At 47.0% G+C, this 121,896-nt stretch overlaps 4 protein-coding genes across 8 annotated transcripts; 1 reads left to right on the top strand and 3 right to left on the bottom strand.

Annotated features, from left to right (window-relative positions):
- The first annotated feature begins 1,081 nt into the window (after window positions 1-1,081).
- On the top strand, window positions 1,082-56,302 carry MACROH2A2 (macroH2A.2 histone). The gene is made up of 9 exons (XM_037029189.1): window positions 1,082-1,340; window positions 25,711-25,929; window positions 37,087-37,193; window positions 43,700-43,897; window positions 44,948-45,058; window positions 46,543-46,642; window positions 50,797-50,886; window positions 54,563-54,737; window positions 55,571-56,302. The coding sequence occupies exons 2-9, from the start codon at window positions 25,758-25,760 to the stop codon at window positions 55,734-55,736; spliced, it is 1,119 nt and encodes a 372-aa protein (XP_036885084.1). The 5' UTR covers window positions 1,082-1,340; window positions 25,711-25,757; the 3' UTR covers window positions 55,737-56,302.
- Window positions 56,303-56,337: 35 nt separating this feature from the next.
- AIFM2 (AIF family member 2, ferroptosis suppressor) lies at window positions 56,338-74,797 on the bottom strand. Of its 5 annotated transcripts, none has more exons than XM_037029185.1 (10): window positions 74,669-74,797; window positions 72,851-73,095; window positions 67,224-67,413; window positions 66,761-66,876; window positions 63,361-63,480; window positions 62,475-62,567; window positions 61,030-61,138; window positions 59,691-59,843; window positions 58,404-58,604; window positions 56,338-57,997 (listed from the first exon to the last, which is right to left on the bottom strand). In XM_037029185.1, the coding sequence occupies exons 3-10, from the start codon at window positions 67,399-67,401 to the stop codon at window positions 57,846-57,848; spliced, it is 1,122 nt and encodes a 373-aa protein (XP_036885080.1). In that variant the 5' UTR covers window positions 67,402-67,413; window positions 72,851-73,095; window positions 74,669-74,797; the 3' UTR covers window positions 56,338-57,845. The 5 variants fall into 5 exon arrangements, with proteins under 5 accessions (XP_036885080.1, XP_036885082.1, XP_036885081.1 ...); XM_037029187.1 differs by having other exon boundaries at window positions 72,851-73,038; XM_037029186.1 differs by lacking the exon at window positions 72,851-73,095 and having other exon boundaries at window positions 74,659-74,797.
- Window positions 74,798-77,576: 2,779 nt separating this feature from the next.
- On the bottom strand, window positions 77,577-86,592 carry TYSND1 (trypsin like peroxisomal matrix peptidase 1). The gene is made up of 4 exons (XM_037029211.1): window positions 85,336-86,592; window positions 83,515-83,645; window positions 82,268-82,453; window positions 77,577-79,354 (listed from the first exon to the last, which is right to left on the bottom strand). Exons 1-4 carry the CDS (start codon window positions 86,505-86,507, stop codon window positions 79,137-79,139), a joined length of 1,707 nt encoding a protein of 568 aa, XP_036885106.1. The 5' UTR covers window positions 86,508-86,592; the 3' UTR covers window positions 77,577-79,136.
- A 3,130-nt stretch (window positions 86,593-89,722) lies between these two features.
- Window positions 89,723-104,707, bottom strand: SAR1A (secretion associated Ras related GTPase 1A). Its single transcript, XM_037029166.1, has 7 exons — window positions 104,599-104,707; window positions 100,532-100,605; window positions 100,289-100,408; window positions 99,792-99,857; window positions 97,091-97,194; window positions 92,698-92,829; window positions 89,723-92,119 (listed from the first exon to the last, which is right to left on the bottom strand). Exons 2-7 carry the CDS (start codon window positions 100,587-100,589, stop codon window positions 92,003-92,005), a joined length of 597 nt encoding a protein of 198 aa, XP_036885061.1. The 5' UTR covers window positions 100,590-100,605; window positions 104,599-104,707; the 3' UTR covers window positions 89,723-92,002.
- Window positions 104,708-121,896: the final 17,189 nt, after the last annotated feature.

Here is a 121,896-nt window from a genome sequence, read left to right as displayed (position 1 = left end):
CTACTAAATACACCAACAGCCCTGATATAAATAAATATAAATTTAGAAGGAAGTCGGTATTTGGGTTCTTCCTTCTCACATAGAGGCTCTCAGTCACCCCAAGGCTCCCCATTGCCTAAACATTCATAAACTTGTCGGGGAAACTATACACAATGTTACCAAGGGGAGGAGATTTGAAAGGCACCCATTTGGCCAATGCTGGAGAATTGTGGATTTCTCTTTTGTGGAAAATCAAAATTTTGCCTCTCACAGTCCCTTGAGTCATCATGAAGAAATCAGAGGAAGCATGGATGGCCCATAACAAATTAGCATTTCCCACTAAAATTAAACAAATTCCTTTGACTCGTTGCCAACCCCACCCCACTAGCCATCTCACCCTGGCCAACATCTCGGGTTACAAAGGACACTGTTGGCTTCCAGTAGGAATAGAGCAACTACTAATCCCATTCACATCTGATACTGTCCACCACATTGCTGTGAAATATATTTCCTAGAAACGAATAAAAATGGGTCCTTAAGACAATAGCCTCGTGTTAATCTTAAGATCTGAAGCACTACAAATTAACATACTGTAAAGCAACTTAATTAAAAATTATGTCCATGCACAGTCTGAACCACCAGAACATGCATCTGCAACTCCCACGTTACGCAACGCTGGATTCTAAATCGGTCTGAATTTATAAGAAGCCCACAGGCTCGGATATAAATTCTCAGTTCTTGTGGCTGTGGTCACCCTATGCTCTCGTCTCAGTGGTGGACACAAACGTTAATGTGTTATTATTCAGGATACGAGACCATCGAAGGTGACATTTTTCGCTTTCACCTTCCAAGGCTTTCCCCAGAACTGCCCAATGATCGCCCACGCCTACTTCCACCAAAGGTGGACCCTGCAGACTCAGGATCACGACCATAGCGCCTCGGTTCCCACCTCTGGGGAAAGCCTGATCTTAGCAAGTGGCCCTCAGCGCGTCCAGCAGGTCCGCCAGCGACGCGGTGGCCGCGCGGTTTCATCATTAATGCTCCTTAAGGACAATAGCTCATCAAGCCCCACCGAAAGCCCTGGACCCGTCGCGGAGCCTGGGCTGGCGGGGGATGAGGCTGAGCAACTCCTCCTAGAGGTGGTTATGTGGAGAAGGAGCAATCCCTTCTCCCTCCTCCTCCTCCCCCCGCTACTATCCGCGGCCCTGAGAACTGCTGCTTGCCGCCATTGACACGCACAGATAGAACCTAAAGAAAGGCAAAGAGTCCTGCCCGGCACCGGCGCCGCACGGGCCGAACCTGCGCGCGGGCAGCGGCGCGCAGAGGGCACCGGGCGCCCGGAGCAAGCGGCACAGCACCAGGTGAGCCCGCCATGGCGATGGCATTATTGTTCGGGGGTCTTCGGGGTCTGGAAACAAAACCGGCCGCGGGAACAGTGCAGGGGCCAGAGAGAACCCCCTGCTTCCCCCGCCGCCCAGCCCCCGCGGGTGCACCCGGGATAGCCTGCCCACCCCAAAAAAGAAAAAGAAAAATTAATAAATCAAGCTGTCCAACTTGCTTCCTCGGGAAATAAAGGGGGGTTGCTAAAGAAGCGGTAAAATTCCTGCGGCCGGTGAGGAGCCGGGGCATCTCGGGCGAAGAGGGAGGGAGGAGGAGGGATGCGGAGTCCAGCGGTGGGCCCCGGGCGAGGCTGGAACTGGAGGGAGCGGAGAGCTCCTAGGGATGCGGAGTTTGGGGCGAAGAGGGGCGAGAGAGGCGCCCAGCCGACGAGGGGGACCGTGCCGGGGACAGGGGGCTGCGCAGGGGTCGAGGGAGCCCGGCAGGGCCGTTCGGGGGCCTTTCAGGGTGCCCGGGCTGAGAGCCGGCGGCTCCAGGCTGACAATGGAAGGGGCGCGGGGCGGAGGGAAGGCACCGGGGCCCCGGATGCGAGGATGCGGGGAGCCCGGCGCCGCGGCGCCCGTGAGCCGGGCCGGCACGGAGGAGGGCTCGGGGACGGGCACTCCCCTCCGGTTCCCTTTCCGGGGCGCCCGGTGCCAACGCGCGACGAGCTTTCCCCGGGAAATGGCGGCCCCTGCGCGACTCGCTTGGGCGGCCCCGGGTTCCGGCTTTGCGCGGGAAAAAATAATAATAATAATAAGGAAAGGAGATTTAAAAGTAAAGTGGCTGCGACGCAGGAAAGGGCTGCACCGAGCGCCAGTGGCATTGCGAATCGTGCGGGGCGCGGCGGGCGGGGACCTGCCCTGCCTCCTCGGGCTCCCAGCCGGCTCTCCTGGAGTGCCCTAGTTACAGCCTCGCTCGCCCCCGAAATCGCGCTCGTGGGTGTCTTTCCCCGCCTTTCCTCGTGGGGGCGCCCTCTGCTCCTGCCCTCTTTGTTCCACACAACAATGGCCTAAAAAGCCTTGAGCCCCCAAAGAGCCAAATGCGCCTCCTCCAGGGGTTCAAGACGCTGATATGTGCCACCACAAGCGTGATGTAGGCCCGTTCACTGCTGGGGTTTATCGGTATTAACAGCTAACAAAAAGGGCCAGAAGAAATGGGTTAAGAAACCAAAGCGCAGGTCCATGTGTGTTTGAAGGGGTGCAGCCAGGCCCTATGGTAAAGGCATTTCCGGTGTTCCAACAGACCTGGCGAACTGAGGTACCGGCCCAACCTCTGTCCAGCGCAGAATTCAAAACGGGACCCAAATCTATGCCCCTCCAGCCCTCAGGATCCCATTCCCGTTGGGGCAGTTAATCCGCCAGAGCAAATGGTCTCCTCACTTTTCTCATTGGCGTTTGTGTCGAAATGCAGTTGTATCCTCACTAGGCTGCGCACTTGGTGAGAGGAAAAGAAACATTCTTAAGAATGGAAATGTGTCTTCGTTTATATTGTTTCTTATCTAGAACCAGTTCCTTTGTGAAACACAAACTAAGCTAGTCATAATTCTCAATTTGTTCGTATTTAACTGAAAGTTATCGCTTATCTCCCCTCCCCCCGGCAAAACTCTTTATTTGCAAATAATACTCATAGCGCTATGATTTGGAGCTACACTTGTGGATTTTTAGAAATACTTTAGTTCAAGATGATGGTATAAATAAAGGCACTGCCTGGAGGAAAATTACCTTGAACCCTGTAATTCACACCTTTAAAACCTGCCCGTCTCTACACATCCTTTAAAAATTGTGCCCTAATCTCCACTTCAGTTTCCTTGCCCTGTTCGAGTTCATCCTCACCTGAATCCATTTATTGCCACGCTTTAGACATTATTAATGGTTTCCTGTATTTCCAAACTTTATAAAAGAATTTATTTGCTTGCATACAGAATGTTGCAAAGATTCTGACCTTACCCCCTGATCATTCTATCTTCTGTCCAGTTGCCAGGAATTCCCAGGCGCCTGTAGTCTGCTCTTCCCCAGTGGGTGGGACACCCTGCTAGCTATTGTCTGAGACAACCAGGTCTGTTTTCACGGCCTCCTGCCAGCAAAGCAGGAGGGAATTCTGTGTTAGGCAACTTCAAATGAAAGAGATCTGTAACTTTTTCAGGGAGAGGGATGTGCAGAAACCTAACCAACTCTCTTAAGAATGTTTTTCATTCTTAAGAAACAACCTCAAAGTTAGATGCAGTCTTGGCAGATGCTTTTTGAAAAGTGTGTATTGCACAGAGATGAGCAAAGAACTTACGGTTAAAAATCATTCCAGCATTTGCTGAACAGCAGTTTTTAAACGCCTCTGAATGAGGGCAGATATGCAAATATGAGGTGGTCATAGTCTTAGTGCTTAGGGTCTGTTCCTAGAGAGCTTTCAACCCCAAGCCTAGGAGATAAAATGGTATGTGCAGGTAAAAGGAGATAAAAAGTTATTAATATCGACGAGCAAGCTGGAAACGAATACTATCCGACGCTGCTGACAGGCGTGTAAATTGATGCAGCTAATTTGGAGGGCAGTTTGGCTCAATGAAGACACATAATATGCATATTCTGTGACCCAGCAACTCCACTTCTCAGTATGTATCCCAGAGAAGCAGGCATGCACGCGCACGGGTTATGATTCCTTTTCATTGCGGAGTTTTGGTAGTTCTGAAATTGAACACATCTGATTGCCATCGATAGGGAATGGCTAAGTAAACCGGTATGTCTATCTTCTGGAAAATTAGGTGGCAGTTAAAAGCAATGCAGTAAGTCTGTTTATACTGAGACAGAAAGGACACATAGTATTGATGGGAAAAGCACATTGCAGAACCATATACCCTGTATGGCACCATTTTGAAAACAAAGCTATGCATTTCTATAAGCAAAAGTGCGTACACAAATGGATAGGGGTGTGTGGAACAGGATGCCCACTAAGAGACAAAAATTAGAGGAATTGCCAAGGGGACACTTAGTCATGTCATCATGCATACCCATCCATAACCATGGTTATAATATTTGAAATTTGCATTAATTTATGAGGTGGTTGGATAACAAAATATGATCATTTAAAAGTGACTGATAGTGTGTAATAAAAGTCACAAATAAAATGCTACAACAACTTTTAAAGTGAGAAGAGAATTCTAGGCTGCACGGGAAGGCTTACACTAGGCTTCTTAGAGAAGGCATTGGGCTTCGGAGGGAGAGGGGGAAAGGGGGCAAGGCTGGGTGGGGGAGGGGGGAGGCAGACTCAGAGCTCTGTCTAGCCTGCTGCTCCTCTCTTCCTTCAACCCGTTTATGTAAATTCCCTTGCAAGGCTGATTCCTGCCCTGCCCTGCCAAGGTTCAGATTGAGGAGTGACCTAAAGGAACAGTTCACAATTCCTTTCATTGCAATAGTTCTATGAATGTCTTAAAGTAGATTTAGAAGGGGGGGGGGGTGGGNCTTGCAAGGCTGATTCCTGCCCTGCCCTGCCAAGGTTCAGATTGAGGAGTGACCTAAAGGAACAGTTCACAATTCCTTTCATTGCAATAGTTCTATGAATGTCTTAAAGTAGATTTAGAAGGGGGGGGGGTGGGAAAGCCAGGAGAGCATATACATTCTAACAATTGTTTGGAAGGTGGTGATTTTTAGAGGAAATGTGGTAAAAACTTGAGGATGAGGATTTTTTTTCTTCTGGGTGCATCCTGGCATAGATATTGGAAATTAGGCTAGAGAGTAAGGTAAGTATGGAGAAGATAATTCATTTTCCAAAAAAAAAAATCTGAAATAGAACCCAAAACTGCTTTCGAAACAAATGTTTAGGGCTGGTTTCATTTATTTGTCCCTTCGCTTAAGGAATGTTTATTGAATGTTGTGTACATAATGCTGTGTGAGGCCCCAGTGGGGAGTGAAACCTGCAACAACAGAGTGTGGGAGACACAGCCCAGGCCTAGGCTGCACAAGTGGACATGAGGCTGCTGCTTCCAGGTGTGATCTCACCCAGACTGTGTGGCCATTGACCTGTCGTTTGGTGACCACTGCCCCTCCCGTGCCGCACCTGTAATTGTGGCTAAAATTAGGAACTAACCGATGGATCACTCGGGTCCCCGTCAATATTAGATTGTGATTTTGTGAAATCCTGTGGTTCTAACACTGTGGTAATTGTGAATTCTCGGGCAGATGGAATTTGTGGAACATAGGCTCAGACAAGGAAGGGCCCCAAAGTGTCCAGCCTTGGGAAAAACAGAAGTATTTGCTGTCATGGGTGTTCTCAGGAGATTATGTGTCTCTTGGAGTTTTTCCAGAGTTAAAACTTCATTTGTGCCTCTTTACACCGGCTCCAAAGATCAGTGAAGCAGATGATACAGAAAGATGTTGCTGAGTTTTAAGCCTCCTGTTACCAAGCGCACGGCGTCCAGAACCGCAGTGTTACAGCACATCGGCCCTGGAACCGCACTGGTGTGAACTGTGGGGCCCCTTAAACGCAGACTTTTTCAATAAATACTGTAAGTGCATTTTCTCTTCTGTTGACATAAGAACGTCCAGAGCTGTAGAGGGCTTTTATGAGAGTTTATTTGAGTCAAACGGAAGACATGCCTGGAAGCCCGATCTCAACAGATGAGCAGATGCGCTTCCCTGTGATTTTCTTAATAATGTTTTCTTTTCTCTAGCTTACTTTGTTGTAAGAGCATAGTATACACTATACATAACATACAAAACGTGTTAATAAAAAAGCATCCATAAACCATTTATGTTGCCAGAAAGGCTTCTGGTCAGTGGTAGGTTGTCAGTGGTTAAGTGTTGGGGGTGAAAGTGTCGCACGATTTTTGACTGTGCTGGGAGGTCAGCACCCTGAACCCTGGTATTTAGCAGTCAACCGCAGTGTCCTTTGCAATGGAGGGACAGTGTTAGCAATCCGTACCAAGAGTTCTCTGTAACTGTCTTTTGTGGAAATAAGTCATAATAGCCAGTGTTTATTAAATGACTGCTACCTACCAGCTAGTGTTCCAAGTACTTTATATGTATTAACCTATTTCGTATTATTTTTTAAGTTTTCTAAAGTATATTTTATTGATTATGCTACTGGAGTTGTCCCATTTCTTCTCCCCTTCATCTCCCTCCACCTTGTACCCCACCCCTAGCCTGCCCCCTCCTTAGTTCATGTCCGTGGGTTGTACATGTAAGTTCTCCATTTCCTATACTATTCTTACCCTCTCCCTGTCTATCTTGTACCTACCATTTATGCCTCTTATTCCCTGTACCTTTGCCCACGTTCTCCCTTCTCCCCCTCCCTGCTGATAACCCTCAATATGACCTCCATTTTGTAATTCTGTTCCTGTTCTAGTTGTTTGCTTGTTTTGTTATTGTTTTTTTAGGTTCGGTTGTTGATAGTTGTGAGTTTGTTGCCATTTCAAAGTTCATAGTTCTGATCTTCTTTTTCTTTGATAAGTCCCTTTAACATTTCATATAATAGGGGCTGGGTGACTATAAACTCCTTTAGTTTGACCTTATCTGGGAAGCACTTTATCTGCCCTTCCATTCTAAATGATGGCTTTGCTGGATAAAGTAATCTTGGATGTAGGTCCTTGCTTTTCAAGGACCTATATCCTTGTTCCAGTTGAACGATTTTGAATACTTCTTTCCAGCTCCTTCTTGCCTGTAAGGTTTCTTTTCAGAAATCAGCTGATAGTCATGTGGACATTCCTCTGTAGGTAACTCTCCGCTTTTCTCTTGGCTGCTTTTAAGATTCTCTCCTTCTCTTTAATCTTGGATGATTTAAATGTGATGTGTCTTGGTGTGTTCCTTCTGGAGTCCAATTTCTTGGGGACTCTCTGAATTTCCTGGACTTACAGGTCTATTTCCTTGGCCAGATTAGGGAAGTATTCCTTCATTATTTTTTTAAATAAGTTTTCAATATCTTGGTTTTCCTCTCCTCCTTCTGGGACCCCTATGGTTCCAATATTGGGACATTTAATGTTGTCCCAGAGGTTCCTAAGCCTCTCCTCATTTTTTTGAATTCTTGTTTCTTCATTTTTTTCCAGTTGAATGTTTATTTCTTCCTTCTGCTCCAAATCATTGATTTGAGTCCCAGTTTCTTTCCTGTCACTGTTGGTTCCCTGCGTATTTTTCTTTATTGCATTTTGCATAGCCTTCACTTCTTCCTTTATTCCACAGCTGTACTCAGTCATTTTCGCGAGCATCTTTTTTACCAGTGTTTTGAACTCTGCATCTGATAGGTTGGCTGTCTGCCTGTCACTTAGTTCTTTTTCCAGAGTTTTGATTTTGGGCCATATTTCTTTGTCTCAGTGCACCTGTCACATTATCAGAGGTGGAGCCTTAGGTATTTGCCAGGGTGGGGCAACCCACTTCACTAGATTATGGTGCTATATGTGGGGGAAGGGTCCTGAGAGGGAACAAGGCTGCTTGCATGGTTCTCAGCCAGCTTTCAGAAACTTCCCTCACTACCCCCAAGCGAATCACCCTTTCTGGTGCTGATTCCCAGGTGGATGGGTTTGTGTACATTCTAGGACCCCGTGCACCCCCCTAAACTCTCCTGTGAGACTGGGAGTTTCTTCCACCACTGCAACCCCCACAGGTTTTTACAGCCAGAGGTTTTTGAAACTTTCTTTTCTCTGCATTGGAACCCTGGGTTGTATGGTCTGTCTCACTCTCCAGTTGTTCCTCCCAGTTTATCCTCACACAAATATGGGACTACCTCGTCCACCAGCTGCTGCCTTACACGTGTCCTCTCCACCCCCTGCCCTGGCTACCTGAATCTGCCCCTCCTACCAGTCTGTATGAATGTTTCTTGAACTCCTTGGTTGTCAGACTTTCATACAGTTTGATTTTCTGGCAGTTCTGGTTGTTTTTTGCTTTTAAATTGGTTGTTATCCTTCTTTTGGTTGTGCAAGGAAGCAAAGAATATCTACCTATGCCTCTGTCTTGGCTGGAAGTCTATTTAATATTATTAAATGTATTAAATAAGGTACTTATTAAATAACACCTAGTAGTATAGGTGGATACTATTATTATACCCACTTTACAGAAAAAAAAGTTTAAGAACATGCCCAAGGTCACCCAGCACATAACTGGTGGGGGTGGAGTGAGGGCTCCAGCCCAGGTGACCTTACTTCTCAGCCCTGTGTCCTTACATCCTGTTGGTACCAGCATCCCAGTAACTCTCGGATTATGTTCATTTTAATATTATGCAGACTTTTATATTAAATTCCTTATTTGCATCACTGTTTTACCTTTGTCAGATGAAAGATGAAGAGCATCAGATTGAGCTACACAACACTGTACTTTAAACAGTCTTGTTACAAAGTATTAAATAAGATAAATTTGGTGGTTTCTCCAAGCCTATAATGTTCATTTACCTATCTCACCATCCATCATACTTTGCCCTATTTATTTGACTGACATTGCCAATTTGGCCTTGGAATAGAGTAAGTAGTTCAAGTCAGAATTCTCCTGCTTTGACAGAAATCTGTGTGTGAATATGGGTAGGACCACCAGGCTCAGCACAGGGACGTTTACTTCAGATAATTTTGTGGTGTCAGCAGAATTCACTATAGCAACTATATTGTTTAGCCCCAAATTGCAACACATGGCCTGACCAAAGATTTGGGGGTTGTTTCTGGATGAGAGGCAGTCCTGATGATACAGTTTAGATGCCTAAATTTGGGGTGTTTCCATGACTACAGTACAAAAATATAACAAAATAAAATCAAGCTTACCCTGGAAAGCCCAGGCCCTGTGTTTGCTGGCCTGGGCCGGCTAATGGTATACACACCAAATTATGTAGCTTGGGTTTTGTTCTGCCTTCATTGTTCAATAAAACCATTAGAATTGAATAGTGGTGGTAGACTATGAGAAGTGAATTCCAGCAGCTTATAAAATACATACCATAAACTCTTTGATCAGATGATAATCCACTGGCTTCCCCACCAGAGTGCTAAACTTCTGAGTTGATCAGCCTTCCAGAAATGAACTGAACTCCAAAGTACCGCCCCCTTGCTACCAAAGTGGGTTTTCACCTCAGCTGGTCTGTGGCGAACAGTGTAGGTTCTTGTCTGGGGTGGAGAAGAGACAGGCCTATAAACACAATAAAACGGAGTCCTCAGGCCCAGTTTTTCTTCTCTGTGGTGATTGTGGGTGATGAAATACTGACTTCAAAGGAAGGCTCACCCACATACGGCGTAATTCTATCCGGTTGTTCCATCTCTATGAATGTAAGTAATAGATTGGGGCAGGAGGGGAGGTCCAAAGGAGTGACATTTTGAGCATCTTCACAGAAAAGCATCATCTTTTAGGTTGCAAAGGACCTCAGAGGTCAGTGGGGGCAGTGGCTCTCAGGGGGAGCGCCATAGAGCTCAGGCTTCCTCAGAGGCCCAAGGCAGGAAAGGTGGGGACCAAGACTTTGAGGTTCCCAGGCCCTTCCATCTGTTTTATGTATTAGAGCTCCTGAAAGGTATCTTTTGAACAAAAGGGAAGGTCTGGAAAATCGGCTGATTTGCTGGTTAATGCAGAACTGGACCCCCTCTTACCCCGACCCCACACATACTTCCTGGTCCACGGCACCTTCCGTTCTGCCACCATGATGCCCCCTAGAAGTCCAGCCAGTTCCACTCACAGGTGAAATGACACGGTATGGCTAGTGGTTGTTTGGTACAGCTGATACGATGTGCCGGGGTGCAGGGGCTATAGGGGACTCCACGTGAGCAACACAGTCCATCACTAGCATAAAACAGTGCAGCCAAAGCTGCAGTCCCCCCCCAACTACTCGTCTCCACGATGCAACCTCTGCCTGAGGACTGACAGTAAGGGAAGCAGGGTGAGGGGAGCAGGCAAAGGAGGGGTGCAGAAATGGACAGCTGCCTCTGCTTAGACCACAGCATGTTCTAGCTTTGGGAGCCCACAACTGGTCCCCACTATGCACTCAGTTGCCCAGTAGTCACAGGTGTCTGGACTGCAGCCCACCTGCAGCCTGGTGGCGGCCACTCATTCCCACCCCCAGAGGGAGTTCCCGTGTCCCCAAACTCTCACCTGAGAAGCTCCTCTTGGGTCAGACAAAGCCAGTCCCCTGCTCAGAGAAGTAAGACAAGACACTGTTTATACCAATAAACCTCGCTAATAATTTGAAACTTAGACTTTAAGGAAACATGATAGTTTGCTCGCTGTTCCTATTTGCCAATTCCCCAAAAGCAAGAAGACAAGAGACCAGCCTGGACCTAGTGAAAGGTTGTTTTGTTTTTATTTTGTTTTCCATGAATAAATTGATTCAGGAAGGCAAACTAGCTCATTTTCTTCTGGGATGCATTGCTGTAACTCAGATTCAAGGAGAACTAAAGTTATTTTTATTCATTCATTTCTCATCCAACTAGTACAACAAGTGGCCATATTTATAGTAGAAAATACTATAAGGTTAATAAAAGGGAAATACAACATATGTCAACAGCTTGTACTTTTCTCTTACAAAAAAGAGAAAACTTTAGCTTAGGTTCAACAAAGACAAAACGTGTTAAAAGTCACTGTGTCATCCTGGCTGGTGTGGCTCAGGGGATTGAGCATCGACCTGCAAACCAAAGGGTCATTGGTTCAATTCCCAGTCAGGGCACATGCCTGGGAAGGTCCCTGGTAGAGGGGCACAAGAAGCAACCCCACATTGATGTTTCTGACCTTCTCATTCTCCCTCCCTTCCCCTCTCTCTAAAAATAAGTAATTAAATCTTTTTTTTAAGTCATTGCATACTGCAGTCCCACAGATAGCCTAAATCCATTCCTTACCATGCACGCCCGCTGTGTGCTCTGCTGCCCTCCGGGGTGGCCATCCCAGCAAAGGCCCAGACACAGCCACGCACCCTCCGCCTCTGTACGAGAAAGAACGTGCCGGTAGTTGAGCTTCCCACTAGATTACTCCGGGACATGACTTGAAATACATTTTAAAAAGGGAATGATTTGTAACCCAATGGTATAATTTAAATAAATTGGGTTAATGCTTGGTTCTAACGTTCATGGATGGTTAATTTGGTTAATTTGATCCACATGTCATTTTGATGAAATTGCATTTGATAGAGCTCTTTACATTATAAATTGTTAATGTGCTTTAACAGATACGACGATAAAATTATTGACTATTCTCATTCACTTAAAGGTGGCCTTGGAAGAAAATGGTTTGGAAAGTATTACTTGTGCAATAATGATTTGCCCTTGGAGTTCATAAATGGAAGTGTAATAGAGCAAGTGATTTAGCTAGTATTACTGAAAGTGGTTTTTACAGCTGCAAAATAATACTAACAAACTATTATTATTTTAATGCAGCACTTAGGGTAACACACCAAAATATATTAGAATTCTATTACTTGCAAGGCTAAGAGATTTTTTCATACCCTTTAAAAATATATTTCTACCTATAGTTAATTTATTTACATTGAATTCCCTTATGTCCTACCTAATTTTATTTCATCTCATTTTATTCTCCCAAAGGATAATTTTCAACTGACAGAGTAAAGATGCTTCACTGCAGTGTCTACTTCGTTTTTTCATAAATGTTTACAATATAAAATATTCTGAAGCACAATACTTACTATACAGATTAGGGAAATACCATGGGAACTAAAAATGAATACATCGAATCAATTTCAACAATTTTAAAACAGTGCATGAATCCATTAGGGGATGACACTCTAAATTTCATGTTTATATACATTTCAGAAAGCAGTAAAGTCCTTTTTAAATTCATTACATCATTAAAAAGTGGTAAAACCTATTATTTCTAGATTTAAGGTCATGTATATGTGAAAGCCTTTTGATTTGTATACTTCTGAATTCAGAGATTGATCTCAAAGAGAACTTTAAAATAAGCTGCCTTGTAATTCCGGATCCCTCATCAAGGTGGCCCATCGGCCTGACTCACCCTCGCCTCTGACACACTGGCCCCCCGCCCCCCACTCCCCCGTCTCAAATGATCGCTCTCTTTTTTTTTAAAGCCACTTTGCAGAAGCTTGATGGCAGAAAAATGGTCATTTAAATCAAAACTGCTGACGGCTCCTGATGAAACTTCTTGTTGATTGGCTAGAGTTTGTCACATTTCTGACCAGTTAACATATAAGAAAAATTTCAAGAAGTTGTTTGAGGCATAAAAAAATGGTTTAATTTTTATCAGCTCTTTATGCTTGAGAAAGAATTTATTGAAATTAAAAGAAAATATTGGTCTAAAGAAACCAGACTGTTTCGTCTTTTCATGCTGTTTCCCTGCCAATGTCAGTTCATCCAGTCAGAGCAAATGCTTAACATTTTTCCTTTCTTTTCTCTCCTTCCTTCTGGGATTACAGTATAATTTTAAATATTGTTTACAGGAATACCATATGCTATAATCATACAAATACAGAGCCACTGAATTTGATTCTATTATATTAATTAGTCTTATACAATCTCTTGATACAAAATTTTATATTCCTCAATTATCTCAAGACCAATTAGTTTCCATTGACTCACCTGGTAATGAAAGTGATCTAAATTTTTAATATGACATTATTACTCAATTATAAAACAGTTGAGCTTTTTCTCTTTCCCAGCATACTCATTTCTAGGCTAATTCCCAAATGATGTTTGTTAAGATGTTAAATTAAAGTGACCTTTTGTTTCCAGTTCAAAATGATGGACCGAACACATGTGCTTTCCATATCTGGGGCCCCTCCAAAATAATGGTAAAGAAGCACAAAGAAAAGAAATAGTGCCCTAGCTGGTGTGGCTCAGTGGATTGACTATGGGCTGCAAACCAAAGGGTCACTGGTTCGATTCCCAGTCAGGGCACATGCCTGGGTTGTAGGCCAGGTCCCCAGTAGGGGATACCTGAGAGGCAACCACACATTGATGTTTCCCTCCCTCTCTTTCCCCTTCCCTTCCCCTCTCTCTGAAACTCACATTAAAACATTTAAAAGAAAATAAATACTTAAAAGGGGGCAGGGGATGGTACTGGCCCTCAACAGACGGGAGAGTTCAGCAAACCCGGAAGACTGCAAGTTCACAGAGCCACGGCAGGCACTATCACAGGGAAGCCACAACCAAGAATGAAAGCAAGAGGGAGCTGCACTGAGGGCAGGCAGGGTGGAAAGTGGGCAGTCAGGCAAGGTCTCTGCAGAGCAGACAGGCGAGTGGCCTCTCTCCTTCCGTGCTCCTAGCAAAGTTTCTGACACTCTGGCATGTCTGGTGTCTGGCATTTCCCCCACAAACTAGCCATCTGAGATTTCCTCTCTAGAATTGAACAACTACAGGGCGGGCGAGCCTAAAACTTCTAGGATAGATATGGTCCCACGCACTAAAGCTCCCTCATTCTGGTATTCGGGGGCTCTTAGTTCCTGAGGGACCCTCTAAGGTGGTGTCCACTTGTTGGCATGGCCTGTGGAAGTTCCCAGGGACCATGCCTCCCTTGTCTTTTGTTCTCAAGTATGTCAGGCCTTTGAGGCAAGCCAACATGAAAGAGAAAATGAGAACAGACTCACGGGACGAATGACTGGATAAAATAACTCAGAGACCAGAAGAGATAACAGCAACATAACTAGTTTCAGGGAGGTTGGAAGGTATGATGCATTTATAAAAGAACAGGATGCTGGGAAAATGGAACAAAGAACAAGAAAGAGTTCTTGGGTATTAATCATAGGATTACCAAAATTCAATAGATATTAAAAGCACTGAAAAAATAGAAGGAAAAGTATGAGACTGAGGAACAATCAGAAGATCCAACACCTGGCTTACAGGCCACCCAGGAAGAGCCAAGTACAGGGAAACGTGACAGAAATGAGCAGGTGAAGGAAAACAAGCAAATGCAAGGACAGACAGTTCCCGGAGTCACGAAAGAAATGAACCTCAGACTGAACAGGCTTATCGAGAGTGCTGAGCAGGACGCATGGGGTGCGCAGGATCCACACTTGGGCACGTCCTTGTGAGATGAAAGCACGGAACAACAAAATCTGAAAGCTGGAGGGCGAGGGAGCACCAGACTCCTCTGTAGTGCAGGGTGGTAAAAGCAGTGGGCCGATGGCTTCAAGATGTCGAAACGGTATGGTTTTGATGCTAAAAATTATATACCCCACCAAATTATAATCCAAAGATCATTCAGTGAAGACAGCTCCACTTTGTGAGAAAACAAAGTTCACTCCTCTGGATTGTTTTTTGAAGTGGATACCAAGAAAACGACGGAGAAGGCCAAGAAAGAGGCAGTCAGGGTCAAGGATGAGCGGGGAAGACAGTTCCAGAGTGACCCGAGGGCAGCACAACCGGTCCACCGGGAGCCGGAGGCCAGAGCAATTAAGGATGAAGGCCTCTGGGCAGAAAGTGGCCCCGTGCAAAGCATGGTGTGACAGAGAAGCTGCGTGATGTTCACCACACGGCAAAGGCACATTTCTCTTTGGTCAAGACAAGAACAAAGAATGCATTTGATCCTCATTATTCAGATTCCATATTTGTGAATTTACCTACTCAATAAAATGTATCTCTAACCCCCGCACTGGTACATTACCCATGGCATTGTGCTGCCGTCCAAGGATATGCCCACGCCGCAAAAAACGTGAGCCACCCAGTGCACACTTCCCAGCTGAGGTGGGACCAGGCCACTCGGCCTTCTTATTGCATCCACACTGTAGACTAGTGTCCTTTCCGTGGTTTATTTAGTGTCACGTTTGTACATTTTGGGGCTTTCTGCTGATTCCGCTGTTTGAAATGGCTCCCAAGCGTAGTACTGAGGTGCTGTGTGGTGTTCCTCCCCACAAGAAGGTGATGTGCCTTCTGGAAAAAGTACATGTGGTAGATAAGGTTTGCTCAGGCACAAGTTATAGGGCTATGAGTTCAATGTTAATGAATCAATAATCCGTTTTAAGTAAGGTGTCTTTAAATAGAAATACACATGAAACAAGATTATGTATTTTTCCATTGGTGAAAAACTTGTGACCAGAGACTCACAGCAGCCTAACCCTGTTTCCCTGAGGAGAAGTAGTTCACTATATTCACTAACCCAGTGTTTCTGGCTAATTTGTAGAACAGACCTGCAGTAGTCCCCACTTGTCCACTGGAGATATATTTTAAAGGCCCGTGGATGCCTGAAACTGCAGATAGTACTGAACCTGCATATACAGTAGCTCGCATGGAACCTTGTCCGTAGGTCCTTAGAAACTGCAGCTTCATGGGCAACAATGTATGATCACGTATGATGAAACCAGTTTCACAAGAGGCTAGTGATACAAACAAGACTTAAGTTCTCACAGCATCTTTCTGGTCACAAAACATCACAAAACTTATAAAGAAAGACCCAAAACACTTCTAGTATTAAACATTAAAATAAATGTGCCCTGGCTGGTGTAGCTCAGTGGATTGAGTGCGGGCCTGCGAACCACACAATTGCAGTTCGATTCCCAGTCAGGGCACATGCCTGGGTTGCAGGCCAGTTCCCAGCAGGGGACTCTCAAGAGGCAACCATACATTGATATTTCTCTCCTTCTCTCCTTCCGTTCCCATCTAAAGATAAATAAATAAAGTCTTAAAATAAAATAAAATAAAATAAAATAAAATAAATGTGAGCTCTGCATACATTAAGACAATTTAATGAAAACAAGTAAGATCATTATTTTCCAACCTGCTTATTCCAGTTCAGGGTCACAGGTGGCAGAACCTCTCCCCACATCTCAGGGGCCCAGGGCAGGCACCTTCATCACTGGGCACATCACACCCACACTCACTCAGATGGGACAACTCAGAAATGCCAGTTCACCGTACGTGCACCTCTTGGGGATGTGGGAAGAAACCAGAGTCCACTGAGAAAATTCACACAGAAATGGGAAGAATGTGAAAACTCCACACAGACAGTGGTCCAGCACTGGGAATTGATTTTGTTCTCATCAACATTAACAACAAAACAAGGTTGAATCGAGACTTCCAGTCAAGATGGAGATGTACGTAGAAATACCTCACCTTCTTGCACAACCATAGGAAGGATTACAACTAACCTCAAAACAATATTCACCCAGAACTGAAAATAAACACCCATACAGAAAATCAAACTGTATGGAAGTCCAAGGATTTAAAGGATTTAAAGAAGAAATATTCATCCAGACGGGCAGGAGGGGTGGAGTCGGGGAGCCCGGGCAGAGGAGATGTTGTGTGTTGGCAGTGAAGAGGTAACAGCGGGGCCAGTGGAACAGGCAGGCCCACGTTAGGGTTACCTGGGGAACAAGCCCAAGGTCAGAAGTGCAGCCCAGAGTACCAGCACTGAAACAGCAAAGCCTCATAACTCCTGGCTGTAAAAACCAGTGGGGGCTGGGGCAGCGGAAGAAACGGTGGGTCTCTCCAGACAGTCCATTTAAAGGGCCATAGGGTCCTAGGACATGCAAACTCACACCCACTGGGAATCACTACAGTCCAAGAAGTAGCGGGGCCGCAGGAGTAAGTGACTGGAAGCAGGTCCAGTGCTGAACAAGCCTCCAGCAGTCAGGCAGCAGCATTGCCCCCTCACTGGCCCCTCCCCCACATACAAAGCCACAGAGTGCTGAAGAGAGCTGCCCCACCCTGGTGATTACCAAAGGCTCTGCCCCGTACAGTGTAACAGGTGCACCAAGACAGAGAGTCAAAGCAACTCTACCTAATACTCAGAAACAAACACAGGGAGGCTGCCAAATTGGAGAGACAAGTATGTCTCAAATGAATGAACGGAACAAAACCTCAGAAAAGAACTAAGCAAAATGAGGTTAGTCGACCTTCACATGCAGAGTTTAGAACACTGGTGATAAGGATTCTCAGAGATCTCATGGAGTACCTCAAATGCATAAGGGAAGAAGTGAAGACTACACTAAGTGAAATAAGGAAAAATCCACGGGGAACCAACAGTGAAGGGAAGGAAGCAGGGGCTCAAATCAACAAATTGGACCATAAGGAAGAACTAAGCAGTCAACCAGAGCAGAATGAAGAAACAAGAATACAAAAAAAGATGAGGAAAGAATAGGAAGACTCTGGGGCATCTCCAAAAGTGCCAACATCCAAATCACAGGGATGCCAGAAGGAAAAGAGAAAGAGAAAGCAATTGAGTCCAACACCTTCACCACCTGGCCACCACAGCCCCCCAAGAAGAGAAAGAAATAGAAAACTTATTTAAAAAAATAAAAGAAAACTTCCCTAATTTGGTGAAGTAAACAGACAGACAAGTCCAGGAAGAACAGGGAGTCAACAAGTTGGACCCAAAGAGGAACACACCAAGACACATGGTGATTAAATTGACAAAAGTTAAAGAGAGAATCTTAAAAGCATCAAAGGAAAAGCAGAGAGTTACCTACAAGGGAGTTCCCATAAGACTATCAGCTGATTTCTCAAAAGAAACTTGGCAGGCAAAAGGGACTGGCAAGAAGTATTCAAAGTGATAAAAAGCAAGGACCTACATCCAAGATTACTCTATCCAGCAAAACTATCATTCAGAATGGAAGGGCAGATGAACTGCTTCCCAGACAAGGCAAAGCTAAAGGAGTTTATCATCACCAAGCCACTATTATAGAAAATGTTAAGAAGTGACTTATCTAAGAAAAGGAAGATCAAAACTATGAACATTAAAATGACAAAAAACTCACAACTATCAACTGAATTTTAAAAAACAAAAACAAACTAAGCAAACAACCAGAGCATAAACAGATTCATTGATATGAAGATCATTTGGAGGATTATTAGCCGAAGGGGGAAGGGGGAGAATGAGGGAAAAGGTACAGGGAATAAGAAGCATAATTGGTAGGTACAAAATAGACAGGAGGTTGTTAAGAATAGTATAGGAAATGGGAGAATCCAAAGAACTTATATGTACAACCCATGGACATGAACTAAGGGGGGATGGTTTGCTGGAGGGAAGGGAGTTATAGGGGAGGGGGGCAAAGGGGGAAAAGTTGGGACAACTGTAATAGCATAATCAAAATATACTTTAAAAAAACGATGTTGAATCAAATGACAGTGCTCAAGGACCTGCTGAACTATGGTCCTTCCTGTTCATTACACCCTCACTGAAGTCTTCGTATAAGTACAGTGCTTTCTGATGCAACATGTTGCCATCAGTCAGGATGCGTTTTCTGTTCATGTTTTCCACCCACAAATGTAACGCCTTTTCCATTTTAACTAAGCATGTATCACGCGCTGTGGCCCTAACTTTTACAGTTTGAGGTTGACAGCGAAACTGGCGTGAAGTTCTTTTTCCTTCACAATTTCACTGATAGAAGATTAGTTCTTACCATAGACCTTAGCAATCTCAGCACATGATTTTTTTACATCTTTCCTTACTTCGAGAACTTTCAGCTTTTCACTTGAAGCACTTCGCAGCCTCTCTTTGGCACGTCTAAATTGCCAGCGTCTCTACTCTTGCACTTCGGGGCCGTCATTGAGTAAAATAAGAGGTACTTAACCACAAGCACTGTGACTGTGACGCTGGGTCAGATAACCAAGACTATGGGTACTTGCCACAGGTGGGGAGCTGCATACACACCATGGAGTCTCTGGGCAAAGGGGTGACTCATGTTCCTGACAGAAAGGCAAGAAACCAAGTACATTTCATTGCACTACTCAGAACAGTACACAATTAAAACCCTATGAATTGTTTATTTCTAGAACTTTCCATTTAATATTTTCAGAGTGAGGTTGACCGTGGGTAACAGAAACTGCAGAAAGAGAAACTGGGGAGGGGTGGCCTACGGTATTACACATAACATGAATCAACTGTAATCAGTAACTTGAGGTGAGGTGCTATACAAGAAAGACATGAAGCCAAGTTGCCCTGGCTGGTGTAGCTCAGCGGATTGAGCGCGGGCCTGCGAACCACACGATCGCGGTTCAATTCCCAGTCAGGGCACATGTCTGGGTTGCAGGCCAGTTCCCAGCAGGGGACTCTCGAGAGGCAACCATACATTGATATTTCTCTCCTTCTCTCCTTCCCTTCCCCTCTAAGGATAAATAAATAAAATGTTAAAAAAAAAAGAAAGAAAGAAAGACGTGAAGCCAAGTAAAATGGAATTTCGAACAACAGGTTTTCAGAACAAGGTGAATCCATTACTTTATACTGAGCACAGGGATCCTAGTGTGGGAACACAGAAGGGAAAATGTGAGGCTAGCACCCACCTGGTTCTGCAGGGAATGGTATTTACAAAGTCCTAATCATATGTATAAGTGCTACTAATGGATGACTGAAAGTATAGAAGACGGAGGTAGAAATCGGGAGGTAACGTAGAGAGGAGTAGACCAGGGGAAGATCAGGGCGCACACATCTGCATCTTATGTGACGATGACTCAAGATACTGCCTAAAGTGGGTGGAGTCAGAAACAGAGATTGAAATGTATTCTTTAACACTTCCAGGGTAATCAACTGAGGAAATATACTGCCAATGAAAGTGAATTAAGTTCTAATCCTTAGGTAGTATTGATAGAGACTCTAAAAGTGAAAATAAATCAGGAAGAAGAGGTATAAACATTAAAGTTTGGGAGGTAACCACTAGAAGTAAAATGAAAAATTGTTACATGAAATGGCCTCTGGAAGTGAGATTGCGGGTGAGCAAAGTGAGAGACTGTTGCTTTTCCTTTTATGCATTTCTTTACCTTTTAATTCACTTTGCTATGGGCAAGTATTACTTAGATGTAAAGATAAAATAAACTCATGTTTCACTCATATGCGGAATCTAATAAACACTGAACTAACAAGGAAAATAGAGACAGACTCATAGATGGAGAGCAGGATGGCAGCTAAGGTGGGGAAGGTTGGCGGGGGAGATATTGAGCAAAAAGGAAAAAGGACTCATGGACGTGGACAACAGTGCGGTGATTGCTGGGGGGGTGGAGGGTATAAAGGGACTAAATGGTAATGGAAAAATATAATAAAAAGTTAAATAAAAAAGGAAAAATAAAACAAATTTAAACAACTTAACTCTCTTGTTTTCCTTGCTTCAGGGTGACCTTACGTAGGTCGTAATTATAAGTTTTAGCNAGCTAAGGGGGGGAAGGTTGGCGGGGGAGATATTGAGCAAAAAGGAAAAAGGACTCGTGGACGTGGACAACAGTGCGGTGGGGGGTGGAGGGTATACAGGGACTAAATGGTAATGGAAAAATATAATAAAAAGTTAAATAAAAAAGGAAAAATAAAACAAATTTAAACAACTTAACTCTCTTGTTTTCCTTGCTTCAGGGTGACCTTACGTAGGTCGTAATTATAAGTTTTAGCCTGGTGGTGGTGGGCACTAACAAAGAAGTCTCCAAACCGCACCCCCCTCCCCCCCAGTCCACAGAGAACTAAGTGTCTCAGTCATTTTTCCAGGAGCTTCTAGGCCAAAAAAAATGCCTACTGGCTCTATTTATTAGGTGGTTAGGTCCAAACAACCTAAGTATATATGTCCTAACAACAGTAGCTGTTTAAGAAAATATTAATACATGAATTAAAAGAAAAAAGAATATATCCCATTCTTAAATAACCACAATGAATCACACACAGGACGTGTGCACCTGGTAGACACTGCACAACTTCTCAGGCCTAAGGGTTGGGCTGGAGGTCTCCACTGTCATTTTCTGCTCCATGTGGATTTTCACCCAGCACTTGCTTTGAATCAGAGCAACAGCCAAAAACTCAGCTTTGCAAAGACTCGGTGCCATCAAAAGGAAGAGAGTGCAAACTACCGTGAACCACTGGTGGGACCACCACGAGCACCAGCTCACGGTTGTGGGGTCCAGTGGAGGTTGAGTACCCCTGTATTTTCTTTGAAATCTTAAACGCCCTCTGTTATGTCCCAGGGTGCATTGGCACACAGTTTGGGAACCAAGTCTCTCACATCTATTCGAAATTGTATTATGGTCTATCATAAAACTTTATTGGAAAACATTTGAGGACAAGGGGCTATGTACACCCTACAATATCTAATGTAGTTTCTTGCCCAATAATAAATGCTCCATAAATATGTACTTTCCTTGAATCTATGATGTCATAGATTGCAAGATGCATACTGATTTCTAGAGATAGTAAAATGTTTCTTAAAAAGAGCATTGTAAAACCAATGACATACAGTAGTTATTTGAATAGGCTGGTGTGAGTTTACTGCCCGCGTCTGAGTCAGCGCTGCAGTTTAATATTTACCCTTGTGATACCTGTAAAATCACCCTCATTGGTGTCTTTATGGGCTGAAAACCCAATCATAAAAATAAATCCTAAAACAACGGTGTTGGAGCATGCGTTCTTCCCCAGTGCACACAAAACCTGCTGCTGTCCTCCTGGAGGTGGGAGGGACTGGACAGCCAGCACTGCCTTCTCTCCCTTCTCTCCTTGAATTTTGAGCTTTATTTTCCTGTCCCCTACAGTTAACACACCGATAACTCTCCCATTCACTCTGCAAGTAATTATGAGACATTACACCTTAGTATTCTCGGTCTCTCAGGAATGAAAGGACAGTGTACTGCAGATTTAGGTTGTATGTTTCTGGTCTACCCAATTCCTCTTAAGAACCTCAGAGCCTCCTGGAGAATGGAGCCACCTGAGCATGGCTGAGTGGCCTCCAGGGGGCGCCACATAGTGCCTAGAACCACTCAAAGACCCTGTTCACTTCAAACATGGTAAACTTAATGAACTAGAGTCCTTAAGCTTAGCCTAATTAGAGTAAAATTTGTTGTAGAGCATAAAGAAAATAAATGTAAACATTTAAATATTAAAGTTTGGATGGAAAGAAATGGCTGATAGAAAAAAATCACATTGCAATAGTTCTTTTCTCTTTAGATGAGTAGTCCAACACAGACTCAGGCGCACAGAAGGTAGATAACAGCCTGTTCAAGTTTTTGTATCACCTGACTTCCCAAGAATGGGAAAGGCTGGCCTGGAAAAGAAGAAGTCAGGAGTTATAATTTCTTACAGCACCAGGCAGAGCCAGCTCAGGCTGAAGGACAGGGGTGGTCTTTGGAAAGCATTCAAGAGGCTCCAGTACAGCCCTTGCTTCCATCTGTGGGCTCCAGTGGCAGGATAGGCCTCCTCCCTGCTTTCCCAGGGATTCCTTGATATGATCCTGTTCCTACGGTGTTCAGGGACCCCCCAGCACTTGGGGCCCAGGAGTTAAGTGCCTGGCTGCTTGAACTCAGCCCAATGTCTGAGAAGATGGGCTCCCCGGGTATGAAGAACGCTGGTGCTATGGAAGCATATACAGCAGTCCCCGTTACCCGCAGACCTCAAGTGGAGCTGCATCTTCAGCTCTGTCCCAAGGCCCCCGCATGGAGGGAAATATGGAAGCCAAAGAAAGTCTTGTTACAGATGCTGTGTTTGGGTGATCCCCACATTTTATAATACTCAGTGATATCTCTGTCTATTTCACCTAACCCCGTTTTCCATACTTGGCTGTTTTATCTTCATGAGCGTTGTAGGCCTCTGTCCCCTGAAACCCCATTTTTCTTCTGCTGCTGGTCCTAATTTCCAATTTTTAGGGCAATTTGTGACTCTTCTTGGCTGACGTTGGGAAAGTCCCTAGGTAGCTTTATCTTGCACACCTACTCATTCTCTGGCTCTTTCGTTTGAGGGAACTGGAGGAGTGGGTGGGGGAGTCCTGCCCCTGTGGGTTTGTCCTCTGTTCACGGCTCTGTCAGTGGGAAAGGGCGGGAAAGGCCATGACTGTCTGGTGCAAATCTACCCACAGGGCGCACCGCTTGGGGTGGGCTTTCTAGGTGTTTCCTTGGTGGACAGACCTACTAATCCTCTCCCTTCTCTCCATTTACTAGTAACTGAAAAAAAGTACATCATTGGCTTCGTGGCGTCACCAGTACTAACACATTTTTGTGAACCTGCACCAGCTTTCAACACTTTAAAACTCATTTCTTAAAGGGCGTAAACTTCTTTTCCAGAATCATTTGAAAGTTGAAAAAAACAGGAGTGGTTAAGAGCAGAAGGACCCTGGGGACCTATTAGTCACTGTCCCATGTTACAGATGCGACCTACACTGAGGGCCCAGAGCTCACAGAGCTGGTTATGCGGAAGCAGGACCACGCCCTGGATCCCAGTCCCGATGCGCCAGGAGCCACCTCCATTCTGAACGCTGCCACCAGCTAGCAAACATGTGCCGTGTGGCTCAATCTGAGGACAAGTACCATCATTTCACATTGCTGTACATGTGCCCTGGCCCTGGACAGTAATGGCCAACAACAGCCACTCAGAACATTTACTGATGCCTGACCTAAGTTTCCTCAACCTAAATAGATGGTTATAATCCTAATGTGCAGTTGCTCGCTTCCTCCAAGAGAGGACATCTGTGAGTCTATTTACAAAGAGTTAACAGCTGTGGACACCGGAAGCACAGAAAATGCAGAAGTCCTAAACACAGTGATGGCTTTATTCCCACGCCTTACTATGAAAGAGAGAATATTCTAAGGCTATTTGCTCATCTTTGTTTGTGCTTAACTTTGATGAATACCTACATCTTTTTGTGGCAAAGCTACACATAAAATGGGATCATATAGGTACATATAAACATTTAAAATGAACGTTTGTGAGGCATGTAATAAAACGCCTCAAACTCCCACCCTTCACCTCGGGGATAGGAGGGTGTTGAGAATGGAGTTTGTTGCTAATTCCATGGCTTTCTGTAACTCCTCAGTCATAACGGAGTTACCAGATACTTTAGAAAGTTGAACTCAATGTTCAGTCTTCTACCCAGATGAAACAAATCCCAGTTTGGGACCTTTCACATTAGCCATGCATTCATCTAGCACTTTCACCCATCATATTTTTAGCCACTTTCTTAGGCCTTTTCCCTGCCACCTGGGCTGTTGGTCAGCTGGCCTGGCCAAGATTTGAAATGGCTGCCTCAACAGGTAGAACCAATTTCAGTTTCTTTTTGACTTTCTCGTTTTCCATCCCCACGAGAAATGGCCACTGGCAATGACGTTACCTTTGGGGCAGAGAGCTTCATTCATTAACACACTTCCTAGAAATTTTCTGGTTTCTTTTCTTTGGTCCTGCTTGCTTGTCCTTTGTAATGTACTTCTATTTATTCTGAATTACATTCCATTCTTTGGTCACAGTACTCCCTCAACCAACAAAAGTTAAGCACTATTACAATGCTCTGAATTAACTTTAGCCTTACAGAGACTCTTTCAGAAGCATATAATTATTTTATTTCGCACAAAAGATAGCTTCCTGAAAAAACAATGAGTTAGAAACACGTCTCTCCGTGTGTCCTACTGAGGTCACTTCTTCGTGCTCATTCTGAAGTTTCCCCCCCAGGTCCACCTGGGTGCCCTATTCCAAGCAGCAGAAGCTTGGGTTGTATTCTGACTTCCATTTGCTATGTTTGGCTACTGTGCATTAGCATGTTCAATAAAACTGCATCTTCCGGCATGTTTCTATTTTTAAAAATTATTGGAAATTTAGAAAAGTGTTTCCATCTGAGAAATCAGCTGTGAGCTGTAGGTCAAAGCCAACATTATAATAAAATACTATGTATTGCCCTGGTTACTGTGGCTCAGTGCATTAAGAGCCAGCCTGTGAAGCAAAGGGTCACGTGTTTAAATCCCAGTCAGGGCACATGCCTGGGTTGCGGGCCAGGTCCCCAGTAGGGGGCGTGTGAGAGACAACCACACATTGATGTTTCTCTCCCTCTGTTTCTCCTTCCCTTCCCCTCTCTCTAAAAATAAATAAAAATGAGTAAATTAATTAAATACTGCCTATTAAAAGAGACACAAACAAATCAGAGAAAAGAGGAATCCCATTAGTTTTCTTGTTGCTGCTGTACCCCCAGATTTAGTGGCTTCAAATAATACAGACTTAATTGTCTCAGAGTCTGAAGGTCAGAAGTCCAAACTCAGTTACACTGGGCTAAAATGAAGGTGTCGACAGGACTGGTTCTTTCTGGAAGCCCTGAGAGGAGAACTTCCCTCACTCCAGTCACTACCCACTCCCATCTCTCACCTCTCTTTGCACCACTTCAGATTCACCCAGATAATCCAGGATAATCTTCCCATCTCAGGATCCTGAACTTAATCACATTTGCAAAGTCCCTTTTGCCAAGTAATGTTTTACACTCACAAATGGTCCTGGGGGTGATGAAGTGGACACCTTTGGAAGCCATTATTCAGCTGCCGAAAACACCATCACTTCTCTCTCTAGGGACAGCTTCTCTGGGCCGGTTTGACGGGGTGGGGAGATGCTTGCAGGTGGGCCTGCCAACGCCCCTGCAAAGACCCCAGGCCCAGCTTCCTGCCTGCCGCTCCCTGCGCGGCCGCCAGGTGTCAGCTGCCTGCAGGGGACTATCAGGCATGCCCCACAGTGCTCTAGGACCACACTACTGCCCCCAAGATACCTGCGAGCCGCCCTTTCTCACCCTGTTGTCTTTCTTTTCCAGCATTGCGTTCCACCGTGTCAGCAAGCTGAGAGGGAAACTGAAGCAAGATGTCGGGCCGGAGCGGGAAGAAGAAAATGTCCAAGCTGTCCCGTTCAGCCAGGGCCGGTGTCATCTTCCCGGTGGGGAGGCTGATGCGTTACCTGAAGAAAGGGACGTTCAAGTACCGGATCAGCGTGGGTGCTCCCGTGTACATGGCGGCAGTCATCGAGTACCTGGCAGGTAATGCGACCTCGAGGGCCAGGTAGCCCACTCCCAGATCTCACCCTCCCCCGGGCGCCCCCCACAGGCTGGGAAGGGTGCTGCCTCAAGGCCGCTGTGGCTGCTAACTGGGCTTCAGCTGGCCTGCGCGGCTGAACTCCGTTTCTGCAGGCTTTAGTGGGGAGAAGGGGCCGAAGGAGGACGGATAAATGACACGGGGGGAAGGGAACCCACAATAGAGCAATTTTTTCACACCAGCCCTGAAAAAGGTGGGTCTTGTGTAGGCAAACGCAATTCGTAAAAATTTAGGTTCCCAAAGGAGAGAAACTACCAGGAGGATGGGTGGAGGAGAGGGAGGGGTTAGGTTGCTGTTTTGTGAAGGGGTCATCACTCTATGTCAAAGGCCTCATTATACATCAGTTCTCCCGGTGCGTTGAAACTGGGACTCTGTCCATGAATGACATTGACCAGAGCATCGAAAGCATTTCAGTTGGTTCCATGGAGCCAAAAATGTTCTGATTTTGCTCCTTTACAGTGGTGGTTCTCTGTCTACAATGGGTACATAGGAAATAGTTTCCCATATTGGTTGTTAAAATTACTTTTTTTTTTTTACAAAGAGGTGAGTCTGGCTGTGTGTGTTCTTTATATATTAGAGTAACTTTCTACTTCATTTTTGTCATTGTACTCTTATGTCATAAACAGAAACCGTACTTCACAATTTCAAAGCTGCTTTAGAAATATATATAAAAATATCAAAATAAAAACCTATGTCAATCAGTGTGATTAGTTCATTGAAGGGGTCCTTTCGGCCACTTAGCAGCAATGCTTCCGACCCCGCCCACGGTCACAGGCTCCACAGACACCAGGGTGAAGTCCTTGGGCAAACCTCCCCACACTGCCCACCCGGGAGCTGAGCCCCCTGCAGCCACAGCGTGAAAACCCCCAGGCAGGGCAGGGCTGGACCTGGTTTCTGTCCCAGGTCCCTCTTCCCAACCTGCTTCTTCCTCAAGGGCGATCTCTTCCTCTTTAAATGTACGGTCCTATTCTGCCATCCTGCTCCCTGTCACTCACTGAGCAATGTCACTGGTGAAAGGTTTGCCTTGATCCACCCGTGGAAACCTGGTCGCCCTGGACCTTCCGTCAGGCAGGCAGACCTCAGCACTGTAAGCCTGTCCTGTATTGTGAAATGAATGGCTTGTTCCCGGACTAAAAGTTTTTCGGGAGGATCCTTCTGGAGGTTGGAAAGAAAGGCTGGAGGCTCTGCAAGTCAACCGAATCAAGTGTGATAGAGCAGTGCTTTTCAAAGAGGGATCACTCTGGGGATCTTGTCGACACAGTCGGGGGTGGGGCCTGAGACTCCACGTTTCGAACAAGCTCCCAGGTGATGCTGATGCTGCTGGTTCAAGGACCGCTCAGAGGAGCGAGATGGCATCCTGTCTTGTGGCAACAGGCCTAAAGGCCTGGGGAATGCTTGCAATGTAAGTTCCAGGTAGTTCAGTTGGTTGGAGCATCATCCACATACACCAAGGTTGCGGGTTCAATCCCTGGTTAGGGCACATATAAGAATCAAGCAATGAATGCATAAATAAGTGGAACAACAAATCAACATCTATCTTTCTCTAAATCAGTAAAATAAAAGTAAAAAAATAAAAATGAAACTTTAAAGAAAAATAAAATGCACGCACCTGGTCTGATCCACTGGGTCTGGGGTAGAACCCAGAAATCCGATGGAAAAATCTGCTGACTCCAGATGGAGGAGAAGGACTTTGAAAAAAGGTGAATGAAATTTTAAGGCAATCTGTTAGGCCCGTGTCACCCCCTGAGACTGGAAACCACCTGAGTAACCCAGAGACCTCACAGTCTCTGAGCGGGAGCTGGGTGGGGTTCCCTGTGGCCCTTCAACCCCCAACCATGCACTTTCTGCTAGACTGTGCTGCTCCATGATAATGCTTGTATAATTAAAGTAATTAAATACTTCCTGTGTCTCCACTTGGCAAAAGTCTAAACTTCATGCATAATAAAACAAAATTTGGCCTTTTGAATCACTGGCTTCTGTTCATCTTTGATTCAGCAAAGATGCCTATTTATTTATTCAGCAAATATCTGTTAAGCATCTACATGTCAGTGCACACACAAAGTCCTCAGACTGTCTCTGGTGACAGAACTGGACCACGGATAGGATGTTTAATTTGTCTTGGATTAGAGCCCCCAGCTGCCTCCAGGGCAATGCCTGCTGTACCCTGAAGGTCACACTCTGACTTCGAGCCAGCACATCTTTAAAGATTCGTAGTGTCTCTCTCCCAAAGTACAGCGCCCTCCTGTTTCTCAGCTGAGTTCTCATACTCCTCCATCCACCAACAGTTTTTGAACACTTGCCACGTGCGCGGGGTCCAGGACGCCGATGCTGAAGCTCAGACCAGGACAGACGGAACCCCAGCCCTCCCACCCAATGTGCTCTGGAGGGGAGGCGTGAACTGATAAGGGAGTGTCTGTGCTGCGTCAGACCATGCTAAGCGCTAGGGGACAAATAAAGCTGAAAGGAAGGATGGATAAGGGTGTTCCAGGAAGAGGGGAGGGGAGTTATAACCGCCCTACTGAGGGGTGGCATCCGAAGGAGGCCAGGGTGTGGGCCTGCAGGTGTGTGGGGCAGGTGTCCCAACCTGAGGGAAGGCCGGTGCTGGGAGTGTTGGGGGAACAGCGGCGGGGCCAAGGGCTGGAGCTGAGGGAGGGGGCTTAGGCTGTCAATGAGGGCGAGGGAGAAAGGGCTGGTGGGGGGAATAAGAGCTAGCAATGGGGGCTCTGCGGGGTTTGGGCCAGAAGTGGGAGTGATCTCATGGCCAGGGGCAGTACAAGGGTGGAAGCAGGGGAAGCAACTGGAAGGTTATTGCAGAGATCCAGTGAGAGACGTGGTGGGGAGTGGGCAGTGCAGGCACGGAGACGTGATGCGAGTACTGATGCATTTTGAAGGCAAAACCAACCGGATTTGCTCATGGGTTGCACATGAAGTAGAGGAGAGAATGAGCACCTGGAAGGATGCTGTTGCCGTTGGTATCCTCCCTCCCAACCCCAGCCAGTCCCAGCATCCAGCACCTTCCTCCATCAAATAGAGAAGGTGAAGTTTGTCTTTGATGCCTAGGTCTGCCTTCTCTGCGTCCTTTACCCTCCTTTTGTGCGTTTTCCCCCCTCCAAACCCAGGCTGATGTTCAGAGAAAGCACTGGCTTGGTTAGATGTCAGTTTAAATCTGATTTGTCAGTTTACCAGCTCCGTTACCTTGGGCTAATTCCTGAAACTTTCTGAAGATTGTGTAGAAATGTCTGGTGCATAAGATGCACTCAATACATGGCAATTCTTCTTCCCTCTCTTCTGTTAAGAGCCGATGAAATTATTCAGGGCAAAACAACAATGACTAATTCTGTTAAAGTGTGGTATTTGGGGGCTGTGTTTGCATTTTAATTAGACAAGGAGTTTTAAGCCAAAGAAGTGAATCATTGTTAGTGGCATTTCAGGCTGTTGTTGAATAAGTAAAAGCTGTGGGGGGAGTGTCTGTTAGTTGTTTCCTTTGGTTGTTTTGGAGGAAGCGTCAGTTGATTTTGTTTAGGGAAGGGTGTTCACAACGGGAAAGCCTCCTGTCACCCTTGAAATGACCTTCCACATTCAAGACACAAATATGACGGAATTTCCCCTTGAAGGTACAGTGGGAGGCAAACGGACACCATCTTGCCTTCCCCAGGCTTACGCTCCGGCAGGGCCTTGAGCAGGGAACACAGCACAGTGAGGCGGCACGTGTGCTGGGTGGCACGTGCGCTGGGCAGAGAAGTCGCAGGAGCTTCGGGAAGGGGCGGACGGGCATGGGGTGGCTTCCTAAGGTCAGGCAAGGGTTTTAAGACCTAAACCCTGGTTTTTCTCAAATTGATTGATTGAAAATCCAGATGCCTGGGTCTCACCCCCAGGGATTCTGGGTATGTTCTGGGCACCAGGGCTTTTTTAAAGCTCCCCGAATGGTTCTTATGGGCAGCGGAGTGGGGAAAGGTCATCAAGGTCAGCACCAGTCCTTCAGCCTTGGCCGGCCACTTCCTCTCAAGCCAAGCTGGGTGGGTTGAGGTGTGGAGATGCGGACTTGGACACAAGAGGATGGCGAATTTGTATAAGGGGTCCGGCAGAGGGGAAGGGAAGCCAGGAAAGAAGCCGTGCGTGGAGAACAGAGCCTGTGGCTGAAGTAGGAAACTGGAGGAACCACAGGGTGCAGGGTCAGGGGCTCAGTTTGGTGCCAGAAGGTTTTGGTGTCTACCAGGTGCCCAGGAAGGTGGAGAGGTTAGGAACGCTGGATTCTGGCCCTGCCCCTTATCAGCTAAGAACCACGAGACGTGTTGCTTTACTCTCTAGTGTCATTGTGTGGGTTACATAAGATGACGCATGAAAAGCGCTTAGCACCACACCAGGCACGTGGTAGCAACTTGGCCCATGCAGCAATCGCTGCTCTCAGGAGAGAGCATCGCACTGCAGCTACGGATGGGGCCTCCCGGGCAGACTGCAGCAAAGGCCATGGGAGTGAGTGAGGTCACCCAGAGAGAGCACAGTAGGAGGGCTAGAGAGCCTAGGGCCAGCCGGAGTGGCTACCGTGTGCCCGGGTTTATGGGCCAGGGAGGGGGAAATGGGTGTTGAAGGAGGCTGAGAAGGGCAGCCAGAGGTCAAGGAGAAAGGCGTGAGTCAGTAACCATCAGGGGTGACAGCGATGAAACCAGGCAAGCACAGTAGATATAGCTACCTCAAGGTCATGGCAACCTTGGCAAGGAGGATGTGGATGGTCAAAGCCAAACTGCAATGGGTTGAGGAACAGGAGGTGTGGGAAGGAGACTAAGGGGGTGAGCACTGTTCTAGGGAGTTTGGCCCAGAAGGAGGGAGCTGAGGGGGACGGCGGCTGGTGGGGCGGGAGAGGGTGTGGTGCAGGAGAAGACACTTGAGCCTAGGGTCCTCAGGTTCTAGCTTCAGGTTCACTAACCAGACCTGAAATTCAGCATTTCCTTCCTTTACAAATGTGGGCCACAAACCACAGCAGCGTCAGCAGCACCCGGGACTTTTTCACCAATTGAAATTACTGACATTTTAAAATTATATTCCCCTTGCTAGAGCTACCTAGAATGCCGTTTACACTCGTCAGTACTTCAGAAGCACAGTGGTTCCTTAGTCCTGCCACCAGATCGTACTGTTCAATGTGTTAGTAAAGGAGCATGTGGCCTCCTGTAGCCAAGGTTTTTCAATACTTTGAAAACTATATTTCAGCATAATTGGTTTTTTTAATCATCCTGTGTATTTCGTGCATTTAAAACCTTATCCTGCATTGGCGAGGATGTAGCGAAATTGGGACCCTGTGCCTTGCTCGTGGGAGTGACGAATGGCATAGCAGCTGTGGAAGCCGGTTTGATGGTTCCTCGGAAAGTTAAGAGAATTATGGTGGGGCCCAGCAGCTCCACTCCTAGGTATGTGCCCCCAAAGAATTTAAATCAGAGACTGAAACAGATACTTACACACAAATCTTCACGCAGCATTATACACAGTAGCCCCCAAATGGGAACAACCCAAGTGTTTAACCAGTTCACATTTCCAGTGTAACTGAGGGAAAACGGACCGAGGAAAACAAGCCCCCAATTCTGGAAAATAATTTTGTATTCATCAGCAAATAGATATAACATAAATACAAGATATTGAGAATGAATAATTCACCACTTTATGGTGAGAAAAAGTCTTGTGATGCATTTTTACTTGAGAAGACAGGCAGGTCTTCAAACAGGGTTGACTCTCAGGGCACCTCACGAAATCACCGTGCCCCATGGAAACCCATCATTACACATCATTTCCAGATGGTTGGTGATCTGCATTTCACACCAAGCACTTCTTTACTGAACAGTTTTCATTTTTTACATTTGTGTTTGGAAAGGTGTGTGGTTGTGCAGGTTGTACCCTGCACAGGGACTCACATCCAAGGCATGGCCATTCGCATCAGGGACGGCAAAAGAACTGTACGTGGGAGACAGAAACAGAAACAACAAAAAAGACAGAATTGTCTTCTGAGGGGCAGACCCCTTGTAGTACAGGCTTCCCTAACTAGGTGAGTGTTCTAGGAACCACCTGTATCAGTGCACCAGCTGGTGGTGTTGTGAGAGGCTGCATTCCGCCTCAGGGAATATTTTTTTGAAGACGCAATGTGTTTGCTCATTTCATGATGGGGGGGTTTAGAGCACACCTGCCCACACCACCTGAGTGTTCAGCTGTTTTTGACCAAAAACAACATGATGCCCTATACCACACCCTCCTTATTCACCTGATCTCACCCTGAACAACTTTTCTTTTTGTTTCCCTGGATGAAAAATGTCCTCAAAGGGAAACATTTTGCTGACATGGAAGAAGTGAAACAAGAAACATCAGAAGCACTAAAAGGCATCAAAATTGACAAATTCAAATACTGTTTTGAGCATTGAAAAAAACATTTTGATAGGTATATTGCATCCAATGGAGAGTACTTTGAAGGTGACTGGAGTTTAAACATGTTAACAATGAATACACATTTTTTATAAGTAAGCTCCAGTTTGGGGAGGTGGGTGTTCCCTTTTCGTATATTTATTACGAGCATTTCCAGCAGATGGCAGTAAAAGGTTTGGTTCTGATGAAATCAGGGAGGTCAAGCGTCTTGAGGAAGGGACATATGGTACATCTTTTTCATTTGGGTTTTTTTTTAAAGACTTTATTTTTAGAGAGAGGGGAAGGGAAGGAGAAACAGAGGGAGAGAAACATCGATGTGTGTGGTTTCCTCTCACATGCCCCCTACTGGAGACCTAGCCCACAGTCCAGGCATGTGCCCTGACTGGGAACCGAACCAACAACCCTTTGGTTCACAGGACCGTGCTGAATCCACTGAGCTACACCAGCCAGGGGCAGTACATCTTCTAATTTGCACAAAGGCACCCATGACCTAGGAGTGGCCTTTTTGGCATGGATCTGGAGGACAAAACTGGGGACAAAGAAACCATTTAGACAGCCATTACTATTTTCTGGGCTGGAAGAGAATGGCAACAAGTGTGGAGAAGAGGGACAAAGGTTAATGGAGGTTAATGAGGCTGGGAGGAGGGAGAGGGGGAGGAAGAGGAAATGACTCCCAGGTCTGTCTGTGGATGGAGCTGCCAGACCCAAGGGCGATGGGAGGAGCAGGTTTGGGAAAGGGGTGATTTGGATTTGGGGAGTTTGATTTACCTGTGGGACACCCACGTGAGGAGTCCTAGGTGACATCACAGCAGAGCTAGTGGTGCAGATCTGACCACATGTGCAGGTAGGTGGAAGCCGGAGCCATGAATGGATGTGACTCTGCAACGGCGGCATGGCCTGAGTAGAGCAAAAGGCCCACACAGAGCGCCAGGGGCACCGTCACCCAGTGGGCAGGTGTACAAGCAAGAAAAGCCTGGGAAGGAGACAGGCTTGAAGGAGTGGCCACTCCATGCCCTCTGTTCTAGCATGCCGTTTAACACGGTGTTGCCCGTCTGCTGGGGGCTGGGATGTCCAGTGTGATTCAAATTGTGTATTAAATGAGAGGACACAGTCTCTCCCAAAATAATGTGCATGGTGAGCTTTTCAGCATCTTTTTTGGCTGTAGAAATTATTTTTTGACTACCAGATACTCGGCTGCATTCCAGATGGTTACTATTGCTGGAAGTGAGACTTCCAAGAAATGAGAGGTTTGCTATGGAAGTCTATAAGCTTCCAAAGAAGTCTCCACCACTTAACAGGGTAACGATCTTCCTGAAGAATTTCCAATGAAACAAATGTGTGTTATATAATACCAGTTTGCCTGCTGATTGCCAATAGAAGGATACTTGTGTTCCCAAGATCAATAAAGTCATTCCAGAAGGTAGCACCTATAACATGGAAAAGATGTGAGAATGAATTTTCAGTGATGTAGTGCTTTTAATGATGGAAATACTATCTAAATATTTAACTCTAATGCTTCTTTTATAGTTCAGAATAAAATCAACTGAATGCATTTGTCAGAACAGCATTTGAAAATATTAATAATGATTAATATTATTTCAAACATTTAAATGGTGACATTTCTGTCCCAAGAAATGTTCAGATTAAACATTCATTAGAGAAAATAGCTCCTTGGTCTTGATTTTCTGCTGTGTATCATTAAGAAGCTTTCCTCTTCCAAGAAAAAAAAAAGCCCTACCTCCGCTTTTGCTCTGGAGCACACGTTCCAAGTTTTCTTTCTTGTAACCGGATTTGGAAGGGGCAGCGGTCCAGGAGCTCAGCTGCGCGTGAGCCTCCCCTTGTGCCTCGCTTTGTGCCAGCTGCTGAATCACTGCCCTTGGTTTTCTGTGCTGCATTTGACTCCAGCAGATTTTCCTTCTGTGAATTTCATGTCTGTGCCTCTGTCTGTCAAGCTGAAAATAACCGACCTTCAGGGGCTTCTTGAAGGCTTCAAGAATGTAGGGCTTCCCATTAGCCCCGCTTCTCCTGTGACAGCTTAAAGTTAATGAACTTGGGAGGATGCTTAACTTCTTCCTCTAAATGCAGGTGACAGACACAGGAGAGTGATGGTCCAAGATGCTAAATTAAATTTGGTTGCTCAGAAGCTTAAAATGGGAAGCTCCTTGGCCCCTGCACCCATGTAGAAAAAAGGGTGAGTGGAGTGTGCCTTCCTCCCAGGCATGGGGCCCTCGAGCTGAGCAAGTGCAGGAAACTCCTTTTTGTAAATCCTCACCCAAGGATATGTCAACTGACTTTAGAGAAGGAAAGAACCATCTGTGTGTGAGAGAGAAGCATCAATCTGTTGCCTCCTGCATGTGCCCTGATCAGGGGTCGAACCTACAACCTTTTGGTGTACGGGTCGACACTCCAACCAACTGTGCCACCCTGTCAGGGCAGGAAACTCCTTTTTATTGCACACAGAGGGAGGTGCCCATTTTAACCCGGAGTCATACAGCAAGCCCGTGAGTGACAGCTGAATGACTACGTTTCTTCTGGGTGGGTACACTTTTTAAGATAAAGGGGATGGGGCAGCAGTCCGAATACAGCAAATCAGATTACTACATTACTACATAATAATGGCATGAATTTCTAGTGCTCTGTCCCAATTCCCAACAGATATGCTCATATCTCTCAAAGGACAGTGCCTGCCCCCCAGTCTTTGATTCAGAAAATGTGACCACTGCATAAAGGAACTGTGGGTAAACCCCATATTCACTGCTTAATTACCTGGAAAGGATGTTGTGAGATGAATTTGCAGTGATTTAGCACTGTTCATTATGGAAATGCCACATAAATATTTAACTCTAATGCTTATTTTATTCTAATTTGTGTTCATTACATTTGCTTAGTTAATATGGCATGCTTATGCCAAGTTTTTATTTTATTGCCATAGATTTTATAAATGATGGCAATTTCATGTGCTAGTTTATTTGAAATTAGGTTAATTGTAAAGACAGAGAATCACCTGTTAATTGGGGGGTTTAATATTTATGCCATTGGAACAGCAAATCCCCAACACATAGGTACACACACCTGTGCAAACAGCTCACACGGTAAATTTACACACAGATGCACATGCACATACTTTCTCCCCTGTGTATGAGTGAAACACCTGATTGGTGCATTGCCATTAGCTTTGTAAAGGAAGAAATTTTTCTCTATGGGCTCATTCATACTTTTGAAGGCAGACAAGTTTGATTTAGCAGAACATCCTTCTAACATTGAGGAACGAGGAAAAATAACAAAATAGAAGGAAGGAGAAAGCATATAGATGGTATATAGCAATTTTATAGATTAAAAAGTTTTTGACTCAAAGTCTTTGATAGAAAGTGAAGTGGTTTCAGGAAAATTTCTCTCTATCATATTTACCAAATGATATGGTTGTTAAACTCGGGGCCATCAGTAGGTTCTGAGAGCACATGGAAAACCCCGGGGCCCCAACCTGCCTTCCTTCACAGGTTTCACAGGTGTCCTCACTAGGAATCCACTTCTTGGGTTAAGCATTTCACCATCCTGTAGTATAACTCAGTTCTTCCCATCTACTTTCCTTTAGGATGAGAGGGACCTGGGGCATCAAGTGATAAGGAAAACGAGATTCTGAAACAGGTCCCAGTGGGTACCAAAGACAGACTTGACCTACATCACCATTCTCTTCATAGATGGCCCTGCTGTCTGTAGGTTAAAAGCAGCTCAGGTCCTGTGTTAGGGTTTTGTTTTGGTCAGGATTAACTTCTACCAACAGTGGCTGAAACAAAAGTTTATTTATTTCTCAAATAAAGAAGAAGAAATACAAAAGAAGTCTGTAGAACATAGTCCAGGTTGGTAAGGAAGCTCCACAGTCATAAGGTACCTCTGTTCCTTCTATCTTGATACTCTGTCATCCACAACTTTCTTGCTCTTGGTCAAAGATGGCCGCTCAAATTCTGGCCATCACGTCCTCAGTCCACCAGTAGAAAAGGAAGGAATACCATACAACATGCCTGCCTTTCATTAGCCAGAACTTAGTCATATGACCACATTAATCAACAAGGCATGTTGGGGGAAATTGTCTTTATTTCTTCCTATGGATATGGGATCAACAAAAAAAAAATCAGAGGTTCATATACCAAGGGGGATGGAGAAGAATTAATTTCAAAGGATAGCTGGGAGACTTTGCTATAGGATCATATGCCAGGTCTTGCTAAAATATTTTACTTGTGTACGACCTGAATTCTTTTCAGCTTTCTGATTTCTTTCCAGGCCCAGACATAAAAATCACAAATGAATNATTAGCCAGAACTTAGTCATATGACCACATTAATCAACAAGGCATGTTGGGGGAAATTGTCTTTATTTCTTCCTATGGATATGGGATCAACAAAAAAAAAATCAGAGGTTCATATACCAAGGGGGATGGAGAAGAATTAATTTCAAAGGATAGCTGGGAGACTTTGCTATAGGATCATATGCCAGGTCTTGCTAAAATATTTTACTTGTCTACGACCTGAATTCTTTTCAGCTTTCTGAATTTCTTTCCAGGCCCAGACATAAAAATCACAAATGAATAAATGTGATCAAACTCAAAGACCATTCCCCCCATTCCCACCTCCTCCCCCCAAAAAGCTTTAGAAAGCTCAGGCCCCATTCTGTGATTGCCTGTTAACTCCTCCTTGTAATTTCAGCGGAAATTCTAGAACTGGCTGGCAATGCTGCGAGGGACAACAAGAAGGCCCGGATAGCCCCAAGACACATCCTGCTGGCAGTTGCCAATGACGAGGAGCTCAATCAGGTATGTCTGCAGCATGGACACATGCCACCAAATGGTTTCGCCAAACACTATTGCATGTGGCTGTGGCTGGCTATAAGTCGTTCCTGCTACAGTTCCTAGTCACATTTATACCAAAAAACTTTGATCATTTAAGAGAAGAACCAATTCTGCTAGCCATATCATTCAGCTTCAAAATAAAATTGCCTCTGGAATAGATCCCACTGTATATTCTGGGTCTGATCAGACCTCCTTCTCTTTAAGAGCAAGCTCAGTGTGTTGCTGGGGAAGGTGCAGTGCACATGTGTTACTCTCTTCACAGTCTCTTCCCCCAGACTTTGTCAATGATGTATTCTGATGAGGGCAGGAGAGCCCTTCTTCACCGATTAGAACTGACCTTTTATGTTTCAGAACTGACTCCAAAGGGGAGTGCATGTCCCACCCACCCTCCAGTGTGTGCAAGGTGGCAGGTCGATAGGATAAAAATATTTGAAAAAAAGGATCCAAGATGGCAGAGGAATATGTGGAAGCTACACTGACCTCCTCCCAGGACCCATCTGGAATTACAGCTAAATTGTAGAGAAATTATCTTGACTAACCAACTGAACACTAGCTGGACAGAAGCTTATAACCATGGACAGACAGAAGAAAAAACCACTTCCCCACAATGTGACTGGGAGGGAGTGTGGCGGAGACACAGAGGGCTGGCTGGGCTCCCGCAGATGGCAGCTGAGGTGCCAGAGGGATAGTTCGGCAGCGGGGGTCTTCCTCCTGAGAAGTGTGGGGTCCAAACCCCACGCCCAGCTCCCCTCCCTACAGCACCAGAGCCAGAAAGGAACCCAGATGGCATCCAGCTGTGAAAAGCAGCAGGATTTCTGTCTGCCAGGGGAAGATGACTAGAGACACAGCCTCTTAAAGGGCCAATGCACAAAATTTTGTTTGCAGCCCCTTACTCTGGGTACCTGCAAAGGGAGGGCAGAGTGTACTAGGGACTCTTTTTTTTCTTTTTAATATATTTTATTGATTATGCCATTACAGTTGTCCCATTTTCCCCCCTTCATTCCCCATCCACCCTGCACACCCCCTCCCCCACCATTCCCCCCCTTTAGTTTATGTCCATGTGTCACAAGTTCTTTAGATTCTATATTTCCCATACTATTCTTGCCCTCCCCCTATTTTCTGCCTACCGTCTATGCTACTTATTCTCTGTGCCTTCTCCCTGCTTCTCCTCCTCCCACTCCCCTGTTGCTAACCCTCCATGTGGTCTTCATTTCTGTGGCTCAGCTCCTGGTCTAGCTGTCCTCTTAGTTTGCTATTGTTTTAGGTGTGGTTGTTAATAACTGTGAGTCTGCTGTCCTTTCACTGTTCATATTTTTTATCTTCTTTTTCTTAGATAACCCCCTTTAACATTTCATATGATAAGGGCTGGGTAATGATGAACTCCTTGAACTTGACCTTATCTGAGAAGCACTTTATCTGCACTTCCATTCTAAATGAAAGCTTTGCTGGATAGAGCAATCTTGGATGTAGGTCTTTGGATTTCATGACTTGGAATACTTCTTTCCAGCCCCTTCTTGCCTGTAAGGTCTCTTTTGAGAAATCATCTGACAGTCTGATGGGAACTCCTTTGTAGGTGACAGTCCCCTTATCTCTTGCTGCTTCTAGAATTCTCTCCTCCATTTTAATCTTGGCTAATGTAATGATGATGTGCCTTGGTGTGTTCCTTCTTGGGTCCAACTTCTTTGGGACTCTCTGAGCTTCCTGGATTTCCTGGAATTCTATTTCCTTTGCCAGACTGGGGAAGTTCTCCTTTATTATTTGGTCAAATAAGTTTTCCACTTGTTGTTCTTCCTCTTCCCCTTCTGATACCCCTATAATTCGGATGTTGGAATGTTTAAAGATGTCCTAGAGGTTCCTAAGCCTCTCCTCGTTGTTTTGAATTCTTGTTTCTTCATTCTCTTCTGTTTGGTCCTTTTTTTCTTCCTTCTGGTCTACTCCCTTGACTTGAGTCCCAGTTTCCTTTCCATCACTATTGGTTTCCTGTGCATTTCCCTTCATTTCAATTAGTTTAGCCTTCATTTGTTCCTCTAATTTGTGACTAAAATCAGCCATCTCTGTGAGCATCCTGATCACCAGTGTTTTGAACTGTGCATCTGATAGGTTGACTATGTCTTGGTCACTTAAAAGTATTGGCTCTGGGGCTTTGAGCTGTTCTTCTTGAGCCATGTTTTGGTCTGTTTGCACCTGTTACATATGAGGGGTGGAGCCTTAGGTGTTCACAAAGCTGGGGTGACCCAATTTCTGGGTTGTGATTCTGTATGTGGGGGTGGGGTCAGAGAGGGGCAATGGCGTTTGTTCCACTCTCTCTTGGATTTCGGGCCCCTTTGCTGCTTCCCGCAAGCAAACCGGGCCCCCCCCGGTGCCGGCTCCCAGGTGTGTGGGCTTGTGCACCTTCCAGGACTCTGTGGGTCTCTCCAACAAACTCTCTCTGAGCCTAGGAGCTTCTCCTGGCACCTCAACCCTGAAGGTTTTTCCAATTGGTGCTTTTAGGCTTTAAATCCTGTTGGTGTGGTCCTAGCCTGCACAGTCTGTCTCACTGCTCACTCCTTCACCTGGTTTATCTGCACTCGAATGTGTGACCTCGGTCAGCCAGCCGCCTTGCACCCCCACTGGGTCTGCCCGTTGCCACCCCACACCTGGGATCCACCAACCGCTGCCTGCATGCCTGGGTTGGCCGGCCACCTTTTCCTGCGCAACCCTGCTCCGCCAGCCACTGACTCCGCCCCTCTTACTGGTCTGGCTGAACGGTTCACTGTTGTCAGACTTCCATACAGTTCAATTTTCTGTGTTCTGGTTGTGTTTTTGTTACTAAAACTTTGTTGTCTTTAAACTTGGTTGTGAGAGGAGGCACAGTGTTTCCACCTATGCCTCTGTCTTGGCCGGAAGTAGGGTGCACTAGAGACTCGGGGTAAATCAAGGGTTGTTGTCTCTGGGGAGAGAAATGAGAAAACTGCCACCAGGATCCAGGTGTTGAGTCATTCCCCACACTGTAGGGGCCATCTCTCTCAGGCAGAGCATTCCGGTCTGAGTGGCATCAGCCTGAGGGGAAGCAATAGCCCCACCAGCAGGAATCACTCTGCCCCACCCTGTGGAGTTTAGGCCTGACTGCTGATTACAGATTGATCAGATTAACAATTGATGGGTCTCAACAGCTAATTAGTTTAACATCTAAGGCGGAAAATACAAAGCAGACAAAATAGGAAGGCAAAGAAACAGAGCTCGAATGAAAGAGCAAGAGAATTTTCCAGAAGAACTAGATGAAATGGAGGTAAGCAATTTCTCAGATAGAGTTTAGAATTATGATTTTGAGGACACTCAACAACAACAACAACAAAAGGTTACTCACCAGCATGGAAAAAGGCATAGAAATCATTAAAAAGGATCAGTCAGAAATAAAGAATGCACTATCTGAGATAAATAATACATTGGAAGGAATAAACAGTTAGATGAAGCAGAGGATCAAATCGGTGTTTTGGAAGACAAGGTAGAAAAAAACAAGCAGGTGAAGCACCAAAAAGAAAAAAGAAGTTTAAAAATGAGGAGAGCTGGGGTGCAGGGATTGAGCAAAAAAGAAAAAGGAGCCCTGGCTGGTGTAGCTCAGTGGATTGAGCGCGGGCCTGCGAACCAGAGGATCGCGGTTCAATTCCCAGTCAGGGCACATGCCTGGGTTGCAGGCCAGTTCCCAGCAGGGGACCCACAAAAGGCAACCATACATTGATCTTTCTCTCCCTCTCCTTCCCCTCTTTCTAAAAATAAATAAATAAAATCTTTAAAAAAAAAGGACTCATGGATGTCACAACAAAGTGGTGATTGTTGGGAGGAGTGGGGTATAAGATGGCTAAGTGGTAATGGAAAAATATAATAAAGATTATATATTTAAACCAAAATTAGGAGAGCTTAAGAAACATCTTGGACAGCATGAAGCATAACAACATCTTCATCATGGGAAAATCAGAAGGAGAAGAGAGTGAGCAAGGAATTGAGAACCTATTTGAAGAGATAATAACCAAAAACTTCCCTAATCTGGTGAAGGAAAATGTTACACAAGTCCAGGAAGCTCAGAGAATCCCAAACAAGTTGGACCCAAACAGGCCTACACCAAGACACATTGTAATTAAAATGACAAGACATAAAGATAAGGAGAGAATCCAAAAAGCCACAAGAGGAAAGCAGGTAGTAACCTACAAGAAAGCACCAATTAGACTGTCATCTGATTACTCAACAAATATTTTAGACCAGAAGGGAGTGGTATGAAATATTCCAGGTGATGAAAAACCAAGACCTACAACCAAGGCTACTTTACCCAGCAAGGCTATCATTTAAAGATTGAAGGAGAGCCCCGGCTGGTGTGGCTCAGTGGTTTGAGCACAGGCCTGCAAACCAAAGGGTCACTGGTACAATTCCCAGTCAGGGCACATGCCTGGGTAGCAGGCCAGTTCAGGTCCCTAGCAGGGGTTGCACAAAAGGCAACCACACATTGATGTTTCTCTCCCTCTCCTTCCTTTCCCCCCTGTCTAAAATAAATAAGTAAAATCTTAAAAATAAATCAAAGGAGAAATAAGGAGCTTCCCAGACAAGAAAAAGCTAAAGGATTTTGTTAACACCAAACCAGTACTAAAACAAATGGTAAAGAGCTTGAAAGAAGAAGTAGGAAGAGAGGAAGAGGAAGAAGAAGAGGGAAGAGAAAGAGGAGAAAAAAGAAGAAAGAGGGAAAAGAAGAAGAGAGAAAGAAAGAAGGAAAAAAAACAGCCTAATAATAAAATGGCACTTACACACATACCTATCAGTAATCACTTTAAATGTAAACAGCTTAAAAGCTACAATCAAAAGACAGAGGGTAGCTGAATGGATAAGAAAACAAGACCCATATGTACACTGCCCCCCAGAGATCCATCTCAGATCAAAAGACACACACAGACTACAAGTAAAGGGTTAGAAAAAAAAATTTTTCATGCAAATAGAAAAGGAAAAAAAAAGCTGGAGTAGCAGAACTTGTATCTGACAAAATAGACTTTATAACCAAGGATATAGTAAGAGACAAAGAAGGACACTATATAATGATAAGGAAACAAGAGGATATAATCCTTGTAAATATTTATGCACCCAACATAAGTGCCTAAATATGTAAAGCAAATCTTAATGGACATACAAGGAGATGAAACACTAATTTGAAAGAACATAAGCACCCCTGTGTTCAGTGCAGCAGCATCTCTGATCGCCAAGATACGGAGGGAGCCCACGTGCTTATCAATAGATGAATGAGTAAAACAACTATCGACGTTTACACAATGGAATTCCACTTGGCCGTAAAAAAGAAAATTTTATCCTTTACAACAGTGTGAATGGGCTTGGAGAACATTATGCTAAGTGCAATAAGCCAGTCAGAGAAAGACAAATACTGCATGATTTCACTCCTATGTGGAATCTAATGAACAAACTAAACTAACAAGTGAAACAGAGACAGACTCACAGAGAACAGATGACAGCTAGTGGTGGTAGGCAAGGTTAGGGGGTGGCAGGACTGAGCGGAAAGGAAAAAGGGCTCATAGACACAGACACCAGTGTGGCGATTGCTCAGGGGAGGGAGGTATATGGGGACTAAATGGTAATGGAAAATTTATAATAAAGATTACATTTTTTTAAAAAATAATTTTTATTTGTATTTATTTTCTAATCCCATTTTCTCAAACTGTCTGTGGTAAAATGTTTCTTATTTCCAATCTATCATGAGCTGATAATTTCAAAAACTATGATAAAAAATAATTACTAGAAAAATAAAATAATACAATCTACAAGCCATCAGAGTTTTATTATTAGCTCCCATAGGTATTCTGTGAACTTCCTGTAAAGGTGTGAACTTCCTGTGAACTTCCTGTAAAGACTTCCTCGTGATTCCCGTACTTTGGCACAGATGGATCCCCGGTGGCTGTGCACCCGTGTGGCTTCGACCACACTTGGGCATTGCTGCACTGGGGTGGGCAGAGTGTGTCAGTGGAGTAGTGCCTGCCCACTAGTTAAAGTAAACAGGCAGCAGGGGGGGATGGCTGGTCAAACAGACTCCACTGACCGACCACATGATCAAAGTGGTGCGGGGACCACTGGTCTGCTGTTGACTGGGCCTAGCCCTCCCATTGACCTTTGAACCTTACTTTGTCAAGCTGTGCTCTCCATTGAGCAACTCTTTATCCTCTGTTACATCTGGAATTCCAGAGTCCATCACTGGCTCACCCTCTGTACCCTTTCATGTTTCTTTGCTTGTTTTGTTTTCTGTGCAAGACCCCAGGGGGCCTTGGTAAGCAGAGACACGCTCTGCAGTGGAAACGGGGAAAGCCAGTTAGAGTGTGTTTTGTGCAATTTCTTTGGGAACGCAAAGACCAGAGTTAGACCTTGTTTTGTAAGCAGTTAGAATTGTATTAAATCCATAAGTGGAAAGCTCTTAGCTGTCTGAATTTGCGTGTTTCTTTCTTCAGCTGCTAAAAGGAGTGACCATTGCCAGTGGCGGCGTCCTGCCCAGAATTCACCCCGAACTGCTGGCCAAAAAGCGAGGGACCAAAGGCAAGTCGGAAACTATCCTCTCCCCTCCCCCAGAGAAAAGAGGAAGGAAGGCCACGTCAGGCAAGAAGGGGGGCAAGAAATCCAAGGCTGCCAAACCTCGGACGTCCAAAAAGGTGAGCCAGGGACTCTCAGAACAGGACGAAAGTTGAACGTTCAAAAGACGAAGGTGTAGCAGCATCTCTAAAGAACTGGGGCCTCTCCCTGGCTTGGTGCTGGGAGCAAATGACACGCGTGTCTATGGAGAGGGATAAGCAGCCCTTGAGACGCAGCTCCGGTCATCAGGCAGGTCTGCTGGTTTCAAAACCCCAAGTGCGGGTGGTTTCCATGTTTCCAGATCCCCTCCATTGTCCCCGCTAAAGTCGTGGGTGAGGGCTAACAGCCTGGAACTCTGCCTTGCACTTCCCCGGCACTCCATGTTGCACACTGAAATATCTCCAGTCTCCCCTACATAGTCGCCTAAGTCCAGCCAGTGGGATTTCAGGTGTTCTGGATACCCTGGTACACTAAGTAGCTACAGCTCAGAGATGCCATTTGCAGACCAATACTTTTCCATGCTGACCAGCACAGTAACCGCTATCCACGTGTGACTGTTTCGATTTGAATTGAACTTAATTAAAATTAAATCAAATTTAAAATTCATTCCTTGGTCTCACCGGCTGAGTGCTCGCTCAGTCACACTGAGCAGCACGGATGCAGGACATCCCCGTGATCACGGGAAATTCCACCGGGCAGCGCAGTGTGTAAGTTTCCACCCACAGATCTCTGTGACAACACAGAGATTACGTAAGAGCTCGCTGCACTGCCCCAGCGCCCCAGGGAAGCCCCAGGCAGAGGGGGGTGGAGCAGTGTGCTGGAATGACCCCACTGGGTTCTGATGCTTGCCATCATGAAGCTGCAGGCATGCACATCAGCAAGAATAACCTGTCCAGGTTGGAGTGAGAACTGCAGACACTGTGGACCCTTGAACGCGCCGTATTTTGGGCAGCACCATTTCCTTTCCCTCATATTGCTTTCCCTTGCTTCTCCACTGAGAAGAGCAGAATGAAACACCTGACCACTTCCTTCATACCCACGTTAGTGGTAGCCACGGGAAGGGCTTTGCTGGGCCACTTTGGGCTTTTTTGAAATGATTCCACATCTGTCCCTCTGATTTCTACCCACAGTCCAAACCAAAGGATAGCGACAAAGAAGGAACTTCAAATTCCACCTCTGAAGATGGGCCAGGGGATGGATTCACCATCCTCTCTTCCAAGAGCCTTGTTCTAGGGCAGAAGGTAATAAAGAGGACTGTACTATGCTGTAGTAAAACATGACTGATGTTCATAACCTACCATTTACAAGCAACGATGCCTCCCTTCAGTGCCTGGCTCCCCTAATCTGACTTTCACCCTGGCCTTGAATTAGTCATCTTTAAACTAAAGAGCAAGGGCGGTGTCTGTGCTGTGAGGGCAAACAAGCTCTGGAGCGCTGAGCCTTGTTCATGCTGATGTTGGTCAGCCTAGGGATTCCTTCTGGATGGCAGAGAGGGTGGCATTGCCGGGTTTGCCGGGGACTCCCCTGCCCCTGTGATTTCTGTGCTCACGCTCACAGCTAACTTTCTCAAACAGGCTTTGGGAGGTCTACCTTACATGACTCAATGTTATTTATCAAAGAAAGAGAAGAGAAATATGTTTCCTGAAAACCCTTGGTATTAGAAATGAATGATTTGCCAATAATTTAGTCCGCTTGCCTTTCCCGGTGGCAGGAAGAAAACAAACAGGGCTAGAGATTTGAACGGTCTCCAGCACAACAGCGGCCCAGCCAGACATGCAAATAATTCATTCCCACAGCATCAGAGTTTACCAAACAGACAATTTATCTGTCAGCTCAACTGGGGCTGCAATAAGATCCACAAGGAAACAGTGAATCAAATCCCTGGTAGTTGAATGTTCGCAGCCTGGCAACAGTAACGTGAACTTCTACCGAAGCAGCTGGGAAGAGCACGTTAGAAGAAGAGCACAACGCGGCAGGTCCCTGATCCATCACTGATGAAAGCCAGGGGCAAAGAGACGGAATGGATGTCCCCTCTAGGGGCCGTCCGTGGTTACATGGTTACAATTAGCTTTCTCTCACTTCTCTAGGGGAACATGAAGTTCTTACTTACATGGGGAGACGTGGATGATGCCTTCACTGTACTAAGCTATGAGCACATTTTTCTTTTGTGCTCATAGGGCAGCACTTCACAAGTGTAGCCCCAACAATGTGGTTCCCTGAAGGCAAGGTGGCCAGTCACAGGCAAGGCAGGGTCCTGGAGCCCATTACTTCTCAAGCAAGGCCCTCAGCTTTGCGTCCCTGCCGCAAAGCTCTGTGCTGCTCTGGGAAAGAGGCAGGAAGCAGAAGGCAGAGGAGAGAGCACGCACCAGGCTTCCCTTGCAAGAGCTACTCGGAGAATACGTCACCAAACTCCAGGGCTGCCAGGCCTGGGAAGCAAAGGCAGAGGCTATAGAGAAAGGAAGAGGAGGGCAGGCCCCATTCCTGCTGCTGGAAGAGGAGATTTGCGGCCAACCTCAGAGTGAAAGTCAAATCCACTGAGCTCAAAAGAGCCCATTGAAAACCAAACACCTGGGAAGCGCGAGACAGTTGCTCCAGGTACAGCCCTTGGTGTTGACAGTCAGTATTAATGATGGGGAGAATGAACAGATAGGATGTAAAATACGGAGATTTTCAACAGGATTTCATCTTTCCTGCACTCTCCCTCTTTCTTTTCTTCCTAACGCAGCTGTCCCTGACCCAGAGTGACATCAGCCACATTGGCTCCATGAGAGTGGAAGGCATCGTCCACCCAACCACAGCCGAAATCGACCTCAAGGAAGATATAGGTAAGGTCCTGAGACTTTGGTGGTGTGCGTAGGACAGCCCACTGTTCAGGCCAGTTCTCGTGGAGTTGGCCGTTGCCATCTAGACATGCCCTGCTTGGCACACCGTGTCAGGCACTGCCGTGTGTGCAGCGGAATAGCAGGCCTGCCGAGTAACTCATTTTGTTTTAAATCGGCATATATTCTTGAAATTTTTATTGAAATGCTATATAAAAACAGATGATTAGGGCACAGTTTGGTGAATATTTCTCAAAGCGAATACATCTTCGTAACCAGCACCTAGATTGTGAGGCAGATCCTTACTGATGCCTCGGAAGTGCCCCTCCACCCCGTCCCAGTTACCATTCCCCCCGCAGCGACCACCGTCATGTTCTCTGAAGCACAGATAGAGTCGTCTGTTTTAGAGTTTATGTGAATGAAGTCATGCCGTATGTCTTCTTTTGTTCTGGCTCCTTTTGCTCAACTCTGTATTTGCGAAATCCACCTGTGCCGTTGAAGCCCATTTGTTCATTGTCTTTGCTGTGTGGTGTTCCACTGTAGGAATATTCCACAATGTGTCCATCTGTTCCACCATTTGGGGAGTTTCCAGTTTAGACAATAATGAGGAATACTGCCAGAAACATTGTTGTACGTATTCTGGGTAAAACTCTACATACGTTTTAAGCATTCGCGGTAAGAACACCATTGGTAAAAAGGAAACAAACATCTAGGAAAAGTTAGCGTCTTTAAGGTGGGGGTGGGATCAGGCTCAGCAGGAGAGCTCTCACAGGCACCAGAAATACTGCGACAGCACACTGAGTGGTCCCCATCTTGGCCATGTCACAGGATGGAGGTGCCTTAAGCTCTCCATTGAAAGAGTGAAGTGAGCAAAGAAAGGCCCTTGTCTCTGGGATTCGGGGCTCCCTCTGAGATGGGTGATTAGAGGCAGTTTCCAGTCGCTCAGCCTGGGATGGTGGACCCGGGGCCCCAGCTGCTGGGCTCACTGTGTTCCCCCGCCTGGCAGCCGAAGCTACATTTGCTTTGCAGAAAAGGAGATAGGGCAGCACTGGGGAGGGGAAGATTCATCACGGAGAAGCAGGACTTCTCTGGCACAGAAACGGAGGTGGGGAAAATACCTTCTTCACCGTTCAAACCCAGCTGAGGCCCCGCCGACGCCCAGTCTCTGGGGAAGGCCACCCCCACAGCTATAATCTCCAGCTCTGTTTGGAAGTGTGTGCTAGCTTCTCACAAGCAAAGCAAGTGACAGTGTCCTACTTTATTATTCCTATAGTTCGCATGTTTATTTTAGGAAAACTAGAGGTATTCCAGTTTTTAAGTGGCAGGGTGGTGGTAGAATAGAAAGCGCTGGTGTTGGAGGAGAAGCCCGTGTGCAGACCCCGGCCACGGAGCTTCTGGAGTCAGCCTGCGTCTGTGTCCTGGACTGTACGAATCACGTCCTGCCTCTGAGACTTTAAGCAGGGTTCTTAACGCTCTGAACCTCTGTTCCCTCACCTGTCAGCGCAGGTGACAGTTCCTGACGCGTGGGGTGCTGTGCAGATCCAACAAGATAACGCGTGGATGGCGCTTCGCACAGCTGGGTGCAGAAGCATTTGATAAATGTTAGGTGTCTTAGAAGGGGGCCCTCCCACCGTGTTCTGGTCTCCGCCACCATCACCCAAATCAGCAACTCCAAGCGAATAAGACCCTCATCCGTTCTTTCCAAAACACTGTTTGCTATTACAGAAAAGTCCAGGCAGACATAAAAATAGCAGAAGAGTATAACGAAACCCTAGGCTCCCAGTTGCAAAAATGACCAACCCATGACCAAACGTGTTTCAGCTCTGCCCCCACGTCCATCCCTCCAAACTGTCATTTCATCTGTGAGTATCCCAAGTAATAAGGGCTAGTTTTCAACAATGTGACCATAATGCCGTATCACAACCAGAACTTTTAAGTTGATATCAAGTATCGGTGTTCAAATTCCAGTTGCATCATAAATGTCAATTATTTTTAATTTGTTTATTTGAGTCAGGATCCAAATAATCCACACATTACAATTGGATAATCACTCTCTTAAGTCTTATTTGTGGAGGAAGGTATTTTTGTGGCTCACATACTTCTGGTGTTTTTAAATATGTTTCTTCTGTGTCTTGCTCATAAGTTGGAAGTTGATCTAGAGGCTTAATAAGATTCAGGTTCAAAAACTTCAGCAAGACGCCTCGGTCAGTGATGGAATGCCTGCCCATCAGGGGCACGCGATGCCTGGTTGGTTGGTTGTCTCTTGTCAATGCTCCGTTTCTGGGTTTGTCCATTCGTTAAGGGCAGCAACGTGGACATACTCTAATCCCAGCATTCCTTCTTCATTTCCCCACTGGAGTACTTCCACAGAAGGCAAGTCCCCTCCTCAAAAGTCCCTGGGGAAAGGGGTGGGCTCACCTTGCCTTTTACACATTCCCATCTGGCCCCTGACCTGAGTGCAGAGTGCAGCAGCTTAGACCTAGTTCCCCTGCTTTCAGCAAGAACTTGGCAATCAGCTCTGGTTACCTGGCCTTTTCCAGGCTTCTGTGCCCCAGCAGGTCAACACTGGCCAGGGGTCTGAAGTCCAGAAAGGAGACATAGAGGCACCGGGGATAGTCAGTGACCACCGTTCCCAAGTTGTATCATTGAAACCCAAGTACGTTCGTGAAAAAATCCCCTTCCCACCCCCAGCCCAGTGAAGCGCGACTGCTGGAATGGTGTGCCCCTAGCTGACGTGCCCAACGCCCTGTGGCTCTCCAAACACACTTGCGTGTGTGAATGCGGAGCCGGGAGGCTCCCTCATCCAGCTTCTAAGGAGGCCTGTGAATTCAGAATAATAGCTACTAGTCACCATAAAGAGAGAGAGCCGAGACTTGCCCCAGACATCCAGATCACCAGATCCAGATGGACATACACGAGGGGAAATACCTCGTCTCCCACTGAGAGCAGCCATCATCCTGGTCTGGACAAAGGGCCCGTGGGTGTCAGGGGCACACAGCTCGGGTTCCCAGTGGGTGAGAGGTGGAGTTCTGCCGTCTGCTGGGGGCTCCACGTGGCCTCTGAAGAAACGCAGCTCTGAAATATCAAGTAGGGAATTGTCCCAACATCCAAGACTCGAAGGATCTCCCGGCAGAAAGCTCTGCATTTTTCTACTGAAAATCAAGGCCCGAGTTGGGAATAGCATTCCAGGGCCTGCCTGCCCTTTGACCCCAAGGACTTACAACACATTAGTGTTGGTGAGAGGGGAACAGGACCCCGGTACTCTCCCCCAGGTTCTGCTGAGCCATCGGTCACCTCAGGCCTGGGCTCACCATTGTGGCTGCATCCCCAGGACGCATTGTGGCTCTGGGACCAGGTTAATAAACTGGTGACAAGAAGGGCTGTGAAAAGGTCCCCAGTGTGGGAGCTGCCATCAAATCAGCACCCTATTTAACCAACACCAGAGGGACTGAGCCCAGAGAACAGAACACCAGAGCCCCACTTTTTTAATATAAAATCACCTTCGGGATTCATGTCACGAGACACTTTATGGCCAAATCATCCCCTAAAAAAGTCCTTTAAGAGCCTAGTACTGTCCCTGGCCAGGTGGCTCAGTTGCTGAGAGTGCCATCCCAACACACCAAAGCTGTGGGTTCAGTCCCTGTCAGGGCACATACCAGAATCAGCCAGGCAACGCTTTCGTAAGCAGAACAACAAATCCATGTTTCTCTCTCTCTCAAAATCAGTAAGTCAAAAAAATGAAAGCTCCAGCCAGGTGACTCAGCCAGTTGGAGCATCCGCCTGTGCACAAAAGGGCTGCAGGCTCGATCCCCAGTTGGGGCCCATATGGGAGGTAAACAATCCATGTTTGTCTCTCCCTCTGTCTTTCTCCCTTGTTCTCTCTCTCAAATCAATTTTAAAAAATTCTCGAATGAGGTTTAAAAAAATGAAAATTAAATAAAGAGTTTGTTAGAATCTGAGTCTCAAAGCACAGAGGCCAGAGGCCAGAAGCTCTGCCCCCAGGTCCACTGGCCGACCAGGGTTTTGACTGAGAAGTGTTACTCCAGCTTTCTACGTATGGATCAGTTGTTTTTTCTGGCCTAATAGAAGTATGTCAAATAGAGTAATCGGGGACACTGAAAAGAACAACCACAGTGACTTCCCCTTGTTCTCCTTCACAGGGAAGGCCTTGGAAAAGGCTGGAGGGAAGGAGTTCTTGGACACGGTGAAGGAGCTCCGCAAGTCCCAAGGGCCTTTGGAAGTCGCTGAGGGTGAGTGAGGGGCTGGGCCTGTGCTCCCAGCACAGCCTCCCCCGCCCTCTCCAGCACTGCACGCTTCTCGCACGATCCTCTGCAAAGCAAAAGATGCCGCAACTGATCAGAAAGCTGTTTTTTGATTTGAGCAGCCCCACGTCGACCATTTCATATGCCTGGGAGACTGTAAAATATCCAGATCGTTCCGGTCAGTTTGCATCAGGTCACCCAGAAAAGGTCTGGAGCTACTGGGTAACGTTATTCCAAGCAGTCATTCTTCTCCCCCTTGCCCCGGCAGCCACCCATCTGCCTCTGTCTCTACGGGTTTGCCTGTTCTGAACACGTCACATAAACGAACTCTGCAACATGGGACCTCTTGTGTCAGACTTCTTTCACATAACAGTTTCTTTGAGGTCCGTCATGTGGTAACATGTATCAGAACCTCATTCCTTTCCATGGCTGCATAATATTCCATCTCGTCGACTCAGTCATCGCTTGGGCCGTCTCCACCCTTAGCTATTGTGAATAGAGCTGCTCTAAGCGTTTGTGCACAAGTTTTGTTTGAACACCCGTTTTTAAATTGTTGGTCATTTTTTGATGGGCGGGTCCAACTACAGATCTGTGTCCTGGCGCACGCCACCCCCAATGACCGTCCGGTTGGTGCCAGGTGCTGCCCTGGTGCTGGGGCTCCAGAAATGGTGAATCCCACTCCCGCCCTTGAGCACTGGACAGTCTGGGAGGAAAGACAGACACCACAATGGGGCCTAGAGAGATAGAAGAGCTCGCCCTCTGCCTGGGGCAGAAAGGAGGGCTCCACAAGGGAATGAGACCCACTTGACGGTAGGGACATCATGGCTGCAAGACTGGCGGGAAGCAGCAGGTAGAAGGAGACCCTGTGTAGACAACAGGGACATCTCTGAAAGTTCAAGCTGGGGACTGTCATGATCAGATTGGATGGCTGGAGGAGTAATGGGGGCTCCCAGACAAGGAGTGTGAGCCCACACGTCACAGTCTGCACGTCGCCATTCCCCGTATATATAGCAATGATAGAATTTTTTTAAATTTCAAGACAGAGCCACACTGAAATATGAGACAGACGTACGTGTGGGCAGGGATAGGAGAGCTGCGTGCAGCAGCCGCAGGGGAAGGTCTAAGCTCTGCGCTGGGCTCCAGGTGTGGAAATACACAGAACCATCTGGAGGATGACTCTTGCGTGGCGCTGAGACCCAGTCGCCTCACCCCCAGGGGGAGCCAAAGCCCAGCTCGGAGCTGAAATCGAGGGCAGGGGAACACTCCCATGATCTTCAGCTCCGGCCGCCACCCGGGCCGTGGCTTGTGTGAAATCTGTTCTCTGGGGGAGCCAGTGGCAGCAGGGAGCCCCTCACCCAGGCCACACTGCCCACTGGCTCCATGTCTGGACTTACCGCCCCCCTACATCACCGTGAGACAGAGCCCTGAATCAGCCACGAAAGACTGGACCTGGACTGGGGGCCCGGGGAAGGCACCCAGCAAACTGCCCGTCAGAGTGGGAAGGAGAGGAAAAAACAGCTGCTCTGTGTGGAGCTAATGAGAGGCCCCAGCACACTTCCAGAGATCCAGAGGCAGAGAACAGAAGGTAGAGAAACAGTAGTTTAAAAAATTATGGCTGAGAATTTTCCAGAATGAAACCCAGGAGTCCTTAGGTTGAAAATATTGAGTATAATAAATGAAAATCGTGGTGACACTTCGGAAATTCAAAACTCAAGAGAAAACTGAAAAGCAACCCAAGAGGAAAGGCAGATGGTTTGTGAGGGCAGTCGCCTGACAGGGGGCTTCCTGCCTCCAACCAAGGATGCTGCCCGGAGATGGGAAAGAAATATTCCCCAGGCACTTGAGGGGGAAAACTGTCAACCAAGGATTCCCATGCATTACTTTGTTAATATTTGAGAGGAAAGGCAAAGGATGCACGACTTCAGACTTTCAAGACCTGAGAATCCAAAGCCCACAGGCCCTCACTGACAGGGCTGCTGGGGGCCTCCCTGGGAGAAACACGTGAACGCAGGAGAGGGCTGCAGGGAACAGCTGTGAGCTAAGAAATGGTCCACATCCATTAGGTCTGAGTCTCCACGGCCTGGGAGTGGGGTCTCCCTGGGACGAAGGGACTGCTGGGGTGAATCTGAAAAAAGTTCTAACATCGTGTTCCCTCTAGTTTCAAAACACCAACACTTGTAGGATAGACCCTGTTGTACATTCCATTAAGAAAGAATAGGTTTCCAAGACGAGGTGTCTAGTAGGAGATCGCACATAAAGCCAGAACACATTCAGTTTAAGAGCAAGCAAGACATGAACCCACCAAGCACAAAGGGCAGCGGGTATGTATCTTGACGTTGGCATTGGGTTAAGCAAAGGGAAAAAGGCCTCACTAGAGAATCTGAACCAGAAGCCGGTACTCCCACAGATTTGCAGTCAAACCCAGGGCGGCCCAGAAACTGCCCTCTGGGAAGTTAGTAGGGTATGGCCTTGGTTTGGTAGAGTCCCCGGATGACATAGAAGTGAATGCAGCTTCTCTCTGAGAGAACTCAGCTTGGTCCAGGCTGACTGTGGTTGTAAGGTGCACCCCAATTTTCCTCCAGGAAGCTGGATGGGACAGGGCGGGAGGCAGTGTGGAAATGAAGCAGACAGGCCTGGGATGAGGCAAGGCTGAGGAAACCGACTGGCATTCCTGCGACAAAGCGGGAGGGAAAGGACAATCAGGTTTCCACAGTGAGTGGTTTCGTTGGGTGCGTGCTGGACCTAGGGCCCATGTGAGCGCCTTCTCCCCACAGGTTCCTCAGATGGTCGAAAAGACAGTCACTGTCTGAGGGAGTGCATGGCCAAGTCCATGGCCCCCTGACTCACAGAGGACCCTAGTCACTGGCACACACTGTGTCCCAGACCTGCTGAGTCAGAATCTCAGGGTTGGGGTGGACGTGTCTATTTGTTAAAAGTCTAAAACTGTTGTATTAGTTTCCTATCGTTGTTATAACAAATCACCACAAATTCTGTGGCTTCAAACAACATGGATATATTCTCTTATGAGTTCTGGAAGTCAGAAGTCTACAAGCAGTTTTTCAAAAACTAAAATCAAGGTGCCGGCTCCTCCTGGAGCAGCTGTTCCTGCCTGCATGGGCGCTAGGTGGCAGCGTCCCTCCTTCCCGCAGGGTCTTTCCCATCTCCGCTTCCTTCTCCTACCTTGACCTCCCTGCCTCTCTCTTAAAGGATTATCTCCCCATTTCAAAATCCCTCACTGAGTCACATCTGCAATGTGCCTCACGCCATGCAAGGTAACATTAGCCAGTTCCAGGGACTAGGGTGCACCTATTTTGGGGAGGCCATTCTTCAGCCCACCACAGCCACCAGAGATGATTCTGATGAGCGCCTTTGAGGAGGAGCCATGGTGAAGAGGTAGCCCACCGTAGTGACTAGGTGGCAGGCCACGTGAGTCACGTGCTGTCACATCCACTTTAGAAGCTTGTGCCCGCTGCCCAATTTCAACACAGTGCCTGCTCTCTGTGAACATCCAGTCCCCATGGAAGCACAGAATTTGTCTGGCCAACTCCTCTATCGCCTCCTTGTCCCCCACACACCTAACAGGTACATGTGGGGTTCCGCCTAACCCCCTGGCTTAGGGTGAAGACTAGGAAATAACCTGCAGTATTTCTCTCCCATGTCCCAGCTGCCGTCAGCCAATCCAGCGGACTTGCAGCCAAATTTGTCATCCACTGTCACATCCCTCAGTGGGGCTCCGACAAATGTGAAGAGCAGCTTGAAGAGACCATCAAAAACTGCCTGTCCGCAGCAGAGGACAAGAAGCTCAAGTCCGTGGCCTTCCCACCCTTCCCCAGTGGCAGGTAAGAGGCGCCTCCCTGGGAGGGCGGTGGAGGCACCGGGTCCAGCCGTCTCCTTGGGAGACCCTGCCACTTACTCACATCTGGCCATTCCAGATGGCATGACCAAGGGCTGTCAGCACAGCCAAGCATGCTGACCAGGTGACGGTGCAAGAAACCAGCTCCATCCTCCAAAGCCCTCAGAGAGAGGCAGCAGGGAGGAGCGAGAGGCAGGTTCTTTGAGAGTTCAAAGCCCACGTCCTCACCAGCTGCCCCCGTCTAGCACACACGACCAGAAAACAGCTCAGCGGCAGCGACCCCCCCCTACCCCCATGTTAGAATTCAGAGTCTCAGACCCACCCAACGCCCATGGCCTCAGAATTCCTGGGGATTCCAGTGCTACTCCCCAGAGGCAGGAGGCCAAGGCTCTGCTACACACACCCAGAGAAATGAAAGGCTGTCACCTAGGGTTTGCTTTTGGGGGCTAGGAGCTAACAAAACTCATATGTGCTTTTTTGAAGGCCAGGTATTTGAAATGCTGAATGGTGTTCTTAAAACCAAACTTAAGTCAGGCTACAGATTCAAGGACAGGGCACCACTCACCAGCCAGCCCTCTGACCTTGGCACCTGTAAAGCAGGGATGTGAGTCCCCTACTTGGGGACCCCAGGCTGTCCCTCTGACTAGCGTCAAAGGAGCGCACGTGTGGACCAGCCGGCAGGTGGTGAGACCCCGTGCAATAGACACCAGGGCCCAGTGCCAAGATACGGAGGGTCCGCATCGGCACCGCCCTGAGCTGAGGCCCTCCGTGTGTCCTGGCAACCAGAGTGACACGGGCTCCTCTTTTCCTTTGGCACAGAAACTGCTTCCCCAAACAGACGGCCGCCCAGGTGACCCTCAAAGCCATCTCGGCCCACTTCGACGACTCGAGTGCGTCCTCACTGAAGAACGTCTACTTCCTCCTCTTCGACAGTGAGAGCATCGGCATCTATGTGCAGGAGATGGCCAAGCTCGACACCAAGTAGCCCCCGGGCTCCACTGTCCAACGGCAGTTGGAGGAGGATCCAAGTCACAGGAGTGGGTTTTATTTTTAAAAGGCGAGAGGAAGGGGGATGCGGGGGAGCGCTGGGCGGCTGAAGGGAAGCGCGGCAGAGGCCGCGAAAGCAGGTCCCGCCATGGAAGGAGCCCTCTGCGTTTTATATTCTCCTTAAAAAGAGCCTCAGTCCTAAAAACCAGGTCTCCACCAGGAGTTCTTTCCATGCGTTTTCTTCCTATTGTTTTAGAACTTTTTTTAAAAACAGACTTCATTTTAGATTTATAGCATTGACTTTTACACACACATGAAAAAAATATCCTTTCAAAATTCTTAAGTCTTGTTTCTCCTTTTTGCAAGGGAGGAGGGCGCAGCAGTGCCTCGGGCTTTGCTGGCTGTCTGTATTGAGTGACGGGAGAAGAGCATTAGAAGGCATCTCACTGGTGCTTATTTTCTGTTTTAGTGCCCCCAACCCCCACCCTTATAATATCTGTAACTACTCTTAAAAAGGTTTTGCTTCAGGCTTTTTTCTGTTTTGTTTTGTTTTTTAAAGAAAAAGAAAATGAAAGAAAAAAAATAAAGCATCCAGTGTCTTTCTTACTACATATTCTTTTATTGCAACATTTTCGTCAGTTTGGAAACCTGTCCCTATGGGTGGACACATCTAGAATGTTATAAATAGAACAAGGCCTGTCTCTCACCAGCCGAGAGTCCCGCCACGCGACGCCCCAGGTCAAACAGCACAAAGTGGCCTGTTTCTCAGGCAGAGGCGGGGCCTGGTTGGCCCTGGTCCACAGGAACGCAGCCCTGGGCGAAGCTCCAGAGGGACTGCCATGCTTTGGGAGAGACACACGTCCTGCTCGGGCCCCGGCCACAGCCCCACTGGGATGGGCTGAGAACCCCAGTGAGACTGGTGTCCAAGGACCATGGCCAAGTATCCAGAGGCCACCATCAAAAGAAGGCAGGGAGGGGCAGGCGGGCAGGACAGAAGCCAAGTGTATTCAGATGAATTCATCAACCACTCGAGTGGCAGAGACTTAACTTCATGTGGTCCAGTACAGGCTCCCCCGGACTGGAAGGTCTGTCCCAAATAGAGGAGTCATTTATATACCTTAACAGAGTTGGTGGCAGGCATTATTGCCCCACGGCTGGGTCTCCAGGTAAATGGCATCAGGGTTGGCCAAGAAACCAGAAGCACAAAACCACCAAGGGTCCCCCAGCATCAGAGTTTTGTCACTTAGAAATCTGCCCACGACAGCAGCCTGCAGGCACAGGGGGTCACCGCAGAAGCCCCCGTCTGCTCCCTGAATGTGAACCAGACGGCAACCAGCCTGAAGGTCACAAGAGCTCAGCTGCCCTTCCTCCCACGGTGGGCAGGCCCAGCTCCAGTCTTCACTTCTCTGAGCTCTGTAAAGACTCCGTCACAACGGACTAACCAAGAGGGAGATTTTTTTATCTCCTTCTTTGTAAATGTAACCTATGGTATATAATCAGGATCTAAAAATGGAAATGCAGACAATTTCACTAAGATTAAAGACAGTAGGGACTACGAGTTTTCAAGTGGGTCCTACTGACAACCTAAGTGTGGCAGGATGTGTGGGCTTCTCCACCCTCTGAACCATGGGGGAGCTGGGGTGCAGATCCCCTTCAATGGCCAGTCTCACCTGGCAGGTCCCCGCTTCCTGCCCTTCCAGACACGCTGCCAGCCATGAGGAGCCCCAGCTCTGTCCGTGTGTGTTCTGAACGCCACGCCCATGTGCGCACACACACACGCACGCACATACACATCCAAGGGGAGCCTGTGGTAGACAAGGCCAGCCTTGTCCAGCCCTCTGGCCAGCCCTCCCACCACCGTGTGGAGCACTAGGCCAGCACATGGCCAGCAGACCTTTCCAACCCAGAAAGAATCCTCTAGGGGGGTATCTTTTTAATCTCTCTCTCTCTTCATTTTTGGTTTTCTGTAAATTATGTTTCTGGTGACTACATCACTGGCGTCTTACTCCAGAGAAAGTGTCTTTGGCATTTGTCAGGTGGGCACCACTTGTCAAGCAACCCATTCAGCTGGCGACGGTGGTGCCTCTCCTACCGCCCAGCCTCCTCCTCAGGGTGGAGACTGACGCATGGTTTTCCAGCTTGTGGAGATGAACAGGTCCCGGCTCTTGACCAGCCGAACCATGAAGCGCCCCACGTAGAAGCCACTGATCTGGCCCACACCATCATTCCTGCCCATGGCCAAGAGGAACGTCAGTGAACCTGTGGAGCAGAGGTGCACGCTGGAACCCGGCTCTGTATCGAGTGGGGGCCTGCAGTCCCCAGACCTGCGTGTTTACTCCCCACTGCTGAAATGCTCTATGGGCCTGGCTGGTGTAGCTCAGTAAATTGAGTGCGGGCCTGAGAACCAGAGGATCGCGGTTCAATTCCCAGTCAGGGCACATACCTGGGTTGCAGGCCAGGTCCCGGCAGGGGACACATGAGAGGCAACCATACATTGATATTTCTCTCTCTTTCTCCTTCCCTTCCCCTCTAAATATAAATAAATAAATAAAATAAAAAGCAGTGTTCTATGGGGTGTTTCTGTCAGCAGCTTTGAAAGTCTGTTCTAGTGGTCAGTCATCTCAAAGGCTGCACCGTGTCTCACTCCAACGCAGGGCTGCCTTACCTGGCTTGTAGGCCTTGAGGGGCCTCTCTTTCATGGAGTTAATGATGTTGGTCACAGCAATGTTGGCATGGAGGCCAGCGTGATAGGCCATCTTGGGCTCCTTCACATCAGCACAGTCGCCGATGGCATAGATGTGGCTGTAGCCCTCCACCTGGAGGTACTCGTTCACCCTCAGGGCGCCGTCGCTGGCCAGCTGACTATCTGCCAGGCAAAACCAACAAGAGACGAAGCCCCTAAGCTGCCGTGTTAAGAATGCAGGAAGAGGAGCCCTGGTGCTGGCCAAGAGGCACACCCTCCAGAGGCGAGCGCCCCGCCTCATTCATCTCTGCCTGAAGCCCCCACCCCAGAACTCCTCCTGCAAATGCAGGTTACTCTTCCAGGGTGGAAACTGTCAGAAAGACAGCAAGTGTCATTTTATGAACTGTGCATAACTCTCTAAGTTACCACGATTACTTTACAGTGCTTAAGTTTGCAACTTGGCCGAGTCTTGAATTTTCTTTTGAACATGGATCAGATTTTTTAAATAAATGTGGGGTTTTAGTAAATGATAAATGTTTCATTTTAAGGCACTTAAGTGTTTATCTTTGAAATATGACATCAGGACAATTCAGTGTTAAATTTTGGGGTCTCTGTCCATTATAACCCTCAGTTGCAGGAATGGTACTAGGGAATAAGTGAGGGGGACCTGGGGACACAGCAACCACGGGGCCTGACAAGAAGGCACTGAGTCTCCAGCCCACACACGGAAGCCATCAGCCTACCTGCTCCACCTTCCAGTTACCTAGATAGATCGATACTGAGCTTTAAGAACACAAAGGCCCAATATGGCCCCTACTCCACAAATGGTTATTCCAAGCTCAAGTGGCCAAACATCAGGGTCAGTGTTTGGAGAGAGCAGCGCACCTGTGAACAGAAAGAGGCCTGACCACAGAATTTCCTCTGCATCATTATGATTCAAGGAAAGGAACAGAAAAATGGATGTTTCATCCCTCTGAAACCTGTTCTCCTCTCTCACCACTAGGGGGCGGGCCCTAACTTTGGAAGATTCTGGTCACTTGGGACATCTCGGATTAAGTCATCATCACAGGTGAAGAAAGGACAGGAACTGTGAACCCCAAACTGAATTTAAAGCTGGGCGTCACCATTCAGAAGAGACAAATGAGCTCCCAGGATGGAGGGGGACAGTAGGTGCCTATTCCTCGGGAAGGGGCCTGAAGGGCCTTCCTGGACGGCAGGACAGAGAAGAGGCATCCTGGGGAACAGACAATGGCGTGGCCTCCTGCTTACCAAATGCACTGTGGTAGGCAGAGCTGTTGACCTTGATACCATTGCAGACAATCACCAGGTTGGTGGCCAGCTCTGTGCCTTTGTCCGTCTGAACATTGATGTATTCTTGATACTCGTTGAGAGGCAGTTTCTCCAGGTTGCACACGCGCTCACCTGTCAAGGGAGGTCTGTGACCAGGGGGCTGGCAGAGGGCAGACAAGGCTGGGGTCCCAGCCAAGGCTGACCTGGGGAAGGCTGGAGACCCCCAAAGGCCCCAGAAAAGGCCAGGACGCTGTGGCCCAGCTAGGCAATGACTCCACTCCCCACTTTCCTCCCTGCTCTTCTCCCAGCCCATCCGCTGCCCCAAGAAGCACAATCTGGACACTGGGCCCCAAGGGACCCAATGAGAGGAAAGTTCAAGAAGCAGTTTGAGGCTGAGTTTCCCAAGAAGTTCAGGGAAAAGCTATTTGAGGAACACCTCTTGCATGCCTCCCTGACTCAGCTCTGCCAGCCTGACCAGGCGGGACAAGCCCCAGGCACACTGACAAAGGTGAGGCAAGGCAAGTCAGGAAGCCAGCCTGCTCTCCTCGCTGGCTAAAAGGAAAGGTTCCCAGAGTCCGCAGAGCCAGGTACAAGGAGACCAAGAGCCAGGATGAGCTTTCAGAGTAGACCCCCACTGCTCCCTGAAAAAGCAGAGGCTGAGCCCCATGAAGTGTGGGGGACACCAGCGGAGCCAGAGCCCCGCTCTCTAACATGCCAGATGGTTCTCTTCCCTTGTGCTCTGGACAAAAGCCACACTCCTCACCACCCCGAAAACACAAACCAAACAAACCTATTCTTTCCACCACAGAGATGTTGTAATTCAGGTCAAATCCTTTAGGTGGGTTTTTTTTTAAGTCATTCAACAACTAGATGCCACCTACACTCTGTCCAAAGCAATAGCCAGGACAGTGCTGCCTCCGTGACATGGAAATCCTATAAGTACTAGGACCTCTGTCCTGCTTGAGGACACACTTAGCCTCCACCACAGAGATGTTGTAATTCAGGTCAAATCCTTTAGGTGGGTTTTTTTTTAAGTCATTCAACAACTAGATGCCACCTACACTCTGTCCAAAGCAATAGCCAGGACAGTGCTGCCTCCGTGACATGGAAATCCTGTAAGTACTAGGACCTCTGTCCTGCTTGAGGACACACTTAGCCTCCAACTGGACACCAGGGCTCAGACGGGGTTCTGATGTTCAGCCCGGGGACACAGAGAGAGCAAGGCCACCCTCATGCTCTGAGGGGGCAGTGACCAAGCCTCTGAGCCCAGTCCCACTCAGGCAGGGAGGGGGCAGGGCCGGAGGGGACTGGCACGTACTCAGCAGCAGCTGTACACCCTTCTGGAGCAGGATCTCCTTCACTTCCTGCCGGACACAGGGCAGGAGCTCCTTGTCAGCTAGGGCCACCTTGGAGTGAATAAGAGCGACCTGGGGACAAACCACCACACGAGAGAGAAGGAGTCACTGACTCTTTCCTTCAGGAGTCACTTCTTTCCTTCAGTCTTCTGCTCGAAAGCAGCAGCTGAAAAACACGTCAGTCTGTCTCCCCCACCTCCTCCCCTGCCCCGAGCTTACAGGTTCGGGGACAGAGGTGCAAGTGAACAACTGCCCACACTGGAACCAGCTACGGGCAAGCGGGGCTGGGCCCACGTCTCCCGGTCTAGGACTCTCTCAGGATGTGCCCGTGCTCCACAGTCCACACTGAGCACCACATGGAGAATCATTTTCAGGCATCGTGGGCACTTATGATTATAGCCTTTATGTAAACACTGACATTCCAATTGTAAGGCAGGCTGACGTTCGCATCAAAGCTGGCTCCAACGTTGGCACTCCCAGGCATGCCTGCTCACTGTCTGGGGTGGCGCCGGGCAGTGGGGGCAGCCTGCAATGGTGTCCAACGCTGGGCCTTAGAGACCAGGCCGCCTGGGTTGAAATCCCATCTCGGATCCTGGGACAGGGCCTGACAACTCAGTAAGACGGGGCCACAGTCCCACTCGGAAGTTTTGTAATGATGAAACGAGAGGGTGTGTATGGCACGTGACTCAGCACAGTGGCTGCTATTACTATTATTTGTCTGCTGACTATCAACATACGGAGTTACACTGAGTTACTTCCTACTTCAGACTGGCCTTTACCCCATAAATCAAAATTAATGAACTCTTATAATACATCAGTTACTCATAATAATTTCCAACAATTCGTCATAGAACAGCTGTGTAATTAAATTAGCCCACATTGATCTCACTTCTGGAAACCAACCTGCCTTTCCCCAGGGAGAAGAACCAGCCAGAGGCTCCTTGAGTTGCTCAGAGGAGGCCGTGAGGGGCTCCCCCGTGTGGCTGTCCAGGGCAAGGACTACAGTCTCTTCAAGACCAAAAGTCACTGCTGCCCAAGGCTTTGACCAAGCTAGTTGTCAGCAAAAAGCGGCAAAGTCTATGTTCAGATCACAAAGCTGGGACCCCGAAGGGGACACGGGAGGTACTCTTTTGTAAGTTGTCTCCCCTGAGCTTCATCCCCCTGGTAGGTCCAGAAGGCAGGAGTCCTCACTGAACTAGGACACACCCCAGAGCTCCAGAAAAATTCCCAGCAGAAAGGGGCTATAGGAGACCCTCAGAGCAGACAGCAGGAGGTGGAAACCACAGGCTCCCACTTTATATTAAGGGAGCTCCACCTCCAAGGCCATGTGCAAGGAAACTCCTGACTCCTTGTACAACACAGAAAGAGGCCGACCACGGAGAGCTCAAGGCCAAGGCCGCTCGCACACCTCTTTCTCGGGGTATTCCGTTTTGATCTCCGCCGCCATCTCCACTCCCGCAGAGCCTCCGCCCACCACCACGACAGACTTCGAGCGCTGGACCTGGAGCAGAGGCAAAGGTAAAAACACACACTCGCATTCACACCACCTCATGGGTTCGCACTGGGCGGGGGAGTGGGGGGCGGGGGAGGTCCTTGTCAAAAAAGAGTAAAGAACTCGTTCCAAACCTGGGCTCCAAATGTGCTTCCCTGGGCCTGGCTCCCGCTGGGCCCCCCCCCACCCCCCCCCCGCACACTCTCACCTGACTCTCACGGCAGCCGCACGAGGCCAGTATTGCCGCCCGCCCCCTACAGATGACCACGGCCCAGGTCTGTCTGAGCTCCAAGCCAGGCTCCTGACCTCTACACTAACATGATCTCCCCGCTTCTCGCTTCTCGGGAGCTTTGCAAGGAGGGAAGGACCTGGCTTACTCATGTAGCAGCGCTCACCTCAGACCCTTCTCTGGGCCTCGGCTCCTCACCAGCTCAGTGGGGACAGACCTGTCCCAGCCCCGCTTAGGTCAGGATGGCTGTGAGAGCTGGCTGAGGTCATGGGTCCCAGCCTGTGCTACAGATCACAAGGCCTGGGGCACCCAGGACCCCCAAGAGGGAGGAGCTGGGGACTCACCCATCTGTGTGTGAACAGGCCTGGGTGCTGAGACCCAGGCTTTGACAACAGATCCAAAGGTCTCCTCCCAGGAGTCTCTAACAACGCTCCATCTTTACAGCCACTGTCACACCCCTGGACACCTGCTAGGGCCTCCCTGCTGCGGCTCCAAGTGTCCCCACAGCTGTGTTGCTCTCTGGGGGGCCACCTTCCCCGCCCTCACTGCCCTGGCCCGGACGGGGCAGCTTGCCTGCTGCACCATGTCCTCATAGGCCTGAATGGCGTCCTGCTGGCTGGAAGCCCGGTTCAACTTGCCGGGGAAGGGCCCAGTGCTGCCAGTGGCCAGGATGAGATGTGAGAAGGGCAGCACCTGCGAGGGGCAAAGGAAAGCAACATGAGGGCGGGCCTGGGTTCTTCACCCAACGCCAGGCCCACGGGGCAAGGAGCATGGTGGTGGGGCCCCTGGGCATTCTGAGGCAGCCCTCCTCGAAGGGAGCAGAACCATCACATGGCTACGCCAAGGGGTGGCACTAGAACCCCATAATACCCAAGGAGGCAGCTCTCACCCCACGCTGGAGCCACCCAATATGGAAATAAGATGGGCAAGCGTCCCACAGTGGGCGGGTGGGTGGGGGATAGGTAGGCAAGCAACTGCTCGTGGGGAATAAGCAGGGTTCCAGCTTCCGATACAGAATTAATCTAGACTGTCCTAGTGTTTTATTTTATTTTTTAAAATATATTTTATTGATTATGCTATTACGGTTGTCCCATTTCCCCCCCTCCCCCTGTCTATTTTCTACCTACCGTCTATGCTACCTATTCTCTGTACCTTTTCCCCCCTTTCTCTTCCCACTCCCCTGTTGCTAACCCTCCACGTGATCTCCATTTCCATCATTCTGTTCCTGTTCTAGTTGTTTGCTTGGTTTGCTTTTGTTTTAGGTGTGGTTGCTAATAATTGTGAGTATGCTGTCTTTTTTTTGTTCATATTGTTCATGTTTTTTATCTTTTTTCTTAGATAATTCCCTTTAATATTTCATATAATAAGGGCTTGGTGATGATGAACTCCTTAAACTTGACCTTATCTGAGAAGCACTTTATCTGCCCTTCCATTCTAAATGAAAGCTTTGCTGGATAGAGTAATCTTGGTAAAAGGCAAAAGATTTATACGATCTGAAGAGATTACCAGAGTATGGATAGAGTAATCTTGGATGTAGGTCCTTGCTTTTCATGACTTGGAATACTTTCCAGCCCCTTCTTGCCTGTAAGGTCTCTTTTGAGAAACCAAGATGACAGTCTGATGGGAACTCCTTTGTAGGTGACTGTCCCCTTATCTCTTGCTGCTTCTAGGATTCTCTCTTTCATTTTAATCTTGGCTAATGTAATTATTATGTGCTTTGGTGTGTTCCTCCTTGGGTCAACTTCTTTGGCACTCTCTGAGCTTGGGTCAACTTCTGAGCTTTGGGACTCTCTGAGCTTCCTGGACTTCCTGGAAGTCTATTGCCTTTGCCAGACTGGGGAAGTTCTCCTTTGTTATTTGTTCAAATAATTTTTCCACTTGTGGCTGTTCCTCTTCCTTCTGGTACCCCTATAATTTGGATGTTGGAGCATTTAATGTCCTGGAGGTTCCTAAGCCTCTCCTCATTTTTTTGAATTCTTGTTTATTCATTCTTTTCTGACTGGATGTTTCTTTCTTCTTTCTGGTCCACTCCATCTATTTGAGTCCCAGTACATTTGGTTCCCTGTACATTTTCCTTTATTTCACTTAGTGTAGTCTTCATCTTACCTAATTTGCAACCAAATTCAACAAATTCTGTGAGCATCCTGATCACCAGTGTTTTGAACTATGCATCTGATAGGTTGGCTATCTCTGTTGCTTAGTTGTATTTCTTTTGGAACTTTGATCTGTTCTTCCATTTGGGCTTTTTTTTTTTTTTTGGCTTGACGATCCTATTACACAGTGAGGGGCGGGACCTTAGGTCTTCACCAGGGTGGGTCAACCCACGTCGCTGGGTTGTGACGCTGTATGTGGGAGTGGGGTCTGAGAGGGAACAATGGTGTCGCTCCTCTGTCTGCCAGATTTCAGTCCCTTCCACCACTACTCACAAAGTGGGCCCTTCTGGTGCTGATTCTTGGGTGGGTGCGCTTGTGTACGTTCTAGGACCCCATGGGTCTCTCCAACAAACTCTCCTGTGAGGCTGGGAGTCTCTTACAGCACCTCAACCCCCAGAGGTGTTTTCAATCTGTGTTTTAAGGCTTTATTTCCCTGCAGTGGAGCCCTGGGTTGCGTGGTCTGTCTCACTCCCCAGTTTTGCCTGGTTTATCTGCATGCAAATGTGGGACTGCCAGGTTAGCCAGCCACCTTGCACGCCTCGCTGGGTCTGCCCATTGCCACCCCATGCCCGGGGTCTGCCACTGCCTGCATGCCCAGGGTCCGCCCACTGCCATCTTGCACGCCCGGGGTCCGCAAGGCACCGCTTTTTTTGCCATGACCCTTCTCTGCCCCTCCTACCAGTCTGGATGAATGTGTCTATTTTAACTCCTTGGTTGTCTGACTTCCATACAGTTCAATTTTCTGTCAGTTCTGGTTGTTTTTTGTTTCTAAATCTTTGTTGTCCTAATTTTGGTTATGCAAGGAGGCACAGTGTGTCTACCCATGCCTCCATCTTGGCCGGAAGTTCTAGACTGTCCTAGTGTTTTTAGAAGAAACTATGCCCTGTGCCCACAGAAACAGAAAAGGAAGGAAGAAGGGTGGAGGATCCTGTTTGGAGCCTAAATATACACGGTTGACAAACCAGTGCTGCTCTGAGTGGGGAGGGACAGGAGGTGGGTGTCCCACTCAGCCCCCATGGAGGCTGAGCTGCCGCCATGGACCCTTCCAGGGCTCTGAAAAGTCTGGCCAGAAACCACAAAACAAGGAGACTTGGTAGTCTTTCCAACCGAGAGTTTCCCCAACCTTAAAACTAACTGAAGGGGGATCGAATCCCACTACATCACATACTCACTGAGGACAGAAATTGTGTCCTCTTTTTCCAGTTCCCCCCCAGCTTTGAACAATGTGGAAGGCAAGGCTGGAGGGGACCCTCAGCAGGATGAGCCAGCTGGTGGCAGCTCACGGATGGGGTTCACATCACTGCAGGTATGCACCAGGTACTGTGTTCTGTACCAGGGCTGAGGAACGCGGAAAGGAGTGAAGAAAGCCCCGCCCCCACGACTTCCCAGCACAAGGACCTGGAGTGTGTGCCTACCCTTTGACTCCGCATTGGCTGCAGGGCCTAGGGCTGGGCTGGGACAGTCTTTCAGGGCGTGGGCTCTGAAGCGAAACTGCTGGAGCCCAAATCACAGCTGAGTGTCTTCCCAGCTGTGGGAGCTCAGGCCAGCCACTTACCCTCTCAGCGAAAGGGGCTGCACCACCACCCGCCCTGCCTCGTGGAGTCGCGTGCACATCCATCGAGAACACGCGAGGCTTCAGACAGTGCCCCACATGCAGCAAAGGCTCAAGCGTGTCTGCACCACACTCCTGCGGCCACTGCAGTCAGGCCTCTGCACGTGAGGAAGCTGCTTTGTGCCTGGCGCCGGGTCTCCTCCCGCCACCAGCCCATCCTCCGGGGGTCTCCTGAAGCCAGCTAAGGCACGGCTCAGCCCCTGCTCACCTGGCCATCCTCCAGCAGCACCGTCTGATTTGTTAGGTCGATCTCAACCACCAGGCCCTGCCGAAAGCTTTCCTTGTAGCTCACCGAGTAGGGGATAAACGTCTTTTTGGCAAACCCTGGGGGGTGGACACAAAGGAGGTCACAGTGTAAAACTGGGTGGCCCATGGGGGCCAGAATAACTCAGACCCTCTCCTGAGCTGCACACCAGCAGGGGTTCCTTTGGCCAAACAACTGGGCCAGTGGTATACCCAGGACACCCACCACCCCTAAGGTGCCAGACTGGGCCTCGAGCCCTCAGGGAAGCTCTTACTTCTGGGGCCTTGGTATGGTAGCTGCTTAAGATTCTCCAGAATTTGTCTGGTGGTAGAGTTTAGGCACCTGACCCTAAGTCGAGAAAACCAACCCAGGCCCGCAGAGTGTGAAGACTACTCCCAGCAGGAAAGCCCCGGAAAGAGCCCATTACCGCTCTCCACGGAGGCCCGGAGGGCTGCCACGTTGTGGTGGAAGGAGTCCTTGGTGTCCACCAGCGTGAAGGGGACATTCTGCGTCTGCAGCTGGCTGGCGGCTGCAATCCCGCCGAAGCCCCCGCCCACGATCACCACATGCACACCTTTCACGTCCGTGGACACCTGCGAGCCCATCTCGAACCCGCACTGCAGGGACAGAAGGAGAGACCGCAGCAGAGTTAGAGGGGGCACAAGGCTGGGAGGGCAGAGGTGAGCCCACAGCGAGAAAGGCCTCACATGCCAAGACTTGGCCCTTTTCATTTCATAATCATCTATCAAGATTTTAACTGTAAAATCTGGATGCCAAAAAAACACAGAAGTACCGTAACTCATCCCATTGCCAACCACCTAGTTCTAACCTCCAAGGCCTCCGCTGTTGCCAAGTCCATCCTATGGACCCTCCCAGTGAGATCCTGCGTGCCTGCACTCATGATTATTTCTGTGCACATTAAACCGTTCTGCACTTTTCTCCCACTCAGTATATTTGCTCACTCACCTGTATAACTTAAAGAGCTCCTGCTCCTTGAAGTGCCCTGTGCCATAGATCCATGGTCAGAAACAGACAGACAGACAGACTGGTCCCTGCCCTTGTCAAGCGCCCAGTGGGAAGCTGGCCAGGGGCACAGTAACAGAAACGGTGGGCACCGGTGTGGTGAACAGCAAGCACAGGCCACATCAAAGGAACGGAAACAATTCTTTAAGCCCCACCCTACACAAACACCAAGACCAGATTCTGCCCACTCACGAGTCACCAGCTTGAGCCCCAGGTCTAAGATCAACTGAGAGGTTACGACAATGCACCTGAAAAATAGGGTGCGGTGTGACCAAGGGCCTGGAAGTGGGGTGGGGAGGAGAGGCCTACAGGGGGCAGGCCATTCCCCTGAGCATTCCTGGGGGCCTGGAGGCACACGGGGACTGCTGGGTGACACCCCCCAGGAGGCACAGGGAAAGAAGAAACATCTGCTGCGAAAAGAAATGGTACTGGTAGCAACCTAAATGCCCATCAGTAAATGAGTGGATCAAAAAAACCATGGTACATTTACACAATGGAATTCTATGCAGCAGAAAGGAGCTCCTATCCTTTGCAACAGCATGGATGAAACTGGAGAGCATTATGCTAAATGAAATAAGCCAGGTGGTGAGGGACAAATACCGTATGATCTTACCTTCAACAAAACAAACAAGCAAGCAAAATATAACCAAAGACATTGAAATTAAGAACAAACTGACAGTAACCAGAGGGGAGAGGGGAGGGAATAATGGGGGGAAAGGGTGAAGGGGGTTTATAGGAACAATTATAAAGGACACATGGACAAAAACAAGGGGGTGGAAACAGGGGAGGGAGGTGGGGAGGGCTGGGGTGGTAGGTAGGGGAGGGGGGAAAAGGCAGAAGACTGTACTTGAACAACAATAAAATTCGAAAGTATTTAATGAAAAAAAAAGGAACGATGCTGGTTAAAGACTGAGAAGGAATGCCTGCTGGTAAGAAAGACTTCAGGAGAATGCTGATCACACAGGCCTGGGGGAGGGGGAGCAAGTCCTGCTTGACGCCAGGGACAGGCCAGCTGCCACTGCCATTAAGTGTCTGCAGAGCCCACAGGACCAGGCCTGCTGGCCAAGCGTGCCTCAGGCTCGGGTTCACACAGGGACTGGTGCAGCCTGGCCACTTCCCAGCAAACCTGATTCAGTTCCTGAGAGGTTAAAATTCAAACCCTTCTGGCCTGGAGCTGCAGGACATCTGAGGCAGAGGACAGCACTGGGCTGAGTCACTAGATGCTGGACTGCTGAGCACAGAGGAAAAAGGAGGAGGCAGCAAAGCTTTCCTGGACTCCCCAGCGGCGAGCCTGAGAGGCTATCTGCCAGGCGTGCCCTCCAAAGGGCCTGGGTCACCCAGTGCATCCCAGAGTCTGTCCCTTTTGAGGGCTGAGGGGCTGGGGCTGCAGTCAGAGGCCTTGTCCAGCCCATTTTAACCTCTGAGAAGGACACTCATGGCCAGGGCCTCAGGGCTCCACGGTGGGAGCAGCCAGCTGAGCAGCAGTCTCGCCGCAGCTGAGGTCCTGTGAGCAGTGAGGGTTTGCTGGGAGATGCTGCCTAGAGGCGACAGGCCACCCAACCTCCTTCTTGCCTGTGCTGGGCTCTAAGGAGAGGCAGAAATAAACCAGGTGACCTAGGGGAGAAACTACAGGAAGAAGCAAAGCTCACACTGCACAGAAGACAAGAGAAGCCCAACAGCTGTGGTGGGCTTCAGGGAGGGGAGGCTCACAGTGGGCATGGCAGGGGATGGCAAGGAAGGAGGGAGTGGAGTCGGGCCAACCTTGAAGGTCAGACAGCAAGCTGCCCAGGGGCTTGATGCGGAAGCACGTTCCAGCCCACCTGGGGCCCTCCTGGCAGCACCGGGAGCTGCTGGAAGACCACCACTCTGTCCTGCACCGTCTGCATGGCCTGGGGCACAAGCCCTCCCCTCTCTGGGTCTCCATTTACCCCTTGTAATGGGAGGGGACACCCTAAGGTGTCCCTGGACACATAGGTTTCCAAGACACGGTGGCCCCAAGGTGGTCCCCACAGTTATGGGGGTGGCTTATGGTTGGACCTCCAGGTACCGTTCTTGGTGTTCCAGTGCCTACCGCCTAACTCTCCCCTGGGGGAGGGAGAAGCTGGTGAGGGAGGCAGAGCAGGCTGAAGGGGGTTTACCTTTGTTCCTCACTGACTAAATGGTCCCCAATTCATCTGGGCACGTGCATTCTACCCATTTCCAGATGAGGACACAGCCCTCAGCAGGGCTGGGGCCACGACAAGTCCCCAGCAGGCAGTACCGCCTTCGCCACCCCAGGCCCTCAGAAAGGTTGTCCAGAGGCGACCCCCTGAGTGGTCCGCAGGCTGAGTCTCCAACTGGGCCAGAAGGAGAATGCCTCCTGGGAGCTAAAACCCAAGAGGCCCTGGGCCCCAGCCAGAGGTCAGGGGTCAAAGCCTGTAGCTGAGCAGAGCCTGGGAGTGTGGCAGACCATGGGGCAGCTGTGTGAGGGGTACCTTCACCTGCCCCCTTCGGCACAGCTCCCTCTGGGCCAACCTGCACTTGGGTCTAGCAACCAGCGAGGTCAGGGAAACTCCTGAGGAGCTCTGCTTCCAAGCTGCTGGGCACAGGCCCAAGAGAGGGCATCTACTATGGGTCGGATCACACTGGCCCACCCAGGGAAGCTCAACAACTGCCACTGGACCTTAGAAAATAGCTGGGCCAGAGACCTTCTCCACAGAAGGAACAGCTTGGACCACGAAGTCCAGGGGCAGAAAAGAATGAGCTCAAGGGACAAGGTGGGTTTTACCAGAAGGGCAGGTGACAGGGGCCAGCACACACAGGGTGCCTGTCACACCAAGGCAGTGTTCTGACCCACATGCTCTCCAGTTCTAACCAGCAGGTCTGCCCTGGGCCCCTCACAGGGCCCCTTTCCTGGGGAAGAAAGAAGCCCAGTAGCCCTAGCCGGAGCCTGAGAGGCAGTGAATGGGCCCAGGATCAACTGGCTTCCCCAAAGAGCAAACCCTGGCCTACCCAACCACGCGCGCCCTCAGTGAAGGCTAACTGCCGCTCTGGAGTTGCGGGGGTGGATCTGGGGCCTGAGGGCGCACCCGGCCCAGAGGGACTGGTGAGGAGAGGGGAGGTCCATTCGTTTATCCTCCAGGCTGCCTGAGGCCTCTCCTAGAACCGGCTCTTCTCTCCTCTACTGACCTCTGACCCTCTGACACTCCCACTTGGGGACCTAGGGCTGGCGGCTCCCCAGCCTATTCCCGCCTCCTCCTCAGCAGCCTCCCTTACACAACACTCTCTTTTTCTTTTAATCCTCACCAGAGGACGTTTTACTGATTTTAGAGAGAGGAAGAGAAAGAGAGAGAGAAACATCGACCAGCTGCCTCCCATACACACTTCGACCAGGGATCGAATCCGTAGCCTAGGTGTGTGCCGTGACTGGGAATCAAACCCACAACCTTTTTGGTGCACAGGACAACACTCCAACCAAGTGAGCCATCTGGCGTAGGCTAGAGTAGGTGATTTTTTCATGGGCGTGAAAAGTGTGTCCATGATTTGCCCACACCCACAGAATGTACAAAACCAAGAGTGAATTTAATGCACATTATGGTTCGGTGAGTGTGTGGATGCACGTTCACTGGCTGTAACAACGCACCACTGCGGGGGACGCTGACGACGGAGGTGGCTGTGCACGTCTGAGCTCGGGGGCACGTGAAGGATCTCCACCTTGCCCTCCGTTTTGCTCTGGACGTAAAACTACAACAACAAAGTCCTTAAGAAAAGAAAGTTTGTCCGTGAAAAAATCAGAGACTAGGACAGCATGGAGAGCCAAACCCTCTTCCAGGCAATCAGACAAGTGTGCCCAGAAGCTATGCGTACACACACCTGTAATGATCACAACAGCCTGCAGGCATTGCGCTTTCACCCGCGTCTTTGCATGGGACAGGTGTGAGTTCTCCTCCCCATCTGGAAAGTCAGTAACTTGCCCAAGTTCAGTCCTCAGAGTCTGAGAGACCCACGTCCTCAACTGAAATGTGGTCCCAGATTTGGTCTCATAGTGGTCCCAGATAATGTTTTTACTTTGTTCTTTGGGCTTTTAAAAAATTGTTTGAATATTTTTAAACAAGTGTGCCATTTTTACAAAAATAATAAAGCTGTAGCAGGGCAGGCCTGCTACCATCTAATTTTTTAATTGAAATGTTATTCATATAAAATTCACTATTTTAAAATGTACAACTCAGTGGCTCCTAGTACACTCATAAAGTTGTGCAACCATCACCGTGACTTAACACCAGAACATTTTCATCATCCTGAAGGAAACAAAAACACAAACACACCCATTAGCCGTCCAACCCCATCCCTCCTCCCTACAGCCCCTGGCTAACGGCTCATCTCTCTGTGGCTGCAGATGCGCCCATTCCACACCTCTCCCGCCTTCCTGCCCGGTTTCTTTCCCTGGGCATAATGTTTTCAAAATTCATTCCAGCTTTCCCATGTGTCGCTATTTCCTCCCTTTTTATGACTGAGTAACACTCCATTGGGCGGCTAGGCCACATTGTGTTTAGCCATCCATCAGCTGATGGACATTTGGATTGTTTTCATCTTTTGGCTATTGTGAATAATGCTGCTATGAACGTCTGTGCACAAGTTTTTCTGTAAACACGTTTTTAATTCTCTTAAGCACATACCCAGGAGTGGAACTGCTCAGTCCTATGGTAACTCTGGGTTTAACTTTTTGAGAAACTGCCAAACATATCACTGACTTTGAACTGAACATTAGCCAAGAGAGAAAGCACCTAGGACCTGAACTAATCTGCCCAGGTTTAGAAAGGTTAGCATAAAAGAAGGTCCGACAGAACAAATCCTAACTGTCCAGCACGCCCAAGGAAATTTACCTCTGGCCCTCCTCCCCACAACACACACACACAGATCTGGTTTGCACTGAAATTTCCTTAGTAAATCCTGTTTTCTTTACCACAGACACCCAGCCTGAACCCTGGGGGATTCTTCTGCAATAAAACAGACAGAGGCTTTTAGGAATCTACTGAAAAACAAGGAAGTTACATTTATGCCAAAGTTGTAGAGAGGTTATGCCTCAGAAGACATACAGCAGGAACCACGTGGACTCAGAGCAATGCAGACACAGTCCAGGATTGCTTCACCGAAACTATGAATACAAGGCGCAGCTTTCTGAGTCTTCGCTGATGATGCCCAGGGTGGATCTCTACAGCCCTGTCTCCAGAGTGGCCATCCTGGATGAGAGGGCCAGTAGAGTGTGACTCTGAGAACCACAAATGTCCCCTATTCACCTGGAGAGGGAGAGAGGCCCTCAGCATCTCTCACTGGACACCAGAGGACAGGTTGAGAGTGGGCAGTCCATGGCCAATTCCCCTGGGAATACATGGGGTAAATATAACCCAAAAAGACCAATTTCTGAAAGGGACTCAAAGTTTAACAAGGGGCTATCATTTCATGCCCTAGAAGAGGGCAGCTCTGGGCAGACAGGCTCACTCCAGTGTTACATGTGCTCCTTGTACAAAAACCCAGGCCACAAAACTCGTACCTCCTCCTGGGACCTGGTCACTTTGTGGTTCCCGTAACACCCCCATGGTCTGCTCACCTCCTGTGTCTGGCTCCTGCTTTCTTCTCTCACCACCACCCAAAGACCACACTGGCCTGGTGTACACCAGCCCTGGTCAGCTGCACCACTTAGCTCTGGGTAGGCCCAAACAAGGCCAGCCCAACTGAGTAGCAGTCTCCCCCCACAAGGGAGGCCCTCCAGATTTGGGGTACACAGTGATGCTGGGGCAAGTGTGGGTGGGGTCTGAGAGTGTGGGGCTTGCACACGTGCATTCTTGAGCACACACACAAACACTAAAACCCAAGCTGGCCTCCTTGACATTTGCATAGTTTACAAGTGACCATTGAACAGATTACACACCCTCCCCAAACTTGTTGGACCCTCTCTGCCATGCCTGGTGTCCTGTGAGATAATCAGCGCCCAACTGCCACTCCTCTCCCCACTCTCTCAGGACGTCCAGAGGTCGACACAGGGACCACTGTTGAAGGGGAAGATGCAGTATGATTAGTGGGCACTGCTGGAAGGAAAGCATCCTCCCATCACCCACTACAAGCAGCTCCTGGTGGATTTCAGGGGTCCTGGGCTCCCCCAGCCCTGTCAGAGTTAGTTCAGCACCTGCTGGCCTCTATCCCTGCAGAACCTGGGGCTTCGTGGAGAAAAGTGGACTTCCTAGTGCAACCCAGAGCCTGTGAGCTCGGAGTAACCTGGGTATTTCTCTTCTAGAGACAGAGGTTTCCTACTTCCCTGGGACATCAGCTTCAGCTGCCAACCAGCGGTGACCCCTGGGGCTGGGGAGGGGTGGGAGTGGGGGGGGTGTATGAGGGAGCCCATCTTACCTGGTAAGACTTAGCCATAACTTGGGGTAGTGGGCACGGGAAGAGTTTGCCGTAAACTCTCTGTGAGAGTTTACCCTCCCAGAGAGTAAAGTTCCCTTTCTGTTCCCTTTTGGGGGAACTGAGGTGGCACAGCCCCAAGGCCCAGGTCCTAGACCAGCGATTTTCAATTGGCGTGCTGCAAGGATTTTTACAACATGCAATATCTGACTATTTAGTCAGGGGCACTGACCTCTTTTCCCTTTGACTGTCAGATTTTAAAAAAATGACAACAGCCAACACAAAAATAGCCATCTGGTGTGAATGAATCAAACTTATACCTAGTTTCTGTCAGATAAGAAAACCTTTTTGTTGTCGTTCTGACGCAGGATTTTTAATAGTTTGTGTGCTTCTAGTTGAAAACGGTTGAAAATCGCTGTCCCAGACGACCGCCCCTTCCTCCCAGAGCCGCAACTCACGCGCACTGACCTCCTAGCGGGCCGTTGGGGTCCGGTTCCAAAGATCCCGAGAGCACGCCCGCGCGCCACCTCGCCCTCCGGCAGCCTCCCACCAGCATGTACCTCTGGCCGCCGGCCTGAGTTGCATCCATCCGGAAGCCAGTCCAGGCCACGTGACTCTGGGACCTTTGGACTCGCCCCAGGCCACACCCCGCTGGGGCTGGAGGGTGGGGGGAAGGGGTGGGAGAACGACTGGTGCTGGTGGTCCCCGCCTGCCCTCTGGTGGTGGGAAGGGCACCAACCGTGAAACAGACGAATCCTAAATCAGATGTTGCTGGGCCCGGCACAAGCCCCTTGGACTACTGTACAAAATTTGATCCGACTGTCTGCCAGCAGCTGCCAGGACTAAATAGGGCGGGCTCCCGGACACTGGCTTTGCCACCTCCAGTGGATTACCAACTGTTGCATCCACCAACCGTGAGAACAAATGTCGGAGACTTTCGGGTTTCAAAGATGTTACTTTATTGGCCAAGTTTAACCTGCACAGGGGTGAACTTTCAGAGTGTCCAGAGACACAGTGCCCGCGAGGGCTGCAAACGAGAATTGCTCACAGCGCTTACAGCTAAGTCCTTATATAGAGGCAGGCAAGCAAGCGTTGCACAGAAGCAGATGTGGCCGGTTAGCTATTGGCGTACAGAGCGCGGGAACAGGGTTGGATCGGACTCAACTGAAAGGAAAATTTTGAAACTAAACAGTTGGCAATCACCTTACAGGATGTTTGCTAGGGATGCAGGCTCCTTGGGGCTGAGACTATTTTTCCTGTTCCCAACACCAACCTCCTGCCTTTAGGCGTGTAAATAATAATCCCGCAAATCCAGTGGAGCGCCTCTGTACGCCTGGCCCTGTGCTAGGCGCTGGGAGATAAAATGGAAAACGAAATGGTCATGATTTCTGTCTTATGTCGGAGGAGGTGATAAGGAAAGACAACACAATATATTAAATGTGCATCATTCATTGAAATAAGAAAAATTGTGTGGGGAGCGGGGAGGTCAGGTGAAGGAAGCTGCCTCTCTGCAAGGAAGAGGAGATAGCCCCGGGCAGGGAGGAGGCGCTTGCGCTCTGGGTGTGCACTCAGAGGCAGGATAAATTGCTCAGGGCAGGGTCATGGCAGCGGCCAGCATGGGCAGGCCGATACAAGCCTGTCCTGCAGGCCCCAGTGAAGACTGCCGTCATCCGAGAGCAATGGGATTTGCCTGCAGGATTTTAAGCAAAGGAGTGGCATACTCGGTATATTCTGTGGTGAAAGGATGAGGGATCGAATGGGCAGCCTGAAACTGGGGAGTAGGAGGAGATGGGGGGAAAGGAGCTTGGACCTAGTAGGATATGTAAAGAAATGGGCTGGTGCAAGCTGCAGCCCGGCAGGAGGATCAAGCTCATTTGGTGACAGATAAGCCATCTTCCGTTTTATGTAAACATTAGCACCCACCCTAGCAGTTTTGAAAGATTCAATGAGCCCTGACCAGTGTGGCTCAGTTGGTCCAGTGTCGTTACCAGGAAACAAAGACCTGCCCTTTGATTCCCAGTCAGGGCACAGGGCTGGGGTGCAGGTTTGTCCCTGGTCAGGGCGTGAACTAGAGGTAACGGGTCAGTGTTTCTCACGCCAATGTTTCCCTCCCATTCCTTCTCCCTCTCTTCCTCTCTCTCTCAAGATAAATAAAATGTTTCTTTAAAAATTTTAAAAAGAAAAAAGATTCAGTGAGATCATCCATGAGAAGCATTTCAGTGGTGGTGCCTGGCACACAGCAGCAGCAAAAACACAGCAGCCGGCTCGCCTGAAGACACGTTTATTTATTTCTATAGAGACAGAGAGACACCGACACATCAATGTGAGAGAGAAAAATCAGTTGGGGATTGAACCCCACGACCTAGGTATGTGCCCTGACAGGGAACCCACCCCGAATCCTTCCAGTGTACGGGACAATGCTCCAAGCGACCCAGCCACTGGGCTCCTTTGAGTATTGCCCTTCGCCCGTCCTGGGTGTGTACTCTAGAAGTGGCCCTTCCTGTACCTCTTCCAAAAGCTGTGGTGGAAGACCATGTGCCCAGTGCCACTGGTGTAGGGAGCATTGGGACCAGCTCCACCTAGAAGCTGGTGCCCATCTCAGCTGGGAGAGGGGGCGGTGCGCTCCCGTCAGCCCCACAGTCTCATCATTAGCCTGTGAAGCCCAGGATGCAGCTTCCCCTTCTCTGAGATCCTTGCCTCTCCTGTCCCAGCTGGCGCTCTGCCCCGTGAATGGAGGCTGAAGGAGGGAGTACTGAGAGGTGTGGGAGTCTCCACATCCTTCTCTCAGCCCCGGGGGACCCCAAAGAGCAATGGTGCCACAGTGTAGGTGCAGAGCTCCTGGGCCCTACCCATCCAAAACCGCTCACAGGGGTCCATCAGAGCACTGTGGGTTGGGTTCGATGCTTCAGTGCAACCAGCCTTGTTTGTCCTGGACTTAACAAAGTTCCAAATAGCTTCTGTCTCCTTTTATTCCTCCTGAAACCCCCACAGGAGAGTAGGGTAGGGATTAAACTCGGACACTGAGGAGAGCAACAATCACCCTTGACCGGCTGGGGCAGAGACCTCACTCCACTGGACTTTACGCCCCCAGCACCGGGCACTGACCCAGCACCCAGTTCCCTAGGTGGTCACTGATGTTTGCTCACCGTAAACTTCACTATTACAAAGTGTACAATTCAGTGATACGAAGGTTGAACAACCTTCACCATTATCTAGTTCCAGGACCTCACTCCCCACTCCTCTCTCTGCCCAGCCCCTCAACAACCAGAATGATGTATGCAATTGATTTCTGATGAATCAATCCTACCAGAAGTCTAAAAAAACAATTGCTAATATTTATTGAAAACAAACTAAGTGCTTTGAGTAGCTTCTCAAATTTAATTTTCACACACATCCTGCAAGGTAAGTTTTATTAATCTCTATTTCACACATGAGCAAACTGAGGCTCATAAGCTAAGAATTTAGGCCAAGTCTTGCAGCCAGTACAGAGGAAGAGCTGGGCCTTGAGGTTAATGCTGGGAACCCCTCAGCCCGGCATGATTCCTAAGGGTGCCAGGGGTCACTGAGCAGGCAAGAGTCTCAACTGCGAGTCCAGAGAGCCTTGGAAATGTACTGGGCACATGCCCAGGCCCTGTGGGAGACAGAAGTAAACAGTGCTACAGCCTGTCCTGGGGCTTGGGAAGGTCAAGGAAGAATTCTTGGTAGCCATGGGCTTTGGCAGATGAACAGGATTCCAATGGGCAGAGTGCAAGGGCAGGGCTGTAAAAACATTACAGCCCAAACCTAAAGCAAGGAGGGAGCAGAGAGAGGTGTGCAGTGGCCCCACATCAGGCTTGGGCCCTGGCATATCAGAGCTGATGGCCCATCTCCAAAGACCTACCCCGAACCCCAAAAACCAGGGAAGATGTCTGTCATTCAACATCTTGGCAACAAGGCGACACCTCGATCGGAGACAGAAGGGGGTCTTGGGGTGCCCCCTTGAGCACCTTTGCCAAGGTAGTCTGCCCCGCATCTCTCTGCTCTTCCCACTCAACAGTGCCCACAGAGCAGGGACAGAACTTCAGGGCTCCTTGACTAACAAAGGACTTGTGTCCAAATTTCCAGGAGCCAGAGATAGTAGCAGGACCCGTTTGGCTTGAGAATATCCTGTGAGATCAAACCCCACTGAGAACATGGGACAGAAAAGGTATGTTTCTGTGCCTGGTGTTTGTTTATTACCAATTGGACTCCAAAACCAAAAAGAAAACAAAAAAAGAGTATGATACATACAAGAGTTCCTCTCATAGGTCCCATTTATTCCCAAACCCCAACCAGCCCGAGCCTTGCCAAGACTCCTGAGACCCATTATACGGGCTGGGAAAAGTAAGGCACTATGTCAGAGTGTCCTGCAGGTCAGTGACAGCTGACATATGAAGACCCGGGAGTCCTGACTTCCGAGGACACTGCCTTCCCATAGGTCAGGAAGAACAGGGAGCTAGCTCCCTTTCCTTTGTCTCTGGTCTTCAGAGCAGGGTCTCTCTGCCAAGGTTTTCTGAGGGGGTGCCAGGGCTGTGCCAGCCACTGACTCAGGTAGAGTGAGAGGAGCCAAGGCCCCAGGGAAGCAATGGCTCGGGCGGCGAGTGTCCATGGGGAGACAGGGAAGGGACTCAAAACCAGGGCTGGGCCCACCTTCCCACCAGCATGTCTGTCGTCAGGACCAGGACTGCTGTGCCAGGCTCCGAAGCCGGGCAGTAACAGAGCTGAGCCTAGTGCCAGGGGGCAGAGAGAGGTGGGGGCTGAAAAAAGCACCCCGAAGTGGGATACCGGCCTGGAGACCCACAGGGCTGGAATGTGATCCAAGGCCAAACAAGGCAGGTGGTGACGGGGGTCTACCCAGCTGGGGTGTGCTGAGCCAGGATCCTGAGGCTGCCATCACCTTGGCACTTCCCAGACAGACTCAGAGCTTGCTCCGAGGGATCTCTGCCAGGGGCCGCTGCAGTCTCCATATCACCCTCACGGGCTCGGCGACGCAGTCCAGCTCTTGGAGGCTGCCCAGGTCGCCTGTCTGACTGTAGCGCTGCAGGGCTGGCTGGAGCACTGTGATGGGGATGCTGAAGTTCAGGTGCGGGTAGGTGGCCCCCGTGTTATTGTCCCGGGTGTTGCTGGCAACGATGCCTGTTGAGGAGTCAGAGAGGAAAGGGGGCTGTGAGCCAGGACACAGACGGATGGGAAGGGAGGCCCATCTCCATCATGGAGGCTCTAGGCCTACTGAGGGCTTGAAGGCCCCTTATAGTGACAGATGCCAGGCTTTCTTTTGTGGACACGAGCTCTCCAAACCCTGGTCCCCCTTCCTGCCTTAAAATTCTCAACACTATCAGTATCTAACACACTATGTTTCGCTTATCTTTTTGTCTTTTTGTCTCTAACTAGTGTCAGGTCCACAAAGGCAGGGCTTCCATGTTTTGTTCACACAGCCTCCCCACACCCACAACAGTGCCCAGCACAGAGGAGGCCTCAAAAATACTTGCTGAGTGGACGCAGAATCACACCCACACATTGTTTGTCCTGCTTAGTGTGCCTGTGTGTGTGCACATGTATGCATTCATTTTTCAGACAATTTTAGACGTACAGAAGCCTGGCCAAAGAGTAGAGTTCCTACAGATCCTTTACCCAGCTTTCCCTTCTGTTAACATCTTATGTCACCACACAACATTGATCAAAACCGACAAATTAACCAATGCTATTAACCAAAGCACAGAACTCACTTGGATTTCTCCAGTGTTTCCGCTAATGCTCTTTTTCTGTTCTAGGAGGTAATCCAGTACCCACAGGCCATTTAATTGTTGCGTCTCCTAAGTCTCCAATCTGGGCCAGTTCCGCAGTCTTTCTTTATCTTTTGTGGCCCTGACACTGTGAAGAGTAGTTATTTTGGTTATCTCCCAGGTTGCCCCACTGTAACATACTATTTCCCCCCGTGTAAATCACCCAATATTTTAGAGTTAGGCAAATATCCTGTTTCTATCTAAACTCTTGCCCATGGACTTTAGCATCCATTGGTGGATTCTGTCTGCAGCAATTCCTGCTGTGGTAACCCAATAGTAATTTTCTGTTCCCCTCGCTTCTGCATTTATTAATTAGGTATCTTCTGTAAGAAAGAGAGGTTGCTTGTCTCCACTTTAAAATGTGTTTGGTTATTTACTTATAGCAGTGTGGACGTGCGGACATTCATTCTTCTCTTTGGGTTATAATCCAGTCCTATTGCTATTTGTTTTGTTGCTCAAGTCATTGCATGGGAGCTCCTTCAAGTTGGCTCTTGGTTCTTTCAGCGTTCAACAGACCCAGTCATTTCATTGTTGTACTTCCTTGTCGGGAGCCGACCAGCAGCCGTCCCTTGACACAGTCGGGACGGATGAGATGCATCTGCACAGCACAGGCAGCTGTGGCTGGGTGTCCTGTCTATCTCTCCTTAGATGTTTGTTTTTGAAATTAGTAGGTGGTGGGATTTTTAGACATCTGAATTTCAAGGTCAATGTTCTGCATAATTCCAATGAAGTTGTACAAAATAATTTCTTGGCCAGAGAACAAATTCCCCCCTTATGGGGTAGCCCCTGAATGTCTAAAAGTTGATGGAGTAACAGCTCCTCCTCTACCTTGGACAGGAATAGAATTAGACAGATAAGAAAAGCAGGACATCAAAAGCTCTATTCATACAGCTAGCTCTAATTGTCCAATTAGTGACTCTCCTGGTCAAAATAACCTTGTTTAACATAACTTCATGCCACACACCTGCTCCTTTAATGTTATGTATCAATCTCTATAAAAATAAAGCTTAAATCAAACTCTGTGAGTTCGGTCAGTCCCACAGAGGCTGGCTGTCCTCCGGCATCCAACCGGGTATCTGTCGGGTATTCATTGCCTGCACCGTCCATCCTTCGGGGACCCTGAGACCTGCCGAGGCTGGACCCTGGCACTCCCTTCCTTCCAGCACAAGGTACTCCAGCTCAGCTCGGACTTTCTGTGTCCTTGTCCTGGTATCAACCAGTCCCCAGTTCCTTTTATTCAAGAATGGTTCTTAGAAACCAAGATTTGGGTTCTTGGTGTGCTCATTGCAACTGAGTTGTCACAGCAGACGGAGCTGGGATATATATATATATATATATATATATATATATATATATATATATATATATATATATTAACTTGTACATATACACACATATACATTCATTTCTGTATGCACTTATCTGTATATATTTTTCAAAGTCATGGTTGGTTGACTTTATTTGTATACTACGGTTGAAGAAATAAGTAAATCAATTGTAAATTCAAATAAGTAAAGCCAGCAAGAGCAAGATCTGTTGCAGTGGGAGAGAGCAATCAGAAATGAAAGGAGGGGAAACACACATGAGCCCCCCGTGTGCTGGGCTACCATTGGGCAGTGCAGGTATCCATACAGATTCACATTCACTGTTGTTTTTGTTCACATAGACCTTCCTTTATAAAAAAAAACAACCTGAATGCGTTACAAACATTTAAAAATTGATTTAACCACCATATATATATATATATATATATATTTTTTTTTTAAAGAAGATGAAGACGAGGGTTAAAGCTTCCCATGAAAAACTGGAGATCAGCCAGTGTTAGCTCACAGTCCTTCATAAGGTGGCAGCAATGGGTTGGAACTGAGCGACGCTCACCCCAGTCCACCTCGACCCTCCACTCCATACTGTCTTCACTCACTCCTCTGTTCCCTTTCCTTGCCCAGCCTCTGTAAGCTTTGGAGTTTGTGACCCTTGGACTAATCCAGCTCCCGAGTTTCACAGATTGAATGAGGTGAAATGATTTACCTAAGACCGCACTGTGGCTTAGTGGCAGAGGAGGAACCAGAACCCGGCTCTCTTCCCTCACAGCTCAGCATCCATCACCTTTCACCCTCAGAAGTAGACTAGCCTGAGAACCTTGGCTAACTGCTTCCTGGGCATAAAGACACCATCTTCCCATACAGGGGTGGACACCAGGCACTTGCTAGACAGGACTGAGGGTCTGGCAAGAGGAAGCCTGGGACAGGGCCAAGGAGCTGCTTACCCAGGAGGTCCCCTGAGGAGGTAGAGAAGACAGGTCCCCCACTGGAGCCACCATGCACAGCACATGTGGTCTGCAGCATCACTGGTGTGTCATCCACCTGCACCACAGCTGACAGGATGCCTGAGGTCACCGAGGGCCCGCAAGCCTGGCCAAAAACGCCAAAGCCCACCACGCTGACCGCCTCACCTGCCAGAGAAGGAAAGAGGACAAAACTGCAAAGCCTCCTCCTCTGTCTGGCAGGACTCATCCTCCCCAACGCCATCCCTGCCCTCTCTGAAGTCTCCAACACTCCGCTCTTTGAGGTTCTGCTCAGATACTCCTGCCTTCAGAAAGCCCTCCCTAAGTCCCCACAGGAAGAGGCAGGGAAAGCCTCCCCTCAGTCCCCACTGAGCTCCCAGCACTGCGTCTGCTCAACTGCTGCTCAGCACCAGGCTCTTCCCCAGCCCTCTGTCCCCTGCTAACTGCGGAGTCACCTTTTGGTGTTCCTAGAACCTAGCTAGGTGCTCAAGAAATGTTTTTAGAATTAACATCCATCTCCTGCGATTAAGAAGTCTCTTGGCGAAAAAAATGGTGTTGATGATTACAAAACCTTCCTTTACCAAGGGTTTGAATGCACAGGGCATAGGGCTGAGTGCTTTCCAGACAACATCCCAGCCATGCCTCACAATGCCCAGGAGTAGGACCCGATCCCCAGTTCCAGATGTGGAACCTGAGACAGAGTGCATCAAGTTCCCTGTGTGAGGACACAGGACTAGTAAGTGGCAGAGGAGACACCAGCTCAGAGAGCATGTGCTCTTTGTAGTTAATGTCACACTGCGTGCACAAAGGGAGACCTCTGGCGCTTCTGTGGCAGCATCACAAACCTGTTATTCAAATCACGCCACTGAGGCCTTGAAAGAGCAACAACCAGCCTGCAGTGTTAGAAGGAGCCCTCAAGGCTCGGCACCTCCCTGCTACACTGCTGCAGGAAAGGGATGCGCCTTACCTACAGCTGGGGATTCCACCTGTCTCTCGGCACCGTGGGCATGTGGGGCGCAAGAAGGGAAGCCTCCAAGCATATCTCTGGCCAAAGCACTGTAACCAGGATGATTTCCTGCCAGCTTGATGCCACCCTGACTTACTAGTCCAGCAGGAGTGGGAGGGGAGTTGGCCTGGGGAACTGGTTCCCTGATGTACAGGGTTAGAGTGTCCAACACTGACTTTCCTTCCAAAGGTCCACCCTGCATCAGAGGGCCCCTGTCCTTTACCTTCGTGGAAGTGCTCAGTGGGCACAGGCATGTAGACACCCTCTAGTTCTTTCTCCAGGCTCACCAGTGCTATGTCATATGGAGATGTCTCCTGAGTGGCAAACACCACATGTCCCCAGATCTTGGCGCTCCTGGGAGCAAGAGAAATAAAATGACAGGCTAGATTTCTAGCTCTTTAGTACTGGGAGGAAGCAAGGGAATGAGTGACAGTAAAAGTCACAAGCTCGGGAGTCAAAAGATCTGATTTCAGGCCTGAAACCTACCAGGCCAACACTCCGGGCAGGTCATTTAACTGTTCTGCAGCCTTTCCAAATGTGATTTACCAACTGCAAAGTTTCATGCACGTCACCAGGACCATAAAGATCTGACACCTAGTGAGCACTGTGGGCCAGGCCCTGTGATAACGCTCTATGAACATCATTCATTCGGTCCTCACAGCTTCCTTATGAACTAGGCAGTGACATTATCTCCACTTTAGACCGTGTAATTGAGACTCAGAGAGGTGAAATAACTTGCCCAAGATCACATAATAAGTGGTAGGAGCCAGAGCAAACGTGTCCAGCATTTTCCTTCACTGCTTCATTGGATTTGGATAGTCCTGTCAATTGGTGGATCAGGCATGATGATTTCACCCCTCTGGGTCCTCGTTCACATAAATGCTAGCCCTTCTACAGCACTTACTATGTGCAGGCTCTGTTTCAAGACTTCACATGTCAACTCAAGGTGAGGCAACTTAGACAGATTAAGTGACTTGCCCCAGGTCACAGAGGGGCTCCCTGTTGCACACTCTGCCCGGGTAGCTTCCCGCAGACCTGCTGGTTTTCTTAGGGCCAAGAGTGGGGTGGGGGGGTGAGGTATCTGGGACCACACAGACAAGGAAATTCTCATCAGTCATGGTTGTCCTGTTAGTTGCCAGTTGCTACCTCTAGGGCAAAACCAGGCTAGGTTAACTTCGGACATTTAGCAAAAGAGTTTTGAAAGGCCTTGGCTGCCAGGCTGCACTGAGCCAGGTACAAGAGATTGTCAGGCATTAACACCAAGGTGGTATCTGCTGTTTGGTTTTGGCCTCAGTGAAGCACCTGAAACTACAGAGGAAATATAAAGAATATGTACTAGAAAATCAACTAGTAAGCCAAGGCGGCTGTTCCCATTATCAGAGCAAGTGGAAGGAGGGCAAGAGTCCCCTTCCCTGCACAGAGGGAACAAATGACTGCCTAACAGTCCCAACCTGGCTATCCACCAGGATCACCCAGATTGTTCAAAATCTGCCTGGGCCCCTCTCCCGCAGTCTAATGATTTGGAACCCCACACCTATACTTTGGATACAGATGGGAAACACTGGTTAAGATCTACAAGATAAATAAGATGAACAGGCTCAACTCATCATTCCCGGAGAACAGCATCCTGGGCCCCTGGAACTTCACTACCACTATCAAGGGAATGGAGGGGTGAGGTTAGGAAGTCCCCATTCAAAGGACCTAGTGATGGGTGTGTGCAGGGGTATGAGACTGAGAGGCTGCACAGAAGGAAGTCAGACTGGGAGAGGGATGTCAAAGATGCCCAGACAAGGATGCAGGTGTGCCTCATAATTCCCAAGTCCAGAGTTACTTGGCACCTTGCCCAAGCCCCATTCAGTCCCTGCCAAGAGGCCCAGAATCCCCAACACTGGAGTACTGGGTACCAAGCATGAGGGGAGGATTTCAAATCATCAGCCTGATGATAAAAGGCCTCCTATAATCCTGAGGATTAAGACAGGAGATATAAAATCCAGACCTCCGATTTAGTGAGGGGTTCGAGTGGGAGCATGCTTGAGGGTCTTACTTGGGGATGGTGGGGCACACCAGGACTCTGGCCATCTTGCGGGGTGCCACATGCCGGCAGGTCACCACGAGGCGGGGCGCCACGACCACTCCGGAGCCCCAGACGGTGCCACACTCCACCAACACGGCTGCGGTTGCCCATGGGGGTCCGGGGTCTGGGAGTGGCAGGGCCCACGGGGCGCCCAACTCGGGGGGCAGGAGAGCGGCCAGGGAAGCCATGCTGGGGCGCAAGGAACGGAGCGTGTCACGGGCGGCGCGGAGGAGAGGTGCAGCAGCGCAGAGCAGTGTGAGGCCCACCCACTCGTGGGCCTTCCAGCAGAGGGGCGCCGCCACCAGCGCCACCAGTGCCCCCGCAGGTCGCACCGCGAACACGCCACCACCCTCTGTGCCAGGCAGGCAGCGTGCATCAGTGAGAAGTAGCGGGCCCGCGGTGTTGCTGAGCACGCCGCGACTCAGGGTATTGAGAAAGATGTCCGGGCAGAAGGACCCAAACGGGGAGCCACAGGCCAGCAGCGGAGTGCCCTTGGACAGGGCCTTGAGAGGCACCACGGCCACTGCTGGCCCACGCATGTCCGCCTCCTCCTCCAGGCCATGCCTCACACGCAGCAGCGCGAACCAGCCCAGTGCTCTCAGCTGATCCTCCTCCTCATCCTCTGACACTTCCTCTTCCCTTGGTGCGCTTGAGAAGCGCCACTGCACGGCTGCCTCGCTTCCGCTCCCGAACAGGCGCGCGAAGTGGGCCCGGAAGTCCGGGCAGCTCAGCAGCAGCAGCAGCTCCGCAGGGTGCGGGGGCTCCAGGGGCCGGCCGCGATGTCGGGCCGGGGGACTGGGTTCCAGGCCCGCGCACTGGGGCATGCATAAATCAAGGCAGCCCCGCTCCACGCGGCCTGCGGGACTCGTGGCCGTTGGGCCCCACTGCACGTGCAGGCGCAGGTCATCCCCACAACTGTCGCCAGGCAGGAAGGTGGCACCGGCCTGAGTCAGCACCCCGCTGCCAGCCCGCAGAAAAGGGGTGAAGATGCCGCCATGGCAAAGCACTAGGCCCGGGCTTCGGCTCAGGATCACCCCACTGCAGCTCCATGAGCCAGCCTCGGGCTGCCCGGCCCGAGAGGCACTCACCACACAGCCCGCCCGCTCGCCTACCCTCATGGCAGGCTCCCATTGTCGCCTCATGCCTCCGGGACGTATGCCCAGGCTTCCAGAATTACGGAACGAGCGAGAAACCAGACGGCCACCTGTGAACCCCACACAGCACCACCCCGAGCTGGCAGCGAGAGACGCAATCACTGACTCCAGTCGTCCTCGTCTGGCCGATTGGCTAAACCCAACTAGCATGATTGGCTGGACATGAGGCCAAGCCCTGATTGGATGCTGAGGCTAAGCCCCCCCCTCCCTTCCCCGCCCCAGTAGGTTAACACCACTTGTGCCTTGTAGAGGACGCAGCAATCCCCTAGGATGAGCCCCAGGGGAGTAAGGGGCGTTCATCTTCACCAGAGATTGAGGGACGGGGCAGAGGGCGGATCCCTCCAAGCCTTGGTCTGAACCCACGGAGACGAATATATGTATATTCACATATATATATGCGATATATATATGCAATATATGCAATATATATATATATATATGCGCTAACGTGGCTAGACTTCCCCAGGCCATGACAGCAACTGTCAGCATCTGCCTAGGTCTAAGAGACAGTCGACCTCTGACGGGATAATACGGCAAAGAAATCCTTGGCCATTTCAATCTTTTTAACTTTTAAGCAAGCCTTATAGCAACGCACTAGGGGACATGGAGCTCACGATTACACCTTGGGTCTTTTGAGGCCAAAGCCCAACACGACAAATCCCATGAAACCTGGATTTGCTCCAAATAAAATTGCCTTTTAAAATGGACTATGACAGTGGTTGAAGTAAAAAATTTTAATTATACAAGCCTATCTTTTGCAGCATGCACATATCACATAATGAGTCCCCCGCCCCCAATATTTATCTGGGTGAGGGGTCAAATGCTTTTTCTTTCCAAAGAGCCAGAGTGTAGTTTAGTTTTTACTGGCCACGCATTGTCATACATTACTCAAGCCTGCAGTTGTAGATTCGAGCATGCAAAAGCCTGCAAAAGCTGAAGGAATGGGGTGGCTGTGTTCATAACCAAACTTTATGGTCACTAAAACTTGAATTTCATATAATTTTTATGTCACAAAATAACATTTTTCCCCTCATAGGCCATAAACAGCAAACTAGATTCAGCCCAGGAGCTACAGTTTGCCATCCCCGATGTGAGCAAACATGAAACATCCCCACTTTCCGAAGAGTTCTCCCTGAGTATAGAGTATGAGTATGTTTTGAGGGACTTTGGAATGTCCCCAAAGCAGTCAGCACAGGTAGACATTTATCACCATATCACTAAAATACACACTTCAGTAATATTGTTTTAGTACATATTTGTCAGCATTAATGAAAACTATTCAACTACTAGAACTATACATTTCTGCCTCACATTTGTGAATAAAGCTAATGCCGGTTGATTTGGCCCCAGCACAGCACAGCGTGACTCAGTGTTCCCAGTACCAAACCTGGGTGAGGATGGGAAATGATCATCCATTTTGGCAGGAGAGAAATGAGCAGTTCCCAGAGCAAGCACTGTTTGTTTTGTGTTTGTTTTGGATCTGTGACACAGATGGCTGGAGCACAGTGAACTCTCTCAATTATCCCAACTACCTAGCAATTAAGGGGTTCCTTTCTCTCTGGAGTCCACTGATTCTCCCTTAGTGACGCTCAAACCTCCAGAATGTTGTATGTCAGGTTTTTCTGTTTACGGCACATTACACTATAAAGTCCCAAGTCAAGGCCAACAGCCAAGGGGAGGCCCCCTTGAGTACTGGGCTCATTGACACAGCTGTTCTCATGTTCCACTCGGACTTAAGCAACTCAAATACATATGAACACAGAACCCATGGCCTTTCACAGTAACATGGACATTAGTTTCAATCACAGGACACCTCCAATAATTTTAATAGTCAAAAATAACCTGTTACATTTTGTTTCCCGTTCTTTTGGATTGGCCAAAGCGTTGTTTTCTCCATGTGATGGCTCCAGCAGTGCTTAGTTATCTTTGACTTCATTCAAAACAATTTTGTTAGATTGTATTGTGACAGCTGTCATGTCAGCGTGCACTTAAAAAAAAACTTATCAAAATTGGTGAAATTTTGTGCATTTTAATACTGAATGTTAATACTGAAGATGGAAAAAAATAATGCAATTTTTTCAGCATATTATGCTTTATTATCTCAAACAAGGTAAAAACACAACTAAAACAAAGATTTGTGCAGTGTATGGGGAAGGTGCTATGACCGATCGAATGTGTCAAAAGTGATTTGCAAGGTTTCTTTGGTATTACTGACATTTTGGCCAAATAATCCTTTGCTGTGGGGCTGGTCTTATGCATTGAAAGATGTTTAGCAGCACCCCTGGCCTCTACCCACTAGAAGCCAAGAGCAGGAGATAGCCAGCATACTCAAAATATCCAAATCAATAAAGTTATTGGTGAAAATGAAAAATGTGTCTTTATTTTACAGAAAAAACTAAAGACTTTTTGGTTTTTTCAGGAAATCACTTGGGATTTCCTAAAAGCAGGTCTTCCAACTAGCCTAGTGAATGCACAAGCACAGGTTTCATTCTATTTTGCCAAATGTAGCATTCAGCTGGCTCTTTCCAGTTTTGTAGAGAACAATGAAACACAGCTAAAGTGGACCCAGTCCTTGCTAGCACATTAATATCAGATTTTGTTCAGAAGTCTGCCCTGTCTGCCCCATCACAGAGATGACCACCAGTATAGGGGACCGTTCCATGTGGCATGGGAATGTAGCCCAGCCCCCACTTGGAAAGGCCAGTGGGGAGCCAGGCCTGGCACACAAGAGCCAGGCCCACAACACAAGCAGGCTTTCCATTGGGGAATCAGGCCTGCATTGTACCTAGGTTGCTATGGGACTTGCTTTTGCTAAAACTCCCTCACCCTGGATTGAGGCAGAAAATGCTTATGGCCTATCTCTAAAGTAACTTAAGATCAGTGCTAAACCTCCCAAGCATGGAGTATAACCAGTTCAACTACTTTTCCCCTTGATCTGTAACATCCTTCTCTTTGAAGTAATTAGCAACATTCTTTCCTTTGTTATCCATAAAAGGTAATCACCTAAAGCAAACCTGTGCGTAGTAAATGAGGATCATCCTCAAAGTGATGTACAAGATTTAAGTCTCTCACATCCATTGTGTCTATTTCTTCCCACAAATAAGAAAAATTTTTGGCTTTTCCCAGCACAACAAATATCATGATGTGTTAAAACTCACAACAACCCAATGTGAAAAGAAAAAAAAAAGGGAGGAAGACAGAACTTTTTAAAACTTTTTATTAAAATGCTTAGGCTACAGATTGACTTTCTTTTGTAAATGACTGCTTACTCTTCCTGAAATAGGATGCATACACACTCTGATAAAACAGAATGGAAAGTCTCAGTCCACGGGAGTTCCTGCACAAGCTCTGATCCTGCTGGAGACCGAGCTCCTCATGGCAGCTGCTTTCTACTCCCTTATTACGGTTACAGTGTTTTCTGTGGGGCAAGAAACAGACCGGTGCTACTTGACTTTTCGATCCCCTCTTTCTCCAGTGGCCAAAACAAACCACTTTCACAAAGAGCTGCTCTGCAGAGAATCCAGAGATTTCTGCTTGCTACGAAGAGATTAAAGGAACACAGAAAAGAAGAAAAACAAGAAAACTAACAGTGAAGCAATCATACTTCTCATGTCTCTGGATAGGGAAGTATGGGTTACCTTTAGCCAAAGTAAATTAAAAGAATGCAAGTTAACTAATCCATGGTTAGACAGACTTGTTCACTTAAGGCTTTAACCCCTTTCCAAACCAGCAACGATCTTCATCCAGCTATGCTTGCTCATAAATGAAAGCCATGCTCACTCCAGCTGCATACTCCACTGAGCCTCTGCATTTGGTACAAGGCAGTGAAGACGCTGCTAACAATAAGAAACCCAACTAAAGAACAATACTCTCTCACTCCAAAAATATATTACGCATACTTTCCCTTCCCTCGCATTATAAGCAAGAATCCACAGAATTCAATCATCTGGAAAATAAGCACCATCATCACAATTTTCAATTTGAAGGAAACTACTTCTGATTTTTCATTAAAGGAAAAATGAACAAAGATGTCCTCTCATCTCTGACCACCTCCAATCCCATCACTTTTACTGCAAGGGTAGAAAATCGGTTAAGATCATGAAGATCCAATTTCACACACGGCATTAAGAAATGGAAAGCTATAAAAACACTCCTCGCCGCACCCCAGGGACGTGGTGGTTTCCGCACCGAGTGCTGACTGATGGTAAGCGACCCTGGCTGGAAAGCAGCAGCTCCGCACACAGTTCTTGGGTTAGCGTTTCCCCAGCTTAGGGAGAAAGACAATTTCATACAAAAAAAGTCTGGAAAAGCTACAGATGTTAACCTTTAAATACAAAAAAACCCCCCTGATATCTGATTAGAAAAAAAAGACAAAAGCTCATGAACAGTCCAATAAAGAGACCAAATCCTGCCAGTGGAAAATTTAAAGTCCACTGAGTAAATCTTTCCTAGATTCAACCAAATGCTACAATACCAGATTTTTAAGTTCTCAAATCACAGAATTAAGAGCCCTTGAGCTGTTACTTTATCCTGCATGACTCTCCCATTCAGAAAAATCCCCCCAAAATCTGTGCAAAAGCCACCAACACCCCAGCAGTACATGGCGACACAAGAGATGTCCTCAAGGCTTGCGTGAGGCGGAAGTCACTTTGGATACCCGAACATGAAAAAGGCGCTACAAAGAGAAATAATACTTCACAACAGTTCATTAAAAGCAAAGACTGGCTGAAATTTATAACTTTATAAGTAGTAATAATAATAATAATAACCGACTCTGTAATTAACCTTTCTGCATGAACAATCTCCTATACACTCCGTGATGAGGAATAACCCTAGCTCACCACAGCGGAAACTGCTGCAACAGCAAGGCCGGGGCTCTGCCCTTCCCTGGTCTGTGCATGAGGCACTGCCACCTGCCACAAGGCAGTCACACAGGCAGGGAGCCCCTCTCCCCAGCCTGCTAACTCCATAGGACTGGGTTCACTTGACTGAGCTCTGGCCTCCAACATGTATCTGTGCATAATTTTATTAAGTATCTATATGCCATTCACTAGATTAAAAAAAAAAGGATAGAAAACTCTGGACCAAGTAAATTACAAACTGAAAAAGTTAGAAGGGAAACCAATTACATTAACAACACTTTCTTTAAAAAATAGAATCACTTTCTTTTGAAATCAACCACAGTGGTGAGACGTGTTTTTCTTTGCAGGTGTCCCATGATGGCACGCAGCGTTCCCCAGCAAATCCTGCTTCCAAGTCCTGGAGTGCCGACCTGCACCCGCATACAGGGCGGTATTACCTCCCAACAGTGTGGAAAGAGCACGCGTCACCACTGGGCGCCGAGAGAGCTGACAGAGACTTTGGCTTCTCAACGCCAGACATGGTTGCAGAGAGCTTTCCTTGTTCTATTAGAAAAGTTCATGAGGAAGCTGTGAATAGGATCAGTCCAGAGAAGTAAAACTCTTATTTTCACTGTCCGCACATCAGTCAATGTACTGGGAGAGCCAGCGGAAGCCCTCGCCGTAGCCTTGCCTCTTGAGCACGCTGCACATGAACACTTCCATGGGGCGGGCATTCAGCTCCTTCAGGGTCACATTCCCCTAAGAGACAAAAACCAAGAAAGGCCTGTGAACAACACCTTCATGAGGGCGAAGTATGAAAGGGTGATCACAAAGATCACTTTCCTCATTCTTCCAAAGCAAATCTAAGAAGGGATTAATTACAAAGAGGTGGTCAAGGCAATACAGAAACCTTCCCCAGGGCTCCATGGTTACAGGACAGCACAGTCCTGGTCCCAGCTGCTCTCTGTATGAAGAGCATTTGCTTTGGATGCACCCACACCCACTGGCCAGCTAATGCAGCAAACGCAGAAAAAGGCCACTGAAACCCATAGAACCAGCACGGTCTCTGATGGGCAGAAGAGGTCTGGGACTTTCTAGAAATAAAGATATTCTCACTGATGCAAACATTCAGAAATATATGCTAACAGCAGATTATACTGAAGAAATTAAGAATTCATGCATGTGTAATACTTATGAAGAACAGGGAAACTGAGCAAATTAAAGAAAACATTTCAGGGAAAAAAGAGATAACCAAGAGCCAGGACTGAGGTACTATGTAAAAAAGTTTTCAAAACCTGTGAATTTTGTAATATGTCCCCTGACGATTTTTCTCTTACCTTTCCTGTGGTCTGTCCATAAAGCCCAAATATCTCACGAAGTTTTTCTTCACTGATTGCATCTGATCTGTCAATTTTGTTACCCAAGATAAGGATTGGCACATTGGATATTGTTTCATCAGTCATTAAAGCCTGAAGACAAGATTTTTTAAAAAGTAAGTAATAAATCTATAAAAGCCCACCAGATTTCATGAAATCACTGATCACTGATTTTGATTTTCATGAAAATCACTGACTTTCACTATCTATAACCCAGGTAGTCAGACACAAAGCCCACGGGCCGAATCCGGCCCTCCCCCTTGTTTTACCCAGTGGCAGTACCGAGCTCTTGCTTAACTGTTACGGAGCAGTTACATTTATACAGTCCTAAAATGACATCCAGCCCTTTGAAGGCAACCACAGGGCTGATGCAGCCCCCGGTAAAAATGAGTTTGACAGCCCCAATCTATAAAGTATCAAATCTAAAGTGAAAATCTAATCACCTTCATACCTGAGTGATTGACTCAAAGTTTAATCTTGACATTATATTATAACATCCTTAATATCAGGTAAAAGGCCCGTAAAAATACCTTGACATTAGGCAAAAATCCCCAATGGCCTCAAAATGATGGCAACTTAAAGCTGTATCTACCTTACAAGGCAGAACAGGCCCAACTAACTCTGAGCTAAGTCCCTCGGTCGCAGAACATCCTCAGGCTGTCCACTGAGCACAGTCCTAGGAGCAGGAATGTCTGGGCTACAGTCTCAAAAATGACCACAGGAACCCCCCCAAGTGCTCACCGATCGCCCAGCGTGTGCGAGACGCCACCCCAGGCACTGACAGGGCTACAGACGGAGGGTAAAGCGCACCCCTAGCCCAGGGACTCCTCCCTCTGTGCTCCTGCCTCTGTCAGCAAAGCAAGGCAAGTGGATGATGAAGTATCACAATGAATGGGGACAGAGTGTAAACACTAAAAGGCAATCAGAGAAATGAACTGTCAATGTGGGCTAGAGGAAAGTCTTGGCGAAGATGCAGAAGCTAAACTGGGCTCTGAAGGCGGGGGAACAGAATTTGGAGAGGCAGAAGAATACATTTACAGCAGGACAAGACTTCAGGAAACCGTGTGGGGCACACCTGGCCGGGTTAAAGCATCTACATTGACAAGCAGTGACAGAGGAAATGGGTGGCAAGGGATGACCAACATTATGGTGCCAGTTTGCGGGGTTAGCTGCAACAGACCCTCAAGACTCCAAATCCAAGAGTTAAAGGAGAAAATCTATAGACTTTTAGTACAAGGAATTCACAAACAGTATCTATCTGTGGTGCTCAGGTAGGAGATGACGATCCAGCCTAAGACTTTGGAGTAAAGGAGCAATGAGACTGACGTTTAAAGGATAAGACAAATGAAGGAGGAATCAGAGCTGGCAGAGGTTTCGAGCCTGGGGGAATCAGTTCCGGTACCAATTCCAATGTGTGGGGAGGTTCCCCGGCCAACAAGCACTTCTTGGGACACTGGCTGCATATTCCACAGTCCAAATCAACTCTGACACTATCACCCTGGACAGAAACATCAAATCCCCCAGGTCAAAGGTTCAGTCCTACACGACTCGCAGCTTCCCTAGAGATGCCGGTAGTCGTCCAGGTTATTACTTGTACTTCCAACCAACTAGGTGTGAATCAGAGGTTCCTATAACCCCTTCCTCAGGTTTGGTTTGTCAGAATGATTCACAGAACTCAGAGAACCATTTTACTGACTTGAGTGGTGGTTTACTGTACAGCTCTAACTCAGGCCAACAGCCCAATGGAAGAGGTGCACACAGCAAGGTGTGGGAAAAGGACCCGAAGCACCACACACACTGTGCTCCCCAAATCTCCATGTGCTTACCGACCCGGGAGCTCTCCGACCGCTGGCTTTTGCGTTTTTGCAGAGGCTTTATTACACGGTCATGATTGATTAAATCCTTGGCCACTGGCAACTGTTCAACCTCCAGCCCTGCTCTCCTCCCCGGGGGTCAGGAGATGGAGCTGAAATTCCAATCTCTACCTGGCGGGGTCTCAGGGCAACCAACCCCCATCCTTTTTTCAGCGACATAACAAAGGACACCTACGGGGGGGCCCAACACTTAGGAAATTCCAGGAACTGTGTATGGAACCATGGATGAAGACCAAATACATATGAGAAATATATTTTGATCTGAATGACTGAACACGTATTTCTCATGAATCACAATATTGCACTGGAAATTTAGCACTCACTGACCGGAAAAGCTAGAGGAATGAGACTAGAGTTGAACAAATGAAGAGAAACATGCTCTGACCACCTTAGGTTCCAGAATATGCAAAATCAAAGTAAGGAAGTCCTGGCCTGGCTGGTGTAGCTCAGTGGATTGAGCGATGGCCTGCGAACCACACAATCGCGGTTCGATTCCCAGTCAGGGCACATGCCTGGGTTGCAGGCCAGTTCCCAGCAGGGGACTCATACACTGATATTTCTCTTTCTCTCCTTCCCTTCCCTTCTAAAGACAAATAAATAAAATCTTAAAAAAAAGTAAGGAAGTCCTTCATACATATTAACAAAGTGCCTACTATGTGGCTGATGTTTTGCTAGGTACAGGGTTTCCCAAAGAAATAAGACAAGGTTCCTTCCATTTAAGTTCACACAGTCTGGGGGGAGAGACCCACAAAAAATAAACAGTAAAGACAACAGACATTGATAAGGCAGAGAGTCTAACAATCTGAGTGGTATCAGAAGGATTCCTAGAAGTGATCGTACCTGAAGTCTGAAATCTCTTAAAGGACATTTTGAAATTTACCAGCAAAAGAGGGTAGGGGATGAGGTGAGAAAGCCAGGCAGGGAGAGCCAAGTCTGCGTACTCAGGGAAGGGCAAACTGTTCCCCATGTCTGAAATGCAGTTCAAGGTAAGCGACAGAAAAGACACCAGAGAAACAAACAGAGGCATGCTCATGAAAGAGCTTACGTGCTGTGCAGATCTGTGGACTGTATCCTGAAGATTACAGAGACCTATTAGTGAACATTAAGGCAATGACAAGCGCAGCAGGGTGGTGGCGGAATCCACAGTAATTCACAGGGACACAGACTACACGCCCAGGTAGATGGTGGGGGAGGTCAACAGTTCCGTTCTGGGAGAGTTGTCTAGCAGGCAGCATTGTGTACGAGGCCAAAGCTCAAAAGAGGCATAGACAACAGATACCATTTGAGTGTCACTGATACGTGAGTGGCAGATGAAGGAATGCAAATACCAGCACCGACCAGCCTAGGACAAAGTACAGACCCTGGGGATTAAAAAACAAACAAACAAGATTTAAGGGCTAAGCAGAGGAAAAAGTACTTGTAAAAGAGTCTGAGAAGTATTAGCCAGAGACAGAGAGAAACACCAAAACCAAGAATATAAAGAGGAGTTTAGAGAAAGAGAGAATTGCCCTGACCAGTGTGGCTCAGTTGGTTGGGTGTCGTCCCACAAAGTGAAAGGCTGACAGGTCCATTCCCAGTCAGGACAAATGCCCGGGGTTGTGGGTTCAGTCCCCAGTTGGGTGTGTATTAGGCAACTGATTGATGTTTCCCTCTCACATCGATGTTTCTCTTTCTCTCCCTCTCTCTAAAAATAATAAATAAAATCTTTTCAAAAAGAGAGAGAGAGAAATGGCCAATGCCAAGGGGTCAAGTAAGGGAAAGACTACCCTGTAGGGGACTCTACATGAGACAGGAGTTCAAGAAACATACTTATAAACTTGAAACATGTTCAAACTGCCAGGAACGAGAGTGCAAGAGACTGTTATAAATCAAAGAGAAAGGAGGCACAGGGCGAAGCAGTAAAAATAGCAAAGGTGACAGCAGAGAAGTTGTCAAGCCAAGAAGATGCAATGTTGAGAATGGCGAGAGCCTGAAGTGAGCCCTGACAGTATCACACCCTGCACGTGACCAACACTGAAGAGTGAGAACAGACTCTTGAGGTCTGGCCAGTCATTCAGCGCCAGGGTGGGCAGGCACAACCTGAGAAGGCAGACACAGAACGTAAAGAATGCTAATCTCTCCCAAGGTTTCACTTGGCCATATGTGATATGTGAAAGGGATAGACATTAATTATACCAAGACAACAGGCATAAACCAAGAACTATTCCTGAGCAAAATGGACATAGACTCACCCTATGATAAATACCGTTAATTTACTTAAATTCAAGCTGAGTTTCCTTAGGACACTGAAAAGCAAAGTAAATTTTGCAAGTTTCTTCCCTAACTAGGATCGTTATCAAATGTTAACTGGAATGATTAAATATTGGCACTATTGATCACTTCTCGGCCTTTTGGCTAAGATCAAGTGTAAATATTGGCACTATTGAGCTCCATTCCTTAAAATAAATACAGGCCAAGGATGGAAAAAAACATAAACATACATTAAGTTCGGCTTTGGATTCCATGAGGCGAGGATGATCTGCACAATCCACCAGAAAGACAATCCCATTAATTGCTGGGAGATAATTTTTCCAAACCCGACGTGCTAAAAAAACAAAGTTCAAAGTTGCATCAATAAAAACATTTTTCGCCCTGGCTGGTGTAGCTCAGTGGACTGAGTGCAGGCCTGCGGGCCAGACGATCTCGGTTCAATTCCCAGTCAGGGCCCATGCCTGGGTTGCAGGCCATTTCCCCGCGGGGGACACATGAGAGGCAACCACACATTGATGTTTCTCTCCCTCTCTCCTTCCCTTCCCCTCTCTCTATATATATTTGAAAATGAATAACCTGTCTAACTCTTAGCCATTATTAAGTCATAAACTAATGGTCCATGAACTGAATGATTTTTTAAAACTCAAAAACCAGGGATGTTCTGGCCTGGTTTTCTTAAAAGCTGCAACATCCAACAGTCCCTTGCCTGTCTACCCAAATGCCCCTTTGCATGAGGTCTGGGCCGTTCAGGTTTTCACCACTCCCCACTGTCTTACACCCAGTCAGTTTCACTCGCTTAAATCACCTTCCTCAGCCCTGGAGCCGTTTTACTCTGCAACACCTGAGCTAAAATATCATGATGCAAATTACTGGTCCATAAAACTTTAGTCCAAAGTTAGTTTCTAACTGCCTGATGTGTGAGTAGACTGACACACTCACTCAGCCCTCAGGGGGGTCTGGGCTGACAGGTAGCTGAAGTTCCCAGGCCAACCACCTCAGTCTCCCATATTCGACCCAGTGTGCCCTATACATTTTATTTTTATGTCTGTGACATAAAATGTTAATGGTTTAGGAAGCAATGCTTTAAACTGTATTATAATCTCTAAGCCATTCATTTCTAGTTCTTTCAATGGAATGACTAAGGAAGTATCTCTACATCAAATAGTTAATAATGGTTAACCTCTGAAACTTTCATTTTTACCTTCCATATTTGTATACTGATTGGATACTGAATTTGTTATAGTGAGTCTAGACTATAAGTTATAAGTTAAATTTTTAAGTTACATACATATATAAAAAAGGAGAAATATATACATGGAAATTTCCAAATGTACAGTATTTTAGTAACTTCTGTATAATAGTGGTAAGGTTACTACGAAAAACTTTGTTAAATAAATTTTCCTCACACAAAACTATGCACATAAACACATTTCCCGTCTTACTCTATCAAAACCTGAAAGCTAAATTATCACATCAGATACACGATTCCTAGTTCAGGTGTCTAAAAATACATACTGCTCTACACTCACCAAATGGTCTCAGTTCAGCTTATGACTGTGTCGCCTCTGGTTTAAATTTGTAAGCAGTTACAAATCTTTTCAAAAGAAGCAGAAAAGACACCATATACTTTCCTACCCAAATGAAAATAATAAAAGCTTATTATAGGAATAAAAAAAAAAACAAGACAATCTGTAATCCTCTATCAAAACACACACACTGCTGATGGTTTTATGTATTTTTTTCAATTTTTTAATATACAGGTATTTTATAAAATCACACTACATATATGATTTTGTAGCATATAAATCTTAAATTAAAAATGTATTATATGCTAATGAAATCAGTGACTATAAAATTATTTGGATGCTTCTGGCCTTTCGGCTATAATTTTTTGGCTGAATGATAAAGTTACCAAAATTCTATTTTTTAAGTAAACTTTTAAAAAGCTATATTAAGAGTCTACCTAACATAATGTTCCAATAGGAAACTTTTCAACTCAATTTAATAACCATTGAGTAAATTCAAAAGAATCTCAATTGGCTCTTTCTTCTACCTTTACAGAATATTTCTTCCCACATCCTAAATGTTTTGCTCCTAAGCCCGGAATCTGGCTAAATGTAGAGTGTGTATCATATAAAGATGATGCCTCATTCTGTATACCTCTAAAACACATACAAGACACCTGATAGGAATCTGGTAACCAAACAGACATAGCTGGAGTACGGCAGAATGCACTGAGAACAAGAGGGTAAAATAAAATGACCCAAAATGGGTAAAGTATACAAAATATCAATTGAGATCAGAGTGACCACAAGTAGTTATTACTGTATATTATTTTTACAACTTTTGACAAACTTGAAATTACTTACAAATAATACTTAATTTCCTATATAATTACACTGCATTGGAAAAAGAATATAAAAGAGACATGATTAAATTCAATGTGATACTATATTGCATCATGTTTAAAAGGAAGAATTCTGTAAAGGAGATTATTGGGACAATTAACAAAAAAAAGGACGATGCCCTATAGAGTAGATAAAAATAAAACTTCTTGGGTTTGAAAACTAAGATTGTATAAGGGAACACTTTTGTTCTTGGGAAGTAAGCATTAAATATTAACGAATCAGAGAGAATGATGAACTCATTAATGGTTCAGGAAAAATAAATATTAATATCTATTATATAGAAAGGGAGACTGATAAATCTGGACAAAAAGGTATAAAGAAGTGGAGTTCTCTATTATTTATGAAACTTCTGAAAATTTGGAAATTATTTTTAAATAAGTGAATAAATCAACTTTGTTAAATAAGATCTCAATCCTAAATGCAAGCAATTTAAAAGGTAAAAATGATACACTGCTTAAAAAAAAGAGGAGGGTACAAAATGAACCATAAGTCAATACCACCCTCCCATTGAATCATTTCTTACCTTGCTCATGCCCACCAAGATCGAAAGTTGTAAAAGTCATTCCAGCAATCGTCAGCTCTTCTGATGCTGAAAAATTATCAATAGTGAGGAAAGAAATAAACTCCTCCCTCCAAACAAGGCCCAGCTACAAGTATTGCAAGCCAATACAAATGCAAAACTTAACACAGCTTTCACCTTGTAAAGAAAAGAATACAAGAATGAAAATATTCTTGTTGTTTTTAAAAGCCAAGTTTCTTTTTCTCTAATTTGCTGCTACTTAGAAGTAGATAAGGGAGATGTGTCCCATTACAGGACTAGTGAGAACAGAGAGTGACAACGTTCCAGAGGTTGAGATTTATGAGTATGTGACCTGAGTGTGTCCTATAGGGAATTTTTTTCAAGTGACCTGTCTTCTGGGACCTCAGTTAAGACAAGAACTACATCCATTGGGGATTCATCCTCCAACCCTGACACCGCCGTTTAGATATCGAAAGGTCACCTGGTATTTTCAAACCTACTGGGATGCAGTGTAGGAACATGCTGGCCCAATCTGTCATCTTTGAGCATATGCAGAAGAGTGGTTTTGCCTGCATTGTCCAAACCCAAGAATACAAGTTTTCCAGATTTCTTGTAGAGCCCTAAAAGAGAAAAAAATAACATAATTTTCCTCTCTGTATACTAAAGGCTGCTTGTATTTAAACTGCTGAAGGAAATGCAGAAAGATGGAAGCCTATGGTATATTCCAAGGAAAGGGGCTTTACCTAGGAACTGGAGCACACTGCTGAAGCCATTGTAGATCCACTCAAAGATGAAAGACATTATTAATGCTTACTACCTGTGTAAAATAGGAAAGTAGCAAACATTAGCTTTTTGAATGCTATATACAGTTCTGGAGAAGTTAGCTCTTATTTTCCCTGATCCTGATGCACATTTACAGTCCCATGCTTTGGGGCATGAGGAAACAAAAAATTCTGCACCCTGGAGGGAAGTCTGTGGGGTCTTTGATCTGCAGAAAGTCCTGGTTTTCTAACAGTTTTCAACCTATGATACTCAGAGAACTAGGAATTGAAGATATACTTTCCTCTTTTACTGTGTGACTTGCTCCTCCAGGAAGCTGCTGATTCACATTCCCTAGATACACCACTGCTGTCCACCAGTTAACAAAACCTCTAAGAAATCAGTCCCATCAATTATCTGTATCAACATTTCACACCAATTCATTAAGTAGAAAATAAGAATGAAAAAAAGGCATATTGACCAGAATGAAAAGCACGTTAACCCATCTTTGTAAACTTATCTAAAAAACATAGTCACGATTTGCCCTGCTGCATTCATCAATGCTATCTCTGCTTTTTGTTTTTATTTTCCATCTTGTTTTCATTATCTCTTCTTAAGCAATATTCGTTATCTCTTCTTAAGCAATATTCGTTTAGTCCCTGTTGCAGATATGTCTCAACTTATAAAAGAGATGATACTACTATTTTGGAAAGCCATGAAGCAGTAATAAGGGAACCCTTTTGTAATGTGAATAACCAAGATCTCAACACTTTACAAATACGAATTTTCTTTCTTTTTTTTTTATTTTTAGAGGGGAAGGGAAGGAGACTAGGAGAGAAACATCAATGTGTGGCTGCCTCTCATGCGCCCCCTGCTGGGAACTGGCCTGCAACCCAGGCATGTGCCCTGACTGGGAATCGAAAAACGATCGTGTGGTTTGCAGGCCCGCGCTCAATTCACTGAGATATGCCAGCCAGGGCTGGATTTTCTTAAAATAACAATATCCATTCAGGGCATTGTGGTAGCTTCCCAGCTGAGTGCATACCTTAACTAGCACTGATACTAATGTCTACTGTTTCTCAAAGGCCTAAACAAAACCAAAGATGATCCAAAGCTACAGAAAGGTCGACATACATTGGCAATAAACAAGAGGATCTCTGAATAAAAGTTAAGAGAGGAGGATCCTGAGTCAACGGTAGGTGTTAATGTTTTTCAAACGCAGCATTTTCTGGTCACACTGAACTTTGGCCTCAGTATCACAAATCTGGTACAAAAAAATAGAAAGATCACCCATTTTCACTTCTGTCCATCATCAACAGCACCTGAACACAGGCTTTATACTAGATGTGATCAACTGCTTACAAATAAAACTTTTCATGACATTTTGTTTTTTTCAAGAAAGTTAACAAAAGTTTAGTTGTGTTACTTTTACTACTAACTTGTAAAAGGGTTATCCATAAAAACCTACCTAGCCCTGGCTGGTGTGGCTCAGTTTGTTGGACCATCATCCCGTAAGCTGAAAGGCCGTGGGTTCGATTCCAGGTCAGGGTGTGTATGAGAGGAGACCAATGGATGTTTCTCTCTCCCTCTCTTTCTCAGCCCCAGCCCTCTCTCCTATCTCTAAAGTCAACAAGTGTGTCCTCAGGTGAGGATTAGTGGGGGGAAAAGCCTACCTATATATTCTTCATTCAAAGAGTGCTAAATGAATAATAAACTGGAAAACAGAGACAATGCATGTTAGTTACTGTTCTTTTCCATCCAATTACTGTTTCTTTTTTGTTTTGTTTTAATCAGGCCTGTGGCCTCACCTATAAACTTTAGGGACTGCTTAATGCTTATTTTCCATGGCTCTTACGGACAGTAAGATGAAGGGTAGGAGTTTGAGTGAGGGTGGAGATTGACAGCGAAAGCTTTTATAGGACACTAAACAAGGTTTTATTCCTTTTAGCAACATCTAAATACACTTCAGCAGAAAGAACAAATTTAGCATGTTAAATAGTTTTGTCTGTAAACTTGTCCTATACTTTAAGAAGTCCAGTGACTTGCATAAACTTACAACGTTCCTGTGCTTAACTCTCCACTTCAAGGACAACACACTACCCCTCTGCAACCCCCACAAACCAGGTGCCCTTCCCTACTCTGCTCAGTCTACCACTGAGAAAAGTGCAGATCGCCTTCAGAAAGTGCCTCTCACTTAGGTCACTTCCAGTCTGATAACTCTTTTAAAATCCAACACATGCATTCATCTGCACTACCCTGGTTTGCAGCCAGTACCTCACAGACTCTTCATAAAGTTTTAGCACGTCATTTTAGAAGTATTCCCAACTCGATGAATTCTCAGAAGGAGACAAGAGGAAAACCACATTTTAAGGGAACTGTTCATGGTCAATGAACTATTTTTATTTTCCAATTTATTTTCCCTTGACATAACCTGCTTTAAAGGTCTTATAATTCTTCCTGTCAGAATGATCTATGGAGAGTGCTTGAAGAAACCCTTTAGGTGATGTTAAAAAAAATAGAAACCCTAATTGAACACAAAGAATTGTGTTGCACCGCTACCCTAATTTCATGGCACCTCCTTCTTTGAGATTTTAGGATTTGTACCCCTTCCTAAGCAGTTTTGCAGTGTGTGCAATGCCTGCACACACACCGCATTTCCTTCTCACACCAGCCCCACCAGGGAGGAACAATCAGAACACTGGTGCTCCCAGGTTAGCTGGCTTAACAAAGCCTGCTCAGCTGAAAAAGTAACAGTGCCAGAACTCAACCTTCCTCTTTTAATACCAAAGTCACAGCTCTTCCTCTTAATATCACATTAAATTCAAATCAAAATCACAAAATTGCTTTTTAGAAAACATAAAGCTTCCTTAACCACACCAACTACACTCATGATAATCTTCTAAAGCTTTCTTCCTTACAATGCATCACACATTTTGAATGGTATGTTAACAACTAGCATCCAACTTATAATCTCTTTTATCCTTGATCTGCTCTACCACCTTATGGCATCTTATGACGAATTAGAGTATTCTAAATTTAAGGGCTCTGAACTACCAACAATAGCACTGTCAAGGTCCCCAAAACTAAAATTTGCAAATTTCACGACTCACTGATCAAATAAATAAAAAGGAAAAGCACCAGGCCCACCATTAGCCAATAAAGAGGACATGCATCACTTCTTCTACATACTCAGATAAGACAGCAGGCTTTTAGCTAAGGAACGTGCTTAGCTGCAGGGTATACGTCAAAGGCCAGACCTACTGCAAAGTTCCATACATCCCCAACCTAAGCAGATGGGAGCGAAGTAAAGCAGAAAAGAGCAAGAGAGAATACTAACAAGACAATCTGGTGGCGACGCTCACAAGTATGCTCCTAACCATTCGGGTGGAATCGTGAAGTAAACATTAATCTACACCAAACGAACATGAAGAAATTTTTCCATGAACTGAAAACAGAGTGGGGGGTTAAAAGCGGGAGGTGGAAGGCGAAAATACAGTGTTCAACCAAGGCCATCGGATAACAGCTGAAGTTGGGGCGGGGGGGCGGTGCGCGGTGTGGATCCTAGGACTAGGAGGCAGGAGGACTGGTTCCAACGCTCACACTTGCTATCTCTGAGGCCTTGGCCAATTCACTGTGCCTCGGAGAGTCTCAGTCCCCGAGTCTGCGAGACAAGGATAATCACTAAGGTCTCTCACCCACCTCACCGGGGGCTGTAATGCAAGGCTCATCTGAGACAGGGGATGTGAAGCCTTTTCGTAAACCAGGGCGCACAGTACAAACAAGAAAACTGTTATCCCGCCAAGTAGCTAGAAGACCCCCGAAAGGAATGCAGATCGACCTGCTACCCCAGAAGCAGGCACAAGACTGAGCAGACCCGGACGAGTCGGCCCATCCCCGCCCAGAATCAGTCCTGCGGCCCCACAGAACCGCCTGCGTGTCACTTCCCCCGCCCCTCCACCCCGCTTGCGCCGGTCTTCGCCCCGACCCTTCTGTCTTCCGCCCTAGCCTGTCCGACCCCGGCTCTCTCCTTTGCCGTGGCCTCCTGACTTACGGCCCAACAGGCTCCTCCAGCAGCGGCGGGCGTCTTGGACCCTCCTCTGAGCACACAGCCCAGCAGCACCCGGGAACGCCAGCTACTCGCCGGATATACGTAACCCCCCTCCCCCGGGACTTCCGGGGGCGTGCTTGCCCCGCCCATCCTTAGCGTCACGGTGTTTTGCCGCGGCTGGGCGCCCTACCAGCGACTCCGCAGCGGAGAGGCGGGCCTCAGGCCTGACAAGCTCGCTGGGGGCTGGCCCGACCTGGCCACGCCTCCTCCCTCGCGGATGGTTGGAGGAGAGACGTGGCAGCCTTGCGGCGGAAAGGGTGGGGGCAGCGTCCTGGCATCTGGGGGTGGACCTAGATGCTCGGAATCGCGGCTTTAAATCTGACTGCTTTCTCAGGCGCAAGGGAAATATTGCAAGGGGCTACCAACAATTACGTAGGTTCTTGGAAAGAGTTAACCTGATTGCCCTCGATCTAAGGTGGATCCCTGAAGGCTTTTGCTTTAAGTTACGTTGCACCGTGACAGCCTGTTTTTTAGAACAGCTAATACTCTTTGAAAATTTGTGTTCTAGGCAGTGCACTGAGTACATGGAATGCCTCGTCTCATTTGACTCTGTGCACATTATTGCACTCCTGTGAAGAGGATACCGTTAATATACCCAGTTTACAAATGAGAGGACCGAAGTAACCAAGCCCAAGTTCATACACTAGGGAGCGGCAAAACAGCACATTGACTCTACTATCTTGTACTTCACATGCATTTCCTCATTTAATTCTGAGATTACTAATAATCTCATAAATTATACTCCCATTTTATCAATACAAATAAGAAAACTGAATCAATGGAAAGATGAATGTTATTTGTTGGTAGGGAGACTCAGTGTCACAAAGATCTCTTAATATTCATATAAAAGTACTAACAGGATTAGTAAGTTATTTGAGTGTTTTTTAAACCACCATATTTGTTCCTAAAATTCAAATGGCAATGGAAAAATAGCAATACTAGTCAGGAAACAAGCTCTGAGAAAGTAGAACAAGGAGGCAAGAAGTAGCACTATCAGACAGTAAAACATTACAAATCCTCAGTAATTAAAACAGTTTGGTACTGGTACACGAAAAGCCAAACAAACGAATGGAATCAAGTACAGAAATAGACCCAAATACATGCAGAAATAAAATTAAAGTGACACCTGGCAACTCCAGCAATACTTAGAGGGGGCTGGGTGGGCAAGCTCACCACTTTCTCTAATTTCATCCAGTGGGCCTTCTACATTGAGTTCGAATCCTGCCAGATACAGAAGGGGATCAGTCCATGTTCTGAGACTTCTCACCAGCTTTGGCTAAACTGAGAGAACTGTGTCTATAGAACTTGGAACCCTGGTGTGTACATCGTGAGGCACAGGGCTGCCCCAGTGCAACCCAAAGTATTGGATTACTGGCCCTGTTCGAAGTCTGGCTGCAGGAGGTGGAGGGTTCTCACACCACAGGGATGGCTGTGGGGAGGAGTCTGAGGAGGAAGGAGGGAGCACACGGGCAGATCCTTAGGAGATCTGCAAACTACCTACCAGCTGGGTAGCCTTGGTGAGCTGACAAGTGCCCACCAACTCCAGCCACAGTGTACCCACCTCTAAAATGTGTGGAAGAGGCATTGTTGTTCATATTGGCAGTTTTTTAAGAGCATGTTTTCAATCAGTGTTTTGGTTATGTGCTTAAAATAAATAAATAATAAAAGGGTTGGGACCACTGGGTAGTCATAAAAAAGCTAAGTGGGGCCCTGGCCAAGTAGCTCAGTTGTTTAGAGCATTGTCAGAAACGCCAATGTTGAGGTGTCCATCCCTGGTTAAGGTAATGCAAGAATCCACCGACGAATGTCTAAATAAGTGGAATGACAAATCAATGTTTCTCTCTCTTTCTCTCTCTCTCTTTCTCCCTCCCTCTCTAAAATCTATTTAAAATAAAATAAAAAACCTAAATGTTGAATTTATAAGTTACATACTATTCCAAGTAAGTTCCAAATGATTCAAAGGTTTGTGTATTTTGAAATGACACCATAAAAGCGCTAAAAAGTATTAAAAAGTATGGATGACTTCCTTATAATCTTGAAATGAAGACCTTCTGGGGTTTTTTTTCCCCCTCAAAATATTCTTGCCCTGACCAGTGTGGCCCAGTTGTTTGGGAGTCATCCTGCAGGTCGATCCCCAGTCAGGGCCCTTGCCTGGGCTGCAGATTCATCCCTGGCTGGGGCACGCTCCAGAGGCAACTGCTTGTCATTTCTTTCGTATGACAATATTTCTCTCTCTCTTTCTTCCTCCTCTTCCCTCTCTCTAAAAATAAACAAATAAAATATCTAAATATATATTCTTTCCTGTAGTTATTGCACCAGACTATTCATAGAAGCTAATTCTTTTTTTTTAAATCTTCACCTGAGGCTATGTTCTCTGAGTCTAGAGCAAGAGGAAGGAAAGGGAGAGAGACGGAGAGAGTAACAGCATTTGGCTGTCCCCTCCCCATCCCTGCACACGCCCCACACATGCCCTGACCAGGAATTGAAACAGAAACCAGGGCATGTGCCCCGACAGGGAATTGAACCCTCAACTTTTTCTGATGTATGGGGCAATGCTCCAAGCAAGTGAGCCACCCAGCCAAGGCAAGGCCTTCCTGGTTTTGTTTGAAAATCCAGAAGCCATAAAAAATTGATAGATATAAGTACAGAAAAATAGAAAACTTTTATATTAAAACAACAATAATGTGATACCATAAACTCAACAGATAACAGGTTGAGAAAAATTATATGGAATTATATCCAAGGGAAGTGAAAATTAATACGAAGAAGACTAATTATTGTTAGAAAAATAGGCAAAGCCTAGGACCAGACAGCTCACAGGAAAGGAAACATATATGGCTCTTAAACCATTAAACTAATAATAGAAATATAGTAGATATTTTAGGATACAGCATGGGGAAAATAGGTTTATAGTTGTATGTGAAACAGAGTTTATTCTTGTAATATTACTTATTAATCATTGTATTATTTTCCAAATGAACAACTATAAACCTACTTTTGCCCCACCATGTATGTAGATATAGAAAATAATAAAGATAAATTTAAAACTTACTGAGATACCACTTTCAACCATCAGGTTAGCAAAAGCCCACCTGTGTACTGGTGGCAAGGCTATTTTAAATAGAGAAGTCAAAGAAGACCCCACTAAGGTGTTATTTGGAGAAGACCTGAAGGACATCTGGGGGGAAAATGTTTCAGGCTGACAGCAGAGCTTATGCAAAGGCCCTGAGGCAGGATGCGCTTAGCAGGTTCCAGGAACTGTATAGCCAGGCAGGATGACAAGGGAAGGGATAGCAGATGTGCTGAGAGAGGTATGGGGGTAGGCAGTTAAGAACTGGGAAGGTTCAGAGATTTCACCTCACTTGCAAGCTAATAACTTAGCCTAGTACCATTCCATGGGTACTGAGACACGCGGGATTCCTGGGGCAGAGATGAAGAACTTTACTACCTCAAGCTGAGAAAGCAGCATGAGATTCATGTTTATGTATGGAAAAGATTCATCTTTTCCAGTTGCCTCCCCCACCCAAGTCCTTTGGGGTGACACAGAGCATCCCAGGTGGATGCTACCCATATAATGGGTTTGCACTATAGCTGAGAAACCCATAAGTTAGGGAACTGAAATCTTTCGTAATGGACTACAAGCAAAGCTGTCTGACCTTTGTCCCAGAGGGAGATATTGTTACACTGGACAGTAAACAAACCCTCCCCTGCTCCAGAGGCAGAGTCTGTTTTCCAAGGCTGTTCCTAAGGTAAATCCTTGAAAAGCAGGTCCGAACAAAGACAGCTGGTACATTGCTCCAAGAAGAACAGAAATGGAAGAGATTTGTGGAGAATTGTCTCTCTCTCAATAGGGTGCAAAGCTTTAGAGCTTTGTGGTTCACTGTGAGGACTTTAGCGTATATTGTGAGTGAACTGGAGAGTGAATAGAGGGTCGAGGGTCTGAGCAGAGGAGTTTTGTGTAATTATTCTCTCCACCCTGTTCTTATATCCCTACACATGCTCAACATTAGCTAGAAATGCTCTCAAGTGAAAATGGAGACTGAAATGCAACTGCACTAGTCAAGAGTTCTCCAGAGAAACAGAACCAATAGGATCCGTATAGATATATATGAGAACATTTATTAAAGGAATTGGCTCGCAGTTATGGAGGCCAAGAGGTCCCATGATCTACTATCTGCAAGCTGGAGAACCAAGAAAGTCAGTGGCACTTAATTTAACCCAAGTCCAAAGTCCTGAGAACTTGGGGGAGGGGGCTGCTGGTATAAGTCCTGGAGTCAGATGACCTGAGAACCAGGAGCTCTGATGTCCAGGGGCAGGAAAGGTAGATACCTCAGTGTTGGGAACCACCCTGCCTGGTTTCGAAACTGTAACCTTCCCACAGCTAAGGCTGAGTGAGAGACCTTGGGACCCTACAACTAAGGAGACAAAGCTTATCTCACTGGCAGGAGCACTGCCTCTGTCCCCTTTACTTCACCCTGCCTGGCTCTGAGAGGATGACTGGTTAGCCAATGATGGATAAGATTCTTCAAGGGAGGGATGACCTAAGATAGGCACAATCATGGAAGGGCCCTCAGGGAAGGATTTAGGGGGGCTATAGAAAAGGGGGATGATGGACCCAGCCCTCGCCCTTCAGCTTTGACATAGCCTGGGTCCTCATTCTGTCTGCGAGAGGTCTCCTAATCTCTTGGCTGCCTTACTTCCCTTGCCTGACTTAAGTAAGCCTGAAACAACGCAGGAGGTCGGTGCCACCCTGTGCTGGAAAGGGCAGGTTCCCAGGATGATCAGGCCTAAGAAAGAACGCATAAAATCCTGTGAAACCTGCTTTGCTAATACCCTCAATTTAAATAATAAGGGTCCAAGCATGGAATGAATTTGTTTCCCCAAAGTTTTGTGGCCCTTTAGCATCTGATCCTGACTCAAAATAAGCCCTCATAGTTCTTTGAATGTTATCTATTGTTTGATCACCTAACAATAATTGATGAGACTTCCATTTACACACTGCATTCCTATGTAAATTGAACTCACAATAAAAGCCTGTCAAAGCAAGGTGGGGGGCACTCTCCTTTTGAGAGAGTGGCTGTGCCGTCCTTTTCCTCCTCAGGACTCAGAAGTCTGGTGAATTTGTCTGTCTCATCCATAATGCCACGGACACTGTGAACTGGTGTCTGTGTCACCTCAGCTCAACACAGAGGGAGAGAGAATTTGCCCTGTTGTGTATTTGTTCCATTTGGGTCCTCAGCAGATTGGATGATGCCCACGCACATTGGTGAAGGCTCATCTGTTTACTCAGTCTACAGAATCAAGTGTTCATCTCTTCCAGAAACACCCTCACAGACATCCCCAGAAATGTTTTACCCATGTGTCTAGTATCTTTGCTATAGGCACCTTTGTCACACACATCTTTGCTGCAAGCATTTTCACTGCATAACTACATGGCCACAAGGCAGTTTTGCTGTAAGAAAGATACAATCACAGAAGTAAAAGAGGGACATTAATCAGGACCTAGCAAGGACTTCCAGCCAAGATAGAGGTGTAGGTAGACACACTGTGCTTCCTCGCACAACCAAAAGAAAGACAACAACAATTTAAAAACAAAAAACAATCTGAACTGACAGAAAATTCAACTGTATAGAAGTCCGACAACCAAGGAGTTAAAGAAGAAACACTCATCCAGACTGGTAGGAGGGGCGGAGTTGGGCAGCTAGGGCGGAGAGGACTTGTGTCAAGGCAGCAGATTGCAGACTGGGCAGTCCCACATTCACCTGCAGATAAACTGGGAAGAACAACTGGGGAGCGAAACAGACCGCACAACCAGGAGTTCCAGCATGGGAAATAAAGCCTCAAACTTCTGACTGAAAACACCTGTGGGGGTTGAGGCAGCAGTGGGAGAAACTCCCAGCCTCACAGGAGAGTTCGTTGGAGAGACCCACGGGTCCTAGAATGTACACAAGCCCACCCACCCAGGAGTCAGCACCAGAAGGGCCCAATTTGATTGTGGGTGACAGGGGAAGTGACTGAAAACTGGCAGAGTGAGGAGCAAGCAGCACTGTTCCCTCTCAGACCCCACCCCCACATACAGCTTCACAGCGTAGTCACATGGGTTGCCCCACCCTGGTGAACACCTAAAGCTCTGCCTCCTACTACTTAACAGGTGCACTGAGAAAAAAAAAGGCCCAAATAAAAGAACAGATCAAAGCTTCAGAAAAAATACAACTAAGTGACGAAAAGATAACCAACCTATTAGGTGCACAATTCAAAACACTGGATGCTCACAGAAATGGTTGAATTTGGTCGCAAATTAGATGAAAAATGAAGGCTATGCTAAGTGAAACAAAGGAAAATGTACAGGGAACCAACAGTGGTGGGAAGGAAACTGGGGCTCAAATCAAGGGAGTGGACCAGAAGGAAGAAAGAAACAACCAAATAGAAAAGAACAAAGAAACAAGAATTCAAAAAAATAAGGAGAGGCTTAGGAACCTCCAGGACATCTTTAAACGTTCCAACATCTGAATTATAGGGGTACCAGAAGGGGAAGAGGAAGAGCAACAAGTGGAAAACTTAGTTGAACAAATAATAAAGGAGAACTTCCCCAGTCTGGCAAAGGAAACAGACTTCCAGGAAATCCAGGAAGCTCAGAGAGTCCCAAAGAAGTTGGACCCAAGAAGGAACACACCAAGGCACATCCTAATTACATTAGCCAAGATTAAAATGAAGGAGAGAATTCTAGAAGCAGCAAGAGATAAGGGGACAGCCACCTACAAAGGAGTGCCCATCAGACTGTCAGCTGATTTCTCAAAGGAGACCTTACAGGCAAGAAGGGGCCGGAAAGAAGTATTCCAAGTCATGAAAGGCAAGAACCTACATCCAGGATTGCTCTATCCAGCAAAGCTTTCTCTCAGAATGGAAGGGCAGATAAAGTGCTTCTCAAATAAGGTCAAGTTCAAGGAGTTCATCATCACCCAGCCCTTACTATATAAAATGTTAAAGGGACTTCTCTAAGAAAAAGAAGATAAAAATATGAACAGTAAACTGACAGCAAACTCACAGTTATTAACAACCACACCTAAAACAAAAACAAAAACAAACTAAGGAAACAACTAGAACAGGAACAGAATCACAGAAATGGAGATCACGTGGAGGGTTATCAGGGGAGTGGGAGGGAGAGAGAGAGAAAAAGGTACAGAGAATAAGTAGCATAAATGATAAGTAGAAAATAGACAGGAGGAGGTTGAGAATATAGGAAATATAGAAGCCAAAGAACTTATATATATGATCTATGGACATGAAATAAGAAGGAGAATGTGGATGGGAGGAGCTGTGTAGGGCAGAGGGGAATAAAGGGGGGAAATGGGACAACTGCAATAGCATAATCAATAAAATACATTTTTAAAAAGACCTAGCAACATTAAAAACACTTTATTATAAAGTGCAAAATATTTGAATTCATTTGAAATGTGTGTAGATTCACGGCCATACTACACAAAGAGCTCATTTTAGGTTACGGGTTGTACCAAGCACTCGTCTCTGTTCTGTGAGAAACAGGGGTTCAACTCTGCAGCCTCTACAAGGGCCCCCAGCCTCTCTTTCTACTCCCGGTGTAGCATGTTTCAAAATAAGACAACTCTTGGGGCAAATCATCACCATCTAGAAGAATCACTAACTATTTCAAGGCCACCACCATGTCTACTTATCACTGTGTAGACCATGATGAGGACTAGCTAAGGTTTGTATATGGTATAAAAATGGGAATTACTGTGAGAGGGTTGTCAATACAGGAATGAAACCAAACTGACAGCTAGTTTCAACATGTTAAATCTGTTGGAGGCCATTGACTCATCAACAGAGAAATGAAACCTAACTGAAAACTGGCTTACTCAAATACGTTAAATCTGCTAAGGGCAGTTGACGAGTCAATGGAGAAATGAAACCAAACAAACAAACCTCCAAGCTGTCAACCACTTCCGCTTATTCTATCTTTTTTTTTTTTACAGCAAAATTGCCTCACGGCCAATTAGTCCTGTTGCTAAAATGTCTATGGCAAAGATGCTGTGGTGAAAGTACCCAGGGCCCTCCGCCAGGCGATGAAGCTCAGTAGCCACCGTGATCCATCACATTGCTAGTGGGTGCCCTGCATGCGAAGTGAAGGCAACGGCACTTTACTTCTGTGATCTTCCTCCCTGAAACACAGTCCCCTAGTCTAATCAGACAGAAAAGTATCAGACAAATCCCATGGTAGAGACATTCTACAAAACACCTGGCCGGTACTCCTTGAAAGTGTCAAGATCATAAAAAAAAAGAGAGAGAGAAGCCTGAGCAATTGTCACAGCCAAGAGGAACCTATGGAGACATGGCAACTAAATGTAATGTGAGATCCTAAATGGGGTCCTGAAACCCCATTTCAGAAGAAAAGTGTGTTAGGTAAAAAGAGAAATCTAGCCCTGGCTGGTGTGTGGCTCAGCGGATCAAGCACGGGCCTGCAAACCAAAGGATCACTGGTTTGATTCCCAGTCAGGGCACATGCCTGCCTGGGTTGTGGACTAGGTCCCCAGTGCGTGGTGTGTGAGAGGCAACCACACACCGATGTTTCTCTCTGTCTATTTCTCCTTCCCTGCCCCTCTTTCTAAAAATAAATAAATAAAATATTTTTTAAAAATCTAAATAAAGTATGGGCCTTAATTTAAAAAAATCTATGGCCCTGGCTGGTGTAGCTCAGTGGATTGAGCATGGGCCTGTGAAGCAAAGGGTTGCTGGTTCAATTCCCAGTCAGGGCACAGGCCTGGGTTGCAGGCCAGGTCCGCAGTAGGGGATATATGAGAGGCAACCACACATCGATGTTTCTTTCCTGCTCTTTCTCCTTCCCTTCCCCTCTCTCAAAAGAAAACAATGTATGAATATTGATTCATTAATTATAACAAATGTGCCATAGTAATGTAAGATGTTAATAACATGGAAATGGGGTGTAGAGTATATGGGAACTCTCTGTACTATTTTGCAATGTTCTGTCAACCTAAAAATACTTTTACAGGAACAAGTATAAAGGAAACATGGACAAAAACTAAGGGGGGTGGAATGGGAGGGAGGTGGGGAGCACTGGGGGTGGTGAGCTGGGATGGTAGTAAAAGAAAACTGTACTTAAACAACAATTAAATAAATTTAAAAATAAATAAATAAATAGAACCCCAGTGAGATACTACTTCACACCTATCAGAATGGCCACCATTAATAAATCAACAAACAACAAGTGCTGGCCAGGTTTTGGAGCAAAGAGAACCGTAGTGCACTGTTGGTGTGAATGCAGACTGGTATAACCACTGTGGAAAACAGTATGAAATTTCCTCGAAAAACTAAAAATGGAACTGCCTTTTGACCCAGCAATTCCACTGCTGGGATTATGCCCTGAAAATCCTGAAACACCAATTTCAAAGAACCTATGCACCCCAATGTTCATAGCAGCACAATTTATAATAGCCAAGTGTTGGAAGCAACCTAAGTGCCCATCAGTAAATGACTGCATAAAAAAACTGTGGTACATTTACACAGTGGAATACTATGCAGCAGACAGAAAGAAGTTGCTACCCTTCACAACATCATGGGTGGATCTGGAGAGCATTACGTTAAGTGAAGTAAGCAAGCTGGCGAAAGACAAGTACCATATAAGTGGTACTGGATCTCACCTGTAAGTGGAACTTAATCAATGAAACAAACAAGCAAGCAAAATATAACCAGAGACATTGAAATTAAGAACAAACTGACAGTAACCAGAGGGGAGAGACCATGCACAATGGGGGAAGGAAAGGGAAAGGTCATTAAGGAACATATATAAAAGACATATGGACAAAGCCAGAGTGGGGTAGGATCCAGGGTGAGATGAGGGGTGTGGTGGTGGGGAAATGGAGATAACCATACTTGAAGAACAATAAAATAAATAGATAGCTAGATACAAATAGAGTCTTGAAACACCAATTCAGAAGAACCTCTGCACCCCAATATTTATAGCAGTGTTATTTACAACAGTCAAGTGCTGGAAACAGCCTAAGTGCTCATCGGTAAATGAGTGGATCAAAAAACCGTGGTACATTTTCAATATGGAATAGTACTCAGCAGAAAGAAGGAACTCCTGGCCTTCTTGACATGGATAGAATTGGAGAGCATTATGCTAAGTGAAATAAGCCAGGCAGTGAAAGACACATACCGTATGATCTCACCTATAAGTGGAACATAATGAACAAAACAAACAAATGAGCAAAATAGAACCAGAAACTTGGGAATAAAGAAGAACCTGACAGTGACCAGAGGGAAGGAGGGCAGTTGCTATCAGGGGCAAGAAGGGAAAGGATCAAGAAAAGGATCGTCTGTAGAGCGCTTACGAGCACGGACAATGAGGGGGATTGACAGCGTGGGTGAGGAGGGACGGTATAGGGGTGAGCAACAGGGAAAATAGGCAGTACAACTGTAACCGAACAAAAATTAGAACTATGCGTATTATAAGAAATACTTTTAAACTAAAATTGTATTTAAAAATAAATAAAACTACTTCAGTCTCAAGCCTCCCCCACAGAAAATCTGAGTTCAGGGGGTGAGGACTGCCAAGGGGGAAGGGCGGGGGCAGAGGGGCACAGACAGGTGAAGGAAATGATTGACATCAACGTGATGCCTCCAGCTATGTTCTTCTTCCTCAAGATCACTTTAGCTATTCAGGGTCTTTTGTGGTTTCATACAAATTCGGAATTGTTCTTCTGTTTCTGTGAAAAATGCCATTGGAATTTTTCCAGGGATTGCATTGAATCTGGACAGCTTTGGGGAGTATGGATATTGTAACAATATCTTCTTCTGGTCCATAGACACAAAATATTTGTGCCTTTGTCTATTTTCTTCATCAAAGTCCTGTAGTTTTCAGTGTACAGATATTTCCTCTCCTTGGTTAACTTTATTCCCAAGTATTTTATTGTTTTTGATGCTTTTGTGAATGGGATTGTTTTCCTTATTTCTTTTTTTTTTCAGATGTTTTATTGTCTGTGTATGGAAATGCTACTGATTTCTGTACATTGATTTTGCATCCTGCAACTTTACTGAGTTTGTTGAGTAGTTCTAACAGTTTTGGGGTGAGTCTTTAGAATTTTCTCTGTAATGAAATCATATCATCTGTAAACAAAGACAATTTCACTATTTCCTTTCCCGCTTAGATGCCCTCTCCGGGGTCCCCAGTGCTGTGTGGAGTAGGAGAGGTGACAGCAGCCGTCTCTGGCTTGTCCCTGACCTCAGCAGAAAAGTTCCCCAACCTTTCATCATTTAGTGTAAGGTTGGTTATGGGTTTTTCACATATGATCTTTACTGTGTTGAGGTATTTTTCTTCTGTAACCAATTTGTTGAACATTTTTATCATGCAAGGAAGTTGTGTTTTGTCAGATGTTTTTCTGCATCTATTCAGATGATGGTATGAGCTCACACTATACTACAGAGCTGTAGCAATCAAAACAGTATGCCACCAACATGAACTAGAGACATAGCCCGAACAGACAGAATCAGGAGCCCAGGACTAATGAACCCATATCCATACCCCTGTGTGTGTGTGTGTGTGAGAGAGAGAGAGAGAGAGAGAGAGAGAGAGAGAGAGAGAGACAAGACAGCCAAGAATACTCGCTGGGGAAAGACAGCATCTTCAATAAATGGTGCTGGGGAAGCTGGACAGCCACAGGCAGAATAATGAAACTGGATGCCTATCTTACACCATACACAAAATTTCCCTCAACATAGATTAAAGACTTAAACACAAGGACTGAAGCTATAAAACTCATAGAAGAGAACATAAAAGAAAAGCTCTCCAACACTGATCTTGATGACAACTTTTTGGACATAACACCAAAAGCACAAGCATCGAAAGCACAAGTTAATACCTGGGACTACATCAAACTAAAAAGCTTTTGCACAGCAAAAGAGACAATGAAATTAAAAGGCAACTTATGGAAAGGGAGAAAATATTTGTCAATTATATACTTGATAAGGGGTCAACATCCAGAACATATAAAGAACTCATACAACTCAGTAGCAGAAAAAAAAATCTGATTCAAAATGGCATCTGATTTGAGCAGGGGTGTCAAACTCATTTTCACCAGGGCAACATCAGCCTTGCAGTTGCCTTCAAAGGGTCAAATGTCATTTTAGGACTGTGTAAATGTAACTACTCCTTAACTAGGGGCAAGGAGCTCAGCGCTGCCGCCAGGTAGAAACAAGGTTCTGGGCTGGATTCAGCCTGTGGTCCTTGTGTTTGCCACCTGTGGGGTAGAGGGACTGAATAGACCTTTTTTCTAAGGAATCATAGAGCTGACAACAAGTACATGAAAAGGTGCTCAAGGTCACTAGTCATCAGAGAAATAAAATAAAATGAAAGCCACAATGAGCTATCGCCTCACACCTGTTAGAATGGCTGTCATCAAAAAGACCAGAGATAACAAGTGTTGGGGTGGACGTGGAGAAAGAGGAACCTGTCTGCATCTCTGGTGGGAGGGTAAATTGGTGCAACCACTGTGGAAGACAGTATTAAGGTGTCTCCAAAAATAAAAAACTGAGCTATCATATGATCCAGCCATTCCACTTGTGGGTATATATTCAAAAGAAATGAAATGAGACATTGAAGAGACATGTGCACTCCTGTGTTCATTGTAGCGTTATTTATAACAGCAAAATATGGAAACAACCTAAAGTCCATCAACAGCTAAGTGGGTAGAGAAGATGCAGTATGTGCAATGAAATATTATTCCCCCAGGTGGAAGGAGGAAATCCTGCCATTTGCAACAACGTGGAAGACACTGGAGGCCATTATGCTAAGTGAGATAAGTCAGACAAAGACGAACACTGTGCATAGAGGTGTCAAACTCATTTTCACCAGGGATCACATCAGCCTCACAGCTACCCTGAAAGGGCTGAATGTAGAGCTCCTTGCCCCTAGTTAAAGAGCAGTTACATTTATACAGTCCTAAAATGACATTCAGCCCTTTGAAGGCCACCACAGGGCCGACGAGTCCACCACAGGGCCGACGTGGCCCCCAGTGAAAATGAGTTTGACAGCCCTGCTGTCAGGCATCATTCATACAGTAGTGCCTTCCTTATCCACAGTTTTGCTTTCTACGGTTTCAGTTACCCATGGCCAACTGTGGTCTGAAACTTCACATTCAATGTTATTTTGTATTAGCAGAAGTGAAAAATCCTTACATTAAAAAAAAGGTTTTATTTACTTATTTTTAGAAAGAAGGAAGGGAGGGAGAATAAGAGAAAGAAAAACATCAGTTCCTCTCACATGACCCCAACCAGGGGCCTGGCCAGCAACCCAGGCCTGGGCCCTGACTGGGATTCAAACCATCGACTTTTCGGCTTGCAAGGCAATGCCCACTGAGCCACACCAGTCAGGGCACAATTCTTAAGTTATAAATTCCACACCGTTCTGAGTAGCCGATGAAAGCTCGCACCATCCTAGTCTGCCCCACCTGGGTGTGAATCATCCCTGTGTCTAGCGCTTCCACACTACGTATGGTACCCGCCCCCTCGACACTCAGTAGCTGATTCAGCTATCAGATCGGCTGAGTGGTACCACAGTGCTTGTGTTCAATAAGGGTTATTTTACTTAATAACGGCTCCAAAGTGCAAGGGTAGAGATGCAGGCAATTCGGATATGCCAAAGAGGAGCTGTAAAGTGCTTCCTTTAAGTGAAAAAGTGAAAGTTCTCAACTTAGGAAAAGAAAAAAAATCATATGCTGAAGTTGCAAAGATCTATGGTAAGAATGAATCTTTCAGCCGTGAAATTGTGAAGAAGGAAAAAGAAATGTGTGCTAGCTCGGCTATTGCACCTGGAACTGCAAACACGACAGGCGTGGTGCATGGAAAGTGCCTAGTTCACACAGAACACGCACTCGCTTGTGGGTGGAAAGTATGATCAGAAAACTGTCCCCTTTGACAGCAACGTGTCCCCTTTGACAGCAACGTGTCACTCAGAAAGCACGTGAAGGCATCAGCAAGGAATTTTCTGAAATAAGTGACACCCAGCCCTTTTTTGCCAGCAGGGGATGGTTTCCCAGTTGGGAGTCGGTTTGGCATTTTATCTCCTCACACCATCACAGGAAGCAGAACGGTGAGCACAGTACAATTTGAGAGAGAGAGAGAGACCACAGTCACACAACTTTAATTGTGCTATAACTTGTTATAAGCGCTCTATTTTATTATTAGTTGTTCATCTCGTACTGTGCCTAACTTCTAAATTAAACTTTATCACAGGTACGCACGTGAAGGGAAAAACATCGTGTACACAGATCTCAGTGCTCCCCGCAGTTTCAGGCATCCACTGGGTGGCTTGGAGTGAATCCTGTGGACAAGGGGGACTACTGCACATGGAATGTGAAAAGGCCAGGCTCAGAGAGTAGAGAGGCTGTCACCACGGGCTGAAGGGTGGGGAAAATAGGGGGTTACTGACCCAGGGTGCAAACTTCCAGTTGCAGGATGGATGAGTCCTGGGGATCTACTGTGCAGTATAGTGGCTTTAGTGGACAGCACTGTATTGGTCACTTGAGAGTTGCTAAGAGAGTGGACCTAAATGTTCTCACCACAACGAAAGGAAATAGTGATTATGTGACATGACTTTGATGGAGGTGTTAGCTAATGCTGTGGTGGCAATGCTTTTCCTGTATATAAATGTGTCACATTGACATGCTGTGTGCTTTAACCTTATACCACGTTGTATGCCAGTGTTATCCCGAAGCTGGAAAAAAATGATTGAAAGAAAGTGAGAGAAAGAGAGAAGGGGGAGGGAGAGAGAAAAGTGTGATGCTGTTTGTGCATTTGAATTATGAGTATTTATGGGTATGTATCAGATTATAACATTTTTTGAAAGCAGGCTCTGTAGTCAGACGGCCCGGATTTGAATCTCAGTTCTCCCACTTAACTGCTCTGTAACTTTGGGTAACTTTTTAGGCTCAATATGCAGAAAATAGGTAATAGTGTCTACCTGGGTAATAGTGTCTACCTCGTTACAGTGCCTGCGGTGGCTTCCCCGTGAATGGACACAGCCTCTCGCCGACACCGTGCTCTCTAGGCATAGTCTGCAGACCAGCAGAGAAACCCTGGCATTCAGGTGCCACTGCAGACCCGAGCCAGCAGGCTCCCTGGGCCGAGGCCAGCCATCGGTTCTAACAGCCCCCAGGGCAATCGTGATGTTCCCGGATGTTAGAAAAACACAAGGTTAGAGCATTCTTTGGGGCATTAGTTAGAAATTACTAGGAGGAAAGAGAAAGTACATTTAATCAACGAAGAGATATTTTTATTATGTTCAAAACCCTGAGATTTGAGGTGCTTTCGTAAGCATCTGGCAAGAAGGTGAGCTGATTAGATGTTTCTGGAGGGCAGCTGAGCTCACATGGAAAATCCTTGTAAATCTGCACACTCAGTGGCCCTGCAGTCCCACTTCTAGGGATTCATCCTCAGGAAAAATCAGATAGTTCCTGAGGTTTATTTATGAAAATGTTTGCTCATTGTAGCAATTATTTAAAGCCAAAAAATGGAAATAAATCAAAAGTCAGATCATAGGGCATTGGTTAAGTGAACTATTCTACATCTTCATTATGTAACTAATTGATTGTCTAAGTCACTTTCTATAGTGTTGAATGTCTTTATAAATGGGGAAAGTGTACATTATATTAGGCTGAAATAACAGGTTACAAAGGCATAAATCAACTTTCCAACTTTGTTTCGTTAATAAACACTCACACACACACATACACACACGCGTATCTATATTCAGGCTATTCTCATTATTCACAGCAGTTTTGTTCCATAAAGTCACATCAAACACTGACTTAGCGTGTACCAAACCACTTCTCCCAGGGGAAATAAAGCGTCGGGTTCTTGCAATACTCTGTTCACATTTTCAATACATCAACTGATCAATACATGACTTTATTTTATGTGTGTTTCCGCTTAGAGACAACTTCTTTAACATGGTTTGTTGGTTCGTTCACATCGGACTCATGGCCAACAGCAGTGGAACTCGTGCCTGAGCAAAGCTCCCCTGTCTCACGCGTCCCCTCCCTCAAACACACCAATCACACAGCCTTTGTCAGGGACAGTAGAGCTCTGAGCACCACACTACACCTGGGAACTACTTTAAGCAGCGGAGTCACCAACAAAAAGCGCACAGATGCAAAAACTGTGCACTACCCAGGCCACAGAAGGACACTGTTCACAATGCTCCAGGAGAGTTGAAACGAGAAAGAGAGTGTCCCCCGTTGGACCTCGGCTGCGAACGTGCCTGTCAGGTGACTCAAATTTTCACCACTCTGCAAGTATGGAAATGACCATGAAAACACTGCAAGTACTGGGTTTGGGGTTATGGATGGATTGTAAGGAGGAGGCAAATTTGTAAATTTGGAATCTGCAAATAATGAGAAATGATAAGGATTGGCTATTTATCACATATGTGTGTGTAGGTAAGTACCTGTGTATATGTGTGTATATGTACGCAGTACACACATGTCCTTTTGTTCCACTGAAGCACATGCAATCATCATATTTATTTGATTTTTTGTGTTTTTTAATTTTTGTAAAGTAAATAAGTACTACTTATGGAATCCTCTTTCTCTAACTACTGCACCACCATTACCAACAGAAGAGGGGAAAAAGACTTATCCATCGTTTTTTGAAATCTATATTTTGAATGTGTTGCTTGCCCACAAATACAGAACATCGTGTATAACAGAAAGTTCACCACCACCTTCCTGGCCGAATCCCTAGGACTTCAGCGCCTGGCACTTAGCACTTGGTGAAGCTTTGAAGTGAAGGCGAAACAGATTCCTACTGTTCTTGGTAATCCTCTCGACCTCCCTCTGCCCTCTACTGTGCCTTAGGAACAGGATTTTTTCCCCCCATAAATAAGGGAGCTCAATGCTCCCTGTTACATCCCACTCAAATCCTTGTGGTAGATTTCTTCTCCGTTCCTAAGAGAGAATGCGCAGAAGGCAACTGAGATTAAAGCCTGAGCAGGGTGGGCCCCTAAAGGTGCCCTCCTCAACCCTGGCAGTCATTCTCGTGACTTCAACCACAACCTTTAACTTCCTGTCACTGCCCATTACCACCCCCCGGGAAGCTGGGAGGGGATGCCAAAGCCGACCACAGCGCTTTGTCTTAACGAGACACACCTCAGGTTCCAAGGTGTCATGCCACATCCTCCAAGAGAAGCCGTGAATACATCCTGACACAGCA

Source organism: Sturnira hondurensis, unplaced genomic scaffold (genome assembly GCF_014824575.4).
Source record: "Sturnira hondurensis isolate 20B ecotype Veracruz unplaced genomic scaffold, ASM1482457v3 Scaffold0020237, whole genome shotgun sequence".
Classification (NCBI taxonomy): Eukaryota; Metazoa; Chordata; class Mammalia; order Chiroptera; family Phyllostomidae; genus Sturnira; species Sturnira hondurensis.
Note: the sequence above shows the minus strand (reverse complement) of the source record. Positions and strands in the feature narration are given on the sequence as shown.

What these genes read in the sequence shown, in the direction of transcription:
- MACROH2A2 (XM_037029189.1), top strand. Translation starts at nt 25,758, where the DNA reads ATGTCGGGCCGGAGCGGGAAGAAGAAAATGTCCAAGCTGTCCCGTTCA. An exon ending in AACCTCGGACGTCCAAAAAG is followed by an intron (nt 43,898 to 44,947) that starts GTGAGCCAGGGA and finishes TTCTACCCACAG; the next exon opens with TCCAAACCAAAGGATAGCGA. An exon ending in CGACCTCAAGGAAGATATAG is followed by an intron (nt 46,643 to 50,796) that starts GTAAGGTCCTGA and finishes TCTCCTTCACAG; the next exon opens with GGAAGGCCTTGGAAAAGGCT.
- AIFM2 (XM_037029186.1), bottom strand. Translation starts at nt 67,401, where the DNA reads ATGGGCTCGCAGGTGTCCACGGACGTGAAAGGTGTGCATGTGGTGATC. An exon ending in TGCTGCTGGAGGATGGCCAG is followed by an intron (nt 63,481 to 66,760) that starts GTGAGCAGGGGC and finishes TGCCCCTCGCAG; the next exon opens with GTGCTGCCCTTCTCACATCT. An exon ending in CCTCAAGGCCTACAAGCCAG is followed by an intron (nt 57,998 to 58,403) that starts GTAAGGCAGCCC and finishes TCTGCTCCACAG; the next exon opens with GTTCACTGACGTTCCTCTTG.
- TYSND1 (XM_037029211.1), bottom strand. Translation starts at nt 86,507, where the DNA reads ATGAGGCGACAATGGGAGCCTGCCATGAGGGTAGGCGAGCGGGCGGGC. An exon ending in GTGTGCCCCACCATCCCCAA is followed by an intron (nt 83,646 to 85,335) that starts GTAAGACCCTCA and finishes TCTTGCTCCCAG; the next exon opens with GAGCGCCAAGATCTGGGGAC. An exon ending in CTCCTCAGGGGACCTCCTGG is followed by an intron (nt 79,355 to 82,267) that starts GTAAGCAGCTCC and finishes ACTCCTCAACAG; the next exon opens with GCATCGTTGCCAGCAACACC.
- SAR1A (XM_037029166.1), bottom strand. Translation starts at nt 100,589, where the DNA reads ATGTCTTTCATCTTTGAGTGGATCTACAATGGCTTCAGCAGTGTGCTC. An exon ending in TGTTCCTACACTGCATCCCA is followed by an intron (nt 99,858 to 100,288) that starts GTAGGTTTGAAA and finishes ATAATTTTTCAG; the next exon opens with CATCAGAAGAGCTGACGATT. An exon ending in TCTTGGTGGGCATGAGCAAG is followed by an intron (nt 97,195 to 99,791) that starts GTAAGAAATGAT and finishes TTGTTTTTTTAG; the next exon opens with CACGTCGGGTTTGGAAAAAT.